The following is a 144,179-nucleotide window of genomic DNA, read 5'->3' as shown; positions in this document are numbered from 1 at the left end:
ACACTGAGCTGCTGTCTGCAAAACCATTCACAAAATACCCCCCAAAAAAACACACACACACAGAGACACACTTCTTCCTTTGCTGGGATACAATACAACAACAACATTCCACACATTCTTCCACCCGAACACTATCTCGCTGTTACACAGAACTGCTCCTTTATCAGGCTGAAATGCATATGAATATGCATTTGTGCCAAACGTCACAGACGCAGCAGTGTTATTCGGTGGTGATGAAGTTTTCCGAGCAAACCCAAGCCACAAGAATTCACGTGTGAGCTGAGACACAATCAAAGCAGAAAGCAGAATAACAAGCAGCCCTGCACGACTCCACGTTCTCTCATCATCCTCGGGAATAACACACCGACTAAAGAAAGCAAAGCAGCGCACGCAGCTCCTCATTACCTGGCAGAGTGCAGCTCCCATCAAATAGTGCACAGATGCCACTGCTGATTCACAGCCCACCCGTCAGTTCAGTCTGTCAGCTCCAGTTCTCACCGCTCCTCATAATAATGACGAGCTCCCACAATAATCCCCACACACCTCCTACCACCTGACCATCTCTCCTCCTCCTCCTCCTCCTCCTCCTCCTCCTCCTCCTCCTCCAGCTCCTTCACCGCCTCCTCCCTCGCTCCAGCAGTAAACACCGTGATAAACATCGACCCATCTACCTCGATCACATCAGATCTGGAGTACAAAACTAAAAATAGCAGACAACTTCGCACATACACACACACACACACAGAAAGAGAGAGAGAGAAAGAGAGAGAGACAACACAGACCTGTAGAGTCCAGAGCCTCCTCGATGAGTGGAGGTAAACGCAGCCCATCCATAGTCTTCTGTAGCTGTTGAGAGGAGAGGGGGGGGGGGGTTAGGGAGAGTGGGCGAGAGAGGGTCAGAGGCTTCACACGCCCACCTCAGCTGCAGGCAGAGAGAGAGAGAGAGAGAGAGAGAGAGAGAGAGAGAGAGGGAGGCTACAGTGCACAAACACACACACACACACACAAACATATGCTGTACCTCAGGAGACTTTGGGAGGGAGCTGAAGACTGAGCTGTGGAGCGTGGGAGAGATGTCGAGAGAGAGAGAGAGAGAATCAGGAAGGAGAAGAGTGGAGCAAAGATGCTGTTTTCTAGGCGGAATTCTCTCTCTCTCTTTTTCACACACACACACACACACACAGAAAGAGAGAGACTTGGACACTGTTTACTATTTTTGCAGTCACCTCCCTCCCTCAAACCCCCATCCTCCACCAACAGTCTGTTTACATCACACCACAGATGCACTAAAGAACACGATAAGACTGTATAACAAGATTCAGGTCACATCAAAAAAGAAAAAGAAAAAAATCCAACCTTGTTATGGAGGTGTGATATAAATTGTATAAATAAATCCAAACATCAATTCCATCTCATCTACATCCAAGGGGGGTGGAGATTATGTCATGATAACTGCAGAGCTGTGGGGACATATAGTGACAAACTATGCATGCAAGAATCTGTGTTGTCCTGCACACACACACACACACACACACACACACACACACACACACACACACACACACAGACAGAGTTTTTAGGTCCCTACTACATCAACTTCCATTCCTTTCGTCAGCCTAAACAACCCCCTAACTTTAACCATAACCTTTTAGTGCCTAAACCCTAGCATTAACTTCACCACAATTCAAATCTTAAAGCCCTTAACTTAACCAGTTCCTCAGAAATGAGGTTCTGCCTCATTTGGACCACATTTCGATCCCCAGGATTGAGGCCTACTGGTGCTGACGAGGTCAGTATTATGCCAGAAAAAGTCCCAAAAAGGCAACAAATACAAGCACACACACACACACACACACACATAATCGGCCTCAGCCCCGAAACCAAATTATTTTTTACCTATAATGAGATCCAGACGGAGTTGCAGTGGAGGCTGACAGCGAACACTGGCAGATTACCAGTCGTTTCCTTTTCATTGTTCATTTCCTCCCCTCCCCTCTCTAACTGTCATTCTCTGTTTATTGCTAATGACCATCTTTGGCTCTCAAAGACACAGCTATGAGTAACAGGCCCCATATTCTTAATGAAATAAAAGTATGAATATGAATGTGAGGTGAAACACGGATAAGGCAAAGAGGGCCAAACTTCGGCCTTTGACTGGCCAAGTAGGAGGATATTCCAATCCTAACACTGTCAGAGAACAGGAAGTGCTCTGCGCTGCAGACACACAAGTGTAGTCAGCAACCTGGCAGCATCTAAAAGAGGAAATGAAGTTTGTGTCACAGAAATAGACGGAAGCAGAAGGTCTGCGTCTGAGGACCAGCGGGTGCTTGTTTGTACCCGTGACGAACATTGAGAGATTTCTCAAGGACACGCACAACATGTAACGAGGGATAAAAGGCAGCAAATTGAAAATATTGATGCCTATTTTTAAGCACTACCCTCGCCGCCGCGATGGCTCTGTGCAGCTCTCCTCAGGCAGCTGTAATCACCAGACAAGGTGAGAGAGAGTGAGTGTGGAGGCATCTTTCAACTTGAAGTCAACCCACACTCTCCTCCAGCACAGTGACACACACGAATGTACACAGGAAGTGGGGCACCGTGCAGAGAGTTGGCTGACAAGGTGTCGGTAATGAGCTGACAGCTAGTTCCAGGCTTCAGTCCGCCCATGTCACACAAATGTGGCAAGATTTTGACAGCGTTGTCCAAGATGTTCGGTCGTTAAATGATTTTCATTTGCAGCAATCCTCACATTAAGTACAGCCAAACCTAAAAAAATGAGAGGTGACATATGTAAATGATGTACAACAAAATGGTTACTGCAATCCCAGATGCACACACAACACATACACAACTGCCCGACCGTCTGTTTTATTTTTATGTACTGTAGCAGTAAGTATGTCAGCAACAAGCAGAGATTGGTAGTGAAAGTGTCTGTTGCGAGCAGCCACAGTGGATAATTATCACATAATGAGGAGAGAAGACAAGGTGACAGTAATAGACTGTAAAGGCATTTTCTATGAATTCATCATCTACAGCTTTATCCTTCACATGAACATGAACATTTGTGGGGACATGGGGCCATTTACAAGTGACATTGGACAAACAGCTTTGTACAACCATTTACTCTCACACTCATACCTACGGTCAATAAACAGTGTCCAATTAACTTCTGCATGTTTTTGTACTGTGGGTGGATACTAGAGTAGCCAGAGACAACCATGAAGATGGTGGAGACATTTTTTAAAGGGGTAGTGAGACTTTTTTTGATTTTGCTAAAAGCTAGCGGCTCTCTGCTCACACTCCTGGTATCCCGTGTGTTAAATTGCGATGAGCTGTGTGTTATTGGGAGGTCTGCAGAGCGTGGTGCAACAAACCAGAGCATTATAACCCAGTTTGTGGCCTGCAAAGATAAATAGATAGATAGATAGATAGATAGATAGATAGATAGATAGATAGATAGATAGATAGATAGATAGATAGATAGATAGATAGATAGATAGATAGAACGCCATACTATACTATGTCGTGACGTCGTACTATACTAAGTTGTCCAGAATTTGACTTTTTTGGGGAAAAAAAATTTGCTCCAAAATTTGCCAAAAACGTCATACTAAACTATGTCGTCCAAAATTTGGCAATTTTTTAGAAAACATTCTTTTGGTCCAAAATGTGACAAGAACGCCATACTATACTATGTCGTAAAGTCATACTATCCTATGTCGTCCAAAATGTGACCATTTTTTGAAAAAAACATTTGGTCCAAAATTTGACAAAAAGTCATACTATACTTTGTCGTCCAAAATGTGACCATTTTTTGAAAAAAACATTTGGTCCAAAATTTGACAAAAAGTCATACTATACTTTGTCGTCCAAAATGTGACAATTTTTTTGAAAAACATTTTTTTGGTCCAAAACGTGACAAAAACGTCATACTATACTATGTCATCTAAAATGTGACAATTTTTTGAAAAAAAAAAATGCGTCCAAAATTTGACAAAAACGACATACTATACTATGTCGTCCAAAATTTGACCATTTAAAAAAAAAAAAAAAAATTTTGTCCAAAACTTGACAAAAACGTCATACTATACTATGTAGAACGTTATACTATACTAATTCGTCTAACATGTGACCATTTTTTGAAAACAAGAATTTGGTCCAAAATTTTACAAAAACGACATACTATACTATGTTGTCCAATATCTGACCATTTTTTGAAAAACATTTTTTTGGTCCAAAACTTGACAAAAACATCATACTATACTATGTAGTACGTCATACTATACTATGTCATCCAAAATGTGACAATTTTTTGAAAAAAAAATTTGGTCCAAAATTTGACAGAAACGACATACTATACTATGTCGTCCAAAATCTGAACATTTTTTGAATAACATTTTTTTTTGTCCAAAACGTGACAAAAACGTCATACTATACAATGACGTATATAGTACCTCATACTATACTATGTCGTCCAAAATCTGACCATATTTTTGAAAAAAAAAATGTTGGTCCATAATGTGACAAAAACGTCATACTATACTACGTCGTCCAAAATTTGGCAATTTTTTTTTTAACATTTTTTTGGTCCACAATGTCACAAGAACGCCATACTAAATACTATGTTGTAACGTCGTACTATACTATGTTGTCCAGAATTTGGCAATTATTCAAAAAACATTTTTTTGGTCCAAAATGTGACAAAAACATCATACTATACTATGTTGTAACGTTATACTACAGTTTGTAGTCCAGAATTTGACTTTTTTTTTTTTTTTTAAACATTTTGGTCCAAAATTTGACAAAAACTTCATACTATACTATGTCGTCCAACATTTGGCAATTTTTTTGAAACATTTTGTTGGTCCAAAATGTGACAAAAACGTCATACTATACTATGTCGTCACGTCATACTACAGTTTGTCGTCCAGAATTTGCCTTTTTTGAAAAAAATATTTTGGTCCAAAATGTGACAAGAACACTATACTATGTCGTCCAAAATTTGGCAATTTTTTTGAAAAAAAATGTTTTTGTCCAAAACGTGACAAAAATGTCATACTTTACTATGTAGTACGTCATATTATACTATGTCGTCCAAAATGTGACCATTTATTTGAAAAACATTTTTTTCAAAACTTGACGAAAAAGTCATACTATACTATGTCGACCAACATTTGGCTTTTTTTTTTAAACATTTTGTTGGTCCAAAATGTGACAAAAACGTCATACAATACTATGTCGTAACATCATACTACAGTTTGTCGTCCAGAATTTGCCTTTTTTGAGAAAAATATTTTGGTCCAAAATGTGACAAGAACACTGTACTATGTCGTAACGTCATACTATAATATGTCGTCCAAAATCTGACCATATTTTTGAAAAAAAAAATGTTGGTCCATAATGTGACAAAAACGTCATACTATACTATGTCGTCCAAAATTTGGCAATTTTTTTAAACATTTTTTTGGTCCACAATGTCACAAGAACGCCATACTAAATACTATGTTGTAACGTCGTACTATACTATGTTGTCCAGAATTTGGCAATTATTCAAAAAACATTTTTTTGGTCCAAAATGTGACAAAAACATCATACTATACTATGTTGTAACGTTATACTACAGTTTGTAGTCCAGAATTTGACTTTTTTTTTTTTTTTTAAACATTTTGGTCCAAAATTTGACAAAAACTTCATACTATACTATGTCGTCCAACATTTGGCAATTTTTTTTGAAACATTTTGTTGGTCCAAAATGTGACAAAAACGTCATACTATACTATGTCGTCACGTCATACTACAGTTTGTCGTCCAGAATTTGCCTTTTTTGAAAAAAATATTTTGGTCCAAAATGTGACAAGAACACTATACTATGTCGTCCAAAATTTGGCAATTTTTTTGAAAAAAAATGTTTTTGTCCAAAACGTGACAAAAATGTCATACTTTACTATGTAGTACGTCATATTATACTATGTAGTACGTCAAACTATACTATGTAGTACGTCATACTATACTATATCGTCCAAAATCTGACAATTTTTTGGAAAAACATTTTTTTTGTCCAAAATGTGACAAAAACGTCATAATATACTATGTCGTCCAAAATCTGACCATTTTTTTAAAAAACATTCTTATGTCCAAAACTTGACAAAAACGTCATACTATACTATGTAGTACGTCATACTATACTATGTCGTCCAAAATGTGACCATTTTTTGAAAAACATTTTTTTGGTCCAAAACTTGACAAAAACATCATACTATACTATGTAGTACGTCATACTATACTATGTCATCCAAAATGTGACAATTTTTTGAAAAAAAAATTTGGTCCAAAATTTGACAGAAACCACATACTATACTATGTCTTCCAAAATCTGAAAATCTTTTGAATAACATTTTTTTTTGTCCAAAACGTGACAAAAACGTCATACTATACAATGTAGTACCTCATACTATACTATGTCGTCCAAAATGTGACCATTTATTTGAAAAACATTTTTTTGGTTCAAAACTTGACAAAAAAGTCATACTATACTATGTCGACCAACATTTGGCTTTTTTTTGTCACATTTTGTTGGTCCAAAATGTGACAAAAACGTCATACAATACTATGTCGTAACATCATACTACAGTTTGTTGTCCAGAATTTGCCTTTTTTGAGAAAAATATTTTGGTCCAAAATGTGACAAGAACACTGTACTATGTCGTAACGTCATACTATACTATGTCGTCCAAAATCTGACCATATTTTTGAAAAAAAAAATGTTGGTCCATAATGTGACAAAAACGTCATACTATACTATGTCGTCCAAAATTTGGCAATTTTTTTAAACATTTTTTTGGTCCACAATGTCACAAGAACGCCATACTAAATACTATGTTGTAACGTCGTACTATACTATGTTGTCCAGAATTTGGCAATTATTCAGAAAACATTTTTTTGGTCCAAAATGTGACAAAAACATCATACTATACTATGTTGTAACGTTATACTACAGTTTGTAGTCCAGAATTTGACTTTTTTTTTTTTTTAAACATTTTGGTCCAAAATGTGACAAAAACTTCATACTATACTATGTCGTCCAACATTTGGCAATTTTTTTTAAAACATTTTGTTGGTCCAAAATGTGACAAAAACGTCATACTATACTATGTCGTAACGTCATACTACAGTTTGTCGTCCAGAATTTGCCTTTTTTGAAAAAAATATTTTGGTCCAAAATGTGACAAGAACACTATACTATGTCGTAACGTCATACTATACTATGTCGTCCAAAATTTGGCAATTTTTTTGAAAAAAAATGTTTTTGTCCAAAACGTGACAAAAATGTCATACTATACTATGTAGTACGTCATATTATACTATGTAGTACGTCATACTATACTATGTAGTACGTCATACTATACTATATCGTCCAAAATCTGAAAATTTTTTGGAAAAACTTTTTTTTTGTCCAAAATGTGACAAAAACGTCATACTATACTATGTAGTACGTCATACTATACTATGTCGTCCAAAATCTGACCATTTTTTAAAAAAACATTCTTATGTTCAAAACTTGACAAAAACGTCATACTATACTATGTAGTACGTCATACTACTATGTCGTCCAAAATGTGACCATTTTTTGAAAAACATTTTTTTGGTCCAAAACTTGACAAAAACATCATACTATACTATGTAGTACGTCATACTATACTATGTCATCCAAAATGTGACAATTTTTTGAAAAAAAAATTTGGTCCAAAATTTGACAGAAACCACATACTATACTATGTTGTCCAAAATCTGAAAAATTTTTGAATAACATTTTTTTTTGTCAAAAACGTGACAAAAACGTCATACTATACAATGTAGTACCTCATACTATACTATGTCGTCCAAAATGTGACCATTTATTTGAAAAACATTTTTTTCAAAACTTGACGAAAAAGTCATACTATACTATGTCGACCAACATTTGGCTTTTTTTTTTAAACATTTTGTTGGTCCAAAATGTGACAAAAACGTCATACAATACTATGTCGTAACATCATACTACAGTTTGTCGTCCAGAATTTGCCTTTTTTGAGAAAAATATTTTGGTCCAAAATGTGACAAGAACACTGTACTATGTCGTAACGTCATACTATAATATGTCGTCCAAAATCTGACCATATTTTTGAAAAAAAAAATGTTGGTCCATAATGTGACAAAAACGTCATACTATACTATGTCGTCCAAAATTTGGCAATTTTTTTAAACATTTTTTTGGTCCACAATGTCACAAGAACGCCATACTAAATACTATGTTGTAACGTCGTACTATACTATGTTGTCCAGAATTTGGCAATTATTCAGAAAACATTTTTTTGGTCCAAAATGTGACAAAAACATCATACTATACTATGTTGTAACGTTATACTACAGTTTGTAGTCCAGAATTTGACTTTTTTTTTTTTTTTTTTTAAACATTTTGGTCCAAAATTTGACAAAAACTTCATACTATACTATGTCGTCCAACATTTGGCAATTTTTTTTAAAACATTTTGTTGGTCCAAAATGTGACAAAAACGTCATACTATACTATGTCGTAACGTCATACTACAGTTTGTCGTCCAGAATTTGCCTTTTTTGAAAAAAATATTTTGGTCCAAAATGTGACAAGAACACTATACTATGTCGTAACGTCATACTATACTATGTTGTCCAAAATTTGGCAATTTTTTTGAAAAAAAATGTTTTTGTCCAAAACGTGACAAAAATGTCATACTATACTATGTAGTACGTCATATTATACTATGTAGTACGTCATACTATACTATGTAGTACGTCATACTATACTATATCGTCCAAAATCTGACAATTTTTTGGAAAAACATTTTTTTTGTCCAAAACGTGACAAAAACGTCATACTATACAATGTAGTACCTCATACTATACTATGTCGTCCAAAATTTGACCATTTATTTGAAAAACATTTTTTTGGTTCAAAACTTGACAAAAAAGTCATACTATACTATGTCGACCAACATTTGGCTTTTTTTTTTAACATTTTGTTGGTCCAAAATGTGACAAAAACGTCATACAATACTATGTCGTAACATCATACTAAAGTTTGTCGTCCAGAATTTGCCTTTTTTGAGAATAATATTTTGGTCCAAAATGTGACAAGAACACTATACTATGTCGTAACGTCATACTATACTATGTCGTCCAAAATCTGACCATATTTTTGAAAAAATAAATGTTGGTCCATAATGTGACAAAAACGTCATACTATACTATGTCGTCCAAAATTTGGCAATTCTTTTAAACATTTTTTTGGTCCACAATGTCACAAGAACGCCATACTAAATACTATGTTGTAACGTCGTACTATACTATGTTGTCCAGAATTTGGCAATTATTCAAAAAACATTTTTTTGGTCCAAAATGTGACAAAAACTTCATACTATACTATGTCGTCCAACATTTGGCAATTTTTTTTAAAACATTTTGTTGGTCCAAAATGTGACAAAAACGTCATACTATACTATGTCGTAACGTCATACTACAGTTTGTCGTCCAGAATTTGCCTTTTTTGAAAAAAATATTTTGGTCCAAAATGTGACAAGAACACTATACTATGTCGTAACGTCATACTATACTATGTCGTCCAAAAATTGGCAATTTTTTTGAAAAAAAATGTTTTTGTCCAAAACGTGACAAAAATGTCATACTATACTATGTAGTACGTCATATTATACTATGTAGTACGTCATACTATACTATGTAGTACGTCATACTATACTATATCGTCCAAAATCTGAAAATTTTTTGGAAAAACTTTTTTTTTGTCCAAAATGTGACAAAAACGTCATACTATACTATGTAGTACGTCATACTATACTATGTCGTCCAAAATCTGACCATTTTTTAAAAAAACATTCTTATGTCCAAAACTTGACAAAAACGTCATACTATACTATGTAGTACGTCATACTACTATGTCGTCCAAAATGTGACCATTTTTTGAAAAACATTTTTTTGGTCCAAAACTTGACAAAAACATCATACTATACTATGTAGTACGTCATACTATACTATGTCATCCAAAATGTGACAATTTTTTGAAAAAAAATGTTTTTGTCCAAAACGTGACAAAAATGTCATACTATACTATGTAGTACGTCATATTATACTATGTAGTACGTCATACTATACTATGTAGTACGTCATACTATACTATATCGTCCAAAATCTGAAAATTTTTTGGAAAAACTTTTTTTTTGTCCAAAATGTGACAAAAACGTCATACTATACTATGTAGTACGTCATACTATACTATGTCGTCCAAAATCTGACCATTTTTTAAAAAAACATTCTTATGTCCAAAACTTGACAAAAACGTCATACTATACTATGTAGTACGTCATACTACTATGTCGTCCAAAATGTGACCATTTTTTGAAAAACATTTTTTTGGTCCAAAACTTGACAAAAACATCATACTATACTATGTTGTCCAAAATCTGAAAAATTTTTGAATAACATTTTTTTTTGTCAAAAACGTGACAAAAACGTCATACTATACAATGTAGTACCTCATACTATACTATGTCGTCCAAAATGTGACCATTTATTTGAAAAACATTTTTTTCAAAACTTGACGAAAAAGTCATACTATACTATGTCGACCAACATTTGGCTTTTTTTTTTAAACATTTTGTTGGTCCAAAATGTGACAAAAACGTCATACAATACTATGTCGTAACATCATACTACAGTTTGTCGTCCAGAATTTGCCTTTTTTGAGAAAAATATTTTGGTCCAAAATGTGACAAGAACACTGTACTATGTCGTAACGTCATACTATAATATGTCGTCCAAAATCTGACCATATTTTTGAAAAAAAAAATGTTGGTCCATAATGTGACAAAAACGTCATACTATACTATGTAGTACGTCATATTATACTATGTAGTACGTCATACTATACTATGTAGTACGTCATACTATACTATGTCGACCAACATTTGGCTTTTTTTTTTAACATTTTGTTGGTCCAAAATGTGACAAAAACGTCATACAATACTATGTCGTAACATCATACTAAAGTTTGTCGTCCAGAATTTGCCTTTTTTGAGAATAATATTTTGGTCCAAAATGTGACAAGAACACTATACTATGTCGTAACGTCATACTATACTATGTCGTCCAAAATCTGACCATATTTTTGAAAAAATAAATGTTGGTCCATAATGTGACAAAAACGTCATAATATACTATGTCGTCCAAAATCTGACCATTTTTTTAAAAAACATTCTTATGTCCAAAACTTGACAAAAACGTCATACTATACTATGTAGTACGTCATACTATACTATGTCGTCCAAAATGTGACCATTTTTTGAAAAACATTTTTTTGGTCCAAAACTTGACAAAAACATCATACTATACTATGTAGTACGTCATACTATACTATGTCATCCAAAATGTGACAATTTTTTGAAAAAAAAATTTGGTCCAAAATTTGACAGAAACCACATACTATACTATGTCTTCCAAAATCTGAAAATCTTTTGAATAACATTTTTTTTTGTCCAAAACGTGACAAAAACGTCATACTATACAATGTAGTACCTCATACTATACTATGTCGTCCAAAATGTGACCATTTATTTGAAAAACATTTTTTTGGTTCAAAACTTGACAAAAAAGTCATACTATACTATGTCGACCAACATTTGGCTTTTTTTTTTAAACATTTTGTTGGTCCAAAATGTGACAAGAACACTGTACTATGTCGTAACGTCATACTATACTATGTCGTCCAAAATCTGACCATATTTTTGAAAAAAAAAATTTTGGTCCATAATGTGACAAAAACGTCATACTATACTATGTCGTCCAAAATTTGGCAATTTTTTTAAACATTTTTTTGGTCCACAATGTCACAAGAACGCCATACTAAATACTATGTTGTAACGTCGTACTATACTATGTTGTCCAGAATTTGGCAATTATTCAGAAAACATTTTTTTGGTCCAAAATGTGACAAAAACATCATACTATACTATGTTGTAACGTTATACTACAGTTTGTAGTCCAGAATTTGACTTTTTTTTTTTTTTTAAACATTTTGGTCCAAAATTTGACAAAAACTTCATACTATGTCGTCCAACATTTGGCAATTTTTTTTTGAAACATTTTGTTGGTCCAAAATGTGACAAAAACGTCATACTACAGTTTGTCGTCCAGAATTTGCCTTTTTTGAAAAAAATATTTTGGTCCAAAATGTGACAAGAACACTATACTATGTCGTAACGTCATACTATACTATGTCGTCCAAAATTTGCCAATTTTTTAAAAAAAAATGTTTTTGTCCAAAACGTGACAAAAATGTCATACTATACTATGTAGTACGTCATACTATACTATATCGTCCAAAATCTGACAATTTTTTGGAAAAACTTTTTTTTTGTCCAAAATGTGACAAAAACGTCATACTATACTATGTAGTACGTCATACCATTCTACGTCGTCCAAAATGTGACCATTTTTTTAAAAAAAAATTTTTGGTCAGAATTTGACTTTTTTTTTTTTCTTTAAACATTTTGGTCCAACATTTGACAAAAACTTCATACTATACTATGTCGTCCAACATTTGGCAATTTTTTTTTAAACATTTTTTTGGTCCAAAATGTGACAAAAACGTCATACTATACTATGTCGTAACGTCATACTACAGTTTGTCGTCCAGAATTTGCCTTTTTTGAAAAAAATATTTTGGTCCAAAATGTGACAAGAACACTATACTATGTCGTAACGACATACTATAATATGTCGTCCAAAATCTGACCATATTTTAAAAAAAAAAAAATGTTGGTCCATAATGTGACAAAAACGTCATACTATACTATGTCGTCCAAAATTTGGCAATTTTTTTTAAAACATTTTTTTGGTCCACAATGTCACAAGAACGCCATACTAAATACTATGTTGTAACGTCGAACTATTCTATGTTGTCCAGAATTTTGCAATTATTCAGAAAAAATTTTTGGTCCAAAATGTGACAAAAACATCATACTATACTATGTTGTAACGTCATACTACAGTTTGTCGTCCAGAATTTGACTCTTTTTTTTAAAAAAACATTTTGGTCCAAAATGTGACAAGAACACTATACTATGTCGTAACGTAATACTATACTATGTCGTCCAAAATTTGGGAATTTTTTTGAAAAAAAATGTTTTTGTCCAAAACGTGACAAAAATGTCATACTATACTATGTAGTATGTCATATTATACTATGTAGTACGTCATACTATACTATGTAGTACGTCATACTATACTATATCGTCCAAAATCTGACAATTTTTTGGAAAAACTTTTTTTTTGTCCAAAATGTGACAAAAACGTCATACTATACTATGTCGTCCAAAATCTGACCATTTTTTTAAAAAACATTCTTATGTCCAAAACTTGACAAAAACGTCATACTATACTATGTAGTACGTCATACTATACTATGTCATCCAAAATGTGAAAATTTTTGGAAAAAAAAATTTGGTCCAAAATTTGACAGAAACGACATACTATACTATGTCGTCCAAAATCTGAAAAATTTTTTGAATAACATTTTTTTTTGTCCAAAACGTGACAAAAACGTCATACTATACAATGTAGTACCTCATACTATACAATGTCGTCCAAAATGTGACCATTTATTTGAAAAAAAAATTTTGGTTCAAAACTTGACAAAAAAGTCATACTATACTATGTCGACCAACATTTGGCTTTTTTTTTTTAAACATTTTGTTGGTCCAAAATGTGACAAAAACGTCATACAATACTATGTCGTAACATCATACTATACTATGTCGTCCAAAATCTGACCATATTTTTGAAAAAAAAAATTTTGGTCCATAATGTGACAGAAACGTCATTCTATACTATGTCGTCCAAAATTTGGCAATTTTTTTTAAAACATTTTTTTGGTCCACATGTCACAAGAACGCCATACTAAATACTATGTTGTAACGTCGTACTATACTATGTTGTCCAGAATTTTGCAATTATTCAGAAAACATTTTTTGGTCCAAAATGTGACAAAAACATCATACTATACTATGTTGTAACGTTATACTACAGTTTGTAGTCCAGAATTTGACTCTTTTTTTAAAAAAAACATTTTGGTCCAAAATGTGACAAAACCGTCATACTATACTATGTCGTAACGTTATACTACAGTTTGTCGTCCAAAATTTGGCAATTTTTTTGAAAAAAAATGTTTTTGTCCAAAACGTGACAAAAATGTCATACTATACTATGTAGTACGTCATACTATACTATGTAGTACGTCATACTATACTATATCGTCCAAAATTGGACAATTTTTTGGAAAAACTTTTTTTGTCCAAAACGTGACAAAAACGTCATACTATACTATGTCGTCCAAAATCTGACCATTTTTTTTAAAAACATTCTTTTGTCCAAAACTTGACAAAAACGTCATACTATACTATGTAGTACGTCATACTATACTATGTCGTCCAAAATCTGAATTTTTTTTTGAAAAACTTTTTTTTTTGTCCAAAACGTGACAAAAACGTCATACTATACTATGTAGTACCTCATACTATACTATGTCGTCCAAAATGTGACCATTTTTTGAAAAAAACATTTTTTTGTCCAAAACTTGACAAAAACGTCATACTATACTATGTCGTCCGAAATCTGACCATATTTTGGAAAAACATTTTTTTGGTCCAAAATGTGACAAAAACATCATACTATACTATGTTGTAACGTTATACTACAGTTTGTAGTCCAGAATTTTACTCTTTTTTTAAAAAAAACATTTTGGTCCAAAATTTGACAAAAACTTCATACTATACTATGTCGTCCAACATTTGGCAATTTTTTTTCTAACATTTTTTTTGTCCAAAATGTGACAAAAACGTCATACTATACTATGTCGTAATGTCATACTACAGTTTGTCGTCCAGAATTTGCCTCTTTTTAAAAAAAAAAAGACTTGGTCCAAATTTTGACAAAAATGTCATACTATACTATGTCGTCCAAAATTTGGCAATTTTTTGAAAAAAAATGTTTGGTCCAAAATGTGACAAAAACGTCATACTTATACTATGTCATAACGTCATACTATACTACGTCGTCTGAAATTTGACAAAAACGTCATACAATAGTATGTTGTCCAAAATGTGACAAAAAGTCATACTATACTATGTCGTCCAAAATATGATAATTTTTTGGGGGAAAAATGTTCTGGTCAAAAAATTGACAAAAACGTCATATGTTAATATGTTGTCCAAAATTTTACAAAAGAGTCATACTTAAGTATGTCGTCCAAAATCACCTAAAAATGTCTTTACTTTACTTTAGTTACTGTCTCGGGTGGGATTCAAACCAGAATCCCCTGGGGGGGCTGGCAACCAAAAGGTAGCAGCATAGACCACTGAGCTAAATGATATCACTCATGACTGTCAAGCACGTGTCCTTTTATTTGTTTTAGTTTATTTGCTTTTAAACATATTTCTTAGGAGTTAGCATTGAATTATATGTACAGCACCTTCAATCTTCCTCTGTGTATGTGCTTTTTCATGTCACTGAGCAAACACTCTTCTTTAATTCTTTAACATTTATGAATGAATTTAATGAAAGTATTTCACTGAACATAACTTTGCCTGATTATTTGCAACATTGCACGGGTAGTGGAAACAAGCTGTGAACACAGTATACTCCTAACCCTAACCCTAACCCTAACCCTAACCCTAACCCATCATTACATACTGTTTATTAGCCAACAGTGGCTTAATGTTATTTATAAATCAAGCAGGTACAGAACATAACTGCATTTATATGGGGCTGAAAACAACATTTAAATTTGACATTCATATTTACATTCAGATTTAGCATTTAGATTTAACAAATAGATGTAGCATTTCCGTGTTAGAAACTGTGTTGCTTTCATAACCAAACTCATCAATTAAGCAATTAAAACCAGCCCTAAATATATAAATGGTGAAGTGCTTGTTCACTTGCACTGGTCAAATTCTACAACTGTTGAGCTGATTTACAGTTTTTTCTCCATTGGTTTGGCTCATTTCTTGAAACAGAAATTACATTCTCAAAACAACATGGTCAAATCTCCAAACCACTTCGCAATTGTCCACCACAGAATTGCATTTCTCATTCATTTATCAAATTGCAATTGTCTTAGACATCTTTGCAAATGATGAAGTACATGTAGCACACAGTTAGCATAGTTAGCCTTCATTTAGCACAGTTTCCAAGTGAATAGATCTTGTTGATCTAAACTGATTGTCGACGTCTCAGTCTAATGGTTGTTCTCTGCAAAACATGTCAGCATCATTTCATTGTGTAAGTCATCGCTTGCACAATAGTCTGTTCAATTGTCAAAATGAGTCAAGAATATAATACCATGAATACCATATATGAATCTCTTGAAACATTTGAAAAAATATATCATAATTGACACATTCTTTGATCTGATCTGTCATCTGAAATGTGTGAAACTCCTCCTTTGTTAGTAAAGTTCTATTTTCACCTTGACCTTGACCTCAATTACACAGAAGCTCCTCATTTTCTTGGACCACCTTCATTCATTTGATCCCTGAAAATGAGAGGTCTGGTCGGGCCTCACCTACCAAAGTATGCACTTGTGTGGGACAATGTGAATTGTACTTGTATTGTACTCTCCTTTCCTCAATCCTATTGAGGAGTTCTTCTCCGCTTGGCGGGAGAAAGTGTATGAGCATCAGGCTCAAAATCAGAGGTCCCTGCTCCATGTGTTGATATTACAGGAGATCAGTGCAGGGGATGGTTGTGACGTCCACGCTGTTTCTTTCCTCGTTGCATCACAAGGGAGAATAAACACTGTGATGTGAACGAGAATCTGTGGCCAGACAGACAGCAGCGTGTGGATGGTCAGGAGGTCGAGGGAAGAAATGTTAGTTTTGAATCTCCAGCTTTATTTTGTTTATGTGTTTATATGACAGTATATTGTATATTTTTACGCTGATGTATGGAAGTTAGTTTATATCTGTGACTAAAAATGGTTACAATTTCCTCGGCAGTATGAGTGTAATGTGTGATGTCAAACCTTGGATGGTATTCTTACCATAAAATCCTAAAAAAAAAATCTGTATCCTACACAATTGTATTCTGTTAGCAAGACAAAAAAACTAGTACAGTAACCATTGAAGTTACTGGGCTAAGACTGAGAGGTGGACATGAGGGATATTTCAATGTTCCTCTGCCACAGCGACAAAACATCTAAACATTTTGACTTGCAGTGTTTACACAATGCCAAAGGGACAATGGATTTTTTGGGGGCACTGACTATTGATATGAGAAAGAAATTTAGTTTTGACACATGAGTGAACTGTTTTGGGAGAGATATGAGCTTCTGCAGGTGAACCATGGTGTTGTGCTGAACCATCCAGGTTATTTTGTCAAAAAGCACCAAGAGTGTGGAGAACGTCCGGTCTGGTTCGAGAAATGAGCCAAACCAATTGAGAAGGATCTCTTGCATTTTGGTGACTCTGGCCGTTTCTCAATACCCAAGTATGCCAGTATGTACTTGCTAACTTGGAAAGTACATACTTGAGAAGTACGGGAGTACACGAGCAAGATTCTTCAATTGGAACAGCAGTGTACTTCCTTGTTCTACTGTTTGAATTGCGGGTGGCGCGAAGCACTTAAGCCTCATTACCGCCACCTACAGTGTTGATGAATGAACATGTAAAATACTTTTAATAAATACATATTGTTATTTTCACATTTTAAATATTTTATACACTATAAAATAGTGTCCATTATATGTAAATACATATACAATGACAGTGCGACTTCAATATAAATCTAAGATTCAAATTTACAATGGGTTACACATTAATATTATACAAACGTTCACACTGTCAGGTCAAAACGTTTACATTAAAAACAAAACAACATGTCAACAACAAATCTATCTATCACACCAAGTATGTAATGGTGTTGTGCTGAACTGCAAGACTGTTGTGCCAAACGATCTTAGAGTTTTGAGAATGTCATTTCGGTTTCAAGAAATGAGCCAAACCAATGGAGAAAAATGTGTAATTTTCTTGTGGATGCACCAGAGTGACTGACGGGGTGAATAATTACTCTTACCATGGTAGTGTATCATTGTCACTGTCAGTTGTCTGTGTAATGGAACCTCACAGCTATAAAAGTCAGTGATTCACCCCACAATCCCAGTTATGACTGCGTTTAACTCTGAACATCACTGCATCGCTCCATGGTTGCCTAGCAACACAAGGAAATTGGAGGTGCCTTTGAATTAGGGCATTTTATGAGGTGATTTATATGAAGACCTTCATGATGAATGTTTCCATAAATCCAAATTTCCTAAAGGCGGTTTTTACATGTTCGTTTTTGTTTTTTTGTATTTTCTGGTCACAGACACAGCAGAATCACAGTGATGCAGATCCTGCGTCTGCTCGGCTCTCTGCTAGGTGCAGGACACATTTTTATGTTGTAGTGCAAAAGCAGAGGAAGGGAACATGGCCTGTTTCCATGACATCATAAACAGGAAATGGGAAGGGACCAGTCGTGCCAGAGGAGTCTAAATCAGAGTGGAAGTTGACAGAGGTCAGACCTTTCCCATAATGTGAGTTCATGCACTCAAACCCAGACTCACCCACATAGAAAAAAAAGAGTACAGATTTTAAAAGTAGCAGTGCTTAATGTTCATTTCATCTGCACCCTTCCCACTGTCACCTTTGTCTTAGTAGTGGGGGGGGGGGGGGAGTGTTTCTCTCACCCGCCCTCCTCAGATGAAAAGAAGCAGGAGTGAAGCTGCGGTGCTTCTTTTTGTGGCCTCCTCACATGCAGGTCCCATCCCCTACGATCACCATGCCAACCTGTGTGAAGAGGAGGTTTGGCCGCACACTTGATGAGGTCCTGGGATAATTATCAGCTCATTATGGAGCCCAGTGAATAGGTCCATGGAGCTTGAGGAGCCAACAAGGGAGCGTGCAATGGAAAACATGCAGGATCTGAGCGCACATCAAAGGAAAGCACAAACGCTTTTAGATCACCTCATACAGAGAGGATGGGAAGAAAATATTGTTCTCCATTCACACCTACAAATATAGCTCATAATCCCTGTTTTTATGCTTTTGTGTGTGTGTGTGTGTGTGTGTGTGTGTGTGTGTGTGTGATGTGCGTGGGTGGCTGTGTGCATATGTGTCCTTGTCAGGACCTCTTCATCACACCAAAAATGAGATTATATATTTTTTTCTCTCCCTCAGACGAGGCCTTAGTTGCTCCATAAAATGCATTAAAACAGCCACACACACACACACACACACACACACACACACATTCTTGTACTTGCTGTATACTGAGGACCAGCATTTCCACTTTATAAATCAACACAATTACAAATATCTACTTCATGAACGACATCTACAAAGAACTACTGGTTGCAGTACCATAAAATGTCTGCAGGTGGAGCCCCAGAGCAGAAAGGGCTGGACATTTTTTTTGATTTTTATTTTTTTTTCCAAAATTTTTGGTCCAAAATTTGACAAAACCATCATACTATACTATGTCATCCAAAATTAGAAAAAAAAAATGTTACCCAAAATTTTTGGTCCAAAATTTGACAAAAACGTCATACTTTACTATGTCGTCCAAAATTTGAACAAATCTTTGACAAAACATTTTTGGTCCAAAATTTTACAAAAAACTCATACTATATTATGTCCAATAATATATGACCAATATATGACCAAATTTTTTTTTTTTAAATTGACCAAAAAATTTTGGTCCAAAATTTGACAAAAACGTCATGCTATACTATGTCGTCCAAAATTAGAATGTTTTTCTTTTTTTGTTTGTTTTTTAACAAATTGAGTATAGCATGTCATAGCAACCTAAGGAAGTGATTTTAATGAAAACAAAATGTCCTCACTTCGTAAAAATGACCTCACTTTGTTGGTTAAAAACCCTCATTGGTCCTCAGTATGGCGCTAGTACAAGAACACACACACACACACACACACACACACACACACACACACACACACACACACACACACACACACACTTCCTCTCTTTAAAGTTAAGCCCTCGTAAAGAACAGGAACACTGTGTGAGAGCCTGAGCTCCTCTGTTAAGCTTTCTGTCTGTCGTCCCTGTTCCTGTATCTCACCTCTGTTGCCTCTGTTTGCTCTGCACTGTGCCTGAACCAAATACACGTCAGTCAGTCTGTTGACCCATATAACAGCCTTGATGAATGGTCACCACCAGCCACTTTATCAGGTAAACAAGACGTCTTACGTCGCACAATTTTTTCTAACTTAGTGTTTATACATCTTGTTTTTAGTGTCACTAAAAATGCCCGTGTGTGAAAACCCCAGTCGATCAGCAGTTCCTGACATACTCAGACTGACCCATGTGACACCAGCGACCACATTCAAAGTCACTTGAATCAGCCCTTCTTCCTCATTCTGATGCAGACTTTGAACTTGAAATAGAAATGTTGATCAAGTCTACATTCCTACATGAGTTGAGTTGCTGCCGCAGTATGTGATGGAGTGAATAGATAATTGTGTTAACGAGCAGTTGGACCTCATAAAGTGGCATTAACGTGCTGCAGCAGTGCTGATACTGATCAATTTTAGATGAGGTGTTGTTACTTCACATGAATCTTAGCTAAGATAAGATAAGACGTGCCCTGATTAAATACCGTTGCTGTTAAGATATTAATACAACCACCACTGCATACAAGTATCAGTCTACAGAGAGCACTGCTGCTGCTCACAGCATGTGACCCAGATTTTTGTAAATACACAGACATCTGCAGCGGTGGAGTCGTGCACTCAAGGACTGCAAAAGCAATACGGAGAAAAGCTATACTTTCAATATTGATTTGTTACAACAGCAGGGAGCGCCACGCTTCCCATTCTTGTCTCGTCAGTGTTCTGTGATATCGAGATCATAAACTGTGTAGAGAAATATGTGTGAGAGGCTGATTGATTTTGAATGAGGGGGGGAATTAATTCATTATTTGAGATATTTATAGAAACGCACATAAAATATGTTTGGTGCAGCCTCCTGTCGTGCCCAAAGTGCAGCACCGACTCCACCTAGTGGTGGTAAAGGAGAGAGTATTTAGTTGAGTGTAATGAAACATTAGAAACAGCAGAGACTATGACATATTCTTCTGCTGTGAATTAAAGTAGCAAATAATTAAGAAATCTGCAATTTTATGTGTTTATCTTGGGTCAATGTAAATAGGTTACTACGGAAGAGGATTAGTGCCATAGAGGAAAAAAATATTTTAGTTCTGACTTTAATCTCAGAATTCTGACTTTAATCTCAGAAGTTTAAATTAATTCTGAGAACAAAATCAGAATTCGGAGATTAAAGTCAGAATTCAGAGATCAAAGTCAGAGTTCTGAGAATAAAGTCAGAATTTTGAGATTAAAGTCAGAGTTCTTAGAATAAAGTCAGAATTCTGAGATTAAAGTCAGAGTTCTGAGAATAAAGTCAGAATTTCTGAATTTAAAGTCAGAATTCTGAGATTAAAGTCAGAATTCTGAGATTAAAGTCAGAATTTATGAATTTAAAGTCAGAATTCTAAGAATAAAGTCAGAATTCTGAGATTAAAGTCAGAATTCTGAGATTAGTCAGAATTATCAGAATAAAGTCAGAATTATCAGATTAAAGTCAGAATTCAGAGATCAAAGTTAGAATTCTGAGAATAAAGTCAGAATTCTGAGAATAAAGTCAGAATTCTGAGTATAAAGTCAGAATTCTGAGATCAAAGTTAGAATTCTGAGAATAAAGTCAGAATTCTGAGAATAAAGTTAGAGTTTCTGAATTTAAAGTCAGAATTCTAAGAATAAGTAAGAATTCTGAGATTAAAGTCAGAATTTCTGAATTTAAAGTCAGAATTCTAAGAATAAAATCAGAATTCTGAGATTAAAGTCAGAACTCAAATGTTTTTTTTCCTCCATGGCCCTAATCCTCTTACGTAGGTTACTCTCAGTAAGTTTTACTTTTTATTTTGGCTTCATGACACATGACTATTAAATCAGTTGTCCACACAATACTGAAACAAATCTCACCACACTAATTCAAAACATTAGTCGTGTTTTTGTTTAAAATGGTTTTAATTTAACAGAAATTATCAGACAAAGGCACATAATGCATGAGGACAAAAGTGATTGATCACGTGGTGCACCGGATGAGAACAGAAAAATGTAAACCAGATTTGTAGTTCTGCAAAACTTCCTCAAACATTTCAAAACAGGAACAAATATGACACAGTCAGTAGAACAACAACAAACATGTTACAACGGTAAACAAACATAGTCAAAAAAGTGGTCCGGACATATATATATATATATATATATATATATATATATATATAGGCAATGTTTGTAAGACGAATATGAAATAACTCATTAGTCAGTCCATACCATAGGCTCAGAATACATCACTTAGAAACAGCACTGTGCTCCTCTGACGTCACTGGAGGCTGTTTGTTGCTTCTCTTAATAAAAAAAAAAAAGGTAAATTGCATTTTCCTCAAATGTCTTATATCACAGTATAACCCATTGCCGCTCCACCGCATGATTAGTAAAAAAAGATAGAGTAAAACTCATAAGACGTGTAAATGGTGGACAGCGTCTGTGTTGTTTGGGTGTGAGCAGGATCACTGCACTGATGAGCTGGTGTGAGTGTTGATATCACCATGCTAACAGGACAGTCATGGGGTTGGAGTCATTTTTTTTGGCCCTGCAGAGAGAAGACAGCTGGTCTTATCAGAGCCCAGCAGTGGCTTCAGTGGTCATGGATCTCTGACGCCAACATTAATGACTCCTCCTACACACACACACACACCATACATAACCCTGTAAAACATTTCTGTAACACACTCACTCCTAATTTAATCATTTTTATAAGACAGTGCTCATAGTAAAATCAACTTATTGCACTTTAAATATGATGAACAGAACACAGAATAACTTTAAGAGATGACTGACAACTCAACGGGAGGAAATAATAAGGCAGGGATGGGGAACGTCCAGCCTGCAAATTAAGACAAATTCAATTGTTGTGGCCTGACAGACGATTCATAAATACACACACGCACACACACAAAATACTCATGACAGAAAAATGTACTTTTCAGTGATTCAAAACGACTAGGCTAACAGGTCCGTCTGCCTGTTTGCCCGTCCGGTCACAGGTTGGGTGAACAAAAGCACCCACATCATCACTTCTGGTGACTGTTTTTACGAAAAAGAAGATGTGGAATGTTGGACTTTCCAAGAGAAAATTGAGAAGTCTGGTATAGTGAAAGACACGCCAGTTTGCGGGAAGTTTGCAGGAAGCACTTGTAGTGATAAAAAAAAAAATGCTAACAGGTGGAAAAAGGAATGTTCAGTAAGGAATGAAAAACAATTGAATGCATAGAAAACAGGTTGTCCATTTCCTCGGAGTTTTAGGATTCTCATTGAAAAGGGAAATTTTAAGATCTGTGATTATTTTCCTTTAGACAAATTTTTGCAAAATATGGAAGTAAAAGCACAAATGCGTTAGCTTAAATTAGCAAAGAGACTGGAAACAGAAGGAACAAACTAACCTGGCTCTCTGTGTGTCCTCCTACCAGCATCCAAACCACTCACACAACACTTCACGGCTGCTGATTCTTTCCCAGTAATTACCATACAGACATGAGAGCGGTACCAATCTTTTCAAGAGTGCAAATAATGAGTGCAACTATTTCCACAAAGTACTTCACAGCTTTGCCCCACGATCCACCTACAGAAGCTCAGAATGTTCCTTGTGTTTTCACGTGCATGCTTGAAAGAACTTCGAGAGATATTTTAAAGGTGCACTACAGCAAAATGAGTAGCCATTCGTCTCAATTTGACCTGATCTGTGGATTATTTCCCCAAAAACCAATGGTAAAAAGTGAGTCAAATATTGCGACACTGTTGTTTGAGAAATCAAAGTAAGAAAATTAATGGTAATATAATCATTATCTTTAAGATTAAGTGAAAATATTAGCTAAACACATTCAAATTCTAGATAAGAAAATCAGCTAATTTAAATTTCAGGCTAACTTTTTAAAACTAGTGATTTCTGTAAATACACGTCTTCTGGCGATTGTACAACCAATCCTCTGAGACAGTCCCATACTGACATGTGACAGTGTTACGTTGCCGTCTTCAGTATGTTCTACTTTTCCATCAGGCAAGCAACAACAGCCTGTCCAGGGCGTACTGTAAACGGTCCCAGCTCTTCCAGAAAATGGTCAAGAAACAAATCCCCAGGACGGTCGCAACCACGTGGTATCGGCTCCTCATCAGAGGAGCGGCAAACTTGGCAACAGTGGACACGCACACCAAGATGACCGTGATGATGGCCAGCATGATGTTGATGCTCTTCCCCAGCAAAACCCGGGCATCGTGGCTCTCGAGCTGGACTGTCTGCTGCTGGTGCTGCTGCTGGAGCTCCAACTTGGACACTCGCGTCTGACACGACTCGAGGGCTTCCTAAAATAGACGAGACAGTGGGTGTGAATACTTATACCAGTGTTTCTCAGATGCTTTTTCTAAACTTTAAATGCTACTCAATCACCCTAAATACCAAAAAATATTATGTATCAACAGAAAGTCATAGAGAGAGAGAATTTTGTGGGCATAAATGTCAAAAGACACATTTGTTGTAGGCAGGCAGATTCCCATCAGCTCCATTCCGATGTTAACCAAAGTGCTGCACAGAATAACGCCAATAAAAATCAATAAAAATAGAAAGCATAAAAACATTAAACATATAATTAAACGATACAGAACATAATAAAATTAGACAAACAAACAATAATGGGAGTCCAGCTCAACCCGTTTAATGGGATTAAATGCTTCTTGCCACCGCCCACTCCTGCTCCATTGGTCATGTCTGATAGTATCGCTTGACAGAACCCATTTTCATATGAAGGACATAGCATACACATGACATTACATTATTTGTGCTCACAAAAAACAAATAGAGGCAGAACAACAACAACAAAGATCACCAGAAGTTACACACTGCAGCCCTAAGATATAATTCAGAGACCTACTGATTCATGAAACAAGCATAAATATACTTGTAGTATAATATATCAACACTATTATATTAATGTACCTGTATATCCCTGGCCCTCTCTTGTGCCTGGTAGGCCACCCTCTCCTCAATGCTGGCCAGTTCCTGTTTCAAATTGGCCATTTCGTGTTGATGAAGCTCCGTCAGGTCATTCAGCTGATCTTCCAAATGCCCGTACCTGACCATCAGTGTAAGAGAAGCAAAAATGTTATCACTGAGAATAAGACTTTTAAATGTATACGTTTATATTATGTTTATGATGAAACTGACAATAGACATAATGTTAGTTACTTGTATCTCTCTTCCTGCAGTGTTTGGCTGACGATGCCATACTCTCTCTTGAACTGAGCCTTTAGTTCGTCCATTTCTTCCTCCAGCTGGCTCTGAGCGTCTTTGATCTCCCTCACCTCCTCCAGGCTCAGGGCCAGTCTGCTCTGACTGTCGCCACCTGCTGGCTGCCCCTGGCCCAGGTCTGGGTTATTCTGCCCTGCTGATGCACCTCCACCTGCTGGGTGACCATTACTTTCTGCTGAAATGGAAGCGCTCCCTGAGGAGCACTCGTCGTCACTGGGATACTTCGGCTTTCCCACCATGGAGGTGCTGCTGCTCAGCCCCTTTTCTGCAACGTCGGTGGGCAATGAAGGGGATACGTCAAGGCTGGTCTTGAGTTGGGCAATATTGTCAGCACTGCCAAACCTGTTCCTAATGAGGTTGGCAAACTCTCTGGGTTTGCTGAAGAAGAAAGGAGGGGACAGGGAAACACCAGGTCCTATGGTCTTGATCTTATCCATGGTTGGGTGGCGGCCACTGCCCGTCATGTCCTTCAGCAGCTCTCTGGGTGACTCCCTTGGAATGGTGCTGTGTTTGACAGTAGACAGACGAGGGGATGTGCTCTGAAGGATTTCGTTGTCTTTCATCTTTCGATGATACTGTTCCAGCTTCTTCTGCATCTGAGCAATGTTTTGAGCCGATTTCTGGTTCTTCTTCTCAAACACCTGCTTGATGCGCCCCATCTGCTGCTTGTCTGCGCTGTTCACCAGCTTCAAATACTCAGCTACATTCTCTTCTTTTGCCGTCTGCTCAATCTTCAGCTGCTCAGTGACTTTCAGTATCTTTTGCTGGAGGTTGTCCAAACAAGAACGACTCCGGTGGAACTCTAAACCAAGAGCAGAAGCAGGGCTCCCATCACTGACGTCAAAATCGAGGTTGTTCTCTGAAGAACCCCTCCGCATCGATGAGGGGATGCTGGTGAAACTGCCGTCAGAACCCCGATCCTACAATGAGAAGAAATAGACTGCAATGAAGTATTTACAGAGACTATTTGGGTATGTACTGTATGTAAAGATATTTCTTATTGGTGCATCTGTTTTGTGTTAGCAACAACAATTGAATCCAGTCTGTTCATCTAATTTATGTCACTGATAATGTCACGCAGGGGAACAAGCCTAAGAAAATCCCATTTCTAGACAAAGTCCCTTGGGTCTATAGTAAGTTACAATTTTCCTGATGAGGCTGAACATCACATTCAGTAAACTGTGACCGACACGTCAATAGTTCACTTCCGAGTATAGGCCTCCGAGTTTACCGTTATACATTTGAGGAAATGAAACAAATAAGACTCCAATAAGCAATTTTAACAAAGGCGTCAAGCCCCAGAATGCACAATAATAGGAAGCCGGGGAAAAGGGCATTAAATGAAGATTTAAATTAGTTTTGCAGGGGCTGCATTTTTCAAGCAGAAGTGTTGCTTTAATGCAACAGAGGCCTATAAGGAGCACTTGCTCACAGCACAGCACCAGAGGATGTAAACCTAATAAAAAGCTGTTTTACAACAAGCACCATGGGCTGTACAAAGCTGTGCTAATACTCAACAACTGCCAGTCTCAAGCAAATAAACAGATCACTGCTAACTCAAGCAGACTTAGGGCTTGATCCTGCTTTGCATTTCCACATTACCACACAACACAGTTACATGTCGCAAGACAAGGACCTTTACGATTGACTCATGTATCAAGTTCAACACACGACGACTCTCCTCGACACATGACTGTCAGGTGAACTCAAGTGAGGGGAATACCATTTACGGTGATTCAAACAATATTGCACAAACCGAGTTAACCCTAACCCATTTATTGGTGACCTTAAAACAAAACTAAAACCAAAAACACACTGAGCTGGATTATTTCTCTCTTAAATCAGCAACACACGCACCAACCTATTTACTTGCTGTTGGCAATATGACATCACCCTTGAACAGCCAGACAAACTTGTTTGTGAGGCCACTTTTGGTGAGTAGCAGGGGTATCAGCTCTGTTTAAGTTTGGTTTCAGCTTAGAAAGTGACAAAGAAACAGTGTCATGACTCATGACAAGTGTGTTCTCTTCTTCAGAACACACACTAATTGTTCTGGTAATCCCCTGACTTTTTCTGTAATATAATTTCCTTTTTTTAACATTATTCCATTTTTTCCAGTGATTAGGTACTCGTGGTCAAACTAAAACTATATGTTGACAAGTTTGTTGTAATAAGCTCAGATTAAAAATGGTAATGAGCCAAACAACAGCATGGTCACATGACATTGCAACCATGCAGGCATAATTTAGTTCAGTCATTTTTTTTGGGTCACCATAAATTAAAAATTCAGCATTTCTCTCAATAATTATTTAACATCTACATAAAATACAGTTGGAATGAAATTATTAAACAGATATCTCGTTCAGATGTTTACCTAATGCAAAGTCATATAAGCCATACCAAAAATGGCCCTAATGGTCAAATAGATACAATTTATTATGTAAACTGTGTTGGGAAAGTTTGCTATCTGTAAAACATGAGCCCCTATACATAAATCTGGGGAAATGTAAGGGAATCACAGCACTGCTGTGGCAATAGATTAGCACAACTTCAATAGGCTGCTATTTACACTGTAAATGTGTATAAAATGTATGGTCAAGTCTCTTTGTGGTTCTAATTTTACTGTAATGTATCTGTAATGTGTGGCTTATCTGGGGTATTTCGGCAACTCGACCCATTCTCTCCCCCTCACTGACCTCAGTCCGTCGTGAACACAGGACTCTTTCTCTTCAGAGAAGAAGACCACACTTTGTCGTGTCCTACCTCTGCTCTGTCCACAACCCTGATGAGCGAGCTGCTGCATATAGATCCACTGGCCTATCGCAGCAAGTGGAGCCTTGTACCAAGTCGTAACGTAATCGCTCGCCTTCCAGAGACCAAATATGCAAATATCACCCTTTTCACAACAATCAGTTTCAGTTTAAGCTGACCCTTTGTCAAACCTGTTTGCACACAAAAGACAGGGGGGCCTAATATCCTCCTCCTCAAAGAGGAAGTATTGGACAGACTGCTGTGCGCTCATATTACGCAGTCTTTTAAGCTTTTAAATGAGAATACACAAAGAACTGCCTGTTCAACCACAAAGCTTTACTGGAATGACTGGTAGCTTTTCAGGCACTCTACCACCACTAGCTTTTACTTGTGTATTAGGGGCCAAATCGAGGTTTGCCTTTATTGCTTCAATGTGCTGTGGCAGCATAGATAAGGGATGAGTGTAAAACAGATGTAGCAGTGACCTAATTGCAACCATTGCTGAATCACTGTTAAGAGCTGCCACAATACAAAACCTTCACTGGGTATGAGGTGGTTGAAAAGTGTATCAATACAACTTCCTTAGTTGAATGTGAATGTCAAGCCATATTTCACACAGCTAGAAGGATATAGGTGCACACTTTGTGTTACAAAAACAAGATGTTTTTGGGGAGGTTGAGGCCTAATTCACAAGAGAGAGCTCAAGTAACGGAGATAACAAGACCCAGATGTTTTAGACGCATAGGAACCCAAATGTTTGACATTTTACAAATTCCCTGATGAGAGGTTCCTTGGCAATTTATACCATTTCAGTTTAATAAACCTATTTCCACAGCTGCTGCTGCTGCTCAAGATTTCTTCTCACATTGATGAAACTGCTGGCGCAATCTGAGGCTCTGTCTGGATGATATGTTGTACTAAATGAAAATGTCCTCCCAAATCTGATGAGAAGGAGCCCTACTGTTCACCCCATTTCTCCCAAGCTCTTATGGAGGCGTTCTTGAGGTATGAGGATAAGACGTGGAGGTCACAGGGAGGGATGGTTGGAGTTGTCAGTGGGGGTGAGAGCCCAGGAACTAGGGGAAAGGCTACAACACAGCTGACGGCAGCAGAAAAAAAATGTATTAACTGTCCTTATCAAAAACAACTTGGATGTTACCTTCTATCATCATGTGACCAGTCTGTCTGTTCTTGACCAAGACAGTGAGCTCCTTTACTGGCTGTAAATATATTGGGAAGTTAAAATGCTGTGCTGTGTGGCCCTCGTCGTATCTTCAAAATCCAGCCTGCCACTACAAATGTGAGGAAACCCACTCACAATTACTTGCTCAGACTGTCTTGAAATTAACAAGCCAGGCCTACGCCCACTTCTTTGTGACTCACCCAAGGATATTGGTGTCAACACAAGAAGCAGAACAAACAAATAGACAGTGGAAAACAAAACAGACAGACAGACAGACAGACAGACAGACAGACAGACAGACAGAACCTGAAGCAGAGGATCAATAAGGGGACAGGATTGAAGCGAAAAGAAATTGTGACTGATTGGTTCTTCAGGGATAAATGTTATTGCCAGGTCTGACCAGGGCCAAGAAGAAATTGGTTCCAAAAGCAGCTAAACAGTACATCATCATCTGCACCAACAGAATCTATGAGAGTCCTCGGGGGTGCCTCGCTCTCACCTCAGCCCTGCATGACCCCCCAACTGCCCTACATAGCACACAGCGTTTGTGCAACACAAGAGCCTATTTAATATGCTCTGATCTCTCTAAACAGCACAACATAAAGATCCAAAAAGCATTGGACTCCATCTTTAATCCATCAAAGGGGGGCTTTGTGCTGTTGTGCTTTGGAAATTCAAATCTTGGATGCTATGGGGACAAAGTCAGTGGAGTGGATAGAAAACTGCAGATCCTGCTTATCTTGCACTGCAGTGTTCTCTCTCTTGGATCAATGATCTAGTTAGTGATTCAGTTTTTAATGCAAAAACAGACACTCATTTTTCTACTGCAGCAGCAGCAGCAGTATCACCAGCAGAGCAGAACATAATAAAAACACCGCCTGTTTCTGACCAAGCTTGCTGGCCCTCAACAGAGAAGGGCCAGCAAGGAAGACACTGCCCATGTCATGAGGAAGTGATGTTTTGAAGAGAGTACTCACAATCATAGCTATAATCAGGTAAAACCCTCAGTTCACAATGTATGCAGGCTGATAAGCACATGTTGTTGACAGTGATCTGAATGTGGTGTGACTAGTTCATAAGGCTGCACTCATTCATCTTTCACCCTGTTATTGCCTCAGTGTGCACCACATAAACACACACAAACAGAGCTGGCACACTCTCTGAGAGGGAACAAAACCGTCCCTTCAGTTCAGAACAGAACCACAGAGGGGAAGAAGCCTGAAGTGCTTATTGGTATTCCCTCCAGCTGATCCACATGGATACAGGCGCTCTCCCACTTGGGGTTCACACAGGGAAAGGGGAACAAAACTAGAGATAGAGAGAGTGAACGCGACACAGAGCACATCTTTGATTTTAGTCATAAAGCTGACCCAGCACCATCTCCTTTCATATGCATCCCACAGCTGCCTGCCTGTGGTCACACTTTGATGCCTTTCCTTAAAGGCTAAACTGTATGCCTCATCTGAAGAAAGGGGGGGGGGGGGCAAAAAACAAACAGGCAAAACATATTGAAGTGATAGGTTTTTGAATGACTAACCCCCAGGAGGCCAGTGGAAGGGATTCATGTGTTTCACGATTATCTCATTGACAAGCTACACCACGACGAAATCAATAGCCCATTAACACACAGCACACAAGCATCTGCTTTGCCTGAGAGTAATGACTGGGATTCAATTAAGATAAACATGTAATAATATTAAATGTACTCCAAGTGAAAGAGTGACTAGAGGCAGTGACAACGCAGAGTCAAGCAGCTCATTAGCCGAGAAGAAATAGAGCAGACCATGATCATTTTTAATTTCATGATTCACAACAAAAGGGAATAAAGCTTATTAAAAAGTTTGCCTTTGTCTGGTGAAGATTTTCTGGACGTGAGCCATTCGAACTGAATTGTTACATCATCTTGGCCTCTAGACCACAATGGCTTTTTGAAAAGCAAAACTGGAATTTCATTTCTGGACAATACAAGGGGGGGGGGGGGGCACAGTCCAGCAGTAATGAACCAGCCAAAGAGTCTGATAAGTCTTTGCAGTGCTGTCCTGGTTTTTATACAGTGGCTTCAGAAAGTAAACAAACCCCTTTATTTATTGCAGAATGTATGTTATAGCCTTCATTTCATTTTCAAACGTAAACTGCAAAAAACAGAATAGTGTCAGTACTACCCGTTTCATTAATAATTATTGAGACCGCGTATAGGACTAAGCACGCACGCACACACACACACCAGTGTATCCAAGGTCCCATGGACAAAAGCCAAGTCATGAAGTCCAACAAACTCTCAGTACACCACCATATTACGGCTGTGATGAGGCAATGATCAGGCCATTTCTAAGAAGTTGAGTGCAGTAGCCAAGAAGTTTGGGAGCACCCTGACTTTTCCTTGAGTTGCCTGTGTGGCCAAAGTGGACAAGAAGAACCTTGATCACGCTGATGACTAAGAAGCCACAGGTCGCTGCTGTAAACGAGGACCAACAAAAATAACAACCATGTCTTTGTGCAGCCTATCAATCAGTGCCTTATTCCTGAAAACACATTCCCACCATGGCATTCTGGATTACTGAATTGGAGTATTTCATCACTTTAGATTTAAATGTACAACACAATAAAACGTGCAAAAAGTGAAGGAGTCTGAATCCTTTTTGAAGCCACTGCATTAAGTGATGATCAATTAATCACAACCAATCCAATACAGCAAATTTTGGTATTTGGTGAAGTCGAAATGTGTGTCAAAATATCATTTTAGATGAGTTATTGTCTGGATATATACACGTCTTATTCTACAGACTGTAGAGAACATCTTTGTTTCTCACAGATCTGCACAAATATCACAAAGTAATCATTTTAAATGTGTTTATCAAATGAAAATGAGAACCATTATGTAAAAATTAATATTCCCTCTGATATCGCGAATCATATCGCAATCGCAATTCCTGTCAAAAAATTATCGCAATTAGATATTTCTTTTCAAAATCCTTTGATACCCTGTATCATGACCATCTGAATTACCTTAAAGGTCACATAGAGTGGTCCTGTTGAACATATATGTGAGTTATGGAGGTCTACTTACATATATTAAGTTGTTTTTATGGTCAAAATCCTCCTAGTTGATGTAAACAAGCCGATTGAAATCTGTCCTTTTCGAAGCGCTTGTCAGTCGCGCTATTTCAGCCATAAATCTCGCCCGAGAAGACAGAGTGTGTTGTGATTGGCCAGCCAGCGTAGAGCCTTCCCACCTGTGTTGTGATTGGCCAGGTATCTGGAAGTGACGTAATCTATCACGTCAGCTCTCAGAAGCGCAGCGCCCCCCTCTGGAACGGTGGATGCACTGCTACTCATTATCAAAACATTGTTTTAACAGTGTTTAAAAATAGCTTCGTCACGACTCCCCGCCGCAGTCCCTTTATGACTTTAAACCGGAGTCAGACCCAGAGTCAGAAGACACTGTTGCTCGTGAAACACCTCCACAATGGACGTTATTCTTCTTCTGCGGTTTAATGTACGCAACCGGATGTGCCCGGACTACCGCCCGGAGCAGGACAATCGGTTGTTCAGGAGAACCGCTGCTTACGTAACTAGTACGGCATTTTCAGTGATCTCGTTGAGCCCCGAGATTACAATAAAACACAACGTTCTCAGCAATGGCTGAACTGTTTGTTTCGAACCGTCAGGGCTTCATAAACAAGGTAATGACGCAGGTACACACCAAAAAAAACAGCGATAATGGGAACTTCCGGTCTAGTTCCGCTTTAATATGTTAGTAATTATTAGGTTATTCTTCTAAGCCCTTATTTTAAATGTAAACAGTTTTATTAAAGTTACATTTTAATTTGAAATTCCTGCAACTAGAAAAAAGAGCTAAGTCAATGTTGTCATCTAGGACGCATGATGCTTTTGAACGTCATCATGGTGAACGAAGGACAACGTTTGTGTTGAAGAAGTTCAAACTGTGATTACAGACTGGAACTTTGAACTGTGGAGGGTAGCATTTCTTTGTGTGTGCCACCTGGAACTTTTTAGAAGCAGAAGAAGAAGAAGAAAATGTCATCATCTCTCCATTCCTTTGAAAAACAAACGTGACTGTAACAGGTCTGAGAGCTTACGCACACGCTTGAAAGACAAACAGTATGTGTGGTACTTTGTTGACTTTCTGGTTGCACAAGAACTACACTTGACCAGGCATTCCACTCCTCGGTGTCAACGTGACCGGGAGCTCCTGGCTATGAGTGCATATTCAGGAGAATTTTGACAATTACATACATTCACACTCTCATTTGTTATCGCCTGAGTAGTCAGCGTCATCCAAAAGGTGGTTAATTCTCTAAAACGTAGGAAAGCTCTACGTCGTCTTTCGTCATTCAAATTTGTAATGATCAATTTGACTTCACACGTTCAGTACGATGTTTCAGGGTAAAATAAGCTACGCGGTCTGACAGTATTTACTCGAGATCATTTACATTTTTTGCACTGAACACACATTTTGCATATGTAATAGTACAAGTGTGGTTGTAAATAGAATTGCATACCAATGTAACAAAATGGCAACCACCTCTAAATGTCAGAGGTAAAAAAAAAGGGGGTCAGAAATTAACCACAATATCAGAAAATATGTCAAATGTATACAAGAAACTAAAAAAAACTGGTTTCTTGTATAGTTTTTTTTGTTTTGAATCGTTTACACTTCAATAGAATGATCTTTGGTCATAAATATTTTGTTATGGTGCTGCTAAATTAGATATACTCTAATTATACGTGACATTAAATACCCAAACATCACACTTGGTTGGAGAAGGATGGAAATATTAGAAATATTAGAAATATTTGCAATCCAATATGATAATGAACCACAATGTACAGTATAAATCACCATTTGAGTAAACTCACAGTGCTAATTCAGATCTATTTCATACAGTTGTGGACTGAAATGTATGTTTTCTTGGCACCAGAAGGGTCTGACACAAAAAAACCGCCTGCTGAAAATTCAACATTTAGTCGATTAATCCATAAGGAGATGAACAAAAAAAAAATAACCGACTGATTTATTTGAGTGATTTAAGTCGAAACCTTTAAATTTGTGGTGGCAATCTGCGACCTATTTGCTGATTTGGTTGGGAAAGCAAACAGTTCTTCGGTTAAGACTCTGAACCCGTGACAGGAATGTCTCAATATTATGTTCTTACAGTTAATAATAATTGATTTCAGACCGAATTCAACGCGACACAAACGGATGTGACCATCGTGAACGAACAGTATGATGTCGTTCAGTGAAGGATTCACGTGTTTTTCGCTGCGGTAGTTTGCTGTAACTGATGGATCTGAGCTCGTTCATAAAAGCTCTTTGTTTGACGAGGGAAACACAAACGGCTTTAACACCGAGAACAAGGCGCAGCTGTTTGAGTTTCTCATGACGAGGAGTTCAACAGGCGACAGTGAGGAGTGAGACACGCTGCTAATGCTACTGCTACATGTACCTACATGTACATACGGAACACACACATGTGTGTGTGTGTACATGTACATACAGTGCGTACACGGTTCTGTGACACACTCGGAACGACACTCACCATACGGCTGCTGAGGTATTTCTCCACTTCGGATAAACTTCGCACGGACACGTTGGCGCTGGGCATAATAATCCCGGGTTAGTGTTCAGCCAGGAGACGGTGGTTTATCCAGCTCGACACCAACACCGGGTTACAACTAACGTCTAATCTCGTGTCCATGTTTAACCCCGGTGTCTCTCTCTCCCTCCCTCTCTCTCTCTCTCTCTCTCTCTCTCTCTCTCTCTCTAACCCAAAAACACACACACACACACTACACACGGACTACTCTCCTCAAACTGTGCGAACCTAAGCTCCGCCCACTTCTCTCTGCAGGGAGAGGAGAGGAAAGGAGGGAAGGAGATGAAAGGAGGACCATGACCTTTTCTTTTTCTTTCCTTTTTCTTTTCTGAAAAAACAAGTACAAAAAAAAAGTGTAAATATCAAAGAGAGAATTGAAATAGTACAGAATGTTCTGAGACAAATAATAGGTTTGATGTATGCAAAAACATGTAGGTGGGAATATTCTTCAGAAATAAACAAATAATGAATAAAACAAGAAAAGAGGGGGGGAAAAAATAGAAGAGAAAACGCAGTCGAGTGCACACGCCGTTGCCTTTGGTCTGTGCGTGCGCGTGATCTACCATTTCCTGTGGAAGAGAAGTTGCGAAATCGTTAGTTTAAAACAGAGTTAGTGCAGTCCACATTCAATAGCTACAGCTTCATCTTACCTCTTCTCAGTCATCATTTTGAGAGATTTGTGTTATTACACTGTTTTGTTTTTTGCTGATTTAGGATCATTTTGAGGTGCTGAATCCAAAAATCACATTGGTTTTGCTCAATCATCAACCAAAGCTACACATTTGTTTTTTAACGTTTTTGTTTACATATTTTGGCATATGATATGAAATGATATGTCATATGATGCAAAATTCTTCTATATGTCTTGCAATAAACAAATTCTGAAGATTTTGCATGTGCCAACTCATGACTAATTGTTATATATATATATACATATATATTACAAATGAATGAAATGGCTTCAACTAGACTACGACTACATCTGTGGTGAATACACCATTGTTCCTAACAGGAATCTAGTCACAAGTTTCATAAAGCTTGCTTACCATGCTTATTTTGGTATTAAATGTGGTATAACGTCACAAAAATGTAATCAATATATTCAGAAGATTGGATTTTTCAAAATCAAATTAGCATACAAACCTGACCTGATTGAAAAAAAATTGGATGTCATTTTTGGATTCAGTGGTGCAACAAAATGGTCCAAATTCAGTTGAAAAGACATAGACAACTTACTTTTTTGTGTGTAACCCAGTGTTATTTATCATTTATCATGTTATCAGTTATGCCTCCATGCTTTGCAACATGCAACACTTTTCCAAACACTCAGAGGGAACATGGGAACAGTCCGACAACCTTTTCACTCAGCATGGAATGAACTAATCCACCTCGCCATGAACACAAAAGCCCTTGTTGCATCACAAATCCCTTAACCTTTGCAAACATACACAAATTTGCTATTTCAAATTTGTTTTCTTGTAGTTTGTAAAAAAAAAAGAAAAGATGACAGTTTATCAGAACAAACAGTGGTCATGCTATACACTCACATGCTTTATTTACCCTCTCTGGCACAAAGAGGATGTATCATGTGATGCAGTGACATGATAGGCTTCACACAAAGAAGCTCTACTGGACAAAGGACTTCTAAAAATAGCTAATATCATTCATGTGATCATTAAGCTTTAATGCCGCGAACAGCGCCTTTAATTGGCTTGACACGTTCACCGGGTAACTACAGCAAAAGAAAGCCGACAGCACCTGTTCTCCGGTCGCCCATATCTGCAGAGGCCTAATTAAATATTGATTAGCTAATGCTAATAACACTTGAAAGTCTAGTCCCTCGCCGTCGACACGCTGCAACATCTCAACATCACTTGACACGAAACACGACAATAAGACACAAGGGTGGGGGACACGTTTTGCATTATTCATTATAACGGGAACATGTAAACAATCTGCTAGAAGCAAGGGCAAGTTCCAGGGAGCATCATTACCAAGTCTGCGTGAGTTCATGGTCCTTGTTTAAGATCCAGTGTGTAAGAATGAGTGGTGTCTAATGGTACGACTGTAAAATAAAGCAAACGGAGGATTCGTAAACTCACCCCTTCCTTCCGTTCCCAAGAGCACCAGGGAACTACAGTGGCCTTCATGATGCAGAACGGATGTCGTTCTTCATTTGCCGAGTAAGCATTTCCTTCAAAATAAGACAAGGCCGAAGAGAAAACTTACAAAACAAAACTTAAACATGCACTCAAGTTCAGCCAATGCACCCCTCTACATGTTGAACTGTGTATATGAACTGGTTCTTTTGAGCAGCTGTGACTCTGCGGTAGAGCGAGTCCTTCAACCAGGGGGTTGTGGTTTGGTCATCAATCCACTCTACATGCCAGTGTGTCCACAGGCAAGATGGCTCACAAATGGTTATGCTCTATGAGCGATAGATGAAAAAGAGCTGCTGTGCTGTGGTGTAAAACATTTACCATTTATGTACAAAAAAGCTGCTTCACAAACCACTACACAGCCAAAATGTGGATGAACCCATTTGTCCGGGTAGACTTGTCCTGTTTGCCAGACTTCAGTGAGCGTTATCATGTGACCTAACTCAACACACAATCACGACAAGATCCCTTATCTCTTGAAAGAAGACTTTGCATGACTTAAGGTCAACGTTGACTATTTGTTAAGTACAGAATGCTTATCACAGATTACTCAGCTCCAGGTTTGTGTAGAGTGTTCTGTAATTTCTCGTTGCTACTGTAAAGGGATTTTTTTTTACTGACACATGGAAACTGCAATACTTCAGACAGAGAGTATCACCAAAACACAATAAAACCATACAGTGCTACAGATAAGACTCTGTAGACTATCGACACAGTCTGCTATCATGCAGCTGAATGCAGGACATGGTGTATAAAATGTTGTTCAAATAACAGGTAATCATGACTGAAAGATGTTTTTATTGTCAAATGACTTGACTGTTTAACGTTCACATTCATTATTTGATTTGTCCAAAAAGATTGAAGTTATTACCAAGTGCTGCCCATTTAAGCCTTCTTGGTGCAGTCTATATACAAATCTATATACACATTTCAGTTCCACATAAATCGACATCCATGTCAAACAATTGGAGAGTGATGCTTCCCTATCCTTTGGATTGGCAAACAAATACAAAATAAAGGTTATAACCTTCAGCAATAGTAACATCTCACAATGAATTTCACATTGTAACAAGTATTCTTTCCTCATAATTACTGGAAAAAAAAATAAAAAGCATGGTCATGTATGAAAGCAGTGAAAAACAATGCATCCAGATTCCTTCGAAGTACAAATATGATCTGCGGAAAAGGAAAAGCTTGGAGACCACGAAGCATAAAATACTATGTACAATAAAAAGCACAATCTATGGTGCTGTGCAGTTTTCAAAAGTTCATTCCTGAAAGGGCAGATGTTGGCGGGCTCACTTTCTGTTGGTTACAATTTGTCCTCTTTGTGAGCCGAGTTCTACCGACTGCTTACTTACTGAGGAGCCAGAGGTTGGAGCAAGGTAAAAATGAAGGGCGGGGGGGGGGGGGGGGGGGACAAAACAAAACACAGGATATTGTGTCATAAATACAGTTTGTTATGACTGCTCAATGACCAGTCTGCAAAGCGCTCTGATTGGTTGGCTGTTGAGTTTTCACAGTCCAATGTTGATATTGCAAACAGCACCGAGTGTCAGACACCACCAGAGACTGCCTGGCTATTATAATCAGTGGACTCCATTTTGAGGATATAAGGGATAATGCTGTCAATCTGCACGTTGCCAATGAGCCCGGCAAAAAACAGCTCCTCTGTGACAGCTGCACTTATCAGCCTGAGGGCAGGAAGACGCAGCAACAGCTTGGATAACCTAGAGAGTAATGGGGCAGAAAGGAGACATGTACTTTAAACATACAGTATGCAACAGGTACTTCATTCCATATCTCATCTCTTAAATATAGAGTAATTCTGTCTTGCATAATCGCCTTGTGTAGTACAGAGGTGAACAACTCACCGATAGGAGTCTTCTGGGTAGGTTCTGGTTACATAATCCTGCAGCTCCATGTAAGCCTTCTCCTGAAATCTCTCAATCTGCGGGGTGTTATTTATGCCTGGGTGATCTAGTAATAAAATACACAGCCAGACAGAAACCTTTGAACATTTGATCATCTCACTTCTCACAGGTGGAGGAATCTGTCTTAATCCAAAACAGAAGACACAATTTTCATTATACACAATGGCCAGTTATCTACAAACCTGGACTGAAGAGAACAATGGCTTTGAGGTAGGCATATTCATAAGAATCTGGGGAGAGCATGGACATGCTGTTACAGAACTCCTGCATCCTCCAAATGTGCTCCATGACGAGTTTCACTCGATCTGGGGACAGCTTGTCTGGAAAGAAAAAAAGAAAAAAGACAAGAATGTAAGAGGCCAAGCGTCAGAACAGCGTGTGCTAAACTGAAGACAAACTGTGCAACATAAAATTGATGTGGCATTCAAAATATCAGTTGATTAAAATATGCTTCATATTTGCAAGAAATCATTGCTTCCTCCTCGGCATCATAGAGCTTTTGAAAATGAATACACGGATAAATCTTGCAGGGAGAAAACAGCAGAACCCTCGTACCTTCCTGTAAGCTGGTCTGCAGATGGCTGACAATGGCAGCTAAGATGGTACCAACATTCATAATGTTGGAACACTGAGCCAGACCAAGGGCAAAAAGCTCGTTCCAGCAGGCCTTCATTAAATTGATGTCGTTGTCCTCTCCTCTGCAGAATAAAACAAGATTAATCTGTAATTTCATATTGATTTGACAATTAATTTTACTCAATGTGTTTATGAGACAGAGGAAAAAAAACTTACCCAAGGGTTTGAAAGGCTGGTATGGAGCGTGCCCAATGCATAGAGAGGAAGAGTAAGCGTGAAGCTGACTCGCAGATGTAGTTAACGTTGAGGTACTCTGGCACAGGCAAAGGCATGATGAGCTGTACGAACAAATCGCAGAGCAGAGGAAGAAGACATGAGACATTTGAGCCGACAATCTCGCTCGGTAAAAATCTGAATTTTTCTGTCTCAGCTGGATTTCTCCCTGGGGGTGAATGTCAGTCGCTCTGCTTTTACCTTGAAAGGGATATGGCTGTCAGAGAGCAGAGGGCCCTCCAGCTCCACCACAGGACCTGACTGGTCTCCTGACATCAGCTGCATTGTGGCCTCCAGGGTGTCTGCTGCTGATCCATCCCCAGGGTGCAGCACTTTAGCCAGGGTGTCAAAAGCTCTGACACACAAAATGTGAAAAGAAAAAGGAAAAATCACAAAAAATATCCTCACCTTGATTTATGATTTATACATTGAACAGAAAATACGGGTGCCAACTCAAAGCATGACACAGGGGACACAACAATAGTCCAATGCTGCCCTTGTGTACTCGTATTTGTGTTCGTAAAACTACTGCACTCGATACCACTTTACGTACAGTATCTTTAAATGAGCTGAGCAGGTGTGCAGTCATTAAAACTGAATAATTTTGGTTTGTGGACAAAACAAGACATTCAAGAACAGCGTCATTTCCCGGTTTGACAAACAAAATAATCGACAGATTAACCGATTATGAAAAGAATTGTGAGTTGCAGCTCTATTATTAAGTAGTCAGTACTCAGTATTTAAGTAATCAAACTTGTATTCACTCAGAAAACAATCAAGTCTCTAAAAGTGCCCCAAACTGTCCCAGGGTTTATTTCCAGTGTTTCACTAGAGTAGCTCTCCACTCAAGTTATATATACTCGTTTACAACCCACTGGTCCATTTCAATGTCTCTTGATTCATTATAACATCTTCCTCACCGGGTGATTTCACTAGCAGTTTGCTCGTCTCCTTGGAGGTCTGTCATCGAGCTGTCGCCATTGCTAAGTGTTTCATCTCCCATCAGATCATTTCCGCCATCACTTGCCTCCCTGACCTTGTTGAGGTGGGCGAGGGAAGTCACTACGTTTGCCAGCGTACCAAGGTCACCGTGACATGGGTCGTCCTGCTCAGGAGAGCAATGGCATTAATTACGATGCTTAAAATACAATTGCCTGACTTCAGGTAATCACAATCACAGTGCTCAACACATTGCTGTTTCCACAAACTCACACATGCATAATAACTGCACAGGCAACTGTTGTTTTGTTCAGTCATCAATTAAAACTCAATACTTACTATGCTGTGCCAATTTAAGGATAAAATAATGTGAGCATTGAATGCATCGGTCTTACATTTTCAGGGGACGTTGGGATCAAGATGGTGTTTTCCATCTTGGAGAAGGGTTGTTGGATGTTAAGCAACATGCTAGACTCCAGCAAACTTGTAGACCTGCAGTTCAAGAGTTGCCATTACAAAATGCGTTATAATTATGACTGGATATGTTCTTAAGCTAACAATAATAAAACATGACAGTGTCACAGAGGTGCTGATTCAGCTCTACTGCCATTAAGGCCATAGTTGGAACTGACATGATTCAAAATGATGCTGCTAAATATAAGAGACTCTTTTCAAACGGTCTTTCCGCCATCATGTGAAACGGGAAAGAAACAAGTGTAAAGATGATGCAGCTCAATACATTATGGTTTAATTATATCTTTAAAACTAGCCTTATTATTATGTTGCATAAGACTGTGCAAGTGTATACAACAATCTGGTGAAATTGGCATTTAAATTTGTTCAGTGGTTGGCAAAGTTGGTATAAGATGAAAAAAAAAATGAAGGGCCATTTTTTTTAGATATTGGAAAAAAAATAGAGGCTATTTTCAGGGAAGGCAGTTGGTTAAATTTAAGCTAGAGGAAAAATGCCTTGACAGTTAATGCAAATTTAGCTTTCAATATTGTAGAGTATGGTCTAGTACTGTACATCACTACCTGAAAAAAGAAAAACTACTGGTTGGCCCTGACCTTAAAATAATGACCAAAGGCATTATACAAAAATAACTAGATGGTGGCGTGACATAAGAAACACAGTCCCTGAAACTTCATGAAGCTGCTCTGAGGTAATTTCATCAAATATGTGGGACCTTCTATTTTTTGATTGAAGAACACAAGGTAAAAATCTTTAGACTACACTGAGACTGTAGTGCATCACACCATGTTAATTTACGGAACAACGTAAAGTACCTGGCAGTTTCTTTGTCGGTTACGAAAGTGGGTGTGGCCGCCAGTGGGCTACACAGGTTCTTCCGGATGTAGATCTTCTCAGTGGAAGCAGCACAGTTGACAGATTTCTCTCTGGTGGCCACCTCCATTGGCTTCCTCTCGCACTGCACAGCTAAATCAAAAAACGAAAAAGACATCAAAGATATTATGATCTATGGAAGTTTATATATATATGTATATTTATTTTTTTAAACATATTCACAGGAGGGCAGATGATGAAAAGGGAATGAGACTTAGAAGCAGAGAGGATGAGAAGGGACAGAAAAAAAAATTCCTGTGGAGGGCAGCGTTGCACCTCAGGTGTCTAGCCGGTCAGAAATTATTAAAAGAAAAATAAGTACTGTATTAAACATTAGAGTCTCTCACAATCTTGTTTCATGCCCAGAGCCATGCAGCGCTGAAGTCGACAGTACTGGCACCGATTTCGGTGAAGCTTGTTGATGGCACATTCTCCGGATCCCCTGCACGTATACACTAGGTTTTTCCTAATGCTGCGCTTGAAGAAGCCCTTACACCCCTCACAGCTGACTGCACCATAATGACGCCCTGAAAGAGAAAAGAGCAAACAGGGTCACATTGGAAATTACTGCATCATATATCACTGAAAAATTGTAGCAATAAAGCAAAAAAGCAAACTCCTACCTGAGGCCTTATCTCCACAGACAACGCAGTACTCCACAACTGGCTTCACCATCGACTGGTCTGAGCCCTCAGTCACAAACTGATAAACAACCAGAGACAATGAAATAATTTAATACAGCAAACATAGGATTAAGCTTAGACTGACTAAACAGGATTATTCTCCGGTCATGTGGCCTTTCAGTAACCTCTTTATTGAAACTAACTGGAGGAAGTCACAAACATCCTCTGGCAGTACCTGAATCTGCTGCCCAGCCAGTTCAGGAGAGGCAAACAGCAGCTGGTTGACCCCAGAGCCATCTGGGGCAGCTAGGATGACCTTGTTGGGTGAGCCCTCCTGCTTGGTCACAATCACCTTCCCACCAGAAGAATACTCAGCATTTGCAAGAATAAACTGCTGCTTTCCAGGGGAAGATGGCTCAAGTGCTGTGACGATCTGGATCTTCTGGCCAGTCTGCTGATCTGTTACAATCTGTTTCAATATAAATAAATTAAGTTAAACATCAAAATATGAGGGAGTGCTGACAGCAAATGCAAAAACTGTGGGTAGAGTTATTTTCCCCCTTGTATTGTCTTGGGAAGGATGAGCATGAAGGCAGCTGGTCCAATAATAATAATAATAATAATAATAATAATAATAATCTCTCAATAATCAATCCCAGGTTGGGATAAATCAACAAAATACTTCTTCTGCCTCCATCTGTTCAACCTGAGCTGTCCCTTGAATCTATCCAGTTAAATTAGCTTAGAGTAAGGGAGAGTCTGTACTCTCACTTGTCCCTAAAAAAAGAGACTGCTGCATGGATTTATGGTGAAAAAATGCTTTCATGCTAGCCCCCTAACCAAATTTCAAAAAACCTTAAATCAGACTACGTAAGAATAAAGCAGGGAAAACTCCAGCAAACCACGCCCTTGCAGCAAATTATCATTATTATGATGGTGGTGCATCACCTGTATTCTATGTCCTAAGGCCATGTTGTTGTCTGCTGACACCAGGTGAATCCTTTGAGTCTGTCCATCCATTCTGATGTTTCACACACCTTCTCACGCTGCTCTTCACATCAGTGCCCCATGAGGCTCACACACCTATGGAGAGAGAGAGCGAGAGAGAGAGAGAGAAAGTCATATGTTGACTTTCTTATCATGGCAAAATTCAAGCTTCATCTCATCTTCTGTCCTTGCAGTGCTGCAAATTGTATGTTCAAGCAAACATCCTTGCACACGGGTGTAATACATGTGCTGATACCATGAAGACATTTCTGTTTGAAGCATTATATCAATGTACATCATATAGATGTGGACAGATTATAAGAAATCTATTTTACAGAGTACGAGATGTGTATAATGATAATCTGTGAATTACTTCTGAGGCTTTGATGCTGCCAGTGAACTGTAGTGCCGCGTTATTGTGCGCGCGATAATGCTCCTCGTTACTGGAACACGGAATCACGTGTTTTCAGTTATATTTCGATTTTCATGCAACTGTAAACGTGATCATTTTATTACTGTGCAAAATCAGACTCGGCACACTTTCGTACTTGGCATCGCATATAGAGGAAAACGGCATATGTGGCTACTTTTCTGAGAACAATAGTAATAAATTAACAGATAAACCCAACATACTGTATTCATAACATTGCGTGACACGTTAGTTTGTGGCCTGTGCTAACCGAGCTAACCGGTGCTAGCTCGAAACTGCACTTGTGGTGATTTAAAACATATTAAAATTACTGAAAGGTGACTTCGGGGTAGCGGTAAAGCCGCAGCAGTGACAGAAACGAGCTCCTGTCAGTCCGCTATTTAAAATCGATACGGAAGGTAAAGGTATTTCTTTTCCTGTGGGTGAAAGGTCAACATTGAAGGGTTAAACAATGCTAGGATTCGGGCCCGTGGTGTCGAGTGGTAGCGTCCACGGAGGGGCTTTCACAACAAAGATGACATTGCATGCAATCTTATACCGTTATCTCTCATTTTATTGTCGCTGTAAAGCTACATCGTTTATGTTTCGACACTGCAACGCGCAGATGTCGCGCCTTCGCCGATGTGATTGTTTAAGTTTGTGAAATCTGGTTAGCAACGTTAGCATAGCAGCTAGTATCGGGTAGCACTGACATTATTAGCTGACGCGGCTAAGCTTATTAGCTACCTAGCATGCGTCCTAATACCACTCTATACGACACAGAACAGCCGATACGATCGCTAAATGTGCAGTGAAGACAGCGAAGCTGCGTTAAAATTGTATCACATACTTACCGAATTTAATGCCTGTACCGAACGACAATGCTACCAAGCTAAGTTAGCCCTTGCTAGCTGGTAGCTAATGGCAGCTTCCTTGTTGCAGACCCACTGAACACTCCCTCCCTTCTTATGCTATCAGCCACTCGTGTCTCCTTCACGAACCCCTCATGCCTCTACGAGAATACATATGTCTTACCCTTTGAGGAACTTATACTGGATAATGTATTGCTTTCAATAAATTAATATTTTATCTGTTTGCTGATGTTAGTGGGAGGGTCAGAGTTCGTGACCTTTTTTTTCATGATTTTTACGACTTCGCACACGCGCAGATCCAGTGGAAGCCGCTGTCCACAGCCCGCGCCGTTTTGTGTAAACATCAGTTGGTATTAGTCATTTCGCTCAAGCTCATTATACACAGCATCTAAACATGGATATTTACATGTTTTATCAATTTCGAACAACTGATCTGTAAAGCAATGTTTTCTTTCAAAATGTATTTTTTGGTGTTTTAAAAAAGTTGGAATGTTTGGTCCCATTTGTAAAGCCGAGGACAACAGAAGTACTGTGAAACAAACATTTATTAGTGGCATAACAGTAAAAACAAGATTCAGGGAAATTTAATAACATTCATTTACAATCTTCTCTATTTACAGATGCTGGAGTGTGTCAGAATATATAACCTATGAACAGCCATTTGAATCACTTTAGTGCAAAACAGTGAATAATCAACAATATAAAGTGTGTTTCTTATCGCATTGCGTGAATAATACTAACTTATTCATAAGCAACATCTAAAATGCAATTTTTATTTTGACCCCTGAACAGAATATGACAGTATTTATCATTAAAAATATATCGATGGGGGCTTTTATTGACAAATGTGTACTAAGGGTATCCAAGCAGGTTATTATACAATTAAATTAAAACCAGATCTTAAGTATAAGTAAGTACAAGAAAATAACTTGAATAATTTTCCTGATGTAAAAGAATCACTTTAATAAAATAAAAAATAAAAAACCATAATTTCCACCTTTACACGATTGCTCTAAAAAGAATATAAATGTCACTACAATAAATGGTTAAAACAATTAAATAACTTGTATTTACATCTAATATACATTTTACAGAATTCTGACAGCAGCACTGAGGTAAAACATGGTTAATTAAAAAAAGAAACATGTTGAATAACTTTACACAGTTTGATGATATTACAGAACAGTGGCTTCACCGAATGAGCTGATCCACCTATAAAACAAAGAAAACAAAAGAAAAGTGTCATTATTATTTGATGTTTTTTTCTCTCCATCATTTGAAATAAAGAGTTGAGCATCCCTCTATATACTCTACCTCTGAGCGGTCTGTATGTCGTCAGCTTTAAAACTGTAGTAAAGTGTGTTTTTGTGGTAGAGTTTAAATTGTAACTTCTGAGATGAATCTTCTTTCAACACAAATCCTAACAAGGGCTGACTCTCCAAGGCTGCCACATCCTGCATGAAGACAATTAAAATACAAATGTAATACAGACATGGAATTAATTCCCATCAGTCCAATTACATCATGACAATGGGATTTTTTGAGATTATGTGGGGACGTTTACCTCACTTGCAGCATACATGTACAAGACTTTGTTTTTGATGACAAACCACAGCCTCTTCCCCTGCTTCTTATTGCCCTTGGACCGGAGGAGATGGAGATATCCACTGATAGAGGAATTGTCTGTGTTTGCCGTCACCTGAAACAAGTATGATGAACCCACGTGATGAGATGCACAGCCGATATAAACAACAACAACACATTCTGAAGTGAAAAAAAAGTGCGGGCCGCCACCTCTTTGAGAGCCGCAGGTATCTTTTTATGCTTCCTGGTAAAGCCAAAGGCACCTCTGCTTCCAGGGGAAACCACAGAAAACGAGGACCTTTCACCTGAATTTTCACAAAATGATGATCAGAACATGCAGTTTAATACACAGAGAATAAGATGTGAGGATGAGCGTTTGAAAACGGTCGCCCTTACTTTTCTGCTGCTGAAGAACAACGTAACATTGGTCACACACTCGCGCTAACTGGTTCTTTAGGTATTCAAGGCGATGTTTTTTGGAGGAACAGGACTGGCACACCACCTGATAGGATGATAAGAGTATAATATAAACAACCTTTCATACCAATTAAAATGGGATGGATGAGGCAGATTAGACACTTTAAATTGACTGTAGGTGTGAGAGTGGATAGTTGTTTGTCTCTAAGTGGCCCTGTGATGGACTGGTGACCTGTCCAGGGTGTACCCTTCCACCCTTCTACCGTCCATCCCTCTTCTACTGCTTACCCAATTTTGTTTATTTTACAAATATGCATATATATATATATATATATGAAATCCTATCCTATTAAAGCAGACCTGAGACCGGAAGTTCCAATTAACACTGTTTTTTAGTGTGTATCTGCGTCATTACCTCGTTTGCGAAGCCCTGAAGTTTCGGAACAAACAGTTCAGCCACTGCTGAGAACGCTGTGTTTTATTGTAATCTCGGGCTCAGCGAGATCGCCCTTCTGGTTACATAAACAGCATTTCTCCTGAACAGCAGATCCTCCTGCTCCGGGCACATCCGGTTGCATACATTGAACCGCAGAAGAAGAATAACATCCGTTGTGGAGGTGTTTCACGAGCGACAGTGTCTTCTGACGCTGGGTCTGACTTCAGGTCAAAGTCATAAAAGGGACTGCGGCGGGGAGTCGTGACTAAACTATTTTAAACATTGTTAAAACAATGTTTTGATAATGAGTAGCAGTGCATCCACCTTTCCAGAGGGGGGAGCTGCGCTTCTGAGAGCTGGTGTGGTTGGGAAGGCTCTACGCTGGCTGGCCAATCACAACACAGTCTGTCTTCTGGGTGTGAGATTTCAGTCTGAAACACCGCGGCTGAGGACAGCGTCAGTGAGGAGAGATTTCTATTGGCAACTAAGCAACTAAGAGGTTTTTGACCATAAAAACAAGTTAATGTATGTAAGTAGACCCCCATAACTAACATATATGTGCAACAGGACCACTCTGTGTGAGCTTTGAATCATATCCAACATATGAGCTTTAAATATGCTGGTAGGTCACATTTTGCCACCTTACCTTGCCACATGCACGACAGTGGTGTCTCCTCCATGCTATGGAGAACTCACAGGTGCAGATCATACACATTGTGGTCCTTGGGTCGGGGATCCATATTGGGGCTTTGGATCCCAAAGGAGCACCATCACCACCATCCGACAGGTCGACCTGGATATGCGAGTTATATTGATTAGCAGTTCTAATAACCCAACCATCACTGTAGTAGTAGAGTGTTTCTCAGGCTGTTTTACCTCTTCTGAAGGTTTGCCATTTATAAAAGTGATCTTCTTCCGGGTGTAGTCACCAATTGCTGTGGAGATGGCCACTAACCATTCATCACGCTCTGTGGCCGAACTGTGAAGCAAGAAAACAAGGTGGAAGACACATGAACTAAGATATTATGTGGATATCAATTAGATATGTGGCTTTCATTTTCCGATCATTTACCTGGCAGAGAGAATGAAGGAGCGCTCCACACTCTCAATGTTCAACTCATTCTGATAGGCCTCTTGACTTGGTTTGCTCACCTGTAATCATTTTTTCCAGTGTGAGCAGTGATACCAGTGATGATACGCTTGTGGAAAAGATGAAAAGTGAGAGTAAATGAGAAGTTCTCACCTTCATCCCTGCCAGACACAACATGTTCTTCAGCTTGTACTGGCCTGACTGAACAGGAGTGGTGTACAACAGCATGTCGTTGAACTAAAGGAGAAACGACATACATTTTGTTCTGTCTTTTCTTGTTTGGTTATTGATTTCATGTTATTGGTTTGGTTTAATTTGCCCCTTAACTTGCAAGGTAATCAAAAAAGTTTATGTGCATCATCAAAGGCTTGACCTCAGCAGAGTCAAAGGATTCTAATCTACAACTTCCATAGGATCATTATAGGAGAACAATAAATAAATATACATGGATGAGAGTGTTTTAAAATGAAAACCACCGCTAAATTAGCGCTAGACAAGAGCATCTCTTAGCAAAATGAGATAAGGCTGCAGACTGAACACGTCACACTCGTAATCGTATTTCAAAAGCAGGAAGTGAGCAAAGGAAGAAATATTGTCGGTGTGTGTTTTACCAGGAAGAACATTCTGGGTTGCATGACCTTCCTCGACAGCTTCATCAGGACACCCTCTTTCAGGAAGATCTGCAGCACAAACATGTCACAGTGAGACATTAAATCACCTTTTATTAAATGAGAAAAGTTTGGTTTCCCATTCCCGTCATAATACTCATTACTAAAAAAAATGTATTACCTAACTTTAAAGAGGATTCTGAAGAGCCTGTTCTCAAGGCCAAGAGTGAACTTTGGTGAATTTTAACCATTGAGTCAACATAAACAAGTGTCAGATTCAAATTTTAATTTAAAAATCTACTATTCCCGGACATCTGAGGAAACTTGCTTGCATAAATGTTCTAATATTAACAGAAATAACTCGAAGTTCTTACCCGCCCAGGCTGGACTATCTCATGATGTCCATTCAGACTGCACTGCACCCGGATCAATTTCTGGAAATTATCCTTTAAAAGGATTTAAAAGGAAAAATGTTAAGCTCAGTCATGAGTTTGGAGCATTTAATGACGTCAATATTCTGACTGTCAAATTTAACATTTCTCACCCCTTGTTTCATGATGTCATTGGCATGATTGGCTACCTCTTTTACTAAAACAAGAGCAGCTGTGAAGACAAAAAAAAAACACACGACAAGCAATGTTTTAACTCCACTGACACCGTCACATTTTAAAGGACAGGGTGTGTGACAGAATTTTTGTTTTTACCTTGTGTGTCCTTGTAATCATCCGAGTCCTCAGACAGGTTTTTAAGATAGTCTGAAACAAATTTACACACAAACAACTGTGTAGTAAATTCCACGGACATAATCTGAGATTAAAATCCTGCACGAAAAAGGTTCTGCAGGTTACGTAAAGTAATTATCAAAGGGCGACGGGAGTTGCATTCTTAACATTCTGGCACTGAGCGTCTGATACATTAGACCCATGATGACCTAAGTCCACCACTCATGTTAAAGCTTGTGTTATGTCACTAAATCGGATGTAAATCTCAATGATCTTATTATACGAGGACTGAAGGAGCAGGGCAGAACTTCAAAGTGTTTTTTGTTTTTTTTTCTGTACACCAGGGGGCAGCATAATGCCTACAATGACACATCTGCAGAAGTCATGTGTACTGTGATTTGAGTAAGTCAAACTGATGTTTGCTAAGAATTACCTGTGAGCAGCAGCTGATACTGAGGAATCCTCTGAATAGGTTTGAGCAGGTAATGCTTTATAGCCAAGCCAGCACAGCGTGGAGTGGCCTTGAACACAACAACAACGACACACGACAAATGTAAACGACACCGTTTTCCAGATACAAATACACCTGCACTTCCTGTGCACATGCATAAACAAAGAGACACACCCCGCCCCCCAGACAATAACTAGTCAAACGAGCGCTGTTACCTCAAATTCACGTACTGCAGCTCCAAATGCCAGGTTCCTCTTACTCTGCTCTTCCAGTAGAGCCACATTCTTGTCAAACTCGCGGATGTATGTCGAGTACATCTTCAGATAAGGCCCTTTCTTCAGGAAAATGTCAGCGAGCTGTGCTTTCTCCTCCCTGTACGTGGAATGAAGGGAATTGAGAAGAAGTAGATGCTGTGACACCACATACTCTGCACATAATGTGTGATTCCCCATATAAATAATTGTTGTATGACTAAACAGACAGACTTGGTACAGTTGAGTGTGGGTTTAGTTACACCGACAGTCTTTTGCTGCTGTCAGGCAACTCCATGTTTGAAGGGGCTAAATTTGATATAATCTCATCATATTTTTAAATTGTAAGTTGACATCAATGTTGTTTACAAGATGTAAAGTGATAAATACTGTAACGGCAACGTTTAATAATAACCCAATGACAGCTGGAATGTTAAATATGTTAAATAATGTTAAATAAATCCACACGGTACAGGGTGTAAGAAAAAGTTACACGTCTGGACTGACTGGAAAAGACAGTCACTGGTTGGTTTGTCTGTTTTGGGAAACTGTAGAAATGTGGCGGCACAAGATGGTGGCCTCCATAATCCAAGGCTTTTGCCTTAAGTACATATTAAAGACTTAGTCTAAGCTATAAAAACCAAACTATTTAGATTTTAAAGGGATTATACACATACAAACATACTTATGGGTGGTATATTTAGTTTCTGCTTCTTGAGACCTGTTACAAACTGGACCTTTAAATTCTACACTAGATATTTTTTATCTGTTACGAAATGCAAATAGCTGAGTTTTACGGGAGCTTTAAGATTCTGTGAAACACAGATGATGATGGAGATGATGTCGTACCATTTGGTCAATCTCTGCCTCAGCTCTTTCAGCAGGTCCTGGTTGAGTTCGTAGAGTTGCGGGAGGGAATACAGGATCTGGCTGAGGAGACGCTCCTCTATCACAGGCTTCCCATTCTGACGAGACGCTTTGGACACCGCCTCGCGGAAGTCCTTTTTTTAGACAAGGAAAGCAGACAGAGTCAAGAGAACATACTGGGGAACTGTAAGACTGATTCATCGTCCAAGAAACATAAAAAAAAACTACAGCAATAGAAAATATAATGCTCAGCAGACAGATTAGACATTAGATAAGCTCCAGAAACAGGACTGATATAAAGATACACAGAAGAACATGAGAGTGCCATTTCTGCATCTTTTCTGATGACATAGAGAGTTTTGGCACTTTATGTGGAGGAGAGAGGGACTCAGGGGGCCCTGAAGTCCAAGCAGCTGCTCCACTATTCCGATATTTTTCCTACTACGTTATTCATCACCATATTTTAATGAGGCCCTGAAGCCACCTAACACTGCTTATGTTATGTGATATGGCTTAATAGGGCCCCTTAATCATATACAATGTGTTATGTTATTCACTCCTTAAATCTGAAAGGGGCCCCTGAGCCAAATAACACCGATTATTATGTGATGTATAGGGCCCCTTAGGCTTTATTATCCACCCCCGATGTCTCGACGGGGCCCTCAGTCGTAGTGGTGATTTTTATTTAGTTAGTTCTTTTTTTGTTTAATATTTTACTGACTACTGGAGGAAATGGAGATGGAAATTCTTAATCCACAAAAGTAGACTCTTCAGAAATAGACCTTGTTTAAATAATATGAAGTTGAAATGACTTCGTAAGTCAATTTTAAAGGCGCCATATGTAAGAATGTGGCCAAAAACGGTTACTACACTCAAATTCAAAATTCTCTTTTAGGTCTTTTAGGTCTCGTTTTCTCCGCCATTGTAGCTCAGACGTACTGTAACTGCCAACCCGTGGTTGGTCGGCAGCTGAGACTCTACTGACTGCAATGATTGGTAGACGGCAGTAGGTGGCGCCACATGTCAAAACATGATTTCAAAACATAAACATGATTTGCAGTCTGCAAAAGATTTTTTAATGCAAATATTTTGTCTGTACTGTTATTGTTTATGAGTTCAGTTTGTTATATGAACATTATTCTTGAGTCTCTGTGACATATTAGGAGGATTTTATGATCAGTTTCTTTAGATTTATTACATAATGCACCTTTAAATGATAAAAAGTGAATTATATCAATTATCATTGAATTACCATTTTAGAGTTTAGTTATTTATTCATAGTTTGTATTTCTTGTTCTTCAGGTTTTAAAACAGCTGAAAGGTGCATTAACACCACCCTTCCTTGTTGCTCTGCCGCTGGTGTGCAAAGAAGTCTTTGACATGGTCGGCATGATTGGAGGATGCAGCCTTGACTAGATTCGGACACAGCTTGTGATTCTGAAGCTTTTGCCATTTTTAACGCTGTTTGGGTTTAGTTAACTGATTTTTGCCTCAAAGCTCAAGTGGTGCCTTTAATTTTTTTAGATTTTTAGTTGTTACTACCAGTTCATGGAAAGATGGCCAGTTGCCTTAGGATGAATGAACAAACAATAAGTCATCTCCGCATTCTTATGTGTATGACTGTTGCTCATTACTGGACTCCATTCACCTACAGAGACACAACAACTTCCTGTCTGGCCATCACCCATGACTCAGTCCTACTACATTTTTCTTTCATGACCTCAGTCTCTCCACATCTGCTCATATTTCTGCATTCATCCTGTCCAGAGAAGGGGCCTTAACCTTGAATTGACAAAAATACTGCAAACACATGGCTCCGACTGAGTGATGACCATGTGTCAGCCAACTGTGTGTAACAAACTAATTGTGCCTGTCTGCGTTTGTTCGCTTCCATATAATAATCCATATTTAAGTATTAAAAATGTGTCAACATTGTGGCTTATATATGTTGAATAGATCATTTAAAATATTTATCTATTCATTTACTTATTTGTATTTACTGGTATACATTTTGTTGACTGGTTCCCATAATTTTCCACTTATTGCCATGACCACCATGAGTGTGGCACTCACTTATGGCCTGACAACCACTGGATGGCTAATTAGTGTTATATTTATTACACACTTCACAAGGATTTGTCCTTAAACTTAGGTTCATGACCAGAAACTTCGATAAAGCTATACTATTGGCACTCCTTTTACCTGCAGCTGTACTTTGTCTTTATTGGGATACAATAACTGTGGTCATACCATAACACACATATAACACTGCTCATATACACTCCCTCACTGTGTTAGCATTGGCAGTACGGTTGCCAACTTCCTGATAAAAAAATAGGGAACAGTTATACTGTTTACATATCGCACTTTACACACACATCTAGCTGATATACCCTCACACGCGACACATGTACACAGTTGAGTAAAAATATTCAGTATCTCAGTATGTTATCTTTTCATCCCGCCGTGTCTCCGCTGTTACGATACAGAGGACACAGTGAATTGGCCGACCAATTAAAAGTGCCCATTTTCTATCGGACAGTGATAAATGACAGACAGATGTAGAGGGTCTGACAACAGGAGGATTTATTTTCCCCTCATTTCTGTCACGTTTTGCACTGACTTGATTATCAAAAATAAGGAACACGTCTATTACCTGTTCAATACGGAACTAATCCTGATTTTGTGGAACGGTTGGCAACCCGGATTGTCAGTATAAGAGCTAACGTATGGTGTGAAAACGTCATCGTACAAGCTTAAGGGCAAGCATTTTAGTTTTTAGTGAGCGCGGGTGACGCAAGTCATGATTAAACCACTTATGAAGCCCTTTTTTTTTTATACACTGCCTTTTTTTGTTTTATATAATTTCGTGTCAAGCTGAGAACCACAGAGAGAGAACGTGACTCTGTTGAAGTCCAGACGTAGGTGTGGTGTTACTCTTAGCTCAAGCTGCCACTGAAAATAGGGGGGGGAAACCATGAGGAATGTGGGACAAGACTGAGGGGAGTTGGGACTGCAAACAGTCTTATCCTGAACGGGGTGTGCCCCACTGGTTTGCAAAATTAAACCCATATGGAGAATGTGGACTGTCACGGTAGACCAGCACAAAATAAAATATATACAGAGCAACAACAATTTCTGCTCTTATCTCAACAAACACGAGGCCTGTTTTTGTGTGAAGGAAATAATAGAGGGTGATGAGTGGGTGAGGTGTGGGTGAGGTGTGGGTGATGTGTGGATGAAGTGTGGGTGATGTGTGGGTGAGGTGTGGGTGAGGTGTGGGTGATGTGTGGGTGATGTGTGGGTGATGTGTGGGTGAGGTGTGGGTGAGGTGTGGGTGAGGGTTAGGGTGATGTGTGGGTGATGTGTGGGTGAGGTGTGGGTGATGTGTGGGTGATGTGTGGGTGATGTGTGGGTGAGGTGTGGGTGATGTGTGGGTGAGGTGTGGGTGATGTGTGGGTGAGGTGTGGGTGATGTGTGGGTGATGTGTGGGTGATGTGTGGGTGATGTGTGGGTGATGTGTGGGTGAGGTGTGGGTGAGGTGTGGGTGAGGTGTGGGTGAGGTGTGGGTGATGTGTGGGTGAGGTGTGGGTGATGTGTGGGTGATGTGTGGGTGAGGTGTGGGTGATGTGTGGGTGAGGTGTGGGTGATGTGTGGGTGAGGTGTGGGTGAGGTGTGGGTGAGGTGTGGGTGATGTGTGGGTGAGGTGTGGGTGATGTGTGGGTGATGTGTGGGTGCTCTTACAACATGAAGCAGCTTCAGGACATCAACAAACCTAGAAAAGCAAACAGGGGGGGAAAGGTTGAATGTTAATTAAAGCAATCGGGTATAATTATTCATTCTAAGTACAGGGAAAAGTTTAACAACTGTGGTTTTATCTGAGGTTTTGCATTTTGCGTTTCGGACCCCTTACAATACAATTTATGCAAAATAAACATTCTCTAGTAAACTGTAAATAGTGGCATTTGTTCTGTGGTCACATTTATAGTAACTTTAGAGAGGTCAATGTTGTGAGAAACACAGAAAATATAATTTTCACCTCACACGTGCTTGGGTGACGGCAAAATGCTTGGGCAAATAAAACCAAATACTATCATGGCTGAATCCCAGTGGTAAAGAGGAGTAGAAAAGACTCTTACACACTCTCAGAGCTCATGATTTCTGTGGCAATGTGATGAATCTTGCTCTTCTTTTGTCCAACCTGTGTTTGAAAACAGTATAAAAACACATATTTTACATGGCTAATAGCAAACCACTCACAGCACACACACACATGCACCATGACACACTCGGCTCTACTCACCAGATTCTCCTCTGGCTGCTCAGCATCTCCTTTACTTGAAATGGAGCTGCTGTCATTCTCAAACTCCTCATCCGAGAACGAGGTGTTTGCCTCGAATTCATCATCATCGTCGTCATCATCATCATCATCATCTGGGGGGACATCGCCCATTGGTGCCATTTCCTCACTGGCAGAGCTCCTGTTAAAACAGCAAACGCGTTAAATCGATAAAGAAGAGGCAGCTGTCAGAGAGCATGAACAAACTGTTCAGGTGTCTTGAACACACGAAACAGCACAGCTGCAGAAACACTGAAGGCAGCCGCGTCACTCACCATTTGTCTTTCAAATGGCACATTTACAGAATAAAAATTAAAGGTGCCATATGTAAGAATGTGGCCATAAACGGTTACTACATTCAAATTCAAAATACCAAGGTCTTTTAGGTTTCGTTTACTGACGTAACTGGCAACCCGTGGTTGCTCGGCAGCTGAGACTCTACTGACTGCAATGATTGGTAGACGGCGGTAGGTGGCGCCACATGCCAAAACACGATTTGCAGTCTGCAAAATATTTTTTTTAATGCAAATATTTTGGCTGTACTGTTGTTGTTGGTGAGTTCAGTTTGTTATATGAACATTATTCCTGAGTTTCTGTGACATGGATTCTATGGCCAGTTGCTTTAGACCCATTACATAATGCACCTTTAAGGCTACAAGACAGTGTAGTTGTTATTTATAAGACAACATGAAAAACAACACCTATGTCAGCATATCATCTGTGGGGGTTTTTGTGGGTTTTTTTGTCAGTCCAGCAGTATTTCCTGCTAAGATCGAGAAGGAGTCATAAACAAATAACACACACACAGGAAAAGGGAGCACATGATGTAGCCGGATAAAAACATTTAGTGATAACCATCACCATAGTACAGCACTGGCCCAGATGTGTGTGTCCAGTCACAGAGCAATGGTTTGGTTCAAGTCCAACTGAAGCAAATACCAACTCTGACTCACCACTCACCACAATCATCACACTCTTTGTCAAAATGAACACCGCAGCTGAATAGTAAGCAGATAAGGAAACAGCGAAGGTGAAAACAACAGCACCTCCCTGAAGAAACTGCTCTGTTTGTGAACACGTTTTCAACATGTGATTGTTGCACTGTTTGAACTATACAGAGGAATGACACACTAAGCTGCAGTGGCATTCACACAATGTGCAATTCTACTTTTCCGAATGACTTCTGCTTAGTGGGCATTCATAACACAACACAAGATTATTACTGAGGCAATTTAGCACCAAACAGTTTTTGTTTTCGAGGAGCCAGTTAACCTGAATATAAAAATGTACTGTGCCACCAGCTACTGTTAATGACGGTTTAGTTTTAAATCAAACTGTGAAGGCAAAACTCTCTAAAGCTTTTCAAAGCTTCTCCATCTGATAATTACTTATTGTCCGTGGTGTCTATTTGAAGAGAGTTTTACATTTTTAGGTCAACCCGCAATCCATCAGCCACAGTCTTTGCAGCACACGCTTATCACCGTAGCCTATTCGTCAAACTCCCCAGACAGGAATCTGCAGCGAAAGACAATGGCCGTGTTCATACCTTGCATTAACGTGCAGCTTAGGTGATCCGATTACAAGCATGGCGTCTCTCTCAATTATACTTCCCATACTATACTATACTACCTGATTTCTTCAACAGATAAACGGTTTAGAAGAAACCTCAGGTGTTTTCCTGTGCTGTTTCTTCTTTCAGACAACAATCACCTCATATTAACACATTAATTAAAAGTGAAGGGTGTGATCTAGAGACAGAAATGATAACCACAAAAAAAGTACCTCTGTGTTGGTGACTGACAGAGCTGAATCCCAGTGTGTTTCTCAAAGGACATGTACGGCTCCTGCTCCTCGTAAATGCCCTCATCGTTGTACATTTCGTTGTTCCACACCGTAGGCTGTGAGAGGGAGGCCTGAGGAGACGCCTCTGCCTCTGCCACGTGAATGTTCATGTAAACTGGTATCTCCTCATAGTGACGGATGTTCTCATAGTAAAATTCTTCCCCGTCCACGCTTTGCTCTACTCCGATTAGAGGGCAGGAGAATTTGCGTTCACCCCTCAGATACTCTGGGGGATTCTGAAGCACATCGTTTTGATCGTCAACACTTTGTTCATGATCCTTCACAGAGGAGTTTGTGCTGTGGCTTCCTTTAGCAATAAGCTTGGGCAGCATCTTCACCGAGAGCTTTAAGTCCTTCAGTTTCTGGAAAGAGTTCTTTCTCTGTCTGTTAGAGCTGATGAGGTCAGCACCGGAGAAAGACTTGGTGGCTCTCAGTTTGCCCAGGCCGGACCGTGGAGGCTTGATGATTCCAGCCGTAAGTTGGTGGTTATTGTTTACTTTCTGGTGTGGAGGCAAAGGCAGCTCCCTCTTTGCTCTCTCCTTCAAAACAACATCTGGACTGGGAAGCATCATCCGTCCTCTCTCAGTAACTCCTGATTTCTCCATTTCCTTCTCCTGAAAGGAATCCTTCTGCATGCGTGCCATTGGGCTGGAATGTCTCTGAGGCTTCTTTGGACGCATTTTGACGGCCCCACTCTCTGCTGCCATAGTGATGGTAGGAGGCTGACAGATCTCCAGTTGATCAGGCAAACTGCAAGAAGAATGACAGTATATGTGTTTGCTGTAGACTCCCTCCTGATCTTCCTTTTCTTCCATTGCCTTCTCCACCTCTTTGTACTCGTCATCGACTGATATCTCCATCTGATAGATACTGCTGTCCCAGCCCAGATCTTCCTCCTCCACATCCTTTGCGAGTGCCTCAGTTGGCACTTGCTCGGGTGCGGAGAGAAAAGCCTTCTTCTGGGGTGGAGGAGCTGGTGGAGCACATGCTTTCCTCACAGACAGAACAATTGGCTGACTGTTTGCTTTAACAGGTACACTAACAGATAGGGAAGAGCTGTCCTTCCACTTTGACGGCACCTTCACCTCTCTGACGTTAACGTTTCTCCCTTCCTGGCATATAATCTCTTCCTCCTCCTTCTCCACCTTTTCCTGAGGGGCAAGAGCAGATGTCCTGGGTTTCCGTGGCACGGGGACGGGTTTTGTATGGGCTGGTTTGGGTTGGGGCACTGAACAAATAGCATCTTCCTTTGGTCCGTGCCCAAGTGAACTCTGAGGTATGACATTGCCATTTGCCTCATCGCTCCATGTTCTGTGAGGGAGAGGCTGTTCCCTAATGTTCACTACAGGACTGGAGGCACCGATGTCTGTATTTGAATTTTTGTCCAAATGAAGCATTTCTTGAAGAGGTTCATGCTGACTGAGGTGGGTATTGGCAGAGGGAGGCTGAAGAAGAGCATTTTGTGGAGAATTATCGATCACATGGATGCTGGCAGTGTCTGTTCTTTCTTTGCTATCCTCTGCACCTGAAGGTCCATGGAGAATCTTTCTGCCATCTTCATGTTTGCCCTTGTGCAATGTTTTCAACTCCTTCTCCACTTTGTTTACGACTAAAGATGTGTTCCTGACGCACTGACAGTTTTCGCTGCTGCACAAGCAAATGGGAATAATATAGTCCCAATCTGGCTTTTTGTTTTCTTGCTGTATTCCATTTTGGGAGTTCAGCAGACCAATGGTCTGAGGGTCTTCTGTTACAGATGTTTTATGAAGGCTCTTTGAAGTGATAGCTTTGGATTCCACCGTAGCAGTAAGTTTAGAGAGGCATGGTTTGGGGGCCAGTATTGGTTTAACTCTTCTCGCCGTGCCAGGAGAGGGCAGGGAAAGGCCTTCTCTTCTGGTCGTCGAGGGAGAAAACCCAGGCCTGTGGGACTGCACCACTTTTGGTTTAGGGGCCAAAGGTGGCTTGTGCATGCCTTAGAAGAGAAAAAATAAACAGTTAGTGATTTTGAATAATAATCAGAGCCTTACTGAAGCTGTATCAGCAACACAAAAGTATATCATAATATCTCAATATATCGTATGTTTGCTGTATTTTCAGGCTGGTGGATAACTTTTCTGATCCTAACCTAGTGACAGCTTAGTGTAAAACTACAGTAAAGTATTAATCCACCTCTACATGGGGTTCAAATATCACATGCAGCTCTGTAATCCATCTAAAAGCCCTCATCAACAAGCAGAGGAGGAGGAGGAGCAGATGGGAGATGAGGAGTGGGAGAAGGATGGGAGGAGGAGGGGATGCTACAGTCACGTAAACTGGTACATCTGTCTGAACTGTGGCCCTAAAAACCTTCTGTGGTGGAGTGCCGGGAAGGGTTGTTGATGTTTTTCGTCTCCCTCAGCAAATCGCTTATTTCTCTATTCTGTTCTGTGCACACTGGCAATTCTACAAGAATGATCTCATGTCATTTAGCACAATGAGTCAGCGAGTGTCAATGTGTGATGTACAAATATGTATAAGTAAATGTGATGATGGCCAGAAATGTGGCTGCTCAGTGCGAACATAGATAAATACACGTCTGTCGTGTTGAGCTTGTTAAACCGTTTCAACTTAAACGTAAAAGAATACTACTGAGCTATACTGAAGGAGTTGGATTTATATTATACTACTTAACCAGTGCCAAGACACACACCCACACACACACACACACACACAGCACTGACTTCCATTAATTTGAGCTTAACCAAAACCCTCATCCTTAACTTTAACCATGACCAGTTCATGTCATACACCGACCTTAACCTCACTTTAATCTTAATCCTAATTTACACAACACAATTTATTGGGTTCTGCCTCATTAAAACCAGACTTTGATCCCCCACGAGGACACTTACAGAAGTCCCTGTGATGGACTGGTGACCTGTGCAGGATGTACCCCACCTAGGTCAGCTGGGATTGGCACCAGCGACCCTCGTGTGGAGGACAAAGCGGTTGACAAATGGATGGATGGTCCAACAGAGGTGGTCAAAAAAAAAAAAAAAATACGAGTGCGCGCGCACACACATACACACACACACACACATAGAGAAAATACAAACTTACCTGAGTTCATCGTCTCTCCTCGCGCCTCTCTTCCGTGACTTGTTGTGTCAGTCGCGCGCCATCAAACCGCCATTTAAGTCCGAGTCCGTCTCTCAAACCAAAGTCACGAGTTAAAACCTCGACGTGTTCTTCGAGTCCGTCCGTGGAACAACACTTGTGATCCTGTAGTGAAGCGTTCATCCACAGCGCGGCTGCACTGGCTGCTCCTGTTGTTGCTGCTGCTGCTGCTGTTGCTTCACATGTCAGCTGTTTGTTTTCACTAATCCGCCACTAGAGGTCCTTGGAGGCCCAGGGCAGCTGCGGGACCAATTAAAAAAAAAGAAAGAATAAATAAATAAATTTGATTTAAACTGCATGAGATACAACTTTTATCAAGAGAACATCCTGAATGTTGTGATGTTGTGAGAGTAAACAGCAGTACTCGCTAACACCAGATTGCTCAACTTAATTAAAAGTGTTTTTCATCATAATCTTTCCGCATACATCATCATTATTCTTTTAAAGAGCATGTCTATGACTCAGAGGCCAGCCGATTATCTGCATGTCATATTTGATGAGGAAGTAAAACTATAAAAAAAACAACAATCAGCCATCATCAGCAGCAGGAGCAGCAGGTGACGTCATCAGTTAAGCCTTTCTTACATTCTTACAGGAAACGGCACTGTTTACCAGGAAGCTAATGGATAATAGCAATTAAATATAGCATTTAGCAGTTAAACTTAATTATGCTGATGATAATAATAATAATTAGAAGAACATAATCATCAACAACAACAACAACTATAGAAAACAGACAATTCCTGTCTCCAACAGTGTTAGTAATTATTTATGTTTATTTATTTACAACGGGACAGCACATATTAATGAACATATACATGCAAATATGCAAGATTATAGTCACGACGAGTCAGTTTTCAACAGATTGATAAACATGCGATGCAGTTATGATAGAGTGCACAATAAAAAACAAGAGAGAAAAAATGGAATAAAGGAGATAACCTGGTGAGGTTATGTCAGATTGTGGGGGTAGTTCTGACTGTCCAGTAACCATGACTACAACAGTGGGCTAAATAGACATCTGCTGTGGCATGAGTTTACAAAATATTATGTAAAGTTCTTCACAGAAGAGACTTATCTTCTTACATCTGCAGTTGGCTGCAGAGAAAATGCATATCGGTATTAGTTATCGACCCAGTCACTACACCATATATCGGCATATCAGATCCCTACCTACAGTTTTAAATCACTACTCAGAGTGTAATGAAAGGAGCAGGAGGAAATGCCAGCATCTGGTTTTAATGCTGGTGTGATGCCTCAGCATTTTTTCAGTGTTTCTTTTTGTCTTGGAACAAACCATTTGGCAGATAATTCAATCAAATGCCCTAAAAGAACACAATGTTAATTGACAGCAGAGTCAGACTAAGGATCAGAGGTGATGAAGATTTATGACACTTCATCACATGACAGAAAAAGACGTCCCAATATTCATCCAGAGCAATGAACGTCAGTCATTAACACTTCATTGGTCTTGGATTTTTCCACTACTGTCGGCAGTATTACGTCATTTCCTCTTTTAAGTGATGCACTGTGTGCATCTGTGGCTGCAGGGTTTCACATTGCACCACTGCAGGTATACTGTCTGGACAGAATCAAATGAATAAACTCCAGTCAAATTATCTACGATTTGTGATGATCGAATTTAGATTTGTTAAATTGTGTAGTTGACTCACTGAAGGTCAAGGCCTCTTATCTGTTGTCTGCCTTGCTTTTGGAAATGTGTGTTTGAAGGTCCTTGACTGATCAGCTGTGACCAAAAAACAGCATCCTCTGATGAGCATGTGCAACATTGACCAGATTAAGTCACACTTTTGCTGTCATATTTAAAAAAAGAAAGAAAAAAAAGCCATAGTCTGTACATTTTTATTTAGATTATAGAGAAGTGGATGGTCACACAATGATTTTCTCTTTTACGCAACTTAAGTCATATATCAGTCATGTGGTCATTTATAGTTTAATGTTTCACAACAGATGTGTGGTCAGTGATGATGATGGCTGTTCCTTTTAATCAGGAGAGCAGTGACGTCTGTTTAATTTATGGACTTTTTTTTTCTTTTTTTTAAAGATGACTTAATGGAACAGGAAGAAAAAAAACTCGCCTTCCAGCAAAATAAATCTCTTGTAATTCAGTGACATCCCAGTCCCTTATATACTGTATACACTGTCACTGTTTGGAGTGTGCAGCACCTTACTGAAGCCCCTGACCCCTCAACACTGTAGCCTCCTCTGCTTCAGAGAAGCACCACTGCTGCCCCCCAGTGGCAGCCGTGAGAACATGCACTGAGCAGAGCCTGCAGCAGGTTGACTGAGCAGGATCATCCCTGGGCCAGAATCCTGCTGCTGTTGCTGCTGCTGCAGCTGCAGGATGTTCTCATATCCTCACTTAGACATAACCCTCCTGAGATCTCATGCCTCACCAGGCAAAATTAATTAATCAAAAAAACATGCTGGAATTTGAGTTTCCAAAATGTGAAACTGATTCTATGATGTGTCTCACTGGCATCTTCCTTCTGCCAGTGTAATGCTGCATTGTCCTTGTAAAAGTGTCTCCCTGTATCAAGCAAATTATGCACGTGTGCACACATGCATTGCTGAATAGACTGAATATTAACTATATTAATGCAACAAATAAGTGCAGCGCAGCAGATATGCTGTTGATCACTGGATATACAATACATGCTGCATATACTGGATAGCTTATATTAATAAATGCATAATGCAAAGGTAGAGATTTCTGCATTTAAAAGCTTCCAGTGTGTCACATTTAGGAGGGTTTATTGGCAGAAAAAAACAAGTGTACAACCATTTTGAAATGAAAATCAATTGGTTTTCGTAGCCTCGGGATAATACTTTGAGACAAGGAGCTTGCTTTATGGAGGCTACATCTTGCAGTGACAAGTACAGCAGCTGGTAAAATAGATGTGTTTCACATTTTGGAGCAGAGATTGTTGATGCAAATGCAGAGGAAATGCTCCATCAACACAAACCTGGTGTGTAAATGTAAAAAATGATATTTTTCTGGAATGAGCACTAAAGTTGACTTTAGGACTTGAAATTTTATTAGGTTATGGCAAGGTTCAGGCATCGCCTAGTTATGGTTAAAGTTAGGGAAAATGCTTTGTTTAGATTGTCAATGGAATGGAAGTCAATGAAGTGTGAAGTCAACAGCTGTGCAAACCTGTGTGTGCAGGCGTGTGCGTGTGCGTGTGTGTTTGCATCCGTTACATTTTGGGACCTTTTCTGGGATCTCACACACCACCAGTATGTGTTTGACTTTGTGTGCATTGGTCCATTACAGTGGTATCATACCCCAGATCCTGCAGTGTGATACTGCATTGCCTCCACCAGCAGATCAGCTCACTGTGGGCACACTGAGGAGGATGGAGGGGGGGTGAGTGATGCTGGTTGCTGGACATGGACATCGGCGTACTGCGACTCTGGACTCTCTAGGATAATAACTCACCTGGCAGGTTTGGAGTGAGTTTAGTTGTCATTAACACCCTTAAAATCGCAGCAGATGTAATTTTCGACACAATAAATTGTGTTTGAGTTTTAAATGATAAAAACGATCCCATTTGTGTGACACAGAATTTGACAAAGACGAGGTTAAAAGAGTAACATGGCACATTATTATTGCTCACATAATGCAGCATACATCTGTTTAAAGCTCTGCAGAGCTCCAGCACTGAAGCTGATCATTAAACAGCACCTCTGTTCATCACTGTTAAAAAACTAATCACTAGCTTCTGTTTAAGAGTGCATTGATTATGTGATTAATGTAACACCGAGTGCAACCCTTAGGTTGGAATGGAATAAGATCATTTAGGTCCAACTGTAATCAGTGAACTCATTATGGGTTAATGTGTCTATTCCAGGATTAATATAAGATCAGTGGTTCATAAACCACACTAACAAACACTACATCTATCATTTGTAATGCTGCTTATGATACTTCTTATTGCTATTAAATCCACTCTGAGAGCTGGAGTGATTTTTGGTCTTATGTGCTGGTGTGAAGTGTGCACCTTGGCAGCCTGATGGAGCAGTCAGCAAGTCTCTTTACTTGTGCTGACAGGTGTCTCTGCAGTCCATTTAAAAAAAAAAAAAAAACGTATTATTATTATCAAGGTAAAGAAATGTGGCACGAAAAGTGATGTCAAAAGCATAAAATGGCACTGCAACAGTTGCTGCTCCCAAAGAAATAGTTACTCAAACAACAACATAAAGTGTCATCCACTTGTACTTAGACTCTGAGCAGGTGATCATCAAAGACTGTGAGGGTTCAGGGTTTAAGGGTTGAGGAGGGACACCGGGATTTGGCCCCATATGCTGTACTTGTCTCCTGGGCCTGGTCAGTCCTCAGTGGGGCATCAGGCATCTGCTGCGCACAAGGACACTTGATACCTAGAGGAGAGGAAGAGGTCACTGAGAACTGCACACAAACACAGTGTGTGACACGACTGACCCTGAACAAGATCCCCATAGAACTATTCAATATTGTTGAGAACGTAAGACGAAGTGATACTGGAAGTTTTTGCTTGACTGAAAAACTCAAAAAAATCCCTGACCCTGATGTTGTTTTTATAGAATTATGTATCCCTAACCCTAACTCATGCATTTTCATTAAAGGTGCCATATGTAAGAATGTGGCCAAAAATGGTTACTACATTCAAATTCAAAACACAGAGGTCTTTTAGGTATGTTTTCTGACATAACTGGCAACCCGTGGTTGCTCGGCAGCTGAGACTCTACTGACTGCAATGATTGGTAGACGGCGGTAGGTGGCGCCACATGCCAAAACATGATTTCAAAACATAAACATGATTTGCAGTCTGCAACAGATATTTTTTAATGCAAATATTTTGTCTGTACTGTTGTTGTTGGTAAGTTCAGTTTGTTATATGAACATTATTTCTGTGTCTCTGTGACATATTAGGAGGATTTTATGGCCAGTAGCTTTAGATTTATTACATAATGCACCTTTAAATATTGAAAGAATAAAACTTGTTTAGAGTAAATGGATGAATGAACATAGCAGATTAGTTAGGGGAGCATGACTAAATTAAATGTAAAGATGTGTATTTACAATGATTCAACTTTGTACAGTGTGGTTATAGAATGAGTTACAGTAACATGTTGAATGCAGCAATTGTGACTGGTGTAATAACACAGTGTATCTAATATACTTATATATATAAATATATACAAAACCTGTTGTATAAGTAGTTTAACACGTTCACTGCAGGCAGTCAGGTCACCAACTGGGAAACGTGACAACATCTCATATATTCCAGAAGAAAAGAGCTGGTAAGTGCAGATGGCTGCAAGTGAATCAGTCATCCACAGTGTTTCATGCTCTCTGCTGAAGTCTCATCAGCTCAAAAGCCCAAAATGTCCTCCCTCCCTTCTTCATCAGGCATTTGGCATTATCCTCTATAATAAGTGACTCAATGAAGAAATCAGCAGAGAAGTCTACAGGTGAATTACTACAATTTGCAAATGTACAGGACTTGACTTGACTAGACTGATGGGACTATCTTGCAGGTATTTGGCGAGAAGGAATATAAGGATCATAGTTTTAACCAGTAAATATTTATGCATGTAATAAGGTCATCAAAGGCATTCACAGATATTTGGAAGGGCAAACATCAGGAATTAAATTAGTATTTCATTTCACACAGGTCTTCAGGGACATCCTTTACAGCACAGCATCACTTTCAATCACCAACATGGATATTTTTCTATACAGCAGTGAATATCATGTCCTCTAAAAACACCCTTTGGCACATAGTCGTGTATAGGGACAGCTGGGAACATCATAATGGCAACCTTTTCGATTGGAAGGGCACCCACATGAAATAAAGTTGCAAGAGCATCTTTTAGGGCACTACATCACCTTTCTTCACTAGAACTGCACTCCTTTAGAAACAATAAATCTTTAAAAAATATCTATTTTGCTTTAGAGGCCACAAATAAATGAATGGCAGCCAGTGGGGCACTTCCTCATGTTCCTCAAGAGGGTACTTGAGTGCACAGCAATTTTGTCCATTAGGTTCACCAGGGGGGTGATTGCTCGCCCTGGCCCCCCAACCTGTGCACACCACTGAGGGTCAATTATTAAATGCATAAAAAATGAATTACACATTTGAACTGCTGTTAGGGGACCAACAATGTCATGAGGGTATTTTATTTGGACATGAATCATGATTCTCTGCACAAAACTCTGTGCCAATGAATCACCCCCAGTTGTTCAATCCAGGAAAACATAAAGTTATTATCAAACCTGGACATTTTGGAAGTGCGATGCGCACAGAGCAGGTAACCTGAAGCTGCAGTGGCTGATCATGCATCAGGACACAGTGGTCCCACCTGTAATCACATCTGCTGATTTATTTTTTCCCCCTCCACCAGGAAACAGAAAGTTTTAGTTCCTTTTGTTCAGACACCAGAGGATCATCTTCACTCTCTCTCTCTCTCTTTATCCAGGTCAAGTGGTTGCACACAGACGCTCCACGAGCAGCTCATGACTGCTGACGTTTCAGCTCCGACCACTGGAGGCTGCCAGCAGCTTATGCGTCACTTCATCTCAGCAGCTGACGATGGCGGAGCTACAGCGAGAAGTGGAGCCTCAACTTCTTAATGGGGACGAACGAGTGAACGAGGAAAACGAGGAGAAAGAGGACGCGGACGCGGACGCGGACGCGGACGCGCCGGAGTCGGTGAAGAAGAGGAGGAGAAAGAAGAAGAGGAATAAGACCAGTGCGCCAGGTAAGAAACAGCACACTGTGGTTATTATAGAGGGTCGTTCAGGGAAATAGCGCAGAAATGTTTTTTTTTTGTCACACGATGGAGAGCATCATGTATGCGGGACAGACTTTGTCAAGTTGTCAGAGGGGTTTTCTTTTTTTTGTGCAGCTCCTCCAACTCTGACAGCTGCTGCTGCTGCTGCTGAGAGCGCTCATCTGGAAACGGGACACTCTCTGAAAGTGTCATTAAACATGACTGATGGAGATGATCCATTTGAAGATATAATATAACTCCAAATTAAGCGTGTTTAATCTTAAAAACACTTATGAAGCGTGGAAATATACAGTAGTATGTGTAGCTTTAGTGCAGTAAGCTGTTGAGCCCAAACAATGGGAGATGTGGGGAAAAATCAGTAGTTGAACATGTCCTACAAGTTAAGTGTGGTGTCATAATGCTGCAGGTTCACACACACGCACACACGCACACACACACACACACACATTCTTGTACTTACTGCATACTGAGGACTGGGTCGCTGACAAAGTGAGGACCAGCATTTCCACTTTATAAATCAACACAATTACAAATATCCACTTCATGAATGACATCTACAAAGAACTACTGGTTGCAGTACCATAAAATGTCTGCAGGTGGAGCCCCAGAGCAAAAAGGGCTCGAAAACTTTTTCGATTATTATTATTTTTAAAATTTTTGGTCCAAAATTTGAAAAAAAAAAATTTGTCCAAAATTTGAAAAAAAAAAATTTGTCCAAAATTTGAAAAAAAAATGTTTGTCCAAAATTTGAAAAAAAAAATTTGGTCCAAAATTTGAAAAAAAAAATTTGGTCCAAAATTTGAAAAAAAAAATTTGGTCCAAAATTTGAAAAAAAAAATTTGGTCCAAAATTAAAAAAAAAAAAAATTGGTCCAAAATTTGACAAAAAAGTCGTACTATACTAGGTCCAAAATTGGAATTTTTTTTTGACAAATAATTTGTCAGTTGAGTATAGCATGTTATAGCAACCTAAGGAAGTGACTTCAATGAAAACAAAGTGAGGACCGGCCAAAATGTCCTCACTCCGTAAAAATTACCTCACTTTGTTGGTTAAAAACCCTCACTGGTCCTCAGTATGCCGCAAGTACAAGAACACACACACACACACACACACACACACACACACACACACACACACACACACACACACACGTGTCCTTGAGCACATTGACCCTCATGGTACATAAAGAATTTATGCGCAGAAGCTGCCACGTTGAGATGGTGTTGGATGCACTTTCTTGAAATGAACCTCAAATCATTTACTTAATTGTGTGTGTGTGTGTGTGTGTGTGTGTGTGTGTGTGTGTGTGTGTGTGTGTGTGTGTGTGTGTGTGTGTGTGCACCACAGTGTGTGACATTGCAGCAGCGATGAACGAGGCTGAGGGCAGAGGGGAAGCTGTATGTGTTGTTGGTGAGGAGGCAAAACAGTTGGAGCTGCGACCACTGGAGGACAGAGAGAGGGAGGAGGATGGAGAAGAAGGTAAACTGTTCATCTTTACTCTCATCATCATCATCATCATCATCATCATCATCCTGACCTGCAGCAGTGGTTGTGCTGCTGCAACACAAAGTGCTCAGTGAAACGCTCAGCTGATCATTTCTGCATGTGCAGTAGAGCTCTCTCTCTGGGAAAGTTGCCCAGCAAGCTGCTCGTCGATATTTCTCACTTTGCCGTCAAACTGTAATGTAACTGATGGTGCTTTCAACAGACGGGGACGAGGTAGAGAACTCGGCTGGGAAAAAGAAGAAGAAGAAGAAAAAGAAGAAAGGATGTAAGTCTCTTTTTTCCTTTTCCTTTTTTTTACTGCAGAAAAACAGCCTCTCTACAGAGTTAACAACAGATACATCTGACTGTAGAATCAACTTTAATCAATATTTGTAATAATTTACCAAACTGATTTAGAAAGAGCTGTAAGATTTAATATTACTTATTTATTGTAAAATGAGTACAGTGACATGTTTAATGGTCTGTACCAGATTATACATTTGAACTGGTTTGCATTTGCAGTCTTTTGACAGGTCAGAACAACACAAAGACAGGACAGAGTAGAGCAACGTACACCATAGATGCATGTCAGAATATACAATTGTGTAAAAGTGTCAAAAATCAGTGAGTGCAGAGCTGAGTCGCTTGTTACAGACATTCTAAGTGGTTTAAAAGTGCTTTAAAAAAGATAATTAAAGCAACCAAGCTCTTATTTATTCCAGTGTCAACAAGGAAGCAGGTTAGCTCTGCTGTCATTTTACACTGTGGTTGCTGGTTTGTTTTTTTATTATACCTGGCCTTACCTACATTTATGCTTTACGTTTTTATGTTTTTAGGGCAATTTATATTCTGTGAATATAAGTCCTTTGCCGTCTCTGTCTTGCTGTGTATTGTTCTGCTGCTGCTGTAGCACAAAGACAAAACTTCCCCCAGTGGGACAATAAAGTACGTTTGACTTGATTTGACCTGGTTAGTGATGGTGTCATGCAGCACTGACAGGGACAGTAGCTGTAGGACAAAATTTGAACATTCAAACATTAAGTAAGAGCAACAGAATTAATACAATGAAAATGTGCATCATAGTTATCATTATAACTGTTTGTTTAATACATTTATCTGATTTTCTTTAACTGCACAGTGTCTAACTTCATTAGATCTGTATGTCATTATTCTTCAGCTAAATTAGAAAAGCACACTAAGGATAACTTGTGTTTTCTTGTCTCTCTCTTCTGCTTCTCCTTCTCTCGATCTGGGCCACAGTGAAGGGACAGACTGACCCTCCCTCGGTCCCTATTTATGAGCTCTATCCCAGTGGGGACTTTCCAAAGGGAGAGGAGTGTGAATACCCCAAATCAAAAGACGGGTGTGTGACCTCCACATCGTCCCTCACACACAGAAGTAGTCACCCACTGTGTGAAATGGCTAATATTTATTCAGCCATCTTTGGTTTGCACTTAAATTGAACAGAATAGAGATAATATTTGACTCTTTAACCTACGCAGGTTTCTACAAGAGTGTGTCATATCCTCATGGTAAATATTTGTATCACCTGTCTTCCTCTCACCAGGCGCAGTGCAGCATGGCGGACCACCAGCGAAGAGAAGCGGGCGATGGACCGGGCCAACGAGGAGATGTGGAGTGATTTCAGGCAAGCGGCCGAGGCTCACAGACAAGTGCGCGCCTACGTCAGGAGCTGGATCAAACCAGGCATGACCATGATTGACATCTGGTGAGACCTGCACTGGAATATTGTCCACAGCAAACTGAAAGGAATTAATGGACTGATGTTGATTTTATTTCAGCACCAGGATCTGCTTCTCCGTGTTTTTTTTGTTTTTTTTTAAACTGAAAACTGTCTCATATATTCCCTGTAATTAAACGTCCCTTGGTGCTGCTCTCTGTTTTTTGGCAGCGAGAAGCTCGAGGACTGCTCCAGGAGGCTCATCAAAGAAAATGGGCTGAAAGCCGGCTTGGCCTTCCCCACCGGGTGCTCCATCAACCACTGCGCTGCCCACTACACTCCGAACGCAGGAGACCCCACGGTGCTGCGCTATGATGACGTCTGCAAAATTGACTTTGGAACGCACATCAACGGTTAGAGAATTCATGAGTGCTTTTACTGTAATGCTGGGCCATTTCACACTTGGGATTGATTATGACATTGGTAAAAAAAAATAATGTGACTGGAACTGTTCTCATAAGTTAATTAACTTTTTTAGATGATACAATTATGACAATGATCTATGTTTCAGGTCGAATAATAGACTGTGCCTTCACCGTCACTTTCAATCCAAAGTTTGACCGGCTGTTGGAGGCTGTGAGAGACGCTACAAACACCGGCATCAGGGTAACAACTGCTCTGCTCTCCCTGTGAAGCACAAAGCCTGTTCACAGTCTACATACTGGGCCATGTGGATTAAAGGAAAATAGAGAGGAACGGAAGATGTTTTCATTCAGAGTTCAGGATTGATTCACACATCTTGTACCCAGAATTTAAACACCATCATCTAGTTTATGAAAAATATACTGTGTACCTGTCAACTAACTTTGTAAGATAGATGATACTGTAGGTCCTCAGTAGGACTTTTAGGGTGTAACAAATAATTCAAATAATCCTGTCATTTACACCTTAATACCTTTCTGTCAAAAGTGTGCAGGAATCGATGTGCGCCTGTGTGATATCGGTGAGACGATTCAGGAGGTGATGGAGTCGTATGAAGTGGAGATAGATGGGAAAACATATCAAGGTACCAGGATGCTTTTCTCCATCTTCATGAGTGCTGCTTCCTGTTTGTATTACACCTGTGTTTGTGGTTTGTGGTGAGGAACAAAAATGATATGGAGTGAAGACATTTTGGCTGGTCCTCAGATCTTTAAGGAGCTTTTTCAGGGTTAGAGTAAGGGTTAGGCATCTAGTTGTGATGGTTAAGGTTAGGTTAAGGGGCTAAGGGAATGCATTATGTCTTTGATCATGTGTGTGTGTGTGTGTGTGTGTGTGTTCTCTTGACAGTGAAGCCAGTCAGGAATCTCAATGGCCACTCTATTGGACAGTACAGGATACACTCAGGAAAGACAGTCCCCATTGTTAAAGGTGGAGAGGCCACGAGGATGGAGGTGTGTGCAGCAATTAACACTGAACACGGTGTAATGTTTTCACATTCTGCAGTCTTTTTCACTCAAGTGCTTAAAATCAAACTTTTTCCCAGATGTTTGACCTTTCCTTTAAATCAATGAACCCCTTTAATAGTTTAATGGCAACTAGACGTGGTTGGCAAGAGTTATGATGGAGTGTGGAGGTGTCCACAATTCTAGTCACCCTCATCACTACTATAATTACAGCGTTAATGCAATTACCAGACGTGTCGAATAGCAACTCATGTTAAAAATACATTAACAGGAGAAAAGAAAGAAACGTGGCTCTCACTCACTCACTTCCACACCTGCATCACACCTGCACAGCTGCAGTGACTGCATTTAGACAGAAGTGAGAATTGGCAAGTTGCTGTGTCGAGCTCGGGGTGGGGGGTGTGATGGGGGTCCTCGTGTTGCTGCTGATGTGGCAGCTTTGTATATTGTATTTTTAGCTGAGGTGTTTCGGTGTAACGGGGGACATTATCCGTCGCTGTGATCACACGGGAGCGGCAGCTGGGCGTGTGCCGCTGGGCTGCCTGCACTCTGACTGATTATCGAGCAGTGACAGAGGCCGTCACGGTGTTATCAGCTAATACCACAGGGACTCAAACAACCGCCACACTCCGAGAGAAAGAGAGAGGAAACAAAACACTTATGAAACCCAGCCAGGCCATTTACAGAGAGGACACTGCTGTCCTCGAGAGACTACACGTTCATCTGTCAACCTTGATAACTTTAGGTTTCTGATAACTGCACTCTTCAAGTAGTTTTGTCCTTTAAAGGTACAATATGTAGTATTTATGGGTTTATATAACCCAAAATCCACTTTTTTATACATATTATGTGCTCCTGCATTGTCTAGTCGCTGTATAATAGTTTTTGTTTCATTTTCGTAGTGTTTCAAAAAGTCACGTTAAATAACATGACCGCGGACCGCGGTTGCATAGCCACTGTTAGCAGCAAGACGCCATTTTTCTACCAGAGCCTGTAAGGACAAACGCGAGAGAACAAAACAAGCGTCTCTTTACTTGTAGCAGAAGTCCCGCCTCCTCTCTCTCCGCTTCGTCTGCTACGGCCGTGGTAGCTCGCCCTCTCCCTCGCCTCACGAACCTCCATCTGCTGACACGGAGAAAGACGACGAGGACGACATTTGACCAGCTGCGGATACCGTAGCGCTCAGGGAAGGGAGGGGGTGAGCAGAGCAGCAGGTCTTCGTTGTAAATTTCAGCCTCTCCTCTAGATGGCACTATAAACTACTTATTTCCCCTTTAAACGACGTTACACCCATTCTGGCCCGCATGTAGGGAAATGCTCTTATAAACTCTAAATTACTCTGTCTTCTTTTGTCCACCATCTTTCAGGAAGGTGAAACTTATGCCATTGAGACATTTGGCAGCACAGGAAGAGGCGCCGTCTACGATGACATGGAGTGTTCACATTACATGAAAAACTTCAATGTCGGACACGTGCCCATAAGGTTGTTGTTTTGTGCATGTCATTAGACTAGTGTGGATTCAGTCTACTCTACAGTTTTTTATAATGTGTCTCACTCTTGGCTCTGTGCCGTCTCTGTGCCGCAGACTTCCAAGGGCTAAACATCTGCTAAATGTCATCAATGAGAACTTTGGCACCTTGGCTTTCTGCCGTCGCTGGCTGGACCGCCTGGGCGAGAGCAAGTACCTGATGGCACTGAAGAATCTATGCGACCTCGGCATCATAGACCCGTACCCACCGCTCTGCGACATCAAGGGCAGCTACACCGCCCAGTACGAACACACCATTCTTCTCAGGCCCACCTGCAAGGAAGTCGTGAGCCGGGGAGATGACTACTAAGCATGCAGCAGAAACCCCTAAGGCGAACCAGGAAGAGCATGGCAGCTCAATGACAACAAACCTCTTCAGTCTGATAGTGATTATGCAATATTTCTCTGACCTTAATTTTCACTGCAAGAATCCCTTCAGGTCATTGATGGCCAAAGACTTGTGTCATGGCAGTAGCTTAGCAGTTATTTTCCACAAGTTAAAGCCAGTAGTCCCAGGGCATAGCTTTAAAAACAAACAAACAAAAAAAAAACGTGTGTGTGTCATTTCATAATGAGCTGCTTTCAAAGTGCGCACAAAATACATATGCAAACGAATTTTGCAAAAAATCGTTTTTGGATAACATACATGTCTGTGCTTCATTACAATTTCTATATTTATTTGCTGGATGTTAATTTAAGGGCAGTTTTTATAAGAAATAAATTGTTATAAATCTTGCATCGACTTCTGTGCATTAACTTTTCTGAGTCCTGCAAACTATACTTACATGAGCTTATATTCTTTTTTTGTTCAAACACATTTTTAGATGCTGGTTGAACTGTATATTCATTATGTTAGAATGAAAGCTATTTATTATGTTTGTCCTGCTTTCCAAACATTGAATATGAGGACCCACTTTCAAAGACACATTCACAATATAATTCATGACAAGAGCAAATTTTGTGCATTCTACAATGTTCCTGACTTCTTTTTCTCTGTCGTTTCTGTATCACCTAATATCATTTTTGAATAGATGAACTAGAAATGTTCAATAGATATGTCTAATAAATGAATCACGACTTCACTTGCATGTTGCACGTTATTTAACATGAACACATGCATTACATTTAAGGTAAAAAGCTGGAAAAGAAATCTTGTGAGTTTTTTAGATAATACTCTAAAAGGTTTTAAAAAATACTGTAACTTAAATGAAATATTGACACTGGTTACAGCTGGCTGCACCAAATAAACTGGCATTTGAAGACCAGAAATTGAACTGTGTAAAAGTGCATTTCTCTGGTTTAACCAACGGATGGCAGTACTATGACATAGGTCAAAAACACGAGTCAATCACTGAAGGTGCTGCAGGCGATTCATAACCTCATACTTCAGCATAACGTGACCATGTAATGATATAGACTACAGTTTATGCAGTTTAGATGGAAAAAATAACATATAGGCCAGACTGAAATAGCATTACAAATGTGACATTGACAGCACGAGTACACTCATGTACCTTAAATCACCACTTTGCCCTTTATGAGGAAAATTTGCTGCCCAATTTCTTCTTATTTTGGTAAAGTATTTGGGACAAGGACGTTGGTAGTAATGGTTTATAACTCAGGAATGCATCCCATCTCCTCACACAGTTTGGAATTCTCCGTGGAGACAGACGACCGCGACTATTCTTAACTGTGTCTGGCTCAAAAAACATTCTGTATTGGATACACTGTGATGACAATCAGTGCCCAGGCTTTTAATACGTATTTATTTCAGGACGGCAAGAGTCACAGGCCAAGAAGAGAAACATGTGGTGGAATGCACACACTCTCTCTCTCTCTCTCTCACACACAGACGCACACAGAGAGTGAGATTAGAAGTGTCTTGAAGTGTCCCTCTCATGTGATCCCACCTCATATAGAAGCAGGTCTTTTGAGGACAAGAGAAAATCCTGACAATGATCCACTCTTGTAACTCAATCAGCCGTCAGGGCAAACTCAACCCCACGTTCATCATCATCATCATCATCATCATTATCCGTTTGCATGTATTAGGTTTAAGAGACGGTGGCAACTCTTCTTGTCAGACAACAAGTGGGTGAGAGTGCCAGAGAAACACAGAGCCGCTCAGATTAAGCCACCAGAGTCCTTTAATGTTTTTCTTTTCCCATCATCATCATCATCATCATCTCTCGTCCTCACCCAGGAACTGTGTGGACCTGCACTGTCCCCACACCCACTGTCAGGGACACTCAGCATAATGTGCACATCCATACACACACATATACTGTACATACACATTCATTCATGATTTATCACCAGTTTGTGTGAAAGGACAAGGATGATTCACTATCATCAGCTGTGACAACATCTTCACCCAGTAAATGAGTGGACCCAGTAAAATGTTCCGTTTGTTGGACAGTACCCGTTTTTGTTGCTTTCACTTTTGTGTCCAAGCCAAATATAGTTCCTCAGCATTTCCCTTGTTTTGCCCGTTAAATCGGAGTCGAGTGTGCGTCTTGGGGCGATGGTTGACCTACCACCGGCCACACTCTTTCCCGAGGATGTGGATGATTTTGCGTCCCAGGCTCGATTTCCAGGGTTTAACAAAGCTCTGGGTGTTGACCATCAGTCGGCCACTCTTCCAGTCTTCATGACCGGCAACGACATACTCAGATCCTAGAGAGGAAACAGTGTCAATACGCTTAAAATTTGTTCTTAAAATATTCTAAATCCAAATTATTTCCTGCAAAAAATGTCACCCGAATCCATTCTTTACTTATCGTTTACTCTTAACGTTATGTTGCTGCTCTGCCTTAGATTAATGTTGCTATGGCGACGTGTTGGATGTCAAATAGTTTCATAACAGTGAGACAGACGGCTTAAATGTTAAGCCTTAAATGTCTCAACTTTAAGTGAGTGATACTCAAACATCACCACCCTCTGTGAGGATCTTTCCAGCACAAGGGCTCGTTAAACTCGTCTTAGTTTGACGTCAGCTGACCTGGGTTGAGGATGGGACACGTGCAGCCTCGGGTTGTCCAGGACTCCGGGTAAAGGGTGTAACCCTCCGTCTGGATCTTCATCAGAGGGTTCTGGTACAAGACCTTCTTGACTTTAACCTCCACCTCTGCATGGGAGCCTTTATCATGAGCTGACATCACCTTCACCACCAGCACTGCCAAGAAAATGTCAAGAAATCACGCACTCCAACTAGAAATAACAGAATCTACACACACACACATGTATCAGTCTGGACGGAGGAGAAAAGGTGAGACATGAGTCACTCCAGGATTTGTGTGTCTCAATCACAGTTTCATCACAAATACCAGCTTCAAGTAGTTCATATAAAGCAATGTCTGTAAAGATTAAGTGATTCAGGTCTGTGCGATTAATTAAAGGCTGCAGTTGTGTAATAATCCACAGTCATTGTGTGTGTTTTTACTTACAGGTGAGATTGTTTGTCATTTATTTGCAGTTCCAGTTACTTTCCTTTTAAGACTTTTTTAAAAGGTCCTGTTTATCGGCGTGTGACTGTTTAAACAGCGTAAATGACAGAATATATGCAGGAATCCTGAAGTAAATTTCTATACCTTTTTAAGTCTTTTTCCAAGACCTCCTCAAAAATATTTTAAGACCTTATCGCCACTTCAAGCTCTCATCAGTAACACATATATTTAACTCACAAAACAGTTTTAGTTTGCAATTTATAGTGCACAACCATACAAAGGAACTCATAAGGAACAAATTTCGAAAGAATAAATAAAACCAAAGGCAAGGCTTATTAAAATAAACAACAAGTAACACTTTGACTGAAGTATTCACGATTTTGGAGTTTATTTCGTGTAATTTCGGATACCATTTCGCAGCCGGAGGAGAGCATTTGCTCTCGCAAGATGTGCAACATCGTTGTTTTAAACAAATGCGGAGAGGAAAATAAATACATTCATGCATACTTACTTGCAGTCATACTCACTTAATACCTCATAAAATTGCAATTGAGACTTTTTAAAGGGGAAATAAGTAGTTTATAGTGCCATCTAGAGGAGAGGCTGAAATTTACAACAAAGACCTGCTGCTCTGCTCACCCCCTCCCTTCCCTGAGCGCTACGGTGTCCGCAGCTGGTCAAATGTCGTCCTTGTTGTCTTTCTCCGTGTCAGCAGATGAGGTTCGTGAGGTGAGGGAGAGGGCGAGCTACCGCGGCCGTAGCAGACGAAGCGGAGAGAGAGGAGGCGGGACTTCCGCTACAAGTAAAGAGACGCTTGTTTTGTTCTCTCGCGTTTGTCCTTACAGGCTCCGGTAGAAACATGGCGTCTTGCTGCTAACAGTGTCTATGCAACCGCGGTCCGCGGTCATGTTATTTTACATGACTTTTTGAAACACTACGAAAATGAAACAAAAACTATTATACAGCGACTAGACAATGCAGGAGCACATAATATGTATAAAAAAGTGGATTTTGGGTTATATAAACCCTTAAATACTACACATTGTACCTTTAAGGGCCTTAATTTTCCCGAAATTCATTTATCAACCTTTAATACTTTTTAATACCCCTGATCTACTGTTAAAGGGTTGAAAATAAAAGAAATGTTAGGGTTGTTGCTGGGGCTCTGACAACTGAGCGATTGCTAAAGTAACAGCATCCTTGCTGCTAATGTGATGAATTTCCTCATTTGTTACCAACACAAGCCTGATGATGATTAACTTCTCAAACTTTAAAACTTGCCCACTGCAGACCTCTTTCATAGCACATTCCTAAGGTTAAAGGGGAGTCCTCTTATAATAAGTAAAATTCCTTCACTATCCATTGGGGAACTACAAAAACTGTTTGTTTAACATCAGGGAAGAGGAAGACTGCTAAAATAAGCACAGATATAAACAATACTTGTTTCAAGATTAGCCAGAAAATCTTGTGTTTAACTGTTATTTGAGGAAGGAAATGCCTTCAGGATGTTTGTGAGACGTCAGGGATGCGTGTTGTGTTTCTGTGGGCAACATCAAGTGTAAACTGAAATTCTATCATTTGGAAAACAAGGGCGCCTTCAGGGAATCACTGCACCAAATATAAAGGGGGAACAACCAGAGGCATTTTATGACTTCATTAATATAAACAGTCGGTGGGTTTAAAGCTGCAACAGACTTTCTTATGATGATGAGTGGCCCCATAATACATGACTGATTTACACAATAATCAATTCACTGTGTCAAACACCACTTACCATAGTCGTAGTGTGCAGCGCAGAAGAGTTTCGGGCGGCCGAGTGTTGCCTCTGCACATTCACAGCTCTCTGGAAAAATGTAACAAAGATTTGTGTAAGTCATGTCCTCCTCCTCTTATTGCTCGCAAGAACAAAAAAACGACTGCATTTCTATATATTTATGTGCGCTGGTGAGCGAGTGTGCAGAGAGTACTACGTGTGATTTGACCTGTGACTCACCGGAGTGGTGCAGTGCAGAGAAAAGCTCCTCTACCTTTAACTGTGCTGTCTCGCTGTAATTGCTGCCGCCGTGTCTCGTGCGGTCAGAGACTGTAGAGGAGAGGTCCACGTCTGAGCTGTGGTGCAGAGGTAAAAAAAAAAAAAAAAACAGTCAGGTCCAGTAGGAGTGTATGAGGTTCTTTTGTATGAACGGTGTGATATACACAGTACACAGTACACAGCGCGCTGGAGGAAGGAGATTGGACTTCTGGTTGCAAAACAATCTCCATTTGGATGGTACAAGCTGTCAATCACAGGGTCATGTTTATCATCTATTTTCAGAAAAGTGGTAACATCATTTACAAAATTGATGCGCTACTGATGAAACGATTGATTGAGACCATTAAAGGTCACATAGAGTGGTCCTGTTGCACATATATGTTAGTTATGGAGGTCTACTTACATATATTTTAACTTGTTTTTATGGTCAAAAACCTCCTAGTTGCTGTGAACTAGCCGATAGAAATCCTCTTTTCTGACAGTGTTTTTCCGCTGCGAGATTTCAGAGTGAACTTTCACCCCCAGAAGACAGAGTCTTGTGATTGGCCAGTACTATCCAGCACATCCGTTCTCAGAAGCGCAGCGCCCCCCTCTGGAACGGCGGATGCACTGCTCCTCATTATCAAAACATTGTTTTAACAGTGTTTAAAAATAGCTTCGTCACGACTCCCCGCCGCAGTCCCTTTTATGACTTTGACCCGGAGTCAGACCCAGAGTCAGAAGACACTGTTGCTCCTGAAACACCTCCATAACGGACGTACTTCTTCTTCTGCGGTTCAATGTAGTAACCGGATGTGCCCGGACTACCGCCCGGAGCAGGACGATCGGTTGTTCAGGAGAACCGCTGCTTACGTAACTATTACGGGATTTTCAGTGATCTCGTTGAGCCCCGAGATTACAATAAAACACAACGTTCTCAGCAATGGCTGAACTGTTTGTTTTCGAACCGTCAGGCTTCATAAACAAGGTAATGACGCAGATACACACCAAAAAAACAGCGATAATAGGAACTTCCGGTCTAGTTCCGCTTTAAAGTAGACATATTATACCCTATTTCTACAAGAGAACAATTTAGCAATGAGTGCGGAAGTCAACATTGTGTGTTTTATCTCCTGTGGAAGACCACAAAAACACGAGTGAGTCATCTTTGTTCACACTTTGACTACTCATAGGGCCTCCAGAGTCCCAAATATAAGTATTAAAATGATTAATAGGTTGATTTTGCATGATATGTCTTCTTTAACTCATCGGTAAGAATGTTTCCTGACTTTATAAATCAAGTTAAAATGTCCACGTCCACTCATCAAAGTTCTTTCTGCAAACAGCAGGGTCGCTCCATGGTGTCTAACTGTGCCTGGGCTTCTATGTTCAAACCAGAGGTGGTTACACCACAAGCTGCTATGGATCTTCTGGTCTAGACAGCGACATTTAAAACATTTCACAACATTTTTAAAACATAATAAAACACACAAAAGGATGAAGTGCATAAATAGATGAAGGATATAGTGGGAGAAATGCTTCATAGCCTGGTTTTAAAAGCACAAAAAGAACAAATGGAAAAGAAAAGCCCAATGTTAAAAGGCATAAAAAGGAGAGACAAAGTCATAATGCTTGTCTGAATAAAAAGGTGTACATAATCAGTTTGATATGTGGTAAAACACATGTCAAAGTCTTGGCTCTAACCCTGATATGCAGTCCCCGGTAAAGGGGTCACAGTCGCCTGCACAGTCACACGGTCGGCAGCCATATTCACGCAGTCCCCAGAATCCCATCATGCAGCTGTCACAGCGGGGTCCTCCGACGCCAGGCTTACAGGTGCACTGCCCGCTGGTGGGGTTACAGAGGGCGGAGCCGACAGTGTGGCAGGAACAGGCTGCAGAGGACAAGAGGGACAACGTGTTAACATCTATATCTAAGATATTCCTCCTTTTCTGGCACAAAACCGACAAACACCACAGCAAAACATGACGCACAAGGAAAAACACAAAACGTGTGTGCACAGCGAACGTGAAAGTTAAACGTACTTCATCACCCTCTCATAATAAATCACATGCTGGGCACAAGTGCTCACTGTGATTTAAGCAGCTGCTGCAGTAAAAAACAAACAGCACATCACTCTCAGTCCAAACTATCAGAGCCACTGCTCTGTGCTTCTTATTGTCACACACGTTTGCCTCATTTGTTTCCAAATAGCATGTTTGTCCTTATAAAAAATGTTATAACACACACACAGGGGGGCAATTATGGGAAGTATGCTGACATGGACCGTGAGAAATCCCTCCAATGTTTACAATGAAATTCCAAAACAGTTAAATCTCTGTCACTCCTGCCAAGGAGGATCATCACGAGATCTCATCACTGACAACACAGTTAGATGGAGGAGGGCTTACCCACGTGAAAGACAAGGCAATCTGTTTTAATCTGGAGTGTCAAAGGAAAAACAAGATCTCATTATTGCCCTCCATCGATCAAAGCCTGCTCCTTGTAATTGGAATTCTCAGCTGGTGTAATCAAGGCGGATTTATGGACTGAGGAAGAGCAAAGCGTGACAGTGTGCTGTGAGGGGATAACAACAGGGTCTTCTTACGTTTGCAGGAGTCAGACGCCGTTTTTGGACGACCGGGGTCTCTAAAGAAACCCTTCCTGCAGCTCTGGCAGCGACGGCCCTCTGTGTTGTGGCGACAGCTGTCGCACGCGCCGCCGCTGCGTCGGCCTGTCGCCAGCCACAATCCTCGACTGAAGTGGCAGCGCTCGGCGTGACCGTTGCACTTGCACTCTGTGTTTGGATGAACAGTCACAGGAGAGTGAGAGACAGACTGACAAACTTAATCACACAATGTGACGTTAAAAAAGCCACTGCTCTGTTATTGTATATATACATATTAAAAAAAAAAGGCTATACAAGTGACTTGTGACACTAAATTCATTTTTGAGATAAGTCGACACGCTGCGTGTCCTGCTCTGGGTTTGACTCTCTTGTCCTCATCACTCACTCTGGCACTCGTGTGGCGTTCCGGTGAGGCCGTTGGCAGCCTGCCACGGCCGGTCATTGTAGAGAGGCGCGCAGCGCTCACAGTGGTCACCGGCAGTGTTGTGTCTGCAGACACACTTACCGTGGACCTGCAAGGTAAGCACAACACAGAGAGAGAGAGTTAGAAAGAGAGGAAAAACATCACAGAGTTACGTTTTTTTTACTGTGTCTGAATTAGGGTTGCAAAGGGGGCGGAAAATTTGGGGAAATATTCCATATTGGAAGTTTTAGATGGGAATAATGGGAATTTAGGGTAAAGTAATCGAAATGTATCATATCCAAGCATAAACATAAGTCATAAGAAAAACTCCCATGCAAAATGATACTATTAAAAAACATGATATTTCTATCACTTGCAAAAAGAATGAGAAAAAGAAGTTCAAGCGTTACCTCCCAACGAGCAAAGACCTGCGAACTGCGAAGGAATGGATCTGCGACCACGACCCATTTCTGACTAAACCAGGTGAATCGAGCTTGTCAGTGCGAGTCACAGATAATGTATTTTGAACCATATTGTATTGTGCTTCAACTTTCTGGGACAGTTTTTATAGTTTTATATGTCAGCTGTTTTAACCCTGAGCAGGTAGGATGTTACACACCTGCTTGTTAAGCTCATACATTTTTGTAACTTAGTGAGCTTTCTCACTTCTATACTGTTTGTCCAACGATGGTACAGAGCAGCTGGGAACTTGGATTTACCTATAGGATCAATACAGCTCTATCTATCTATCTATCTATCTATCTATCTATCTATCTATCTATCTATCTATCTATCTATCTATCTATCTAGGTCAAAACACCTACTGAAATTCAACCTCAGCATCAGAATGAGAAATAAGACCATCTCTGAACATACAACATGTCAAACCTTAAAGATGGGCTACAGAAGGTGGCCTGCAAACACAATAAATTGGCCAATGAGTACAGATATTAAGTGCAAGCCTATTTAGTAAAGTGCCACACGGATAATGACTGCATTTACACGCCGTGCAGCTTAAAGTTCCCCGTGTGTAACTTGTTGACTCCTCCTCCTCACGGTGCGTTAGAATTACACTGGTGCTTCTGTCCTCCACTTACAGTGAAGACAATGACATGACAGAGACTGCTGGGGTTGTTGAAGCATTACGGCTAAATACCATAATTGAGGGTTTTCGCATCGCTAAATTCCTGTAATGGTAGGTAAAAACCCACGGCCTCGTATTCCAGTCCAACCCTCAGGTTCAGCAGCACATACCTGAGCGCAGATGAGTAACAGGGAGGGAACGCTGGGAACATTAAAAAAAAAAATACCCAAAACTTATCCGCCCCAAATTCACCACAAGGCAGACAAACTGAGGCCATCAGCAAGATAACATAAGGTCTGTGGGTTTTCACATATTCACACACAGACTCTCACCACGTTCCTCGTCTTCTGTTGCTTCGGTTGCTGGTAACCCTCGGCTGCTACACAGTGGTCAGCGTGTCCATTACACAGACAGCTGCCTTTGACGATAAAGTCATAAATGGCATAATGATCCGAGGGAAGAGCAGGAATGTGATGTTTGATCTGGCACGGACAAGGCTGACGCTGAAGCAGGCGGACTCTCAGGTTGGTGATCATGAGCTGGTCTCGTGCAGCGAGTCCATACGGATCCACTGACTGCCAGGGGGGCAAGGCTCGATAGATCACCTGGAACATGAAGGACGGGACATGAAACACACAAAAACATCAAATCTAACGATTACAAATGAAAACATCTAAGCAATAATCCAACAAATACGGTGAATTATCAGTTTCTTCTTTTTCATGATGCGTCTTCAGTATAAAACACAGACACGTTTGGTCATATTTTACAATTTCAGATCTACTCTGCCTTTAAAAAGTGGACACAATTAAATCATTTTAATTATATTATTGTGCAAATATATAATTAATAATATAATAATAATGAGAAACATTATTTGTATAGCACCGTTCATGCAAGGATTACGGCTTCACAATGAAAGAGATACAACAATAAAACACAACACAGGGTGGAATGAAAAGGAAAAGTCTAAAGTCAAAAAGGTAAAAAAAAACTTTTTTAACTTTGAAATAAAACAAAATATGCAAATAAAACAGTAAAATACAATGCAGGGTGGAATAAAATAGGAGAAGGCTAGAGTCAGGAGGTTAAAAATCTGTTTTAATCGGCTTCCCTGATATCTAAGGGTATTGTGTTCTAAGGTTTAGGGGCGTATTTCCGCGTATTTCCACTATTGTGGGGAACCTCCAATAAACCAGCAGTGCAATCGCAGTAAATGAAAAAAACATTACATTTTCAACTTTTGACTCCCGATTTAATTTGATTTAACTGCATCACATGCATTGAATTCACCAATTATTGTTTCCATCAAGAACCCACACATAATCTTTACTGAAAGATGATTTTTCTTTTTTTTTTAACTGCACAGTTTACAGTCCCTGTAACACACAAACACCTACATTGTCAGTTTGCACAGTATAAATGAATGGGAGTCTTTATACTGTATCATAATGGATATACAGGTTTTCATATAAATGGCACAATCTGGTTAAGAACACGTCAACAACACAAGGATTTACAGTGAACTCGCTTGACAAAAAAGTCATTCTTGCATGAACAAACTGTGTGTATATTTCAGCTGAGTACGGCAAGCGTAAACTGAGCATTGTGTCTGTTTCTATTTCATAATTATAATGAGTGGGGGCTTACACGATAAACTGATCAACTCTGGAGAAACACATACCTGCTGCAAATGCACTGCAATTACAAGATCAGTCAGACGCATGTTTTCACTCTGACAATCACTCACAACCTCCCAACGTGGTCTGATCTCTACCCAGTGGAGAGAAAACGACTATGTCAAGCAATACTATTAGACCTGACCGAGGGAGCGTTTGTGTGTATACACTGACAGCACAGGGGGCGGGCGGGGCTAGAGCCATTTCTCCCCTTCAAAACAACCAGATTTTTGCAGCAGAATCTACTTTTCTCGATGTGCTTCAGTGCGTTTTCAGTCGTACTCCAACCTCACTTTACCGGCATAACGAATTCCGTGGCCTCCATCCGTCTTGTTGTAAAATGAATCACGTTCTGTCTTTCTGTGTGCACTGCAGTGTGGGAATGTTGCCAAGTGACACGAGATCCAAGCACGACTACATAGGGAGAGTCGTGTGGAGCTGATGGACTTCACCAGCGTTGTGTGAACTCATTTTTACAACGGTTACAATGAATGTAACTTTATATTTAAAGGTGCCATATGTAAGAATGTGGCCAAAAACCGAGGTCTTTTAGGTTTCGTTTTCTGACGTAACTGGCAACCCGTGTTTGCTCGACTGACTGCAATGATTGGTACAGCGGTAGGTGGCACCACATTCCAAGACATGATTTCAAAACATAAACATGATTTGCAGTCTGCAAAATATATGTCACAGAGGCTCTGTGAGTCTCTGTGACATATTAAGAGGATTTTATGGCCAGTTTCGTTAGGTTTATTACATAATGCACCTTTAAATTAATATAACCTCAGTGTCAGTGGGCTCATTTTTAATGAAATACATAATTGTGGGACACATTTGCTTTTTACCATTGTTCTGTTGAAAGTGTTTGAACATACTGTCTGACAGCCTGATGTACAAACTGCACGGAAACCGACCGGAAAAGCCTCCAGAAAGTCATCATAACAGCAGGGAAAAATAAGTGGACTCCCCCTGCCTGCTCTGGAGGAAATCTTCAAGACAGTCCTTCTATCACCTGTTCTCTCTCTTGGCGTCCAGGAGAAGATGCAGGGATCTAAACGCTCGCACCTCCAGGCCGCAGAACAGTTTTTATCCTAAAATCATCGCTGAACTCAACAGGAACTATTACTTTTCTACGTGTTTATTGTACGAGTTGAGGGTGTATGATGGTCTGTGCTTTTACTGCTGCTTTTATTACAGTTTTCACTGCTTTCTCAGGGTAGTGCACCATAATCTCATTGCATTTTCTCATGTGAAATGACAATAAACTATTCTTCTTCTTCTTCTTCTTCCAAATACCACCATTTTATTAAAACAAAAACATTCTAATTGGGTAATATAATAATTTTGCCATGAATTGAATTAACAAGGCTTCATTTTTATTTTATTTTTTTTAGCATTTTTATGTCCTCAAATGTACAAAACAGAAACAGTCCTGGTGGACAGCCCAAAATAAATCATGTCTACGCCCCGTTATGTTCTTCATGTCTCTTCCAGTATGAGAAAATAATAATCTAACCCTACTAGATCAGTCGTCAACTATTTTGATAATCAATGAAACGGTTTGGAGTGTTTTTTTAAAGAATTAAAACAATTTTTCAGATTTACAGCTTCTTAAATGTGCATATTTTCTTAGTTTCTTTCCACCATATAACAAAGAAATCATTAAATCATCAAGACATTTGAGAACATCATCATTTCCAGGTTCGAAAAACACACTGATCAACATTTTTTTCTGGCATTTTATGGACCAAACTACTAAATTGTTGATTGTGAAATAATCATTGATTGCAGCCGTAATCCTTTCACTTAGTAAAATGATGTGTCATAGTAACCTCTATTATAAGGAGTTTATGTTTTGGAGCATTTGTTTGGCAATTTGAGAGCAGTGTAACTGATGAAAGGATGAATTTGGATGAAATAATCTGCGGATGTAGTGCTTTCTATACATATTAGCCATTTTATATTATTGTTAGTAAGTACATGATATAAATAGACCACCCTCATATACTCACCTCTCCTCTGGTACAAGGAAAAGCTCCAGAATACTTGGAGGTGCAGGTTGCCCCCTTCTCCCCGGCCTGTGACGCCTCAGCCAGGCCAAACACCTGCTCACAGTCCCTGGCGTAGAACCTGAGGGTCCTCCACGTGTGCCCATGATCCTGCGACCGCTCCAGCACCATGGCAGCAGGGCGCGGGGAGCGGAATACCAAGATGAGGTGGGTGAAGAGGAATTCAGTCTCCAGGTCCAACTGGAGCGTCTCCTCCTTCACGCCCTCTGCAGACTGCCACCAGGTGTCCGGGTATCGGAAAGAGGAATCGCTCATGGAAGAAGGAGGGTGAGCCTGACCGGGGACGGCAGAGCTGCACTTGCTGCATTTCACTGCCGAGCAGGTGCCTCTGCTGCGGGGGGCGGTCGTCTGTCTGTGGAAGCAGAACAGCTCTGAGGAGTTAGAGCCACACGTGGACTGGGTGCTCAGGACTCTGCCCTGGGACAGGTTGCCCATGCGGGGGTTGCAGGCTCGGCCAGAGCAGCTGCTCTGCACTTTACCTCCAGGTGTTTCTGTTAATAAAATACAAAATAAAATGGTGGTTTGTTGTTCCCTGCAGTACAGTGTTACAGGTTATCTTATATGGGCAGAGCAGCACTTTCAGCAAGTTCAGTTACATTTGAACAATATGTGAAGTATAAATATGAAACAAGAGAAGGTATCAAGGGTATAAATAAAAAAAAAATATGAGGCAGTAAATATAAAGTTGTCACAATCCCTGGACTGTGCTGAATTATTCAGATTGGACAGTTTGGTTGTCTGTTATTTAGATGTCGAGGGGGCTTTTCTTGGTCTTCACAGTGGCTATGACTGTAATAATCGCAATTAGATATTTATGTCAAATTGTTTAGCCCTACGACCCATCTCAGTTATTTTGAGATTTATTTATGATGCTATTTTTACATTTTAAAACCTGTTCATCTTTTTACTTGTGCATCTCATTATCCTGTTTTATTGTGTAGTTTATTCCATATGGGGTAAATTTTGACACATGGGTTTGTCTTGCATTCCTAATGATTGTGATTCACCCTGTTAAGTGATATCCACCTGCGTCTTGTTGGGTCACTGTATTTAGGGTCTGTTGTGTTTTTAAAAAAAAAATGTTATGTTTGTATGTTTTTTTATGCCTTTGTTTTTGCATTTAGATATTCTTCTTTCAACTTCCCTGCATCCTTTGTATGTACGTTTGGACATTGAATTAAAGTCATTATTGCAGGATAAGAGAAAAGTAGAGGTATTATTAAGGGAAGAGTGGTGTTATTTTTTTTGTAACTTTATAATATTCCACACATTTATTACTTTAAATGAGAAAATTGGAGAATTGAGGGAGTGATTTTTGCTTATGAATAATAATGTTGCATGTTAAATGGCAAAGTAAATTGTCTTCTTCAGTGTCTCTAATCTGTGAGGTTTGAGATTATAAACTGATGTGAGATGATTAATCTGTCCAGAACTTTCCAAGATGGTGTCATTACTGTGTTTGCAGAAGTAAATCAGAGCAATAATAGAGCTTCTCCTTCACTGCCTGTCTTGAAATAAGTCCACTGAGTCCATCACATCTTCATATATTAAAAAAAAAGTCTCAAACTCACCGGTGAAGAAAGGAGAAGTTGCGCACACCGGGAAAACAATGAGTAAAGTCCACAGCGTCATTCTGTGCGTTTTATTTATGTGCAGCGGCAAACTGCGCAATCCACGGACACGTGCGCGTTAATTTGTCATTAATCCAACAGTCCTTATCTTTAGGACATAATGTGAGGTCTCGCAAATGAGGAAACCCCACACGCACGAACTTTATCCCCGTCTGTCATGGTGGTGATGACTGCAACCATTATCCTGAGATTATGTCTCACAAACACACCGCGGGATTCAGCTTCACTGAGGAAACTTAATTGACTTTTAAGGAGTAAGAAGAAGAGGAAGAGGAGGAAGAGGAAGAGAAGCGCCGCCCTCCTCTGGTCAACTGTCACCACACACTCCTACCTCTCTGATCCTTTAAAAAAGAAAGAGACAATTAAATGTTAAAATGGAGCCATAATTTCAAAATAAATACTTACAAAAAATGAATGTAAACAATAAGCAACACACCATAACCACAGCAGCCACAAATAAAATATGAAAACATAAACTTAAATAATAATAAAAGTGACTAAAGAGGATTTTGGATGAAGGGATGCTGGAATTTAACCAGAGACACTAAAGTGAAATCTATTTAAAATGATGTGCAGAACTTAAACTGCACAAGTAATAAGATCAATAAATATATTATGTGCAAGGAAATCTGGGAATTGCATTTAATGTGGAGCTAAGGACTGATTCATTCATTCATGTATTTTGAGTGCGCGGTAAAATACTAAAGGTTTGCCCTGAAATAGAACTGTGATTACCGAGGGTTAGGTGTCAAAATAAACTTTAATCTAAATCTTTAAATTGGTAAATTGTTGAATTGTTACTTTAAATGTTTAATACTCAAAAATTGTGAATAAAAAAAAACATGCACTATTATTTGAACATAGAAAAAACGCAACTGTGTTTAAATGAATCATCTTGAAACCATATGGGGAGATGGAAGGTTATGTGCCAGTGAAGCTATGAATATCTGATTTATATTTATGTTTACAATCTTTGACACTTTACACATTAGGGAGGTCGAACTTGTCTGTTTTTGTTTTGTGTGGTTGGATTGTTGTATATTTTGTAGTGTATAAACTAAAAAAAAAACATGGTTGACGTGACCTGTAACAGAGGCTGGGCTTCACCTGCTCAGAAAGTTCACTCCTCTCAGATGATGATGGAGATGATCGAGGAAATGGGACCAAACGAACCTTCATAACATCCTTGAAGATAAAGCCTGTCATGGTATTAAACACTTCCTGGGACTGTAGTGTGAGGCTTCAGTCCAGTTGTGAAAGATTCTCTTTTGATTTTTCATTTACAAAGCTATGCTGTAACGTCCTAACAGGAAAAACACCCAGGTTGGAAGATCTTCATCAGACAGAGTCAGAACAAACAATGACTGAGACGCACTTGAGCGCTGACTGACAGAAGTGTGTGTCGTTCACATGTGACACTTTCCTGCCACATATCACCACTTATTCCTAACTGCCACTCATTAACCACACTTTACTGACCTTGTCAGACAGATTACAGCCCCCGGAGCTGCAGGGGTCACACGACCCTTGACCTCAGTCATCAGCCGGCTGAACACCTTTTCTTTTTTACTTTAGTGCAGAGACTTCATCGCAGAGATTTAAGGGTCATTTCGGGACAGAAATGGTGAAAGAATAATTAATAGGCAGCTTTGCCTTTATTGATGTAAAAACTTTATAGGTCCAATCTGAAACATTTGGGAGGGATTATTGTCAAAAATTAAAAGTACTACTCTTAAGTATATTTGAATAAACCATTTAAAACTAAAATAAAAAATAGTTTGGGTTTCATATAGCCTTTAGATAAGTATTTTGTTTGTCCTTTAAGGAAAGGTCAAGTTTGTGTTTGTGTTTGTCGTACACTCAACACACACACATGAAAGGATGAGAGCCCCAAACAAAGGGTTAGTATTTAATCATCCGTACAAGCATGTGATCATCATTGAGTCACATGCTTCCTTCTTTGCACCTGCTCTTAAGTGAGTGTGGTTTCCTGTTTCGCTCTGTCACGTTGGCAGAGGTAGGGTTTTGATGCGAGTGCATCATTAACAGATTTCCTCCACATCTGTGAGAAAACTGGAGTTTTAATGAGCCATTTTTAGGCGAAATAAGCTTGTATTTACTTTACTGAAAGCTAGATCAAACCCTAACCCTAACCCTGGGAAAGATGTTTACCTTTCTAAGAATTTGTACACTTAAGTTCACATTTTTAGTAAACACACAATACATCTGTGTTAATTATTGGAGGTACTGTTAATATTTGATGTTACTACGCTACATAACAAACAATTCTAACGGATCAAGTCTTGTGCATGTAGTCTACCTGGAAAAACTTGAAACTTAATGGTTTAGTTAATGAATGTCAGGTGTGATTCTACAACAAAGTCAAAATATTGAGGTCAATAATATGAAATAGTGAGATGAGAATGTTCCTCTCTGTTGTTGGATTAGGTTCCTGCCTGATACACTTATAATGTTTTAAATTGAGTAATTAGAGCACTTTAGGAATTTTTTTTTCTTTTTAAATAACTTGAGCACTAGAACCTATGGCATTGGAGGGACCTGGATCAATTAAAGCATATTTTTAAATAACTGGAACACTGTAGGAACGTTTTAAATGTGTGGAATTTTCTGTTATTAGTCAAGTAGTTTATTGTGTCTGTTTTTTATGAGGCTATACTATAGTTTGGTACATGAGTTGTGTGGGGGGTGAGCTCTGTGGATTTTTGTTGTTTTATAACAATAAACCTATGCTGGATCTCCACAGTCAATTACACTCCCGTGGCTTTATCATCAAAATGCCCAGATGTGATGGAAGACCCATGGTCCACCTCACCACTTGTGTCCCATTTTATTTCCAGACTGTGAAAGGATACGGTTCCCTCCCACTGTCACCCCCGCACCTCCAGCTCACTAAACCGTCCCAACCCTCATAGGTAAGACGTCTGCTCTTCTATAAAAGCCAGACAAAAAGCCAGACATGCTTCAGGTGCTGTGCCCACAGGCTGGCTGTTAAAGCGACTGCTCCAAACTCCCTCCATCATCTCTGCTTCCATTCGTATGTTTATCACTGTTTTCACGTCTAATTGTTCCAAGACATAACATGAAATGCAATATAACCCCCCACTGTTATTATTTCTATGGTGTTTCCTTGGTGTAAATTGGCAGAAAAGTCAAAAGACATGAAGTGAAGTCTTCTCCATCCACACACCTCAAGAAAAACATCCCCTATATTTTAGATCACCCTGGGTAGGTTTCACTTTCATAAAAGCCAGGTATAGGAGGATGTGTCCCATTTTATATTTTTAGTGTTGTGGGCGGGGAATGGAAGGTCCTCGGGTGGCTGAAGTGTATACACGGGTCATGTCATTGACTGTCTGACCACATGGTGTAAACGCCACAATGTTGAAAAGAAAGAGGGAGAAAAAACAGTGTCATTAATGATAGGAGAGGAAAAGACTGACACTTATATATATATATATGTGATGAGTGAAAAAGGAATAATGTTACAGACCATGAGCACACCAAAGTCCTTGTGTCCTTTTATTCCTAATACAGATAATATTTCCTGTTAGTGGATGCTCTCACCTGTTTTGTCACTTTTTTGTCAGTACATGTTCCATTCTATGAAGATAATAGTCAAATGCAGTGCAGCTCTATTGTATTCATACCAGCAAGCATAAGTTCATTAAATCATGAAGATAAAACTCTTAGTGTAGCCTGGAAAAAATTATGGTTTTGGAAAAACTTGTGAAAAATCAGTATTTCCACTTTCTTTATCATAAATTGAATTTTTATGTGTCTGTTACTTGTGCTCAAGCAAAACTCTTCACTAAACGTTCCTCAGGGGTTTGCCACAGCCCTTCCTGATGCAACCCTGGCACAAGAAGTAGACGAGATGTGGTTCACCCTCCTGCTGGGGTCAGTTTAGAGAGTCCAATTAACAATGAGCAATAGTGATTGGGTTCAAAGCTCAGAGGGTTCCCCCCATGCAGCCCTTGACCTGGCAGGGACTCAAACTGGCAACCCAGTTTGGGTACAAGCCAAGCTTGGCAGTGAGCTGCTCCAAAACACTCCACTTAACGTTCTTCCGTTTAAAAAAAGTAATACTGCAAAGCTGCTTCCTTTAATGTAAAAATTTAAAAATGACGACAAAGCACTTTAAACACTCTATGTTAGCAGAGTTCGTATAGAGTGAGACCACTTATAATAATATAGTGTATAGTAATATAGTGAATTATAAATATGATCAAGACTGGTATAATTCTACAATCAGATACCAGGACTGATTTCAGTCATTGTTGGTGCTAAATAGGCAACAAGAAGTGTCTTTGTGTGTTTTTTTTGTGATCACACTCACATGTGTGTTGCTTTACTAGCGCAACGTTCACTGTTGCTTCCTGCGTGCAGCGCAGTAATGACACGACAGGGTCGTGTGGAGCTGATAGGCTTCGTGTGAACTTATGCCAATGATTTGAATGTAACAGACATTTATTTACAGTTAAATAAACAATACAGTTATCAGAGTTTCCCACCTGGAAAAGTAAAGTTCACAGATCCCAACTGTCCAGTCAAATGTGAGGCGGGTAGTTCATCTTCGTGATTATGGTCAAATATGGCCTACGGAGAAGGTATAAGATACAAGGAGGTCGCAGTGAGTGTTATGAAAACAAAATCCGTGAGCCAGAAAAAAATAAAAAATCTCAAAGAAATAGAACATTTCAAAAGTTTGCTCACGTACTGTTGGGGTCAACTGAACCTCTGACCTCTCCCTGTCACCTCGTCACCAGCTCTGCAACCAGAAACATCCATGTACAATCATTATTATCAGTTATGATGACATATATTAGCTATTATATTAGAACATAGGCTCAGGAATAGAGAGTACATGTGTATTTTAGTAACACAGTTAAATATAGGAGATGCAAAGAGCTATAAAACAATAGAAGTCTGATGATGGTAGATGGTCACATGTCTGGAAGGAGAGGCTGATCATCTCTGAAAAGGAGGAGAAGATGTAGGAATCGGTGCCTGCCTGTTACGTTCTGCTGCTTCACCTGCTTTGGCCTCTATAGTAAATACAGTAAATATTTACACAAACTGACATAGTGTAGTGTAAGTGGGAGCAGCTACACGTGTCACAACAAGGTGGTGTATTCATTATTATTATGGTCAGTTTTCATCATAGCTGCAACAGCTGCTGTGTTATGAGATGAATAATTATACAATAATAAAACACCTACGTGAAAACACGTGGCATTAAAGTTAGATTGAAATTGAAAGATTTTCATTTAACATTGTTTACTCAGATTGATTTTGTCCAGACCATAATATGATGTGTTGTGAGGACATTTGCTTTATGTCAATTGTTTGTCCTTGCTTTGACCTTGAACGTGGTCTAGTTGCCTCTGCAGCCTACAACCACATACACACATACTACATACATAGCAGTAAAGGGCAGTTTTGATTCTGCATTTTTTTTCAAATGTTTCTACTGCCACCTTGTGGTTCAAAATATATTTGCAATTACAGAAGTGAAGAATGGACAGCGCTGCAAAATCTATGTATATTTTCTATCAATATCCCTAAATCTTAATGATTGATTATAAATGAGTAAACTGATCAATTCAACTGGTTGTCACTTATATAAGTACCAAAAAAACACAGCGTTAACTTTACATCAATATGACTCAAAAGACAAACTTTTATCTTTAAATACAGTGCTGAAATCGTGCCAACTGTCACCTTTTAAATGGAACATTTTTCATTGTCTCAGGCAACATTCCATTGTGCGTCTACAAAAATGGTAAGAAAATGTGTCGCTATTGATGTTGTGATATTTATAATGGATCGCAATCACCTTTTTAAAGTCGGTCATCATATAAGACATTTTGACATATTTGACATAATTTGTTCATTCCACTCGTGCGTTAGATCAAATAATCTTCTTCTTTGTCAGCATAGTTCACACTGAATAATAATATTTCAGCATTAACTTTCATTCCTCAAACGTCACAACTTGCAAGCGGTTTTCATTTCTCTGATGTGTGTAAACGCTCTACACACAAAACCTAGACTCTAGATTATGGATTTCTTGGTCATTGGATCATCAGAATGAGCTAAGGTTTAGCAGTTTGTGCAGAATTGAACACAGGGCAGCAATTTCCAACATATAGGACACATGAAAGGTTAAAACAAATTACATTTTCAGTATCCAATAACCATGAAATGGTTTAGACCCATGGATTAGACCCTGTCCAGCCCTGGTGTTAACGTCCATCCTGAGTGATCAATCGTGCTTTTTGTAGACCTGTACACAAACAGACACAACAACGATCCGATCACATGTGGTCACAGGAGACGTCCAGGACATGTGATCGGATCCCTGAGGATGGAAGTCCATAGCAGGTCCTATGGGGGCCAAAGTGTCATGTCACAGAACTGTTAAGGCAGCGTTTGGTCAACAAAGTCAAAGGTTACACAAACATCATGACTGTATAATGGATAACGCACAGGGGGCAGCAGTCTGTCGTACACACACACACACACACACACAGTACAGTGTTATAGGAAAGCCTTCGTTATGTGACCGGCCCAACTTAATCTAGTGACCACAGTTTGCTGCAATCTCAGCCTTTTAACAAACATAACCCTTGACTGCTCAATTTGGTCCTCAGCAACATCTTAGTTAACGCTAGTAACATTTAGCATTAATGAAATACAGGGATTATATTCAAATATTTATTATTAGTTCAGGTGTTGCAGCAGCAAGTTTCAGAAGACACTTGATATTGTCTTCTTTAACATTTTGGTGTGTTTTTATGTTGTTTCTTGTATTTTATTGGACATTTGCATTATGTACTGTCTTAATACATTGTATGGAGAGTGTCCTGAAAGGTGCCTTTAAATAAAAATATATTATTATTATTGTTGTTATACATAGGTATGAGACAATGTACAATGTTATTGCACATTAAGATGACTGAGATTAATTCCCATTTTCAGGATAATCTTGAACTGAGAAAATAATTCATATTTACCATGGGAAAAGTTCTCCAGCACACAGTCCTAGTGATTTATTTTGAAGTCCCACAAGGGGAAACCTGCAACTTTTCAGCCATTCTTGAAATAACCTGATGATATTAAATGAAGTCTTTTAAGATTCTTGTTATTCATTTTAAAATGTTGACAAAAAATGTGTTTCTCTGTAATATTTTGGGGTAAAAAAAAGTGTGCATTTTGTGATTTTTTTTTTTTTACTAACCAGTAATATTTGTTGTATATTTTCAAAGATGAGTTAGTTTCCTATTGTAGAGGTTGCACATTGACTTATTTCACAGCAACTAATCTCTATTTGTTCGTTGGTTGAAACAAGCCGCACATAAATAACAAAAACCTTGACTCTTATCATGATATAATAAAGAATGCACAAGTTTGATCGATGACAATAATCGTTTAAGAATTTATAATAATTACAACAGACAAACAGCAGTTAATCATGGAAATGTTTGCGCTACATTATTTAAAAATTGAACATGTAAATGGCTGAGGTAGTTATGTGAAGAAAACAATGAAATTTGATAGGACAAAAAAAAGGCAGTGAAACATGCCGACAGTAATTACTAAAGAAATATACACTCTATGGCCACTTTATGTACATCTATACAATTTAACATGTTCTTCCCAAATGTTTGAAAAAGGTAAAAGCAGTTCAACACCACCACAGAACCTCAGTTATAAATATATAGTTAAACTGCTATCTCTCAGTGTCAAAATTAAACATTATCTTTGTCAAAGAATGTTAGAAATGGTCAGACTGTCACCTTAGATTTTACTGCTGTCGTTTTAGTGGCCACTGAGTGTATAGATATATCTATATATATATATAGATATATAGATATATGAAGTGTTTATTTTTGTTGTTAAGCAAAATGTAGTCTACAAAGATAAAAAAAAATCATTATCAATATCTTTAAATCACTATTCAACATTGTGGTATCCATTCAAATTCACAAACATCTCAGTAAATGTATATAAACACGACCGTGTGGTTCACTCCAGACGAACACGTTTCCTCGGTGATGCCGGAGACTCCAGGGAGAAGGCGGTGGGAGAGACGGGACGGGACTCGGGGATGTACTCTGTCTGATACTTGTCAATATACGGTTTGGCCACGTGCCACACCTGAGGCAAAAATGGACACAGTTAACACAATTTAATAAAACAGATAAACATGGAAAGTGGGATGCATTACAAAGACCACAAGTCCACTCGCCTTCTGGTCAAGTATGAGACGGTGGACGGCTTCAATGTCCGGAGACATGAATCTGTCTTTGATCCACGGTCTGTTGACGGCAGGAGGAGACAGTCAGAAGTGGAACAGTGGATAAAAATTAACCATCGCTTCAGTGGACCGACGGCTGTGTACCTTGGCCGCGTCTGTTTGACTTACTTGACAACGCTACGCACAAGTTCATAGACCTTCTCGAGTGGAGTGGTGGTGCGGAGTGGGCGGAGGAACTCGATACCCTGACAGGCGGCCAGTAGCTCTATGGCAAGGACTAATCACAGAAAACAGTCGTGTTGAGCAAAAAGGATCATATTTACAGTTTATTCGTAAAAAAGGATGTTTTAGAATTTTTTTCGGTTTTATTAAATCCAGCATTTAGTGGTCTAAATTTAGGATGTATACAACTTTTAATGTCCCTGCTTTTGTTATTTTGAATGACAATACTGAACAATCCATAATTAATAATAATCACCGTGCTGCAGGACCGAACAAAGCATTGGACGAGACAAATATAAAAGTGTCTCAGAATCAGTGACACATTCTTAACTGTAACAAGAATTGTTCCCGTGCTATTAGAGCCATTTTAAATTCATTAAAATCCTCACATATAAGGCGTAAGGAACTGGAATTGTACATCAATTACAAAAACATTACATCTCTACGACCATGTTCAACAGTCAGACACAGACATTCGAGTAGGAAAAAAGTGTGCTTTTTTTTCATTTTAAATATATTCCAACACTCAATATCTTATTTTGTATTTCCTTGTGAATAAAAAGAACATACATTTAGCTACTGTAGCAGTCTAATTTATTTAGACTTGTAACAGTGGAAGAGCCTTAAGTCCATGTAAATGTTTACAGACGCAGGTTTATCCACAGTCGGTGTACACTGGCATGACCTTTGACCCCCAGTCTCTTGAACCAGTCACAGTTGCCTGGTGTCAGTTTACGAGCTCAGAGAAAGCTGGTTTTTTTTGTTTTTTTTGTAGATTATTGACTTGATGAGTTATAACTCGGGATGTCCCTATGTTTTTTTTACTATTTACAAGTACAAGTATTGAGGATACTGATACTGTCTCTGAGTCTCAATCCCATACCAAGATACACGAGAGCTGCACAGAACAGCATTTCAAAAAGGTCAATGTAGAAAAAACTAGATAATATTCCTGATTGAAGTTCAGGGAAAACGAAGAAAGACATATACTGCTAATCGAGAAAGGAGGAGAGAGAGAGAGGGCAGGGTACGACTCTTCTACCATTTGTTTAACAGCTGGTTTGATACTGAAGCGTTTACATTTATATTCTGTCCAAACATGGATGGCTGTTGTGATTGTAAACTCGTTCCACAGCTAACTTTCACCCACTTTTTCACCAATTTAAGGGTAAAACGAATGTCAACGAATTTCAACGAATATGAAAGTGTATGTGTGCACATGTATCAAAATCCTATTAAAATACGACCAGTAATATGAAATGGCGTAAATGGTCCTGGTCACACTCAAAAGCACCAGAACTCTTAAATTGCAATTGCAGATAATTAGTGAGTATTGCATTTTTTTCTCTCTAAAATAAAAATAGTTTAATTCTTTTACATTCTCTTGGGTTAGAATTACCTCGGTAGTTCGATACTTGAGGTTGGGATAGAGACATCCCTCCCAATGACTAACAACTATTATATTAGAGTTGTTAGTAAATGAAAAACACAAACACAAACAAAACTAGAAAAGCACTCGGAGAGCGCCGACCTCTGCCAAGGTAATTCAACGCCCTACACCGCCCCCGCCCCAAAATTGAATCACTTGTTCCTGCTCCCATTGCGGATATTTCCTGAAAATTTCATCCAAATCCGTCCGTGACTTTCTCAGTTCTGTTGCTAAAAGCCAGACAAACAAACAAACAAACTCCGGCTAAAACGGAGGTCAAAAAGGGAAAACCCTGACCTTGCTCCACATGCTCTATGACCCGCAGGGACTTCCTAGCAGCCCAGCCTCCCATAGACACGTGATCTTCTGTGGCAGCGCTCGTGGACAGGGAGTCCACAGAAGACGGGTGACACAAAACCTTATTCTCTGAAACTAAGACACAGTGGGGGGGGGATGACATTAGAGTTGTGTTAAAACATGAAAACTTTGGCTCAAGTTCTACTTAAGTATATGTTTTTAAACACCAACCCAAGGCAGCAGCAGTACAGTGAGCAATCATGAACCCTGAGTTGAGTCCTCCCTCGTTGACGAGAAAGGCCGGCAGCTCACTCAGAGAAGGGTTACACAACCTCTCGATCCTCCGCTCGCTGATCGAGGCCAGCTCATGGACTCCGATCGCTAAAAAGTCTAGAGCCTAAGAGAAAGGATGGATCGATAACAGAGAGAAATAAAAATACGGATAGCAGGAGAAAATAAAATGTACACTAAGTGCACATCAAAACATTTGTCTTTGTTTTAGTATGAGTCACAAACCTTTGCTGGATATTCTCCATGGAAGTTCCCGCCTGAAATGGTCTCACCTCTTTCAGCAAACACCATCTTTGATAGCTGTTAAGGACAATTCCTCATCAACCGATCTGCAATGATTTTAAAGGTCCCATATTATATCCTATTTCTCCAAGTTAAACTAGTTCCCTGGTGTCATAATGAACACGTCTGTGACATGCTTTGGTCAAAATACCATAAGGATGAAGCACCACAGCAGTTCAATCACCCTGACAAAACAGACCTGTTTAGTAGTATCTCTTTAACAAAAAAACGAAACTTAAAGGTGACGTAAGTAGTTTATAGTGCCATCTAGAGGAGAGGCTGAAATTTACAACAAAGAAGTGCTCCTCTGCTCACCCCCTCCCTTCCCTGAGCGCTACAGTATCTGCAGCTGGTCAAATGTCATCCTCGTCGTCTATCTCCGTGTCAGCAGATGAGGTTCGTGAGGCGAGGGAGAGGGCGAGCTACCGCGGCCGTAGCAGACGAAGCGGAGAGAGAGGAGGCGGGACTTCCGCTACAAGTAAAGAGACGCTTGATTTGTTCTCTCGCGTTTGTCCTTACAGGCTCTGGTAGAAACATGGCGTCTCGCTGCTAACAGTGGCTATGCAACCGCGGCCCGCGACCATGTTATTTTACATGACTTTTTGAAACACTACGAAAATGAAACAAAAACTATTATACACCCTTTAACGTACAGGAAATGACATCAGCCACAGAGGCTACTGGAAGCTAACAGCACTTAGCATTTGGAAAATTGATCATTTGCAGGCTTTAGCAGGCACATTGCCGTCTATATATAAAATGTATGGACAGATAAATCCTCTGAGGCTGGAAGTTTGTGTAGGACTCTGTGCTGCACTGTGGAGCCAAGAATAGAACTTTTTGCGGACTTACGGTTTTCGGATACCGTTGCCCTCGCCAACACTCTCACATGTTTTACGGACAAAGCGGAGCTTCACGAGACAAAAATTCGCACTGTGACGTCCCAATGAGTGCGGAAGTCAACATCGCGTGTTTTATGTTGTGTACTTAGACTGAGGAGGAACATGAGTGAGTCATCTTTTTTCACACCGACGGATATGACCTCCAGAGTCCCAAATATAAGGATTCAAATGATTAAAAAGTAGATTTTTGCATAATATGGGACCTTTAAACCTTTTACTGCAAAACACAGACTTGAAGGATACAGGATTGTCAGTGGCACTGTTGATTTCTGTGTTGATGATGTTCTGAACAAACGTTATCGTGTCGTTGACGACTCCATGAACCTGTGCACAGATGGAGAAGTTCAGCTTTATCACGTAGGGATCCACGGCAGAAGTTTATTTGTGTACATACATACACTATTAAATACGCTTAGACCTGAAGTTACCTGAGGACAGCATCGCATGGTGTAGGCATCCTGGACTCTGTCACAGAAGCGGTGGCTCTCTGGGAAAACAACGCCAGGTGATACACAATAAGTATGACATGTTGAAGTGGGAATTTCAGCCTCTGCAAACGAGGGCAATATAGAGTGCAGAACCTCAATTTTTTTTAGAGATGTAGCTCTTTTGTCTTCCTTACTGCACTGTGCACAGAGTGACACATTTTACATCAGGAAGGAGGCAAGTGAATTAAAACTGCTTGTTGAAAATCCCAAGAAGCTTCAGTGAAAAGTGTCAGAAGGGATTTGTACCTCTAAAAAAGCTGCACATTAGTGAAAATACGTGCTCTGATAGTAGAACGGTAAATCAAGCACTCCCTAAACCACTGCCTGAGTACATGTGCAAATAACTGCTGCTGCTGTTGCCATTACTATGCAGCTCCAAGTGTCCTGGACAAATATCAGCACATTAAAGCCTGATACACAACATACAACTTACTGAGGTATTGCAGAAACAACAAAAATAACAAACAATAATAACATAACACAATTATTTTCCCTGACCTGCAATCTCAGATGGATGGTGATCAGAGTCCAGCAGTGACCGGAAGCGCTGGGCCACTTCTATCTGTCCCGGATGAGGCCGGAGCTTATGGATGTCTACAAATGGGGAGGAGACAGAAGGTGAGAAAGGATGGACAAGGAGGACAAGATGCAGAAAAGAGCTGGAGCTGGAGGTAAATACTTTTGATCAATGTGGACAAAAGAAACGATTCACCACCGCAGCTGCTGCTCACCACTGTCAAAGGCCTTGGTGGTTCCCTTGAGCACCTCCAGAGTGAGAGCAGCGATGATGTCGGCCTGCCTGGCGATGGCCTGAGCTCGCTCCACGGCCTCAGCTCCCAACGACGTGATCATCTGCGTCCCGTTGATTAGAGCAAGGCCCTGTGAGGAAGAAATATTCTCTATCTAAATAAGCCACTATGAAAAGTGCACTATATTGTCCTGTGTAACTATAATGTGTAACTTATTGAACTACTGCCATATGGATCTAGTACAGCAAAAACATGGATGCTAGCGTTAGTAGGAAGGAAGAAAATTATGTTTTTTAAATGTTTATTTCTCCAATTGCTTTTAAATCTGCTGCACAAGGTAAATTAATGTAGGGTGTGATTATTTTTCATTATGCGATTTGAAAAATGCAAACACTGAATGGTTACCTTACATGTTTAAATATCTCAATAAATATCATACCACGGACTTGGTACAGAGGTATTAAAATGTGAGGATTTCCATATCATTACAAGCCTTATTGTAAGTGAACTGAAGTAATCAGGCAACTTTATGTATCCATTATTTAACCAGGTAAAAGCAAGTATTTTTCTTTTTTTTTTGACCTGGTCAAATACAAGAGAGTGTGGCCGTATTTAAACATTACCTCTTTAGGCCTGAGTGATATTGGCTTTAGTCCATGGGCCTCGAGAACCTAGGCAAAGATGAAAGGAGAAGAAAACATGTAAGAAGTCAGGAGGTCATCAAAAAGCAAACATGTTTTTCAACCTTTCACTCTCACAAGCCAAAGGCACACTTCCTACAACACCGCTGTAAACGTTACTGTAGGGACATTTTTGACAAGACGCGATCTTACATATTTGGCGTCGGCCCATCCGCTCTTAGGAGACCACATTTTACCCTCTCCCATCAGCCCCAGGGCCAGGTGAGAGAGCGGCGCCAGGTCTCCACTAGCACCCACTGTTCCCTTCTCGGGGACGAAGGAGAGGCAGGAAGCTGCGGGAGCAATGTTAGAGCAGAGAGTCATATGACAGGCAGCACACCACATAATTGATGATTCCAGGTCTTTATCAGCAGTACAAAACTCAGGTTAAGATAAGTGAGAAGAAAAATTTACCGTTGAAGGCTTGGATCATGGCACGAAGGGTTTCCAGAGAAATCCCACTGTGCCCTTTGGCCAGAACATTAATCCTCAGAGCGAGCAACATGCGGGTCCTCTCCGGGCTTAATGGGTTTCCAACACCTGTACACCACACAGCATAGCATGATAATTCTGACATAAATACTGTACTTTTATATACTGTCACTCTAAAGGACTTTTATTACCTGCTGAGTGCGATCGCACCAAGTTCTCCTGCAGCTCCCTGTACGACAAAAAGATAAGCACACAAGTTAGACTTCCTTCTCCAATGTCTGACAATGAAACCAGATAATAAAATATTGTCTTTACTTGAGCTTGCTGACAGGAATGACAGTTCGGGCAAATTTGCCAAATCCTGTTGTGATTCCATAGACAACTGATGGCACAGAGAGAAGTGAACATGGCTGAGGTTTGCAGCAGAAGGTAAACATTCAAATCAATGTATCTTTGTTGACAGACATTTGAGGGATTTTATATATTTATTTTTATTTTATCTTTACCTTTGTTTTCCTTTACAATCGTGTCCAAAAGTTCCCTGGATTGCACAACTTTGCTTTCCGCCTCGGGAGTCAGCTGAAAACGTCGAGAAAATCGAATGAAAGGTTACGCGAAGTCAACGATTACCAGATCGGCCGTGACAACAGACGCAATGCGTTGATTATTACCTTTATCTTGTAGAGCCCTCGGCCTAAGTTGACCAAATCAGTGGACGAGAGGCTGTTGCCATCCAAGGAAATAAACTACACACAGAGACGCGTGTCATAGATTACAGTCATTATGAAACATGATAAAGTACCTTTTTTTTTTTTATAGAAGAAAATGGATGAAATTAACACTTACATCTTCCGGTTCTCTGTATGCTGCTGTACTGTAGAGTTTAGTTGAGGATAATATTCAGCAAAAACAGTAAATAGCACGTTTTATTACATGACATATTACATATACACCCTTTACATACAGACACATACTGTACTGTATATTCAAGCTGCTGCACTGTTTTAAATGTTCTTAGTGTTTTACTTCAGATTTATACTGTTTATTTCATTAAGTTGTTACTGCATGATTTCTATTTGAACTATGTTGTTCTTCATGACCCCGGGTTTAGGCAGCTGCAACCTAAATTACATTTTATTCTGCACAAATACAATACAGATATCCTGTTTTATTCTATTACAGAAATTGTTATATAATTCACTTTATGACTCATATTTACGTTTTTCCTTCAAAAATTAGTTTTACCCACAACTGAAAACAATGTGAAGGTATATAGACAAAAACATTAATACGTTAGACCCACTTATATTAATATTGCGCACACGCACAAAGTGTAAGGATACAGATGAGAAACCCCGGGCTGGCACGGGATAAAGTCAGGAGACATGGTATCTCCTTCAATAGCTGAAAATACAAGATTAAAAATAAAACAAGAAAACAAATTTCCTCTTATTTGTTGGTGTTGCAGCGTTTCTTGCACCATGGCACACTTACGCACAGATTACGCACAGCTACAGTGAAACAGTAGTTGCCATAAATGAGACGCATATACACTTGTTCCATTTATTTCCAAACAACCAGTCATTACCCAGCTCGACAAAGTCATTATCCTCCAGAACATCGTCGATGGTGTCATCCGCGTCCAACAAACCCGAACCCTGACACCTGCGCACAACGAAGCGCGTGTCCTTCACCTCGGCGATGCCGCCGTTGTCCGGTTTATTCTTCACGTAACGTTTCAGCGCCTCGAGTCCGAGCCACTGGATGCTGTTGGTGGTGTCCCGGCACGGCACTGCCAGCCACTCATCTCGGATGTGGACGGTAAAGCGAGGCATTGCGCTTCAGCGGGACTCTGGTGCAGTGAGCGCTGCTCCACCGCTCTGCAGGTCATCACCTTCAGCCGCGGCAACATTTACCACCAATCAGACGCACCGCAGGAGAGCCCCGCCCCGCCGGGGGGGGGGGGGGGTCACACCTTCGCCAGGGGGACCACAGGTCACTCACAAACCCAAACGTTTGGACATACTGACCTAAATGCAGTCAGGTGACGCAATGACAATATTATTTGCACACAACTTCAAAGTTAGTGTCCACGTGATCAGAGCAAAACAAAATTACTGATAAAAATCAACTGTCAGTGAACAAAAATGTTTTTACTTCTTATCATTTTAGATTAAGTGTGAGATTATAAATGAGATGGGGAACACAATTTTTATTTTCATTTTACCAACAATATCATTTTTATTCAGTTTATGTGGATTTGTATCAATTAAATTCCTTGGAAAAACAAACTCCCCTCACATATAAGTTGTAAAAAGACTTTGGATTCTCTCAAATGCAGTGAATTACATACTTAATTGCTGATTGTGAGGCCAAATACGCAAATACACTCATAGATTACATATTATACTATATCGTCAATTGGTCTTGGTCTTGAGTTGGGTTCACTCTACCTAGGTCTTGAAGCCGACTCACTCTTGGTCTTCACTGGGTCTTGCTCTGCCTTGGCCCTGATGTGCTCTGACTCTACCATGGTCTTGATCTCCATCTCATTTTGTCTTGGTCTTGTTCTTGACCTATTCTGTTGTCCTGAATGTCCATCCATCTTCTACCACTTCATGTTCCACATGATGTTCGCAGGAGTCGCTGGTGCCAATCCCAGCTGACATAGGGCGAAAGGCGGGGTACACCCTGGACATGACACCAGTCCATCGCAGGGACACATAGAGACCAATAACCATTCACTCTCACACTCACACACCTTCACTGGCATCAGCTGTAATGTCCTGATGTCACTGGCTGTGTCTTGCATCACAAATTTAACACTGTTTCGATATTATATCGATATTTTAATTAATAAAGTTTAAAAAAGACTGTTCTCTAAAGTAAACAGTCGCTGCCAGTTTCACTTGCCAGGCATCACTACTTTATATTGCATCATGGCGGCGCTACACAGACGAATGAGGGAAACTTAGGCGGAAGTTACCTGACTGAAGAAGAGGGAGTTAACATTTAGGATAATGGCGGAGAAAGCTATGTGAAGAGAGGCCACATCCACGTTCAATATATAGACTTTATGCACTTTGTTCTCCATGTTGTGAATAAATAGAGAAATTTTAATATATTTACATATTTATTTAGCTTTAGCATGCTACTACTTTGCGGCTAACTTGGTGAACCTGTTTTCAAAGGTAAGCTAGCGAGGCTACGATTAGCATTATCGTGTAGGGCTAACATAATACAAACACTGTGCAACCTTATTAGGCAGAACACAATTATTTTAATTTTCGATTAACATTAGCGTAGCTAGCTGTTGTGACTGTCAGCCTTTACGTTCCTTATCATGCATTACCATAACTGAACTGATCTTATTCAGCGCCCACTATAGGAATACTTCCTACGGGCACTGCACTAGTTTATTAAAATTCTAGTCTATTCTTTTTTATTCTGTATGATTGATATTTTTTGTAGCAATAGGATAATCACCAGTTTGTTCACGTTGACAAATCAATCCCAAATACACTTACAAAATACATGCAATTCAAACAAAAACCCTCGATCCTACATATATTCATACTACGCTACTATACCTCCTCCTTGTACTAATACTAATCAAATTGCACTAGAGCAAGGGTCTCAAACTCAAATGACCTGGGGGCCAATGCACATATATTGTGGTGCAAGAGGGGGCCGGCCTAGAGAACTAAAGGTGGGCGGAAAAAAAACAACTGTTCACAATATTGCAAGATGATATCACACGTATACTTAATAATACTATTTACGATGCAATATTAATGTATTAATATCAAAAACAGACATTTATTTTAAATTACATAAATAATAGTGTGGACAACTGTAATTAAAATTTGTACCAGGAGCCGTTTCGGCCACTGCCATTCGTGGCTCTGGTCCTAACAAGCGTATTTATATATGTAATTGATAGTTGTATGTGATATATTTAATAATGGGGAAATTATGACCAAATGTCTTATTATTACTGTTACAAAACACATTGCTTGCAAAAATATATTATAGTCTATCACCTCGCTGGCAGCTGTGCCTCAGCTACACACTGTGTTTAAAAGACGGTGAGGTCGTGAGTCATGTTTTCATTATAACATGATATTAAGTGGGGGGCTGCATGTAATTGATTGGGGGGCCGCATGTGGCCCCCGGGCCGCCAGTTTGAGACCCCTGCACTAGAAGATCCTACTGCTATCACGACCTATTGCCACTACTACTACTGACAATAATAAGAATTAATATGGCATGTGTGCATTTAGTATGAGTCACAATATGGAGATGTTGTCAGCTACATTTCAACAACATATTGGACAACAACAGCAGTAAAAAAAAAAAAAGTGGAAAGTAATGAATGACATTTACTTATGTGATTGTAATAGAGTAGTTTTTTGTGTGCTTAAAATGTGTAATTGTACTTTTACTTGAGTATGTTTTAACATAATACATTAAAATATTAAAGTACTGAGATTTAGAGTCCAGTAATACTATGAATGGGAGTGTTAAAAGTAACAAGGTGTACGTGAACGCACCGCGGCAGATCTGCTGCTGACTGATGATGGCGATGATGTTAGTTCAGGGGCTGTAGGACTTTTGTGCATCCTCTTCCTCCTCCGCGAGCAGAGCAGAGCAGCAGGCCCCACAGTCAGAGCACAAGAGGAGGGGAGGGAGGAAAAGTGTGTGTGTTTACACAGACGGCAAACTGCCTGGGGAATCGTAGGGGAGAGGAAGTGAGCCGGCTCTGTGTCTGCCTGCTCCAACTTCCTGCTCTGAAAAAGAAAAAGCACAGGATCCTATTTCAGTCCAGCAGCACAACTGTGAAAGAAAGGGCACAAGTAAGCATGGACAAACACGGAGCCTCACAAGTTTCGCCGTAGAGCTTCGCGGAGGGAAAAGGGACAAAAAGTGAGCGATCGCAGGTAAAGTGGAACAACAAAAAAAAATCAACCGACTCTTTCTCTGTGAACAGCGCTTTTGTTGTCTAATGATGCCTCGGCAGACTGCTGCTGTTAACCCTTCTGTCTGCTTCGGCTCGACTCTCTCTCTGTGTTTAGGGTTATTCTTAAAACCGTTTAGAACGACAATAGCTCTGGATTCGATTTAGTCACAGTTGTACCATCGTCTTCTTCCGGTCCGAGCAACATCTTGAAAATGAGTCAGTGGAGCAGCGATCATCAGACAGCAGACTGCGGTGTGCGCAACAGTTGCCGCAACTTTCAGCTCCCGGATACGAGAGTACACACACACACACACACACACACACAACAGGAACACAACTGCTAAAAAACAACACGAGTGTGGACACAATGTCACGATTTCATTACACTTAGCGATACCCGGTAAAATTGTTTTGGGTATTTTAAAATACATTCTTCAGATTTTTCCATTTGCAGCAGTTTCATTATAGTCCATGACTCATCACCAGAGCTGGAAAGAGTATTGAAATATTCTACTCAAGTAAAAGTACCACTATTTTTGATAACATTTTACTTACAAGTAAAAGTACTGGTTTAAAAATGTACTCAAATTAAAGTAAAAAAAAAAGTAGGTTGTTTAAAATGTACTCAGAGTAAAAAGTTATTTCCCTTCTTGTGTCTAAAAAAAACAAGGGGACACAAATGTCACATTATTTGTTGGTAATTAAAGTGCTGACAAAATAAAATATGTAAACACTGGGTCAAGGTCACAAACAAACTCATTCACCTGTCCTCATCAGTTACTGCATTCAACGTTTCCAGTGCATACATCATTTAATTTTTTTTATTATTTTAAAGTCAGGTCAACATCATTTTTACTCAGTAACAGATGTGAAGTACAGTGCTTCCAAAAAAACATACTTAAAGGTGCCATGTGTAAGAATGTGGCCAAAAACGGTTACTACATTCAAATTCAAAATACCGAGGTGTAGGTTTCTTTTTGCTCGGCAGCTGAGACTCTACTGACTGCAATGATTGGTAGAAGGCGGTAGGTGGCGCCACATGCCAAAACATGATTTGCAGTCTGCAAAATATTTTTTTTAATGCAAATATTTTGGCTGTACGGTTGTTGTTGGTGAGTTCAGTTTGTTATATGAACATTATTCCTGAATCTCTGTGACATATTAGGAGGATTTTATGGCCAGTTGCTTTCGTTTTATTACATAATGCACCTTTAAGTAAAATAAATAAATGACTAAAAAGTACAAATACACAGAAAACCTACTGAATTACAGTAACATGAGTAGATGTAATTCATTACTTATCACACTGTGCGATGACATGGATCTAATAACAACAAGATGCTCCATACTCACCAGCCACTTTAATAGGTACACCTATTATATCTAAAGAGCCAGGAGTCAAGACGACCTGCAGAACCTCAAACCTGAGCATCAGAATGGACAAGACGGGTGATTTAAGTGACTTTGATCACGCCGTGGTTGTTGGTGCCAGACAGGCTGAAACTGCTGATCTCGTGGGATTTTTCACACACACAACCATTCCTCTGTTTTTTTTACGGAGAACGGTCTGAAAAAAAAAAAGAGAAAATACCGTGTAAGTGGCAGTTCTTAGGGCTGAAATTGCCTCATGATGAGGTCAGAAGAGAATGGCCTGACTGGTTTGAAAAAATGATTTAAAGGCAACAGCAAGTGAAATAACCGCTTGTTACGACTGAGGTATGCAGACGATCACACAACAACACCTCAGGCCTTGAAGCAGACGGTCCACAGCAGCCCGAAGACCACTGGGTCCGTGTGTGGACTGACGCTGATGGCATCTGTGAAATCATAGATTAGGACACACAATGGAACATGAAGACCTTGTAGCAGGTTGTAGCAGCACACACACGCGCGCGCGCTGTGAGACGACATATCTGATACTGCAGGAGATCAGTGTTTAGGAGCCACGACGACAGGAATCACCACGATTGTTTCACACTGGTACATATTTTGTCTGGGACAGCCCAAAATCACACACTGTACACCGGGCATTAGATGAGTAAACATAGATGGATGGAGCCTTCTGGCTGTGCTTTACCCTCATTTGGTTCATCACAAACGTTTTCAGCCCGAAATGCAGGTAAATATGGTCTGTATTTGAGAGACCCATACAGAGAACAGACTAAATGTACCAAAAAAAAACGACTTAGCAATATTTGTCGTAATGGTACAAACCATTCAGCACCGGGAGCGTACAAACCAAGGCAGCAGTTTCCCACACTGTTGATACGCTCCCCTATCTCGCAAGGTCAAAAAAAGTTAAAAAACCTGAATCCAAATCTGTGGCTGGATCACCACAAAAATCTAATCTTTTCTTTCTTGGACCATAACCTCCACAGATAATAACATTGCAGTTAATTAAGTCTCCCCCTTGTGGCACTTCAAAATAAACCACATGGACTGTATGTTGGTCAGCGAGACGGCACTTTTCTCAACTTGAAATCAACTTCATGTGATCACGTTAAAGGTGCCATATGTAAGAATGTGGCCAAAAACAGTTACTACGTTCAAATTCAAAATACTGAGGTCTTTTAGGTTTCGTTTTCTGACGTAACTGGCAACCCGTGGTTGCGCGGCAGCTGAGACTCTACTGGCTGCAATGATTGGTAGGTGGCGCCACATGCCAAAACAGGATTTCAAAACATCAACATGATTTGCAGTCTGCAAAATAATTTTTTTAATGCAAATATTTTTGGCTGTACTGTTGTTGTTGGTGAGTTCAGTTTGTTATATGAACATTATTCCTGAGTCTGTGACACATTAGGAGGATTTTATGACCAGTTGATTTTGATTTATTACATAATGCACCTTTAAATTATGATCTGCATTAATATATCAGGTATTGTCCCATCCTGAGTTCAAAGATAACCTCTCTCAGGCCCTTGTTGAGTTTTCCACCGTCTGCGAAAGGAAGAGTGCGCATTTAGTCATGGCTAAGTAATGTCTGCACACACCATCTAATCTCATTAGGAGTTTCCGTTCGGGGCAAACACAGTGGTTGTCTTTGTGCACACGACGAGACTCCTCAGTCTGGAGCATCCACAGCAGGGCAGCTCATCCCTGACCAGAACCACCACAAGTGACGTTCTTAGAAAGTGTTCAAACCCCCCCCCCCCCCCCCCAAGCCGCGGTTTGCTCCTCCATTGTAGTGCTGCGATATAAGATTCTATCTGCGCCTGGTAAACCTTTCACTCTAATATCGGCATGCGTCAGCTGCTTGGTGATATTTAGCGTCGCCTCCTGGTGGTTCGCCGAGGTCATTCGTGAGCCACAGTAGCCGCGGGACAGTGAACATTTCCACTGGGCTATTTGCAGCGTCTAAGGTGAATGTTCACAAGTCACTCTGGTCTAATTGTAGACCTGTCAGCTGTGTGTGCGCTGCCACATTAGCCACCTTTACTTTTTTGCTTTGACATCTTTAAAAGCCAATCTTGAATGTTGGTTGAGAGTGGGTTAAAGGGAGGAGCCGTGGAAAGTGGACAATGATTTGATCTTTTGGCCCAATCCCTGTGGGATTTTGTGGGAAGTGTGGCATGACTGGGGGAAATGATCCCCTGCTGTGGGATCCCCTCTCCTCGCCATTTGTCCTTGGAAGTAGAATAGGAGGAAGTCCTGACTTTGACAGGTTTGTAGTTTCACATGGCAGATAAAAAAACTCAGGGGATCGCTGGTGTCGGAAGTGAGTTCAGCCCAGTCTTTCTCTCTTTTGTCTGGACAGAGATACTGACCACCTTGTTTTCATTGTTTCTGTGAACATCAGTCACTGATCACCTCTCACATCCACTGATCAGACCAAAGATAATACAAGGTGACGGTTGGGTGCATTGGTATTGTGGAAATGTGTAATACTGTTTCTAAAAACCATAACTGAGCAAAAAAACTGTATGTTAAAACTGGAACTTTTAATTTAACTACAGCTGCAACTGAAGTAGTATGTGTTTGGTCCATAAAACGTCAGAAAATGTTGAAACATGTTTCTCAAACCTGGAAACGATGATGTTCTCGAATGTCTTGTTTTGTCCGGAAACCAAAATGATTCAGTTTTAGTGATTTCTTTGTTACATGGAGCAAAGAAATCAGGGAATATTCACATTTAAGAAGCTGAACGATCACAGAGCTTGTTTTAATTTAAAAAAAAAAATTTTTAACTGATGAATTGGTTATAAAATAGTTGATGATTCATTTAATAATCAGTTAATAATCCTTCCATCCATCTTTTACCATTTTATCCTAATTGATAATCAACGCAGCCATACATTTATCATAACAATATTCCAGTTTTGATACAAACTAAATATACTAATTTATATATACTGTATATATATATATTTTTTTATAAAAAGTCCATAATTTAAAATTTTTTTTTTAAAAAAATCCATGTATTGTCTAAAATATTAAATCGACTTGATTAATTAATTCAGAATGACGTTTCTGCATTTTAAATAAGCAGAGATCTGAGTTCCTCCACGCGTCTCTCTGTGTATGTGTTTGGATTATCGACCAGTGACATTCCTGCGCTGCACACAGGAAGTGATTTGTTTCGGGTCAAGACAGACGGAGGCGGCAGCAACATCGCGCGAGTAAAGCAGCGCGGCAAGACGGCGATGTTTTCTGAACTGAAAACACAAAGACGTGTCGAGTCAAAGAGCAGAAAATTAAAACATAAAATTCACTCTTTAAGCAGATTGACAGGATAAATGCCTCCTTGTCCCCACCCACCACTGCGATGCCGGTGTATACACACAAACGCTCCCTCCGTGCATGTTTTCAGATGAAAGTGCACAAATAGAATAAATCAATAATTGGACTAATTGATAAATGGAGCGACTGTTTGAGCTCTCTGCGGTGTTAACTCTCTGTGGAGCCAGAAACAGTCCCCCCCCCCCCCCCCCACCACCACCACCACCACCACCACCATTATTAATATGTGAGCTGGTAGCAGGCAGACAAGAGCTTGGAGGCTGCACATTCCTCTATTAAAGGAATAACCCACCCTGGTCCCGTCATACTTCCTGTGGAGAGAGGGCCAGGTTGAACCACAGCATATTTCTGGCTTGAGCTGTTGTTCCTCCTTATATGTGTGTTTTTTCTCTCCCTCTCTCTTTCACTCTTCTGCTGCTGCTGCATTAAAACTACGGTCTGTAACACACACACTGTTCTATTCATCGCCGGTCCACATGTTTAAGCTTACGCAGGCTCGTCACTCTTCAGCCAGTCACCTCATATAGTCTGTATGTGGAATCGAGGGGGGAAAAAGTGCATTTAATTATCATGAAACCTCTTGTTTTAAAGTTTAAACAATATCCTGAATAGATATGCTGTGTTTTATCCCTACTTAATAGATAGGAGCGGAAAACGCTCGGAGCCGCTCTGCTTGTTTCCTTTGGAGCCTTGATTTGAATTCTGTTGTTTTTTTCTCTGGCGGGTCGCGAAAAAAAACGACCTGTCGGTGCTTTGACGTTGAATATTCTGCTCCATTTGTGTCCCTGCAGGTATGGACAGCGCCATCACTCTGTGGCAGTTCCTGCTGCAGCTGCTGCTCGACCAAAGCCACAAGCACCTGATTTGCTGGACATCTACGGACGGCGAGTTCAAGCTCCTCAAGTCGGAGGAAGTGGCCAAGCTCTGGGGGCTGCGCAAGAACAAGACCAACATGAACTACGACAAGCTGAGCAGAGCCCTGCGCTACTACTACGACAAGGTGAGATCAAGTGAACTCTGTGAATTTGTGAAAGAGTAGCTATCGTAGCTGATGGGAGCTGAAAGGACGTAGTAGACGATAAGAGATTCTTTGTAGTGCTTCTCTTAAAAGCCACAGTGTCCCCTACAGTCACTTCCCCTTCCTCTTTCTCACCAAACACACAGTGGAGCTCGGCTTTTAATGTGACACTCGACACAAAATGGTGTCAGTGTGACACTTGTCCAACACCAATAATCCATTTGTGTCCTGTTATTGTCTTGTCGATGAGTGATGTCTTTTTGTTCCACATCGTCATGAATGCTGAGGTCAACTGAGGTTGTTTTAAAAAAAAAAGAATATGCGATGGACAAAAATAATCTTTAACTTCAAACTGTAGTGCACAACTTTAGAATAAAAACAAAGCCATTGTCAAATTATGCCACAATGCAAAGTTTATAAGCTCCACATGTCTTTCCGTTTGTCCGTATAGCGGACCACTTCCTGCACTGCACACAGGAAGTGGTTTGTTGTTGTCCAGACAGGCAGGAGTAACAGCAGCATTGCGCTAGTAAAGCGAGGCGGCTACAAGATTTTGACTGAAAACATGAACATGTGCAAATTAACTGCTCAAAAAAACATTTAATGGGATAAATGCTTCTCGACTCACCTGCTACTGCTCTGCTGCTGCTGTTTACACACGAATCCTCCTTCAGTCAGGTCTGATAGTTTTGCTTGACAGAGCCTGTTTTCAGATTAAGAATGCTGCAATCAAATAATGTTACATCTTTTCTGCTCATGAAGTCCAAAACAACATAATCAACAACGACAAAAAGTCACATACTGCAGCTTTTAGCTAATTGAACGCTGTTTGTTTCACAGAACATCATTAAGAAGGTGATCGGCCAGAAGTTCGTCTATAAGTTTGTGTCCTTTCCTGAGATCCTGAAGATGGACCCGCAGGCCGTGGAGATGGGCCTGGCCTCTGGGCGCTTCCCCCTCCAGGAAGGAGAGGCTCCTGAGCTGGAGGTGGAGGAGGAAGAGGAGGAAGACAGGGAGGAGGAGGCACAGAGGAGGGCCCTGGCAGCGCTGGGGGCTCAGCAATGTCGTAACGACTACCTCCGCTCCGGTCTCTACTCGTCCTTCAGCATCAGCTCCCTGCAGAACCAGCCCGAGCTGCTCCGAGCCCTGCGGGAGCGCCAGGAGGAGTCCTGCTCCGTCATCCGCTTTGGCACAAACGCCAACGAGAGGAGCTCCCCTCCCTCTGCCAAGCCCGAGTCCTACATCTCCCCCAGGCCGTCCAGGCTCTCCTCTCATTCCCATTCCCCATCTCCTCCCCATACCCAGCCTGGACGAAGCTGGGGCACTGGTGTCAAAGAGGGGGACGGGGACTCTGACCAGAGCGCTCAGCCTCTCAACCTCTCCTCCGGGCATAGGGAGCGAGCCCTGCAGCCTCCAGAGAAAAGGAGCAGCAGCAGCAGCAGCAGCAGTGGTAGAAGTAGTTCGGTTGGTCATAGTAACCACAGAGATGAACTCCCACCAAAAAGCAAGAAGCCCAAAGCTCTGGAGATCTCTGCCCCATCCCTGCTGCTGGCAGGAAGTGACATCGGCTCCATCGCCCTCAATAGCCCAGCGCTCCCGTCTGGCTCCCTGACTCCTGCCTTCTTCACCGCACAGGTGAGATGATGGTGCTGATACTGACGTAATTATCAAATATCAGACAGAGAGAGATGACCTGTTACTGATCCAGTTTCTGTAATTTGGTGTTTTTATGAATTGGAAATATGTGATAATCTCATTTTAAGCACATGCCATAATTCTGGGTCATAATTAATAGTTTAACCAACACAGTAACACACAAAACAGGCTGAAGAGGAGCGAAACGACAAGAGTGTAGTCACTTTTGGACAATAATACAATTTTATGCCACAATTAAAATAATCAAATCCTGATTAAAATAATCACAATTCACAATATTTATGGGGACAATTGTTTGAAAACGACAAAACGAAAAAAACAATGCTTTCATGCATTGTTGTAATGCTACAATTGTGCAATTTTAGCAACCTTTTAGGATCATTACAAATCACACTATTCTAACTTCATGACAACAACATTTACACCCACCGACCACTTTATTAGGTACACCTATTTACCTATCTGATCCGCCAATCACACGGCAGAAACGTGGGGGCATTTAGGTCTGTAGACATGGTGAAGTTCAAACAGAGCATCAGAATGTGGAGGCAAGGTGATTTTAATGCATTCAGGTTGGTTTTGAACTCAAATATAGTCATTGAGTGCATATTGTACTTGATTTAGTCTGTGATTTATTACGGTCCCATGTAACCTTTCGTTAATCCGTCTCTATGATTCACCCTGGATGACATGCTTGATGTAGTGTAGTGTTTCCTTCCTCTTTCCTAATCTCGTGATTCAGAGAATCTACAGATCGTGATGATATTAGCTTTGTGAGAACATGATAGACCTCTCTGCCGTAGTTTTCCCCAAATACACAACAATTTAATAGTTTAAGAACACCCTTCATTATCTAGTTCACAGTGGCTCACAGGTGAGTGGGGAAACTGCCCATGGTGAAAAGAAAAGGTCAGGTCACCAAGAACTGAAAATGTAAATTAAAAACGGGAAAATACTATACTAATACTATTAATACGATTTCTTGCTTTCTTTTAAACCTACACGACACACATAGAGAAACATCTACACTCTCTACTCGCTTTCAGAAATAACTGGAAAAAATATTGTAGAACTTCTAACCGGCAGCATATGCTCAAATTTGTTTAAAAAATAAGAAAAAACTCCCAAATCCAGTTCCCTGAGCCACCAAAATCGAATGATTTCCTCTTTGGGCCATTTATCCCCAGAAAACGTCGTTAAAATTCATCCTCTGCCATTTGCGTTCTGTTCAAAATCAGACAGACGAACGCGGCCGTAAAACATAACCTCGTCGGTTAGTTCATTACTGCTGGTATTGTTGGCCCCGCACACTCCTGATGTGTCTGGTTAAGATCAGACTCACCATGACCACACTGTGACACATCACTACAAGTTTTCCGATTTCTGCTCTCGGGTCATTTTGAAGAAAAAAAAAGTGGAGATGATGTCTGTGTGCCAGCCACGGATGAACTAGTTAGCCCAATACTAATCTGATCTCAGAAAGAAAGACAATAATTCTGTGATGCTATCTGTGCCCATCCCCTCTGTGCACTGGTCTGGCAGGGGATGGTGGCGTGATCACATCCATCCAGAGAATGATGTCAGTGTCCCTTAAGCAATCAGAGAGAGAGAGCATGCTGCACTTGTGTTATCTGTAAAATCTTCTGGAAGTTTGAAGTGGCACAATATTTGAGCAAAATGTTGAAATGTCATTAACGAGTCGACCATAAGTTTGCACATGAAAGCACGTCCAATATTTTCTTTTTGATTGTCCAGTCTCAAACAACAGGACGACTCTACGGTAGATCAAATTTGACAGTAAAATTCTGTCACAATTTCATTTATTTAGGTCCAAAGTCAACTCGGGGTGACTGCTCTCTGACATTAGACATTACTCCAGAGGCTTTTAAACCACAACTTGTGATTGTGTGAATTGTTGTTTTTCATTATCAGACAACGGGACATAAATATTTGCAGCAGGAACAGGTTTTCTTCATGGAGTGTGATTTTAGTCGGACTAAGGCGATAATTCTGTTTTCTTAACGTCACGTAAACATGTAAGTCTGACTAAAATCAAGCTAGCCTTAGTTGGACTAACATACGCTGATAATGCCATTCATAGTCCGATTACTCCTGCATGTATACACGTAGCTGGACTGGAGTCGGACTTGGCATTCTGCACAAAATTTCCTCCTCAGTTTTGACCCGGAAGTAGAAGGAGACGGGACCGTACCTGTGTTCCCCGGGTCCTATGTTTCCCGCTTTGTATGTGACCGGGGAACATAGGACCCTTTCTCTAACCCTAACCCTAACCCTACCCTTTTTCAAAAAAGGGTCCTATGTTCCCCTGTCACATACAAAGTGGGGAACATAGGACCTTTTTTTGGAAAAACGGGGAACATAGGACCCGGGGGAACATAGGTACGACCCCGAAGGAGACGATGTATAAACTTTCGTTCCCAGAAATTATACGACCGCGGCGTCTTTCTTCGGACATCACGGCAACCACAAGAGCCTCGATTGATCTAATGTGCATCAGGATTAACATGTACAGCAGGTACCAAACATACCATTCGCTCAACATTCGATACGCACTAGCTTACAGAGAGATACAGTCAGACGTACGCGGCCAATAAATCGATTTTCTCCTCCGCATGTATACTTGGGCTCAGCAAGTTATCCGATTGCCCGTCTTAGTCAGACTACGGCCTTAGCTTGATTAAACGGTGCATGTAAACCACAGGTTTCCTGCATTCTTGGAAGGGAAGAGGGAGGTGAGAGATATTCAGCTGCAACCTAACACTTTACCAATAGATGTTGCCAAATCCTACACACTGCAGCTTTAATGTAACAAGAGAAAGCACTCAGACAATTCAAACCTCTGCCAAGGCTGCTTGGTGTCCCACAGTGTCATTAAACTCCCCTAACCTCAAGGTTAACAATTGTTTAAAACAAATAAACCCTATACCTGGCTCTTCTTTGGACCATAATAACCCACATCCCCAGAATATTTCATTCAAACCCATCTTTTATTTTTGCTGCTCACAGACAAACGTGGCCAAAAATCTAAACTTCTTGGAGAAGGTGAAGGTCGGCTTCAGAGAGAAGTGGCGCCGCTACAGCGTTTGTCCATCGTTGTTTTCTGTTTATCGGGGTCGCTAAAAGAGGGATCAGAGGAAAACAACCGATTTACAGAAATCTTCTCCAAGCCCAACCTATGAGAGCAGGGAAGAGGCCCTAAGTGATGCCATATGCTCCAATAATTCCATTAATAATGGGAGCAGGGCTGGTCCCTCTGCAACACTGGCTCACGTCTGAGGTGACACAGGGGAAAGTAAGGGGGAGGGGAAGGACAAGACCAGGGGAGAGAAGGAGAAATTGATTTCATATGTTTTCTCTCTAGTCTGCGTTCCGAGGGCTTGAGGACCCCTCTTCCCTCCGCCCTGATCAACAACAACCCCCACTGTCCAGCACCTCTCCTCCACACGTCACCCCTGTATTCTGTGGGGGGGGGGGAAACCCTCAGACTTCCTTCCTGCTTCGTCAAGTTTGTTTTTCCAAACGCCAATACACGTCCATTTACTATTTCGGCATGTTTCGCATTACCACAGCACTCGGTGAAATCCTCTCCGTTTTTCTGTCGGGGTTTTGGTTTTTTTGTCACTGGTTTTGCACTTATTTACATGAAGCCTCACTCCCTCACTCCCTCGCTCTCTCTCTCTCTCTCTCTCTCTCCTCCACAGACTCCTTCTGGTTTGTTGTTGGCTCACAGTCCGCTGTTGTCAGGCATCCACTTCTGGAGCAGCCTGAGCCCCGTCGCCCCGCTCAGCCCCGCCCGGCTGCAGGGCCACAGCTCCCTATTCCAGGTGAGAAACAGTGTGTGGAGAGGGCGTGGTGAGGGCGGGAGATGAAAACAGAACCGGTTAATTGTTTACTGGTAGCGACAGCCGAGCAGGAAGTTTAAGAAAAATCCCCCGTTCTTTAAATCAAGTCATTAAATCTGATGAGCCAAGGTAATGACTTTGGAGGATGAACCGGTTTACGACACATATTTGGTTTATCTTTTATTACAAGTTGTAAAAGGATTAGCTCCAGGTTTTAGAGCCTGAAACTCCAGTATATGGAATCCCTTTATATCCACTAGTAAATAATTATCGGTGATGCTCCCATCAGATTCATATTCTTTTTTTCTGCCCTTTTAAATTTAAATTTATTTGAAAAGTGTACCATCAGCATAGGAACATTGATTTACAAGAGGTCCTTGTATAGTGAATATATTGGGGTTATAAATTTGAACCAAACATGATCAAATTTGACTTTTTGAATTATTAGTGAACATAAATTTTGTTTTTAAACTTTTTCCTCGACTTACATGATATGTAAAATAAAATAAATACAAACACAATGTTTTGGGAGTTGTGGAAAAACAACGCACCGTGAGCGGTGGTGAAACTAGACGTGACTTCGTGAGCAGGTCCAGCAGAGGTGTCCTGTTTCAGTGCTGTGAGCGGGAGAGGAAATCCTGTGAATACTTCCTGTTTGAGCCCAGGGGAGCCAGTTTGAACAGGGTGGACTGGTTTGAGAGCTGCTCCTCATTTGTGAAATCATACATATATACACACACACACACACACACAACACACGTACACACAAGGACACAACGGGTCCTTTGTGAACAAATACTGTCGACTACTTCTTCTGTTGTGGAGGTGCAGGGGACAGAGATAAAGAGGAATAGGTACAATGAATTTAAAAAAAAAGAAAAAAAAAGAAGAAGCAGGAAGTCAGAGCAGTGACAATGCTGCAGTTCCTCTCCGGAAAGCAGCTTTCATAGACCCTCTGTCCCCTCCTCACTAACTCTCCACCCTTTTCTCTTCCGCCACAGTTCCCGAGCCTAATCAACGGACACATGCCTCTTCCTCTGCCAAACCTGGAAGGAACACCCTCCTCCCTGCTCCTGTCCCCCACCACCCACAAATCCTGATCCAGGGTCTGCGAAAAACAAAAAAAAAACTCCCATCTTCGTCCATCTCTTGTTGAAAGTCATTGTCACCATCACCGTCGGCACCAGCAGTGACCTCTTGTCAAAAAAAAAACCCCGCTTCAGTAAAGTCCTACGAGACGGTATGTGACCTCAGTTTATTTTGCACTTGAGTTGCTTCAGATTCCAGTGGCTGAAAGCACTTGGTAAAAAAAAAAGCCATAATATTGCCGCGATGTCTGCGAAGGCGTCTGAGGCCATTTGTGATAAAAGTACAGCACATTTCCACGCGACCCTGTTCAAGACGAACAGTAGTGATGTGTTCCGCTCATTCTGCGCTAAATGCGTGGTTGTTTTTAATCTTGCAGATAAACAATGTTTTTTTTTTCTCTCTCTAAAATATTCATCACAATGTGAGACCGGTTGTTTCACTGGTGTGGTATTTGTATGTAACGTATGCACTATGCTTCTCAGATAGTACCGGCTGTGCCTTGTTGTCCTACTTCCCCCCCCCCCTCCGTATTTCAAAATATTTTAATGAAGACGAGATTTCAAATCAACGAAAAAAAACCTTTGTAATGCTTGTAATGTTCTTTTTTTATATATATATATATATAATGGACTTGGTATACAGTATGTATTCTGTATATTTTTTTGTATTGTGAAGAATGTCGTGTCATTTTCAATAAACGAAGCATTGAATGCTTGAACCGCGGTGCCTTCATGTTTCTACAGGAGCTAAGAAAACACCCAGACCAAATGATGCGAGTTCTGTTTAAACTTTTAGATTTAATTTTCTTTACTCTGGAAAAAAAAAAGCTTGTATATGGGAGGACATCTGCAATGAATTCCCACGTCAATAACAATTATCCACAAATAAAGTTAAAGAATATCATAGAAAATATCTGGTAACACTGTTAAATAGACTGACTTGGTATGTCATTCACGAGGGGGCAGAACTAAAGCTAGTGCTCCCTGAATGTGTGCTTCCTCATACAACAGAACAGACATGCAAAACAATGTTGAAGGTCATTAAAGAAAAAAAACAAAAACGGAGCCATGTTTTTTTTTTTTTTTTACAGTTGATATAGATGGGAATGGCAGAGAGGAGAACACGTCTGAAAAGGTAACTTCACAGATTCCAAGACCTGAAATTCACTTTGCTCCCTCTCTTGCTCCTGCAACTGGAGGATAAAAGATGAGGGATGAGGACGTTGTTCACCAGTTAAATGTTTAGGAGGCGTATCCTGTAATGCCCTTTAAATTCTACGTTGCCATTTTCCTCCTGCATTTGTTCATTGGTCACGACAGAGACCGTAGCATCCTGGAATGATATAATGCCAGTATCATGACATAAATATTGTTTTCCACAGAGCTTGGCAACATTTCACTCATAATTAGCCTCCAGTTAGGATAAAAAAAAAAAATCAGTTATTAAATCAAAGCTGGCCTCGAAAACCTTCAGGGTAAATGGTCACAAATAATTTGTGCAGCTGAGGACAGCGCCGCAGAAACAGAAACGACATGAAACCCTTCAGAGCTGCAGCACAAGCATCCCTCTGTTTGTCTGCTGCTGCGACGCCTCACACACGCGCGCACTCGCACCGAGGAGCTTCCATGTGCAGATTTTCTGTATGAAAATGGAAATAATGACTAAAAATACCACCACTTCAAAAAAAAAAAAAAAAAAAAAATTTAAATCTATATACATTGCATGTACTCATTAAAGTGACTGAGCCCATTAGAATTCTAGACAGTAGTTGGATTTAGCAGCAAATTCTCTTCTCAATAAATATAGATGTACAGTATATAAATGTCTCTTTTGGGCCAGGTTCAGGCCAAACATGAGGGGGGGTGGAGTGGCGTGGGGGTGGGTCGCAATGTGGACGATTTTCCCAAGTTAATTTGGGGGAGAGGTGATGACAGTGATGCTCCATGCCAACATCCATCTCAGCTTACTGATCCTGAAGAGCCAGGACATCCTTCCCCCCAAAAAAAAAAAAAAAATACAGTCCACAGAGTCTAAAACAGCATGCTTTGTCTTCTGCTTTTTCCATTGCCTGAAGGGGGAAAACAAAAAAATTTTTTTAAACACAAAACAACACCGTTTAACATAATTTTAGGCAACACTTTTCATACTATGACACTCAGAAACACATGCGTGCATAGTATCGTCTTCTCGACACACCCTTCAGATTGTTCCCTATCACAATAACATGATTACTCACCTGATTCAGGATATGATGAGTTCCGATAACCAGGATCCCTCTGCAGATGCACCTCCTTCAGTGTAAATATGGATGTGTCTGTCACACACACACACAAAAAAAAGAAGCATAGAGATCAAACATTGCGCCAGGAGAATCGTGTCTTTGTTTGGAGGCTGTAAGTGATCTTCTCTGTGCGCTGCAATATCCTTCTGCTTGTACCAAGTGTAGGCTGCCAAGTCTGCATTATTGCGTTGCCATTTCATTACTCACTCTCTGGCAGTGCGTGCACACGTGGCCCCAGGCTCCTGAAGTACGGCTGTCTCATTGCTTCATCAGCAGAGATCCTCTTTTTGGACTCGTACTGAGATGTTGGGGCAGAAAAGAAACACACGGTCATTAAATAAGAAAACAGGGCATGATTGGGTACAGTTGTCGTGCCTCGATGCACTTCCTGCACAACCACAGTCCGAACATAGCTGCGAAATGTGTCACGCTGCTTTTAATATTGTTTTAATGCCCGTCAGATAATGAAAGACTCACTTTTAGGAATGACATCAGCAAGTCAATGCCATCGCTGTCCAACCTGCAGAGAGGGAAGGGGAGACACACAGAGAGAGAGAGAGAAAGAAGGGAGGTCAGTGGAGGAGAGGGAAGAGTCACAGACACATGGTCGAGTGTAAGGAAGGAAAACACTCAACTATTCCACAGGATTTCCTTACAGGAAGCGACAAAAAACACACACTGCTAACTAAACAAACCAATAATACTAATGTAGAACTCGCTCGACACACAGAGCAGCTCTTGTGTTTTTTTACCTGGGTCTGTTCAAAAACAACTGCTCATTTCCATCTCCAATAATAAGAGGGCTAACAAGAAATGTGAGGGTTTATTTAACAGTCAATGTATGACTTTAACAGACATGAAGTACACTAAATGTGGCGTAAAAGTTAAGTCTGAGTGTCAGTCTTACCTCGGTGCGTGGTTTATGAGGGGCTGAATCTTATACTTGGGGAACTTGTAGGACTTGAACTCGTCGATGGAGAATATTCCAGGCCAGCTGTCCTCTGTTGGAGTGCCTGCGGAGGGACATTTAATCCACACCATTACAGTCATGCTTTTACTAAGGCATGAGAGGGGGGGGGGGGCTCATATTTGAAGTATCACAGCTTCCCGGTCAACAGAGGGCAGCACTTACCTAGCAGCCTGAAGATGAGATGAAGCTCATCCTCCACTGTGGAGCCGGGGAACAGCGGCCTGCCGGCAGCCATCTCATAGAATATACAGCCCACACCCCTGTGAGGAAGGAGGAGGTTTGAGTGAGGACTTAACTCTGTGGAGTTAAAACTAGGAGATTTACATCGAATATCTAAGGACACACTTCATTTCAGACTCAATACAGATCACATATGATCGTTTACATTCATAACTATGTGTGTCACGTCCTGCACAGTTGTTCAAGGGACAGTGCACTTTAATGAACATCAGCATGTAAACGTAACATAAAAACTAATTCACATCTGCCGTCCCAAGACGAGTCGATGGTACAGAACAAAATTACACAAGTACACACACACAAGACGACCATGCGAAAGAAAAGAATCACACAAGAACAGATAAAAAGAAATGGCAGCACATGCTGTAATCCAGTTAAAAAAAAGAAAGCCACAAAACAGTGGCGATGCAAACCAGGAAAATAGGGACCATATGGTCTTCAAAGTGCTTAAGGTGCCAAAAATATGTAATTAACTGGTGCTAAGGTGCTTGCTTTGTTCCTTATAGCTTGGTTAGGAATAAACTGCACATTGTCTTCGTTGTAGAAAGTGTTTCAGTGCTCAATATATAGAGTCATATATTTCGCATGGACACGTATCATATTTTAAAAAGCAAACATATACTCCAGTGACAAAGGTCGAATGCAACAATCGGAATCAATTGGATTTCTGTGGCCAAAGAACCCTGGAAAAAAATATGAGTCACATCATCGTTAACAAAAAAAAAAAGAAATAAATCAGATACGAGTCACTGCAGCCTGGTAATGTTAACATAGTCAAAGTCTCCTTTTTCGCAGATTTAAGTGTGTTCAGAAGAAACCACGTGAGCCCACTTCACAGCGAGGAAACTAATTGGAATTACAAATTCATGCAGATGGATTCTTTGCGCTTCACGACTGCATTTGCATGTGAACCTTCTGTGTTTGTGCCCGAGTAATCGTACGGGAATGAAGAGAGTGTGACTGGTGTTTTCTGACAGTTGTACAGGCTCCTGTTGAGCGAGGCCCACTCACCACATGTCTATCTGCGTGGAGTACTCGGACGAGCCGAGCAGAACATCAGGAGGCCGATACCAAAGTGTCACCACCTCGTTAGAGTATGTTTTCGTGGGAACAGACTTCGCCCTTGCCAGGCCTGCCAAACACAGACGACAAATATTAGTCACTATGGACAGTTAACAGAAAATCACATGAAATTATTATTTTTTTATTTCATATTTACCCTGTATTTGTATTATTGGTAGTATCATTTTTTTAGGTTTATGTATGCACTTGTATATGTAAATAGTGTTTTTTTTTTAACACTGGTATATTTGTATAGGTGTGATCATATGTACATATATAATATGTTAGGACAATATTATATGATGCTAACGTTGCAGGTATGATATTTATTTTTCATATTTGCTGATTGTTTTGCTGAGGTGGTGGTGGGGGTGTAAGTACTTCTTTTGTTGTAATGTTTCTATATAAAACAAAAAAACAATAAATATGTTTTGGGGTAAAATGAAGGGATTCATCACAGAAGTAAAACCATATTCAGGTATGTCACGCGTAGTTACAAAAACAAATGGTAACACTTTAGATTAGGGAACACATATTGACCATTAACTAGGTACTTACTAACATATAAAAGTAGCATACTAGCCCTTTAATAGTAATCATTAAGCATGTATTTACACCTTATTCTACATAACCTTATTATACCTTTACTACGACATGAATTAAGATGTTTCCTATATAAGGTGTTAATATGTGCTTAATGTTTACTAATAAAGGGCTAGTATGCGACTTATATGTACGTTAGTTAGCACCTAGTTAATGCTGAATATGTGTTCCCTAATCTAAAGTGTCACCAAACAAATTAATATAGGTCTGTAGGAAACAAACAAAGCTTTAATATGAAGAGTGTATTTTTTTTTTTTTTTTTTTTTACCAAAGTCAGCCAGTTTGAGTTCTCCTCTGTCGTTGATGAGCAGATTCTGAGGCTTCAGGTCCCTGTGAAGAACTTTGCGTTTGTGACAGTAAGCCAAGCCTCGCAGGATCTGATACAGAAAGATCTGCGGAAAGATGTTTTTTTGATGAGTAAGTATAATTAACATGTTTAAACTTTAACACCGTAAGAATTTAGTGGCACTTTCAGTTACAAACGTGGGCGTCTGTTTATTAGCAGACATTTTGACAGATCACTGTAGGAAAAACACTTGTTTAAATAATCAAACTATTAAAATCCATTTAGCGGATTCAGTTTCTGTCTCACTGCCACCAAGGACTTGAACAAAGCTGTCATTAACGTAATAAAAACCTGTATTTTTCATGTCGAAATGACAATCGCTAAATGTGTCGGTGCTTTCAAGCCCATTATAATATTTTAATTGAATAAAAGTCTACATCAAAAGGAAAATGTGATTCAATGTCAGCACACACACACACAAAAGGATAAGAAAACACATTTTACCACACGTTTCCCTCCATGTCAGCACTCCACCACCAGGGGGCAGACTAACAGTGTTTTTCTTATACTGATACAACATCCTGGAAGTTAATGAAGTTGGCAGGGCCAGCAGCAGTTTGACTGTAGCCGCTCACCTTGACATTCTGCATGCTTAGGATGTTCCCACAGTCGTCCATGTACTGCTTCAGGTCTTTGTCCTAGAGAGAGAGAGAGAGAGAGAGAGAGAGGACACGTTAGAAGAGTGGAGAGGCTACAAGCTTACAACATCAGCTCTAATCTCATGACTAATTATGATGCTAAACAGGTTTACTTTATGGAGGCCAGAGGCTTGGTTGTTCTTACCAGGTACTCGAAGACCAGTGTGAGCGACTTCTCTGTGTGGATGATGTCGTGAAGCGTCACGATGTTGGCGTGTTTCAGGTCCTTCAATAATGACACTGGAGGGAAAAAGTAAAGGTGACAGTTGTTAACAGGGTCCTACGATCCTGAGCCTTCTTTCTTCTACTCTATTTCATTATTATTTCATTGGAAATCAATTCAGTATTGGTCATCTTGACGGATCATCTTTCTGCTCCAGTTGAGTTTTGTTTGTATTTAGAATCTTTTGGCCTTATTTATCCTAACTTTGCTTATTAGCAACTTGTTTTCATCAAACAGTTACTGAAATGTCTCTGCATTTCTCTCTTTTGTTGCGATAAAGTAAGAGAGTCATGGTTGTGATGGTTTGCTCACATGCAGCAGAGTGAGTATATTGAAAAAAGGAAGTTGAAGATGGAGCTGCTGGACAGGAGGAAAAGAGGAAGACCACAGAGAAGGTTCATGGATGTTGTGAAGGACAGTCTGTGTTACAAAAGAGGACACAAGGGACAGTACGAGATGGAGGCAGAGGATCCAAGTGTGGTCACCGCTAAAGGGAGAAGCTGACAGAAGAAGAATCTCACCACCACAATCCCCTGTGTGTTACCACTTAATAATACTTCTCAATTATATAAACCAATCAAGTTATATACACAATGTCACAACTAATCTTCAAGTACATCAAGTTCCAAAAACAGAAAATAATTTAATTTAAAGAAAACCAAAGTAGAAAAAATACTTCTGATGTCACATTCATCTTGATTTCAACAAAAACTACCTCAAAATAAGGAATTGATGTCATGGTCATTTGTCTAATGGTGCAATGAAGAAAACTTCACACAGTGAATGTAATACCTGTTTTCCGATAGTTGCTGTACAATCCAGACTAACAACAATTCCTTTTTTCTTGTGTATGTGCTAACATGCAACTTAATTCAGACACCGTGTTCCCAAACACTCGCAACAAATTCCCTCATTGCAGTAAATGAGACAGAAAATACCCTGTAGTGGATGGGGACAGTACTGCTGTTCATCATGGACTCATGATCTTCTATAAACAAATCTAAGTGGACATTTGTGGTCACCCTTCTTCGTACCTTCTCGAATTGCTGTGCAAGGTGCCCCTTCCTCGTGCTCCAGTCTGATCTCCTTCAGAGCCACCAGGTTGTCGGTCAGTTTACTTCTCCCCTTGAATACTGTGGCGTAGGTGCCCTGGAAGACAGAAAGAAAGAAAGAAAAAAGGTGAACACAGGCTTTCTGTGTTTCTGGCACACTGATGTACGCTTCAGTGAGTGTATACTACAGGGCCTATCCTATACAGGGTAATGTATACTACCCTGACATGGCAGTATCTGTGTGAACAGATATAAAATACAAAGCCTGGCCATTGTGAGTAACTTAATATGATTAAAATAATAGCCCAAACCCAACTGGCTGTCAAAACTCCACTCAAATATCAGGGTCAAGATTCAGTTCAATATTCACTGTGTAATAAACAAGACGGAGCCTTAACACACAAAATAACATCAAATTGCATTACTGTGCAAAACAAGTCTGAGGCCACCATTACATTTGCTGTTCGAGCGTTGCTATAATGACATGCAGTATAATTATTTCTCAATCACTTTATTGGAACACAGCCAGAACAGCTTGTACAGTTAAAGTGTGTAGAGTGTTTTGGTGTCACCCACCCTTACACTTGAGCAACAGCACAACACTTGAGCAACTGCACAACCCTGGCTCTCTTCTTATTCATGTTCCAGGTCAATTCTGGGTAAATCCTAACATGTTAAATACCATGATGACAAATACCTGCTGTTACACAAGGTTTGCCTTACAAACACATGTTGTATGAGTTACACTCATTGGCAGTGTATTAATATACAAGACCCAACTTTCAGCCATATTATTCCAATCTAAATGCAACTGATCACATCGTTTGACGGACAAAAACAACAAAGCTGATGGGTTTTAATCCAAAAATGGACTTGAAATTAATATGGATTGTTTCAGACATGAAGGTTTTATATTTCTTAACGAGTATAGAACTCAAAACACTCGATTGCTGCCTTTGCAAAAAGTGTATATCCATGTTTTATAGTGTAGTAAGTGTGTATAGTGTGTAAACTGTGACGGAGTGTGTGGATCCTCTGTCCCAGAATGTCCCCGAGGATAAGCACCTGGAAAAAATTTGCAATGAAGTCATGGTAACGTACCTCCCCCAGTTTGTCCAGTTTGATGTAGGTCTCCAGCTTCCCAAAGCCAATCTCTGACTAGAGGGGGAGAGAAGGACAAACAGCATTAACGCAGGTAGCGTCTTTATTAGCAGTGACAAGTGCACAGACACCACAACAAATCCTTGTGATGGCCTTGAAGCAACACAGAGGCGAATGTGAGGAGGTCATACATCCCCCAAACACCGTCACACTTAATCTCTTGTGACAAAGGACCGATGGCTTTTCCAAAAGGTTTGTGTATGGGGCAGTACATGCAAATTCCTATTTTGCATGTCCTTGAATAGGTTAAATACACCATTTTGGATATTCATTCAAGTAGCCAATATTGCATTTTTATATATATAATCATCAATCAGTCATTTCCAAAGCAGAAAAGTTGATAATGTGCTAGTTTCTGCTTCTCGTGTATGAGGATTTTACTCATGCGATCAAATAAAAAAGCTATCGAAATATATCATCTCTGGCTGAGGGAGATTATAAAAAGGGATTTCAGCGACATTCTGGCATTTTATAGATGAAGTCCTTACTCAGTTAATCAAGAAAATAATCAGCACTGACTGATGAACACGAGTTGAAGCAATAATGAGCTTGAGAAACCAAATACGAGGAAACAAATTGGACATGGTTCACAGCCACGCGGTTAAAGCACAAACGCGTTCGTTTTCTCACCGACACTAAATAATGAAAGGCGACAGCTTTTGCTTTCATCAAAGTGCACGTGATAAAGTGATAAAAAAATGTATCTCCTGACTGTCACCCCACAAGAAACTGTCACTAAACCACTTTGAAGGAGTAAAAAGTTTCTAAGTGTTTAAAACTAGGTTTCAAATCATGTAAAACTCTGCTCTGAAGTCCGTCTCCTGGAGGAGCCAAACGCTTTAGTGGGAACCACAACAGTTGAACGTTGCTGTTCAGTGCTTGTACAGAATCTAAATCTAAAGCTCCGGTGTCAAATGACTTGTTTATTGAACATGTAGGGAAGTGACATTTTCACCATTTTGGTCACAGTTTAACAGCATACTGTACACAAACACAGAGCTGGTTCAGCTACAGTCGCTCTCCTTCTCTATCAGTGGTACCTGCAGTCGCCACAGCAGGAGACTGCTCATCTTTCTGTTCTTCTCCACTTCACTTCCTCATCTTTAGAAATCTCAGCTTGATACGACTAAATGAAAGTGAACAGGTAAAGCCCTGATAAAGTGCACTGAGGGTTTTTATATTTTTGAACAGAAACTGGAGAGAAACGGTTTCCAGCTTCTATAATACCTTACTTCACCGTTTTCATTTTTCTTTCCACATGCTCTTAGTCACCATTTTCTAACATGATGTGTAAAAAAAAATAACAACTGCATGTGCTTTCAATGCACTTTAAAGTTCAGTGCTGCGAAAAGCGATGACAGAAACTAGGAGCATGACTAACAAAAGGCTGTGTCATCAGGTTTTATGGCTCCAGGTGTTGAACACATACAGTATTATGACGCAGGGCTGTTCAGTCAGTGCTTCATAGGAAATGTGAGTGTATGCAAATGCAGAGGTTTGAGTGAAACTAGTGTTCAAAAGTGTCCTCTGTTTGTCTTTTTCAACAGATTTACCGTGAGTTCAAAGTAAAATCTCAAGCTCATTATTGTGAACACCGAGTTGCAATGTAAACACGTGACAACAGGATAAAGGGTTGAGACTTTCTGAGGTGTGGGGTTTCTGTATCTCACTCTCTCTTTTCTGTTTCTTGCAGCCTTTAAATAAAACACAAGACTCTCCGTCAGTGGTTTCATCCTGCAGATTTTTCTACACAGCCCATCCTCATGTCTGCACTCCACACTCTCATGTGTGGGCTGCCAGTGCTGTGCATTTACACAAGAGCAGTTTGGAGACAGGACTGAAGAAGCTCTTACTTTAATACCTCTGGGTCTGTTCAGCTACTGTGGGTGATGTGCAGCATTTTTTCATGGCATTCTTATGTTTATCGTCACATTTGCAAAAACATCTCATAGTTTTCCTGAGCATAACGAAAAATTATGTTATTCAGACCATCTTTTAACCACAAAGTCTTTTATTACCACCTCTTTTCTAAGTCTACCAACTGTATCCTTCTCTCCATCCCCTCTCCATCCCCTCTCCATCCCCTCTCCATCCCCTCTCCATCCCCTCTCCATCCCCTCTCCATCCCCTCTCCATCCCCTCGCCCTCTCACCAGTGATGCTCTGCGGGAGCGTCGGCTCAGCGGCTGGTCGAAGGGTGGACTGCTCAGCTGCAGTTTCTCCAGGTAACCGTCAGGTATCCTGATGTCAGCCGGAAGGGACAGACGCTTGTTCAGGTCCTGTAGACACAAAAAAAACACATGCATAAATGTTTGAAAATGAGAACCAATTAAAAAACAGTGTCAAAATGTGGTAAAACATAGAGTAAACAGTTTACAGAGAGGGCTATGAATAAATACCGGTGGCTGACAACAAAATGGCAGAAACCCAGAGTAAACACTGTAGAGTCTGAGCTTTAGGCCTCACTGGTCAACAGAGAGAGCAGCGTGTGTGTTTTTATACTTATGTAGGCGCATGCATCTATACAGTTCTCTGCTGCAGAGTGTGCCTGTGGCGCTATTTGAGAGTTTAGGGTGAACCCTTTTCCACAGCAACAAAGTACTAAAGCATGATCCTATTGAGTTGTTACATAAAATCAAACACACACACACACACACACACTCAACTGTGTCTTTCCTCTATGTGTAAGATTACTGTTAATGCGCTCCCTGCCTCTCTTTCTCTCTCTTGCTGCTTAAAATCAACTTCCACCCCCTCTGAGGTTAACACTGGTCACAGTAATCCCTCCTCCTTCAAACTGAAACACAATTACAGGCAATTTTGAACTTTTCACACATTCGCACAACGGGTTCATTGATCAATGTGTCACTGAAGCCTCTTGCACAGCTGAACCACAACAGTGACTCAACTAATAATAACCCTAAACGCTACAAGACAGACATGAGGCATATGAGAGAAAAGCTGCAAGACACATTTTGAAAAGCCAGACGCAGCAAATGTCTGGTTAAATCAAAAAACACTGGGATTGTTTTCCATCAGTCAGCTAATCCCTTCAACGATTGTTGGAACAAAGAGATCAACACACTGATGGTGGAGAGTGGATTAAGACAAATGCATCATCTGTGATGTTTGCATTTATACATAAACTGAGTCAAGCTAAAATATAAATATATAATGCTGCGCAATTAAGACATTTAATGCATTACTGTAGAGCTAAAACAATAAGTTGATCAGAAAAAAATATTTGTATAATTGTTGAAATCTCCAATTGTGATCAGCATTTTAAATTAGCTACTTGTTTCAAGCTCTTAACCAATCAACCATGTCCTTATTGATCAATTCATGGTGTTTAAAATGGTGACACTGTGATAGTGGCCGGTGTCTGGAATTGGGTAAAAAAAAAAAAGACATTGAATGAAAAAGGATTTGAGAATTTGTGGCAGTAGTTTCTCACAACCTCATGGTATTTTTTATTAATGACAGATTAACTGACAATGTTGACAACAGATGCTCAGCTTGAGCTCAGGCTGCTGTAACGTGCATCTGTGTTTTTTCATTTTATTCATTTATTAATTTAATTTTCTGCTGCGATGTCTGTGCTGCAGGGCCACTATTGGTGGTTCATCCTCGGAAAACAAGCAATGCCACCATACTCTAGTTGTCCAATCAAGCCGGTCTAATCTGTTACAACAGTGGCCCATCTGGACCGTATTATGGTAATCCTTGTGATGTAATCTCCGAAACGGCAACGCTTCCTCCACAGCGAAGGGGACGGATACTGACGACACTACCTGACGACAGCCGGAGGGCTTCCTCACTATTCCTCCACGTCTTCTGCTGTGATGCTTATAACAGCACAAACAATAAACGGTGTGTCAGTTGGACTCCGACAAAGGATAATCTGGCTGTGAAACAGACACAGGAAGTGTGAGGTAGACTCTTGATGCACAGGGAGAGGTGACGCGTCTGTGTGGGTAACCCCAAAGACTGTAACCTGCTAAACTGCACGTTTACAGGCTCTTTTTATTTTCATGCAGTCTTGCAGACTCTGCTGGTATCTGCTCATAAATTGAAAAATCCCCACAAGGGGAAGTAGGAGTGCTTCAATCATAGGAGACCCCCCCCCCCTCCCCATCATCACCCAGCAGGTGCAGTGAAACACTTCATTAACTGGCAAGTTGTCAACATCTACTACAGCACGATTTTTTCTGAGAAATCACTTGAGTATCGTCAACTACAATTTATGTGCCGTTAGGATTTACATTTATTTTAAAAGGCCCTTCTAGACACAGGCACTGGAACTTAGCAGAAGCTAGAAATAACTGTGATAATAAATTGGTCTTTTAATGTATGTAAGATAATCTTAAACTGAAAAAAAATCTAATAAAATGAAGGTAAACCTTCACAAACTTTTCACTTTCACTAGCTCACTGTCACTATGAAACCCTGTTGTCAGTTGTGTGTTTGTAAAATCCCATTAGCAGCATTTAAGATGGATTTAAAGGACTTGGCTTTGTCAGAAAAACAGACAGAAGTTGTACTTATTTAAAACAATAAAAATCCAAAGGTCACAGCAGAAACTCAAACTGAGATATGCAGAATTATAATCTTCATTAAGATTTTAGGTTTAAATTTTAAGATGGAATGATTATGTTAAACATATAATAAATGAAAGACTGATGTCATCTTTAATCAGGTTTTCTTTAATTATAACTGGAACCCACAGAAGCGTCTGACTCATGTCAGTGTGTCACAGATCTGCTCCACACTGAGCAGACTTTACTGCGACTGTGAGACACAGCAGTGTCCCTCCTTCCTCCCACATCACGCCTCCCTTTCATGTGTCAAACCAAACAGCGTGAGCAAAGCTTTCGCTCTCGATCAGGTTGCCTTCCAACATGTTTCATCGAATCACGCTCAGTAGGATGTGGTGCAAGGCACCCTCGCAACTGCAGTTTCAATTCTGTGGTTTTTAGAATAATGTCACTGCACTTGTACTGCTGATGTGCAAGAATGAAAAAGACCATGTGGTGTTAAATGAATGGAGGGGGTAACGGATGTGAAAGAGTTTTTTAAAAGTATGTTAGGAAGCACAGTGTGGGTGTTGTATATGTCATAACTGAAGGCCGAGATTATAAGGGATTTATCATCATTCCAAAGCGAGGGTGAACCCGACGAAAAGTAAAACCTCACCTCTGCAGAGATGCGTCTGTTCCCTCTGTTCCTCAAACAAACACCCGTGGGCGACTGCACCTCATCAGAGGAAGTTCCCGATGCCTGGTCACTCTCCCCGTCTGACCCCATCTTCAGGTTCTCGTGGACGATATCTGGAAAGGAGAGCGAGAGAGAAAGAGGATTGGGGTTTGATAGATGAAGCAGATTTGTGGAAACAAGGCAGTAGGGCTGCAATGATTACTCGAGTGATTCAAGTGGCCCGAAAAAATTCCTAGAGGCAAAAAACTTCAGTATTCTATTAATTCCCATCTCTTGCGGCCTGTTCAGCGCAGGGATCATTGTTTTACACGGACCATCTTAGCAGAAGGACACCGCACATCCTGATTTCAGCTGGCGTGTTGGCGGAGCCGGAGAGTGAAACCACCCGTAAAAGGCAGAAAATGTCAGAAAAAGTCAACATGGCGCAGTGTTACCACTGTAAACAACAACTGGCGTACCACAACAGCACGTCCTCAATGATTCAGCATCTGAGCCTCATGCTTCCGGGCACACGCTAACGTAAAGATTGATGTTAGCTGATCTAATGTAATCGAAAAATAATTGGTTGAATACTCGATTACAAAAATATTCGATAGCTGCAGTCCGAAAAGGCAAGTGAACCCCACTGACCTTTTTCTACAACCAGAAAATAAATATTTTTGTTTAACACCTTAACAAGCCCATTAATCGAGTCGTATGAAGCTAATTGGCTGTGTCCCACAGATGATGAACACAAAAAGTATAATAAGCTAATTAAGTTTGACAGATATACTGTATATAAAATTCCCTGCAGCACAGCAGAACCTTAGACAAACCCATAAATCACCTCAATTATACCAGGTTTAAATAGTATAAACAATGCTGTTGCTCCAGGCTTAATGTTCATATTAAAACCTGCTGCAAATTCAAATATTGTATATGAGCTTTAGGATCCAAGAGGCAGGTTTGCCTTGGAGCGACAAAAGCCATTATTTTCATTTTAACCTAATCTAAAAAAACTAAAAAAAAAAGTGCAACTGAATATAATAACTGACTGCCCTGATAATTGTGTGTCTCTGGGAACATATGCCTCTGGGAACAGTTTCAGCACATCTTACATAATACTATACATCACTCACTGTGTGTAAGTTCAGCTGATTCAGCAGAAATTCAACTACATAGGTTTTAATGTAAACCTCAGTGTGATATCAAAGGAAATGTGTATTATTAAACCTGAACATAGCCTGTGTTTATACATGGATAAGAGCATATGTCTCACCAAGGCGACTGCCATTGCGAGGCATGGCCATGAGAGACCCCAGGCCTCCTCCGATGACGCTCTGTGGCCGTCGCAGCGGAGGCTTTTTGAAGGAGCCGGTGTACTGGTGAAGAAAGGAGTGCACGCTGTGGGCCGATGGAGGACGGCCATTTTTCACTATGGGCTCTACAGGAGAAGACACAAAGTATTTTATGAGATGTTTTGGTTTATGTTTGACAAGCACCATTCTCTACTGTGCATGTAATGTACATATATAATCAGTTTACTCACTTTTTCAGGAGGAATATTTGCTGATGCACTAAACTGAACTTTGTGATGCAAAAGAATGACGAGTGAATCCACAGCATTAAACCCCCACACTGCATAATCACTACATTACATAAGTGGTTTTAACTCTTAATCTACGGATGCAGATGTGCACAGAATATATGAACTGCTCTGAGCTAGATTGGCTAAAATCGTCTATTGCATGACAAACATTTTCTATAGCACAAACGCATACAATGGGTGCACTTAAATTAATGGATTTTATGAATAAACAAAGATTACTCAAACAAACAAAGAGTATTCATCATGTTAAGAGAAAACTGCAAAACAGCGTGAGACTACTGACTAGAGGAAAAACAGAGGAGAGAAACTGGCAAAACATAAGCTGTTATACAACAGTTAATACAGTAAAGTTCACAGGAAAATGTGACATTATCATATTTATAACACGCATGCAATCATAAATAAACAAAACACAATTCAAGGGCTGGGTTATCTTGTTTTTTTTCCTTGAATATCACTTTTCTGCAGTCTCCAATATCAAAAGTGGAGAGATAACAGAGTTTCGTTTGGAAAAACTAACAACACAACTTTGAGTCCAAATTGTGTTTGTCCTTTTCCTAATACAAGGAATAGCAAGAAAGAATGGAAGCGACAGATTTACTGTGCACACAGCTGCACATAAAACACAGACAGTGGAGACAAAACAGAGCCCTGTGATAGGTTGTTTTTCTCATTTATGAAGCTCGAACCTAAGTCTTAAAAAATATACTTAGTGTTGTTGCGGTTATTGATAACACCATTATGCTTTTTAATTGACCTGCTGTAGAGCGTGTTGTCACTCTTTCATTAAGTTTGAATTCGATGACACATTATCATTATAAAAACCAGTCTGACCAGCGCTTAAATATCACAGTTACACAACTGTTCCTATTTCCTTTTCTCCATTTCTCTCCTCTCAATCCAACCAGTCCAGGCAGATTCTCCCTTTCATGCCGTTTCTTCAGGTCACTGTGGATTTTTACCATTACCAGTCTCCACGGTCAACCGTTTGAGAATTTTTCTTATATAAATCTTATCATTAAAATTAAAGTACCCACGACTCGTGCTACATTGTCAAATAGGGTCAGCTACAAGCTTATGAAATACAAAAGAGATTTTTGTGAACACAAATGCCTAAATTTGAAGTATGTTTTGTTTTGTGTGTTTTTGCATCTCATGATTAAATGACAACCTGTCCAGAGTGCACCCTGATGGGATTGTTGGCATTGGCTCCAGCGTCCCTGCGTCCTTCACATGGAGAATAAAGCGGTAGACAATGAATGAATGAGACTCTGCTGTCAAGGAGTCAGATTGGTCTCAAATTCCTTTTTCAGTGTGACACAGATCCTAACACCCAGCTAGAGACACAGGGGACAACCTCCAGTAACCATAACAACAAAAAGCAGTTCAGCAGATGGTCTGGCCTCTACAGAGACCTGGTCTCAAAATGACAACATGACAGACACACTCACGACTATTTATAAAAGCATTCTGTAAAAGATTTTTCCACTGTATTATATGGGGTACTTCCTAGCTTTCCGGCAAAAACATAAATACATGTGTTGCATAATAAGATCAGAACCAGAAAACTCCCGCAGTCACAGAGTTCAGATCACATCTCATCCGTCTACTCCATGGTGTCTCCTCTTTACCCTACTGTCACACAGACTGCTAAAATCCCCTCACACAAGCTCACACACAGTTCTGCGTCTCCTCTCGGCAAGCACAGAGCACTCTGTGCAGGAGAAAACCTGGCGTTAATCACTACACAAAAAGCTCCTTACAAAAGCCCTGTTAGTTCTTGGATGATGCGGATTGAAGAAGGGGAAAAACTGAGGACAAGTCTGAAAGAAACTTGGAGGAGAGGGAGGGAGAAAGCTTTGGTGAGGCCAAAACTTTGAGAAGAGGAGCTGGTGGTGGTAAAGATTCCTCGCTAGTTTCATCAAGTCATCCAAGTTGCCAGGGAAATGTCATGGGAACTCTAGAACATTTCCAGACCCTGAGTGCCCTGGTAACAATGTGGTGGTGGTGGTGATCCGCTCTCGGGCTGTGACTAACGATTAGTTTCATAATCAATTACTTGATGCAGAAAATGTCACAAAATGTTGATCAGTGTTTATCAAACCTGGAAATGACGATGTTCTCGAATAACAAACCAAAATTATTCTTGTTTGTTGTATGGAGCAAATAATACAATATAACATAATATACAATTTATTGAAATAGTCGACTTTTAATTACTGATAAATCTAATAATCGTTGCAGCCCTAGTATGCTCCCTTCCTCCCATTCGTGCAGAGTTTGTGAATATCAGCAGAGATAAGCTGTGGTGCCACTCTGCTTTTATTTTGACACTTTGAAGGCCATAACCTTCAATGGGATTGAAACAAGTGTTCAAATCAGCAACATCATGCATTTTCAGAACTGGACTGTTGCACTAGAAAACACCTGTATAACCAAATGTGTATTAAACTGTAGTGTATGTATATCTAACAGTCCATGTCAGCACATGACTCTGCTCTATACACACAAGTCACTCTGAATTTGCACCACTGTCAAACAAGAACTGAGCCAAGATAAGTGGCATAGTTGCAGAAAAAAAGCCTCATTGTGCTGAGGAATTCATTCATAGGGCTCTGCATACAACAGCCTTTTTATTTTTATTCAGGTTCATACATTTGCAGCCACTGCAATATTGCTCACCACTATCCTTGAGGCCATTCTCTTCAATGGTCATCTGCTCGGCCAGCTCAGACAGCGATTCGTCAATGGTGTGGCTGCCTCGTAGCGTCTGTGAGAGACGCCTCTTGAACCGCTTCATCTTCTCCACGGAGCTCTCAGGAAGGGGAGGCCTGGAGACGACACAAAGAACATTTTAGTGTGGTTGTAAACCATGTAAGACAGCAGGAATCTACATGCATACATGTTTTAGCTACAAAAGAATGCTCCTGCTATCTGTGAGCTGTAGCTCTGCTGTGGCCCTTGACATTTCACTGACTAAAATCTGTAATGTAAACTGTCTATCATCCAAAAGAAAACACATCACGCGCCTGTGGCCATGTTTCACAATCCCACATCAAGAGCCAAACTGAAACTTAAGATATGGGCTGGATCACCAGGTATCTCACAGGGCGAACAAAGACTCAGACCAGTATGCACTGTGATGTTAATTATGACTCAGCTCATTCAGGCTCATTACTTTACATTCTTGTCCCTGGGAAAAGCTGACAAGTTGGTGAGAGATTCTTACGGGTGAGTTTAGAGTACAGTCCATGCACACACCAGGCCGCTAAAGCAAATCCTAAACCAGGGGATTTGCTGCTGAATAGAGCAGGACTAGCCTGGGCCACAGTGAGGCCGAATCACACATTCCAGCTTCGTTTACTCATGAGCACGACTTTGACTGACAGTAAAAGCGAGATAATCAGCGAGTGGAAAGGAAAAGGCTTCAAATAAAAGACAAAAGTTATCTGCGAACGTGAGGAAGGAGCAAATTACGAGAAGCCTCTCCCTGTGACCTCAGTGACGGGATCGTGACTCCACAGTGTGCAGGTCTGGACCTGTACTTGTCCGTCTGTCTGTCTGTCTATGATGACAATGATGGTGATGGTGGCGAAGATAATGATGATGAGTAAAAGCAGACGTGAAAACACATGAGCAGCGCAGTCCCCCAGGGTTCACTGCTGACAGTCCTTCCTCTTACAAATATCACTCATAAACCAGAATTATTTGCAGTGACGCATCAACTAAGTCAGAATAAATAAGAAACGATGAGAACAAGTCAATCGTGCAGGGATTGGCTGAAAATTAGATTTTCACTGTAAATGTTGATGTCAAGAGCCTTTTTTTGTGTTTGTACATAAACAGAAACCGCTTGTCTTGAAGTACTGCTTTATTAATGGTCTAAATGTACATTTTTTAAATCCTCATTCTTCACTCAGAAGTGTTTTCTTCACACTTTCACACAAAGATATAAATCATTAATTATTGGAGATATGGGGCGACGGAGGCTCAGTGGGAGATCGAGTAGTCTTTCAACTAGAAGGTTGTGGGTCTGATTCCTGGCACTGCTAGTCTAAAAGCCGATGTGTCCTTGGGCAAGACACTTAACTTAACCCCACATTGCTCCTGACTGCTGTGCCAGCAGTATGTGTATGAAAAAACAGAAATAGAATAAAAATAGATAGAACATTTTTTTATGATAGTGTGAGTGAATGGGTGTGAATGGGAACTGTAGTGGTCATCATGACTGGAAAAGTGCTATATAAATACAAAACCATCAGCTTAAACTATCTAATTTGCATATGATTTGACAGTGAAAATCAGTGAAACGTAGTTCCCAAAAACCCATTCCCTGTACAACATCGATGGCAGCAACTGTCTGTTTGAACTGGGCGTAAAGCCAAAGCAAACTGTCAATAACAGAATATTAAAACTTCAGATGACAGGCAGTTAGACTATAGAATAAACCTCATACTTCATAGACAGCTGGAGAGAGCAGTGAAGTACTTGGAAACTCTGAACTAGAATAACCACGTATTATGTGATCAGTTGGTATTCCCCTGGAGTTGGTTTACTGGTTCAATGTATTTCATGCCACATATCATAAAAGCTGTGATGTCCTTGATTTGTTTCTCGTTATTCCACCTCCACAGCTCCTCTCAAGCTTACTGTCTCTCTATATTGCCACAACACTAAATAAATAATAAGATAATCATTTCTTGGCATGTTCTGTGAGAGGAAACAAGTACATCTACCCAACATTTAAATTTCGTTTTAGCAGACAGGATCAATGTGGGTGCCATCAATTTGGCAATGCACTCTTACAACATCAGCAAAGTCAGCTTGGAATAAGAGACATGATCTAAATCCATTCAACAGAACCAGATACAGCAGCCTTGTATTAGTCCTTACTAAAAATCCTGCACCTGCATTGCCCAGGGTCAGGGATTCAGGTGTGTTCGCCAGGTGGAAACTTACACAACCATGAACCTACAGCAGAGGTGAAACGGCTATAAACATCTTGTAAGGTCACTTTTTTTATAAAGGCCAAGTCATACTTTCCACATCTGCCTGTGGGGGAGGTCTGCTGGGGTTTGCATGATGTAAATTGAATTCACCCATTTCCATAGTGTTCCATATGGGTCATACACACTCGTACTGCGTTGACCCTCGTCTTGGATAGCTTTCATTTTAAATTTACACAACTTATCTATTTTGTGTTGTGTTGAACTGAGAGGAACTTGATCACTAAGCAGATCACCATAATGGCTGCACATCAGTCTGCTGCACCTCATAACAAATTAGCTCAAACATGGCCAGGCAGTCTGTAATCTGCTGCTCACAGCTCACTGCATTACTCCTTCACACTCCTGCAGCAGCCGCACACACACACATACACAGACACACACACACTCACATACACAGACACACACACATACACTCTGCACCAAGAGGGCTGATCGAAAAATGATTTACTGCTGACAGTTGCACTGGAGATGACAGTTTAGCTTACCAATCAAAACACTGTTGATTTAAGAGTCTATGCATTAAACATTTAGCACATTAATTATTGAACAAAAGAAAACTAATCAACAAACTGGATAATTGATGTGATGTTTCAGTCAGTTCAGCCAAACCAAAAATTATTAATATTTGTAAATAGTACTCGTCAGGCAGTTATTTTAAGCTTTATAGTCACTAAATTGAGCACTTTTTTAGGCTTTATGAACTAATATTTGACCGGTTCCACTTAAATAACTAATTTGTTATTATTTGATGAGTCAAATATAAACACTTTTATGTCTTTGGGACAAACCTGAATTGTGTCCCACCAATTAAGATAAACAAACACACCATTTACTGCTGACGTCCACGGTAATAGCTTACACCTTTCTTTGTGAATGCACTGTATACAATGAGGAGGGTATAAGTGAACATGTAAACATCTCATTAACAAACTGGATATAACAGACCAAGGGATTACAAATCACTTTCTGAGAGCTTTGTGGAAAGCGAACAATAATAGTACAAAGGATCAGTATCTGCTGGCCCACATTCCTGGTCTGTGCTAGAGTTTGTTTCCTGGGATTCCTGGGAAACCGTCGTCTTTTACGTCTCATTTTCAAGGCAAAAAAACCCTGAATCCTTAACTGGGACTGGGAGAAGGGAGGAGGGAATGAGAGTTGCAGTGGAAGGGTCCGAGCACTGCGCTGATTCAAGATTTGTTGCCATGGCAACCCCGCTGCTTTTTCCATGTTGAAAATGCAGAGCACTGCAGGGGACTACATGCATGCTGATTTTCCATCTCACCTCTCTATAGAAAGCCACCACGTAAATCTCACACTACAGACCAACGCTGACATCCTCTGTTCTATGTTAATCTGCATTTCCCACCTCTATCTTACTTTTCTGGAAATCAGAACACATCGAGGTGGACCCCAGGGAAACAAAAACAAAGGGTGGGGGGGAAGCATTGTGTATGCTGCAGTGGTGACAATAGACATACAGCATGCCACGCATCACATGGATTCTGTCCTTTTCCCCCCATTAGCCACGAGCAAACAGTAACTGTGCTGATGATAAACAGAAGGCTACTAAAAGGGTAAGGCCAGAGTTCCTGCTGTGAGGAACTCCCTCCCCCACCACAGCCCAGTAATGCCAGACTAGCACTCCAAGCCAACATCACAGTGGAAGTCTGTGCAATTGTCCCAACTTCTCCATGATGATGAACCAATCACAACACAGCCTTACTACAGGGTGACTGTTGCGTAAGCCACAATAACACAAAAGAAGGAAGACCGGTCACAACCTTTGTGTGACCCCCTCCGGGGTCAACTAAGTTTCCCAATGTCACTGCCTTTAGGGGGACCGAGGCAGGTCCTAGAAAAACTCTCATCTCCCATTTCTGGTTGCCTCAATCACACAAGGCAGTGGGAAACAAGCGTGACTGTTGGCATGATTCACGGGTGAGATCAGCCTTGCTTTTTCTAAAGAGCAGCCTTTTCTCATCCTGGCCGAGACAATGAGGACATGAGTGAAGGAGCTGGCTCCATTATGGGGGCCTTATATAAAGGCTGCATTGTGCACAGTATAAAGTAGGCTTTTTTCATAAGACGCAGGCAGTAGTGCTGTGCTGTTTGGTGCTCAGCTGAGCAGTGTTAAGCATGACAACCAGGCATGCGTCTCCCACACAGCGCAGCAGCAGGTGAGGCTTTATTTCTACAGTAAGATACATTTGAACTTCATCAAGGACACATACACAAAGAGTCTTGTGATGCGTTTCTTTGTACTTTTATATCCACAGTCTTTCCTCTCCGTGCATTCACACTTGGCACACAAGTCACCTGTGTGTGTAGAGCTGAGAGATGATGACAGACAGGACGGTGAATGTGTGTTTTATGTGTGTGAGGGAGACGTACACACCTCAGCCAGAGCCAGAGGCCAGACCGATGATGCAAAGGAACAGATCTCACAAGCAAGAAGACTGAAAACAGGCTGATTGACACTGCTGCTATAGTCACAAAGGCTTGAGTGACAGGCCTGCTCTTCTCCAAACTTTCTTTCAAAAACTGCACGGTACTCAGATAATCGTAGTTTTAATATTATCAAGGCAACTTTTTAATATTAACAGGAAATTGTTTTCATTATCACCAAAACTTATTGAAGTGTTGAACTGTTTTATTTGATGATAGTGAAAAAAGACTGAAAAATAATTGCTGCAGCAATTAGTCCATTATATAATTAGTTGAGCTATTCTGGTGATAACCTATCAATAATTAATGTCAACGTGACTTTGCTGCTGTTTTAGAGATCTAACAATTTCATAGATTAATTTAGAAAATAAGACTCAGACATTAATTTATAATTATAGTAAATAATCGTTACCTCGGGCCCTAAAACAAATCTCAAGTTCTTCTACTTCCTTGTCTGACCTGATGGACTGTTCCACGTGAAAACAAGAAGCATAGTATAGCCAAAGGTCTATTTTAAACCAGGAGCAAAAAGTGTGAAAACATTTCACTTCTCAACCAAAAAAACCTCTTCTTTAGTAGGTGATGGTGGAATCCTGGTATTTACCCTCTGTGGGATGAAGTTATAGCTCATCATGACTGGCCACAGTTATAACTGAGAAGCCTCTTGGATGAGAGGTGGAAAATCTTCAGGCATCTACAAACAAGCCAAGATGTTCCTGATTTGCTTTTAGATAAAAATGACCTGGAAAAATAAGAGTCTCTATAACTGACAGTATTTCACAAAGAAAATGCCATATATTTAATGAGTGGATCGATTGACTACAATGATTAAGAATAGAAAGCCATCAGGATCTCTGTGGCTGACCCCTTTCTCATCACTTCGCACTAGATCCTGTGGTTCAAAATACCATGTCAGTCAAATTCCAAAGATTAAAAAAAAAAAATGGCAACAAAAAGGTTTGAGGACCAGGACAAGCTGAGTGTCATGTTCACCGTTGCGCTCAATTTGCTAGTTGCTGACTCACATATACACATGGGGGCAACTACAAAAAGTAAAACACACAAGGATTTGCAGAATACAGTGTATTTCTGTACGAGAAAGCTCAACAACGACTTTGGAATACAAGATCATAAT

The 144,179-nt window shown here is 40.2% G+C and overlaps 8 protein-coding genes across 9 annotated transcripts; 2 read left to right on the top strand and 6 right to left on the bottom strand.

Annotated features, from left to right (window-relative positions):
* Positions 1–24,260: 24,260 nt before the first annotated feature.
* On the bottom strand, positions 24,261–35,105 carry LOC310931103 (transmembrane and coiled-coil domain protein 3-like; the record flags this gene model as incomplete). The annotated part of the gene is made up of 4 exons (XM_083894209.1): positions 35,005–35,105; positions 25,447–26,429; positions 25,198–25,333; positions 24,261–24,566 (listed from the first exon to the last, which is right to left on the bottom strand). Exons 1-4 carry the CDS (start codon positions 35,068–35,070, stop codon positions 24,261–24,263), a joined length of 1,491 nt encoding a protein of 496 aa, XP_083750335.1. The 5' UTR covers positions 35,071–35,105.
* A 3,614-nt stretch (positions 35,106–38,719) lies between these two features.
* Positions 38,720–45,399, bottom strand: nr2c1 (nuclear receptor subfamily 2, group C, member 1). The gene is made up of 14 exons (XM_083894113.1): positions 45,161–45,399; positions 43,859–43,993; positions 43,146–43,379; positions 42,911–42,989; positions 42,635–42,814; positions 42,230–42,380; positions 41,338–41,434; positions 40,924–41,108; positions 40,205–40,358; positions 39,947–40,068; positions 39,710–39,852; positions 39,337–39,474; positions 39,095–39,200; positions 38,720–38,950 (listed from the first exon to the last, which is right to left on the bottom strand). Exons 2-14 carry the CDS (start codon positions 43,928–43,930, stop codon positions 38,776–38,778), a joined length of 1,836 nt encoding a protein of 611 aa, XP_083750239.1. The 5' UTR covers positions 43,931–43,993; positions 45,161–45,399; the 3' UTR covers positions 38,720–38,775.
* Positions 45,400–46,218: 819 nt separating this feature from the next.
* LOC310930687 (FYVE, RhoGEF and PH domain-containing protein 6-like) lies at positions 46,219–60,985 on the bottom strand. The gene is made up of 21 exons (XM_083893729.1): positions 60,885–60,985; positions 57,726–59,757; positions 55,908–56,085; positions 55,744–55,805; positions 55,349–55,379; positions 51,587–51,738; positions 50,702–50,858; positions 50,469–50,556; positions 50,018–50,068; positions 49,858–49,916; positions 49,688–49,759; positions 49,317–49,385; positions 48,859–48,942; positions 48,688–48,767; positions 48,492–48,594; positions 48,262–48,408; positions 47,159–47,264; positions 46,973–47,067; positions 46,743–46,877; positions 46,493–46,632; positions 46,219–46,390 (listed from the first exon to the last, which is right to left on the bottom strand). Exons 1-21 carry the CDS (start codon positions 60,892–60,894, stop codon positions 46,354–46,356), a joined length of 3,888 nt encoding a protein of 1,295 aa, XP_083749855.1. The 5' UTR covers positions 60,895–60,985; the 3' UTR covers positions 46,219–46,353.
* A 6,540-nt stretch (positions 60,986–67,525) lies between these two features.
* On the top strand, positions 67,526–74,192 carry LOC310930237 (methionine aminopeptidase 2-like; the record flags this gene model as incomplete). Its single annotated transcript, XM_083893156.1, has 11 exons — positions 67,526–67,709; positions 69,105–69,221; positions 69,451–69,513; positions 70,488–70,590; positions 70,795–70,956; positions 71,140–71,321; positions 71,480–71,574; positions 71,878–71,974; positions 72,238–72,341; positions 73,721–73,836; positions 73,940–74,192. The coding sequence occupies exons 1-11, from the start codon at positions 67,541–67,543 to the stop codon at positions 74,190–74,192; spliced, it is 1,461 nt and encodes a 486-aa protein (XP_083749282.1). The 5' UTR covers positions 67,526–67,540.
* A 1,909-nt stretch (positions 74,193–76,101) lies between these two features.
* ntn4 (netrin 4) lies at positions 76,102–88,835 on the bottom strand (the record flags this gene model as incomplete). Its single annotated transcript, XM_083893728.1, has 10 exons — positions 76,102–76,558; positions 76,884–77,057; positions 79,103–79,171; positions 79,322–79,437; positions 81,044–81,233; positions 81,948–82,136; positions 82,354–82,480; positions 83,788–84,060; positions 87,147–87,694; positions 88,775–88,835. 10 exons carry the CDS (start codon positions 88,833–88,835, stop codon positions 76,416–76,418), a joined length of 1,890 nt encoding a protein of 629 aa, XP_083749854.1. The 3' UTR covers positions 76,102–76,415.
* An 8,048-nt stretch (positions 88,836–96,883) lies between these two features.
* hal (histidine ammonia-lyase) lies at positions 96,884–104,722 on the bottom strand (the record flags this gene model as incomplete). Its single annotated transcript, XM_083893313.1, has 20 exons — positions 96,884–97,015; positions 97,107–97,176; positions 97,284–97,392; positions 99,064–99,198; positions 99,295–99,460; positions 99,580–99,645; positions 100,782–100,862; positions 100,967–101,025; positions 101,525–101,620; positions 101,758–101,905; positions 102,399–102,446; positions 102,609–102,748; positions 102,870–102,995; positions 103,079–103,116; positions 103,203–103,269; positions 103,394–103,466; positions 103,559–103,633; positions 103,734–103,761; positions 104,231–104,291; positions 104,476–104,722. 20 exons carry the CDS (start codon positions 104,720–104,722, stop codon positions 96,884–96,886), a joined length of 1,965 nt encoding a protein of 654 aa, XP_083749439.1.
* A 2,968-nt stretch (positions 104,723–107,690) lies between these two features.
* Positions 107,691–121,354, top strand: elk3 (ETS transcription factor ELK3). Of its 2 annotated transcripts, XR_014592899.1 has the most exons (6): positions 107,691–107,827; positions 113,379–113,587; positions 114,446–115,240; positions 118,984–119,106; positions 120,126–120,364; positions 121,304–121,354. XR_014592899.1 is itself a non-coding variant. In XM_083893515.1 (5 exons), exons 2-5 carry the CDS (start codon positions 113,381–113,383, stop codon positions 120,222–120,224), a joined length of 1,224 nt encoding a protein of 407 aa, XP_083749641.1. In that variant the 5' UTR covers positions 107,691–107,827; positions 113,379–113,380; the 3' UTR covers positions 120,225–120,777. The 2 variants fall into 2 exon arrangements, 1 of the variants encoding a protein (XP_083749641.1); XM_083893515.1 differs by lacking the exon at positions 121,304–121,354 and having other exon boundaries at positions 120,126–120,777.
* Positions 121,355–122,231: 877 nt separating this feature from the next.
* LOC310930502 (cyclin-dependent kinase 17-like) lies at positions 122,232–138,417 on the bottom strand. Its single transcript, XM_083893516.1, has 16 exons — positions 138,273–138,417; positions 135,261–135,425; positions 133,982–134,115; positions 130,942–131,067; positions 128,730–128,786; positions 127,611–127,725; positions 126,499–126,593; positions 126,291–126,353; positions 125,638–125,761; positions 124,716–124,836; positions 123,627–123,724; positions 123,402–123,507; positions 122,972–123,014; positions 122,702–122,792; positions 122,450–122,527; positions 122,232–122,281 (listed from the first exon to the last, which is right to left on the bottom strand). Exons 1-16 carry the CDS (start codon positions 138,388–138,390, stop codon positions 122,244–122,246), a joined length of 1,572 nt encoding a protein of 523 aa, XP_083749642.1. The 5' UTR covers positions 138,391–138,417; the 3' UTR covers positions 122,232–122,243.
* Positions 138,418–144,179: the final 5,762 nt, after the last annotated feature.

This window comes from Microchirus variegatus (genome assembly GCF_963457635.1).
Source record: "Microchirus variegatus genome assembly, chromosome: 8".
Classification (NCBI taxonomy): domain Eukaryota; kingdom Metazoa; phylum Chordata; class Actinopteri; order Pleuronectiformes; family Soleidae; genus Microchirus; species Microchirus variegatus.
The sequence above is the reverse complement of the archived record's forward strand: the minus strand, read 5'-3'. Positions and strand labels throughout refer to the sequence as shown.

Coding starts and splice junctions, on each gene's coding strand:
- nr2c1 (XM_083894113.1), bottom strand. CDS start 43,930: ATGGATGGACAGACTCAAAGGATTCACCTGGTGTCAGCAGACAACAAC. Junction 41,109..41,337: donor TCCCAACGTCCCCTGAAAAT/GTAAGACCGATG, acceptor TCTCCTGAGCAG/GACGACCCATGTCACGGTGA. Junction 39,201..39,336: donor CATTGTTCTCTTCAGTCCAG/GTTTGTAGATAA, acceptor TTTTATTACTAG/ATCACCCAGGCATAAATAAC.
- LOC310930687 (XM_083893729.1), bottom strand. Junction 48,409..48,491: donor ATGGCAAACCTTCAGAAGAG/GTAAAACAGCCT, acceptor TCGCATATCCAG/GTCGACCTGTCGGATGGTGG. Junction 47,068..47,158: donor TGTTCTTCAGCAGCAGAAAA/GTAAGGGCGACC, acceptor GTGAAAATTCAG/GTGAAAGGTCCTCGTTTTCT.
- elk3 (XM_083893515.1), top strand. CDS start 113,381: ATGGACAGCGCCATCACTCTGTGGCAGTTCCTGCTGCAGCTGCTGCTC. Junction 115,241..118,983: donor CTGCCTTCTTCACCGCACAG/GTGAGATGATGG, acceptor TCTCCTCCACAG/ACTCCTTCTGGTTTGTTGTT. Junction 119,107..120,125: donor GCCACAGCTCCCTATTCCAG/GTGAGAAACAGT, acceptor CTTCCGCCACAG/TTCCCGAGCCTAATCAACGG.
- LOC310930502 (XM_083893516.1), bottom strand. CDS start 138,390: ATGAAGCGGTTCAAGAGGCGTCTCTCACAGACGCTACGAGGCAGCCAC. Junction 127,726..128,729: donor AACTGGACAAACTGGGGGAG/GTACGTTACCAT, acceptor TCTGTCTTCCAG/GGCACCTACGCCACAGTATT. Junction 124,837..125,637: donor ACTCAAACTGGCTGACTTTG/GTAAAAAAAAAA, acceptor TGTGTTTGGCAG/GCCTGGCAAGGGCGAAGTCT.